Raw genomic sequence first — 127967 nt, forward strand, 5'->3', positions numbered from 1 at the left:
AAAAACATCATATATAATGAAAAATTTCTTATTCCAATTCAGGCATGGCCCTTAAACACTCATACATATAAGAGAGGCACAATAATAAATGAAAAATAAAACTAACACAAATGATTTTGCATCAACATGGCCACAAATCACCCCAAATAATGGCTTTCTTGGCTTGACGATGCAATGCAGGATTCTTGCTCTTTGTTATAACCATACGAGCAAAATTCACCCTTTGAGACATCTCTTTTGATTGATCTACACACATTTATAGTTACTTGTCTACCCCTTCTAATAGGCATGAACAAAATTCTGGCCCAACCACCTCCAAGATAAGCGATCTGTGTTTATTCTTCCATTTCATTATCATCTTCGCCATCCCCATCAGTTTCCAAACCATCAGATTCAGGGTCGGACCTTGGGGTACGCAAAGAGCTCAATGGAGTTGGACCTCCTCAAAGTATGGGCCTCAGAAAAAAAAATTGTATAGCTCAGTGGTACTACTAAGTACTACCCCACTAAATAAAAAATTCCTTATTATTTTTCTCTCTGATACCACGCGTTCCATCACCATCACTCTATCAGACTTTCATTTTCTTCTTCTCCGATTTGATTTCCTTTTCCTCTTCTGTTGTCTTGTTTTAGGCCTGTTAGAATTGGGTCCTCTTACTTTTGGTGTTAGGTGAATTTTTTTGGAAGCGTGGTTTGAGGTTCCTCATGTATACGATAGTGATTTTCACATTTGGGTGTATAGCATATATACAGCACCTTATATTTATCTTTTAAAAATTTTAAATAGAACATTATTCTTTTAAAAAAAATACGTTTTTATTTTATTACGGACTTCTTTTCACTTACAGAGCAGAGCCTTCAGATTCGTAGGAACGACTCTGATCATATTCATATCTTCTTACTACATCTACTTCATGTGGAACATCATCATCAGCTTCTTGCAACTTCAACCAGTCTTCTGAAAAAGTTACAAGAAATAAATACAATTTGCAATTCAGTTCCAGAAAACATTTTCTTTTAATTTCGTGTTTTCACTAATAGTTATAAATTGTAAAAATATCACACTAAAAGTCAGTTTTTTTTTTTGGTCGGGATTTGAATCTAAACCTTGCATATATTATGCATTGTCCCTACCAACTGAGTTAAGCTCACGGAATCAGAAATTTATTTAACAAGAGGAAAGCTTGTATTTCCTATTTTCATTGTTAATAACCAAATATGCTACCTTGGTTTCACACTACAACTTATTTTTTGAAGATTTGTATATAGAACAAGTGAAAGAAAATAAGTTATTTTCATTTTGTGTTGTCCTATTTGTACTCTGAAAAAGTTCAAACATGAAGTATTTATTTAAAACACTTATTTTCAATGTCCAAAATTCAAGATTGGCTACAGGTTGTTACATTGAATGTAAAAGGTTCTGAACATAAATGAACCTTCTAAAGCTGAAGTAGAGGTGGTTAGCGATCACATGGGAATTTGGTGGAATGAAAGCCTTATGTGATAGTTCATTGGCAATGCATGGATTAGTAATGCTCAAGACTTGTGAACTGATACAGTCTGATCTGATCACATACAAAACGAAACTGAACATACAAAACGAATTCAGCTGAACTGTTTAGTTTGTGTCAATATAAATTTAAAAATTGAATGGAAAAAAGTGACTAAATTTGTTTACTATTTCAATATAGGGAAGTCATTGTTATCATGCTATCTTCAAGATTTCACTCAATACGAAGACCACTGCAGCACCCTCCAAAACATAGCTTTGGTTATACATCCAATAGAGCAATACCAAAATTGCCAACTTACAAAACACGTATACAATACAAAAAGATAGCACCGTGCTTTAATTTTAAGTATCTTGGGCAATTGAGTATCTTGTTCAAACAAGTTATGTTTGACAATTGAACAAAACTTCTAAGGATGGACTCTTCATGTGAACTCTTTTAAAGGAAAGAAACTAAGTATCGTTTACGTTTCACCAGTTTGGATTTACATGTTACATCTTAAACAATAAGGTCTATCTAAAAAATTTGATGTCAAAGCTCATAAGGGTATCTTCTTAGGATACTCTGAACGCTCAAAGGCATATAGAGTGTATAATTTTAAAACTAACATGATTGAAGAATTAATACACATCAAATTTGATGACAAAAAACCTAAAAATAAAATGTCAGAGCTAGTTGAAAATTTTGCCGAGATTTAGATCACTGAAGATGCTTTAGAATCTGAACAAGCTTTAGAATTTATTGGTGCTTAAGATGGTTCAGAAGCTAGTGCAAACTCTGAAGCACACATAGAAGAACATTCAAGTACAAATCTTCACATCCATGAAGAGCTAATCTTTAGGAACAAAGACACTCATCTAAAGACAAGATCAGCATTCATAGATGAACATTCAATGTTGGGACTGTTTTTGATGATTGAACCAACTTTTGTTGATGAAGCATTTTCATATGATGAATGGATTGTAGTAATGTAGTTATATAAGAAGAGTTGAATCAGTTCCAAAGAAATGATGTCTGAGACTTAGCTGTTAAGCCTCCTCATAAGAACATTTTTGAAACAGCGGTATGATATATTTTCTACTTTATCAAACATATTATAGATCTGGTATTTTGTTTAGTGTATGTTTGTGTGCAAAATTCCAATCAGGTCCTAGATAATCTCATTTAATTGTTGTTAAGATAATCTTCAGTATCTAAAAGGAACAACTAATCTTGGCTTACTTTATACGGAATCCCAAGATTATAAGCTTGTTAGATTCTTTGATGCTGACTATGTTGAGGATAGAATTGAAAGAAAATCCATCAGTGGAAATTGTCAATTCCTTGGTGAGAATTTGATATCTTCGGCTAGTGAAAGACAGTAAACCATTGCATTGTCTACAACAAAAGCAGAATACATACATCTTAGTTTCTAGTTGTTGCACACAACTACTCTAGATGAAACATTAGTTTTTTTTTTTTTTTGAAAGATAGATGAAACATTAGTTAGAAGACTATCAGACTAGTGAAACCAATATTCCAATTTATTATGATAATATTGTTGCCATCTGTTTGTCTAAAAATCATATTCTGCATTGAAGAGTCAAGCTCTGATGTAGGCAAACTGGCTGCATGTATTGAAGATGAAGTGGCGTGTAAGAAAAGTTCAATAGGAATATTGTAAATTGGCATCCGGTGTCGGATTGACTCGAATTATACCTTTTCGAAAAGCTCTAGAGCTCACGAGCATAACACATTGCTCTGCCATGATGCAGGGGTGAATTTAGCCATTTGAAGTCATCTGAAGGCCCAAAATTGCATTTTTATTATTTCAGCAAATTTATCATTTTTTTTATTTCAATTTGTTATTTTTGGCTCATTAGAGTTTGTTATTTTTCTAGTATTTAAACAAAACTTTCGTAGTCTAAGAGGCAGTTTTTCCTTCAATAAAATTATCGAGAACTTTTCTCAATTCTTGTGGATTCTGGAAACCTTTATTTGACAGGTTTGTCGCTTGCAACTTGTGTGTTTATCTCTTATGTTTAGCGTTTGTTAATCCTTGCTTCCGTTCTGCGTTAATCACATTGAGATAAAACATCATTTTATTATAAATTATGTTCAGAAAGATGTTTTAGATATATAATTTATTGATAAAGATCAGCAATGGATTGATATCTTCATTGACTTTATTAATAAAAACTTAAACATACACTTTATATCTGAATGATACTTGCCTCTAAATGAAAAGTCAAAATCTACGTATTTGATTTTAAAAATGATGGATGCTATTTTCAATTAACATAGATATTTATTATTGATATTAAATACTACGTGTATTTTTATCACAATACTACTATTGTCATTTTATAATAATTTAAAAGAAATATGTTTAAAATATAAAAAAAAATGAAAAGGAATGTCATATTATTTAAAAAAATATTAAAAATACTAATTTAAATCTTTTGAACAATTAAATGTGGTATTTTTTTTGACCAAGTTTAATGTGGTTTTGTTTATTTGACCAAATTAAATGTGGTACTTTTACTTAAAAAAAATAGTATTAATTTCAAGTAATTAATTTGAATAAAATACATCACTTGAATGTTTAAAAATTCTTCAACAAGTACAAAGTAAATACATATTATTTAAAGTAAAAGTATAAAGGAAAATTCATTCGAGCTTACTTCAGTTGGTTGGGACATTTCACAATATATACATGAATTGTGGTTTAACCACCAGACTTCCTACTTATTTATCTTAAAAATTGAATATCTAATCATTAGGGTATTTGACAAAAAATTATTGCTCGACAAGTACAACTATGTTGCTAGTTGCAAAAGACAAGAGATTGGACTTTAGTCGACAATGAACTTCCTCTAGGACGAATGTTTTGGAAAACTCAAGCTCGATTTTTAGTGGAAACAAGTCTTGATAAAACTGTACTTCTTGCAAAAAATATTATAAATTATTGAATCTCAACTTCTCTAATAAACAAATGATCGTCCTCGTGAGATTATCTCAGTTGATAAAGACAATATAAGACAAAATTTTGAATTCAAATCCCAACCACTATTAAAAAAAAAAAACTAAGGATTAACACACAAAACCAATAACTTCAAAGACAATATAACATGTAAAAGTCGGAATCCGAACTCTACATACATCATTATGGGCCCCACATACCCACAGAAAAAGCTTGAATAAAAAGAAACAGACAATGAAACCCTTAAAATGAGTAAAAGTACTTAAATCTAACGGCTGAAAACAATCTACAACCGTTAAGCGGTGGTCACACACAAAAAACAAAAACAAAATATCTCTCACGTAACCTAAACACTTTCACTTCACACTCTTAACTCCCTTTCTCATGCTTGACACGTGTCCATCTCCGCCAAATACAGTTTTTTATTTTATTTTTTCACTGTTTACGTGGGCCCCACTCTTCTTCGTGTTCATATCGTGAAAACAAAGAAGAGAACAACGCAAGTTGCTTATATAATTGCCATAGGTAATTGCACTCTAACCCCTCTCTCTTCTTTCTCTCTCTAATTCTTAGGTCACTTTCTCTCTCTACAATTTTTCAGTTTTTTCTTTTTTTTAAAAAAAATTTCGTTTTTGATTTTTGATTATGATTATTGATTATGATTATGATGAATTGGATTATGTAGGGAGGATTTTAATTATACTGGAGGATCTCATGTACTCGCCTGTGGATCTTAATTATATTCACGATCATGATGGCCCTTGAAAATTCAGGTTTTTTTCTTGTTAATTCAATTCAGTTTTTGATCAATTGGATGAAAAAATAATTTTTTTTTTTTGTTTTTGTTCTTGGTTTTTTAAATTTTTAATTTTTTTATTGTGTTTATGTGTGGTTTACAATTGTGTGAAAAATTCTTGTTGTTGAGAGTGTTGGGTTAGTGTTTTTTTTTTTGTTTTATAGTTGTTGAATTTTGGTTTGATCATTGATTTGGTGTGGTTGGGGACAATGTGTCTGAGAATTGGGTTTTAATAAGTGGTTTTTTACTTTGTTCTGGTGTTAATTTACTTGTTCAACTGTGGATTTTACCTTTTTTGTGTGTAAGATTTTTGGATTTGGCATGTTAATGCTGTGGGAGTGAGGATGGGAGTGGGTAGCACCTGGGAGAAAGTGTGAGATTTTGTATTTGGTGGATGTGAAGAATTTAGTGTCAAAGGTATGCTGGGAGTGTATATTGGAGAGCTATTAAGCACCGCCACTGACACATTTATTTGCGAAAATGACATAATTGAATGTAATCATATGTTACCGTGTCAGCTACATATGTCAGACACCGGACACACCTTCGATCAGAGGTGAGTGTCGGTGCTACAGAGTGTGAGAGAACGGCATGGGGAGTTTATTTAGTGTGTTCATGTTAACTTATCATAGTTTCAGATTCAATTTTAAAAGATTAGTTTACTCTAAAACAAATTGAAAACAGAGTAGTTTGCACTAACATGTTTTATTTTGATTTGTGTTACTCCTTGGATAGCACAACATGACTTAGATTTTTTTGACATTGAAGATATCTTTCTGATATTGATTATGCATTTTAAGTATGAAAATTGTCAATGTGTTTAACAAAAAGTTCTCACATAAATCCAATGAATGATGTGGCATGGAGAGCTTTCCCTTCAATACTCGGGTTCTTTTTCGGTGGTCGGTTCTTTTTGTTTTCTTTAGTTTCTGTATTATTGCTTGCCCATGTGAAGGGTCTTACGTAATCATAACCAAGGAGAAGAAACTACCAACAAGTAAAATCAGTTTCACGACACACGTGGAGAGAGAATTAAGATAGAAAAGAGCTTGGTTTTGTTTGTCTTTTATTTTGGATGATATTTTGATTTTAGTTTATCTTTTATTTAGAAGATTTAAAAGATTTCCTCAAGCTGTAGATAAATTCGAAATATCTGAGGTTTCACCCATTCGTTCAATTTGTGCAAGCGGTTTGTTGTGTCATATAGCATTGTTCCATTTTGTGTGCAATCCAGTCCTTTTTGGGAAACTTGATTCCTGAATACCACTGTTGTCGTTTTATGCTAATAGTTTGCTTAGTTTCTTACCATATACTGTGGATGTATGATTTTTCCAGATTTATACTGGCCTCAATGTAATCCCGCTTCTTTCTTTTCGTGCAGAAAATATGCAAATAACCTGCGAGGCATCTCTAAAGTGCCTCCAGGGAAAGGGACCCCCTTTCACTTTTCAGTGTAATGGGAGTTCTATGGAAGTATTTCCGGAGCTTAATAATGAACCTGGTAATCATCCATCTGGGAATGTTCCTGAACCTAACCACCGTTTAGGCAGTGAGTTTCTTGAGCCTTCCAATGAATTTCACAATAAACCTACTTATCACCATGATTACAGCACCTGGACAGCCTGCCATTTCCACCCTCACAAGATGCAGCAGTGTCAAATGAATGCTTTTGAGAACCACTTTTACCCTCATCCCGTCGAGAACCAATTTCAGTATGCTCCGATTAATATGGTTTCTCAGGGTTACCCGCGTGAGCAATATCAAGAGTTTCAGAATTTTGTGGTCATAGACTTTGAGGCGACCTGTGATAAGGATAAAAATCCCCATCCTCAAGAAATAATTGAGTTTCCATCTGTCATAGTGAGTAGTGTCACCGGTCAGCTGGAAGCATGTTTCCAAACATATGTGAGGCCTACCTGCAATCAGCATCTGAGCGACTTCTGCAAGGATCTGACTGGTATCCAGCAAATTCAGGTGTGTTAATGGCAAAATCTTACCTTTACTTCTGAAAAGGAAATAATACAAAAAGAGCAAGATAAACTTCTATGCACCTTTATTAAACTTCTATGCACCTTTATTATGTGATTCGTTTAACTCTTCATTTTATACTTATTATTGAACTAATTAATACAATACTATGTGCATATCAAACAACAGGATTTCGGTAATATTTATATATTTGTAATTGTAAATGGTAACTTAGCAAACGTGAAAATAAATTTATGCAGACCACCCATCTCAGTAACCAGTAATGTTTATTTCGGATTGCTTGTATAATAACAGTTTTTTAAGATTTGGTTTGTATAGAATTGCATGTCTTTTAACTCCATATAGGTAGCTATCATACTATATATAGTGAACTGTATATCTGTTAATTACACAAGGAACAAATTCCAATGTTATAGAAAACCAGCACTAATTACCTGAAATTATTGCTCCCCCTAAGAAAGTGCATACACGTCATATGAACCAACATGTTACAAAAAGAGTCAACCTTAGGTTGATAAATTTTTTAGTAAATATACATATACAAACTAACTTATTTTTTAAATGCTGAGCAAAGAGGCAATATGCAAAGCTATTTGGGTGTCACAAGTCCATTGCATTTCCTTAATATCTCCCAATTTTAGTTGCTGAAGCATTTGTTTGACTATATAAGTTTATAGGTGGCTATTGCCATTTTACCATAGCACAATACTCGTCCTTTACTGTCAATATAGTAACATGCAGCATCAATTAACCTTCAACAAGCACACAACATCCTAAAATTAATCTTCTATGAGGTTAAATGATAGACTGTATGTAAGAAGATTGATGTAATATAAGAATATTGACTACAGCATCCCAATGACTATCTAAACCAAGGAACATTCCAAAATTCCCACCCTCACACAGCTAAAGTAATCTTTGGTCAACCTAGGTCTATCAGTAAACCCCCATAACTTGGCAGGAGCATTATTATCAAACTTGAAATTTGACGCGTAAACTCGTCTCTTTAAGTTTCTAGGTAGGGAAAACATTGTAACTTGTTACCGACTTGTACTCTATCTAACTCAGGCAGACTTGTTTGAATCGGTTGGGCCTGCTCTTACTTGTGAGTTGGTGACCAAGTATATTCATCTGAAAGAAGCTGGAATAAGCCTAAAATGACATGGCTCCTAGACGTATCACTTTTTTTCCCCCCGATTCTTCACTGCCTTTTTCGAAACCACAGAATAGAGAGTGCTTACTGCCAAGGGTACTTGAACGGTGTTTTCCGGTGAATGGAGAACAAGGCTCTCGGTGGGCGGAAACTTCTGGAAAACAACGATGTGCTGGAGAGCATTCCACTGCAGCACTAAGCAATCTGGGAACTGTGTCCTTGCATTGCATCTTTTAAACTGTCCTGCCGTTGCATCCCAGAGCATGGTTGCTTCACTTGCTTATTTGAATCTTGTGTCCTGCTCTTCATCTTTCCATCTTGGTGGGACATGTCTTCGCATATTCTTCTGTTTTTCTTTTTGCGTCTTTCCACCATTTTAATTTTTGTTGTATTTCCAGGTCTGTGTTTCTTCTTTGTTGGCAAATTGAACTGTGGAAATGTTTACACTTTAGGAACTTCTGTATTTTTATCTTATCTAGTACTAATGCACAGTCTCACTTCATTATTCTGCTTTGCTAGTTTGCTTTACTATGGAGTTCACAATGTTGAATTATTGTTGTGTTCACAGTATTCTATTATCCACACTTGCCATTTAGAGGTTTTTGTGATGTTATTTTTTATAGTAAGTAAACTTGAGTTTTACAAATTTGGTTAGTAATTGAACATTAGGATCCACTGGAGTACTGTTAGATTGAAAGTCCACCATGCCTCCTGCCTGTTTCCTAAAGTATGTGTAAAGCAGTGATGGCAATAATAACATTTTCTTGCAACCACACTCCCTAAAAAGTATTTGATAGGGCCTAAGTCTTGTTTGATTGTGGTGTGTGTGAAAGATATTGTTTTAGATGCTAGCCTTATCATTTTCTCCTGATGATGATGTTATGTACAATTTTACATAAATAACTATGTGAGTGCGTTGACTTTGTTATAACAAAACCTACCAAACCAAACACAGGTGGTTCTTTTTTTGTCCATAATTAAGGGTACAGCATGGAGGGCATCCTATGTTGATGCTTCATGTGGAGTAAAGATCGTAGTTGTTGCATATAGAATCCATCCTGTTTTCCATGTTTCCTTACTTAAGCAACAGTCCCAACACGTTCAATGACCTTAAACGGACCAAAATACCTCGGAGACAACTTGGGACAGATTCTAGCCGCAACAGATTGTTGCACATGAGGTCTCAGCTTCAAGAAAACCAAATCACCAACGTAAAAAGAACGTTCTTTACGATGTTTATCTGCCTGTGTCTTCATCCGATCACTAGCACGTAATAGATGATGCTTCAATTGTCGCAAGCATTCATCGCGATCAGCCAAGTCTCGTTGAACAGTTTCCACTTTAACTTCACCTGGTAAATAATTAGTAATCACCTGAGGGGAACGACCATACTCCGCTTCAAATGGAGTTGTACCTGTAGAAGCATGAAAAGTAGTATTGTACCAATATTCCGCCCAAGGAAGCCACATTGCCCAAGTCTTTGGTTGATCAGCAATAAAACAACGAAGAAAAGTCTCTAAGCAACGGTTAACTACTTCTGTTTGACCATCAGTCTGAGGATGGTATGCAGTGCTTAGCTTTAAATATGTACCTTGTTGTTTAAAGAGTTCCTGCCAGAAATTACTAACAAAAATGGGATCTCTGTTACTCACAATAGATTCCGGAATTCCATGAAGTCGGACCACTTCTTTGGTGAAAGTTTCAGCCAAAGATCTTGCAGAATAGGGACGCTTAAGAAGGATGAAATGGGCATATTTTGACAGTCTGTCTACCACTACAAAAATAGCTTCGAACCCTTTAGACTTTGGAAGGCTAGTAATGAAGTCCATGGAAATATTGCCCAAACTTGATTTGGTATTGGAAGTGGCTGGAGCAGACCACCGGGTGTTGAAGTTGCATACTTGTTGCATTGACTGACAATACAGTTTTGCACAAAGGTTTGGATATCCTTTTTCATACCTTTCCAATACAAATTAGCAGCCAAACGATGATAAGTGCGATAAAACCCGGAATGCCCACCTTGAGTAGTGCTGTGAAATTCCTTGAGAATGATAGGAACGAAAGTAGATAAATCTGACATAACTAATCTGTCCTGATACAAAAGAACCCCATTTTGAAGTACAAACCCAGATTTTGTTGTTTCCCCCTGTTTTAAGGCTGAAATAATTGCTTGTAATGTTGGATCTTGCTGCACTTCTTCATGGACAGTCTTAAAATCTAGCCATTCAGGACGGAAAATCATAGATTTAAGTGCTAACCTGTCATCTGAATCAGTAAGGACAACTATGGAATTGTTTGAGGAAACATCAAACTGACGGGACAACGCATCAGCAACCTTGTTCTCAAGACCAGGTTTATAGACTACATCAAATTGATACCCTAAAAGCTTAGCCATCCAATTCTGCTGATCCATTGCGGTTACACGCTGCTGTATCAATTGCTTCAAACTCTTTTGATCTGTGCACACCGTGAATTTGTTCCCTATTAGATATAGACACCAATGTTGGATTGCGAGAACCACAACCATTAATTCTTTTTCATATGTAGATTTGTTCAAATTACGATCACTAAGGCCCTTGTTGAAAAACGCAATAGGCTTCTTATCTTGTATTAAGATCGCACCCAGCCGATTACCGAACGCATCACTCTCAGTGAAGAATTCTTTGGTGAAGTCGGGTAATGCTAATACTGGGGCTGAAGTGACCTTGTGTTGAAGTTCCTCGAAAGCTGATTGTTCCTTGGCTCCCCACTTAAAACCTTCTTTCTTAGTCAAATCGGTCAACGGTCTTGCAACCTTACCATAGTCACGAATGAACTTTCTGTAGTACCCGGTCAAACCAAGAAATCCTCTGATGCCCTTGACATTCTTTGGCACAGGCCATTCTAACAGACTGCTGATTTTGGATTGGACCATAGAGACCCCTTCCTGAGAAATCACGTGATCCAAATACTCAACCGACAATCTGCCAAATGAACATTTCTTTTTATTGGCAACCAATTGTTGCTCAGCAAGCACACTTAAAACTGAATTCAAATGTCGAATATGGTCTTGCCAAGTCGTACTATACACCAAAATGTCGTCAAAGAATACTAAAACATACCTCCGCAACATTGGTTTGAAGACTTTATTAATTAATGCTTGAAAGGTGGATGGAGCATTCGTTAAACCAAAAGGCATCACCAAGAATTCATAATGCCCTTTGTGAGTTCGAAAAGCTGTTTTATGAATGTCTTCTTGTCGCATTCGTACTTGGTGGTAACCGGACTTCAAATCAATTTTGGAAAAATATTGTGCACCATGAAGCTTATCCAATGATTCATCAATGACTGGAATAGGGAATTTATCCGGAATGGTTACCTTATTCAAAGCACGGTAATCTACACACATCCTCCAAGAGTCATCCTTCTTGACGAGAATAACCGGACTTGAAAAGGCACCCTGGCTAGGTCTGATCACACCGGATAACAACAACTCTTTCACTTATTTCTCGATTTCTGTTTTGTGGTGATGAGGATAGCGATAAGGTCGAACATTAACTGGGCCCTGACCATTCAGCAAGTGTACAATATGCTCTTGCTGTCGTCCAGGAGGCAATCCTTGTGGTTCCTTGAAAATGTTATCGAAATTGTCTAGTAATGACTTCATTTCCAACTGCTGATTTGGCGTCACCGACTCACCATACCTGGTTGGACATCACAATGCAACTGGCCAAAATGATTTTCATCAACATAGTTTTGTAATGGATTGCACTCTAGTACGAATTCCTCTGATCTCAATCCATTCACCCTGATAGTCGAAACACTTTTTTTTTTTTTTTCTCAACCCAATCGATGCAAGTACATCCAATTTGTGTCAGCCATGCCATCCCCAATACTAGATCATAACCGCCCAACTCAAAAAGCATAATATCTATCTCCCATTCAACCCCTTGAACAGAAATAATAACACCATGGCATTCTCCCAAAGTCGGAGCCACGTGACTGTCACCCAATCTGATACGTCTAGCAGGAGTCTCGATAATTCGCAAACCCAAAGCCAAAGCTAGACGCCTTGACATGAAATTTTTGTTTGCTCCACTGTCAACCAACATCAGCACCGGTATCTCCCTCACTGTCCCTTGAAACCTGATGTATTGAAGCATATCTTGATAATACTCGGTTTGTCTATCAAAAGTCAACGCATTTTCAAAAGTCAGCACATTCAATTGCAACTCTTCTGCACCTGTGTCCACATCTTCATCATTCAACACTCTTACTTCATTTTCATCTTCAGAATCATCCTCAAGCACCATAACACGCAAATTTTTATCCGGACATTGATGACGAGGATGATACGGGCCTCCACATTTAAAACAGAGTCCTTTTTAACGACGGTCAGCAATCTCCTGTGAAGACAGACTCCTCACATTCTTGTCACGCCAATTTCCAGTGTTGGCAGTGTGTGTTTTGTTTTGTCCAACATTAAACATTCCACGTGCACCACCTGTGGATTTTCCTCCACTGTTTCCTCCAGGAAAACGATCACGATTGTCTTTGTTATTACGAACCATAACCCAATCGCCATTTCTACCTTCATTCTGTGTGACAACCTTGTAACCAAAAACGGGTCGAGATAGTGAACCATGTGACCTTCGCGATGTCCAGTCTCTTCGCCCCTCCTCCAATTCACGTTCTACTGCTCTAGCCACGTTCATTAACTTTGCTCTTGACATGGGCCCCATAGAGATCATGCTGCGAACCTTTCCTCTGATTTTTTCCTTCAAACCATGAACGAAATAACCCAAATATTGGTCATTGGGTAATCTGGGCAGTTGCGCTACTAACCTCTCAAAATCTTCAATGTATTCTTCGATCGTTCCTTCCTGTTGAGGTGCAGAAAGTTGTTCAAATACATTCCCATCACTAACACCACCATACCTTTCAAGAAGTGCATCTTTCAAATCTTCCCAGGTCAGTGTTTCATTCTCCTCCAACAGTCCTTTGAAAAAATGGATTGTAGGACCGTCCATACATAATTGTGCCAAATTCACTTTGATTTCTGGTGTAGTATTCTGCACATTGAAATAAACTTCCGCCCTAGCCACATTGAAATAAACTTCCGCCCTAGCGATCCAACCAACGGGATCATCACCATTAAACATCGGTAATTCAACCTTTTTAACAGATAGGCGAAATTCATCCAAGGCTTCATCATGTAATTCAGAATTTTTCTTTTTGTTACCAACTGAGTCATTATTGTACGATGATTCTCCCACATTCTTCTCCTTACTTGAATTCAATAAAGAGATGATCTTCTCCTGGTTCTCCTTGTTTTGATTCTGCATTTCATGTAAAGAAACCTCCAAACTTGCGATTTTCTCTTCCAAGTGCAGTCACTTTGGCCTCCATCCATCTTCTTCGGTGGCATCCGGTAGGTCGGACCAATTTGATAGAGAACAAAATTATAGAGATGAGGCTTTTGCAAGTAAACTTGCGATTTTCATTGATTAACAAAAGGAATTACAGTCTGCAAATGTATCAGAGCAGTTTGCTCTCTCAGAAGATAACTTCTTCTGGCCAAGTAACTTCCTAATAACTTCCAACCTAAAAATAAAACAACAAACAGCAAACTTAAATACAATCCACAACCACACCCAATAACTAACTATTTGAAATTCAAACTAACACACTAATATTATATTAATTATTTATTTTTTATTTTTGTTTCTCCTTTGATAAACCCTCCAAATGACGGGTTTACCCTTCTCTTTAGTCTGTGTGCTATCACGTATAGACCTATTGACTAACAGTAGAATACTGTTACAATTTTAAACAGCCAATTCGTTAACCTTAGGCCCCATTTACTTTGTCAAAACGTTCTATTTTCGTTTTCTAAAATTTCTGTTAATTTTATTTGATACTAGACTCTTGAAATGAAAAATTGTGTGCATTTTTTGAAAACATGAAAATGTCAAAAGGTTCGTTTCATTATTTCCAAAAACGCATCATCTCTAACTAGTATTTTGTCTGCTCTCTAAACAATTGTTCATTTTAAGAGTCTCGCATATTCTTATTAGCAAGTTAAAAACGAACACATTTTAAAAAATGGAAACATAAAAATGTTTTCAGATAGAAAACAGGGCCTTAGCTTGTCTCCATCTGGGATTTAGGTAGGGCTTCACTTGTAGTTTTGGGTACAGAAGTAGAAGCCAAAGAGGACACGAAAGTGTAATAGGAAAGAGGTAAGTGATGAGAAAATGACTGGCATAAAGAGTATTAGGTTTCAAATTTAGCATATATGTCTGTGTTGTACTACCGGCCTGTTTAGCAAAGGAGTTGGAGCCAGAAAGTTCGGTGGAGTGGGACATGGGAGTGGACTAGAAAGGTTTGGGTATAGTGGGTTTTGTTTGTGTTTGTGGCTGTTCTTAGAAGAACTGAAAGCTGAATGTATGAATGGTGGGTGATGTTGGGAGTTAGCGGCGTATAGAACACGGTCTCAAAGTAGCACACTCGCTCGTACGAGTTGAGTTTTAAAAGACACAAAAGAGAAAGGTTTGCATAGGATATTCGTAATAGTGCATCTTGATGAGGGCGAGGCAGTGAGCTGATTGGAAGCGTTGCTGCTGGTTTGAGGTTGTTGGAAGTTATTGTTGCTGTCAAACGGTAGTGGTAGCTAACGGTCGGGTGCAGATGAGAACGGTGAAGAAGCACCATTGGTTAGGGCTCAGTTAGAGGGATCAAGCCATAAGGGGTTATTTATCAATAATATTATTTGTTTAATCTTTGTAAATAGAGATTCATGTTTAAGCTTTTGTATTAAGTTATTTATCAATAATATTCGAAGTTATTATTTTCTCTGCTCCTTTTTTCTAAAATCCCATAAATTGAACATGTATCAGAGCTCGATTATATTCTGTGACTTGCCTTGTCACTGTTATGCTGCCTAGTTCCAAAACGTGTTTGGGAATGTAAGTTTCCCCTTTTGACATGAATTTTTCATTTTCTGGTTGCTGTCACTTTTAGGGATCATCACTGTCGTCCGCTAACACTTTTCCAGTGACCTTCCTGTTCCTGACCCAGTCTTGATTTTCTGTTTTAGGCCAACATGCACCTACGTTCCAGTGCATACATCTCCTTTCTCTCCTGTTTTTGACTGATCATGACTTCCTGTTGTTACAACTTCAATTTAGTGCTCCTTTTGTTTTTGAAGCTTTGTCTTGTGAGAATTTTCTGAGCACTTGGTTGTTGTTTGCTGACCTTCCGCTTGACACTGGCCCCTTGCCCCCATCTCTATCCTAGATGCACTGGCCTATTCTTTGGCATCGTAGCAAGTCCCAGACTTATTTTCAAGTCAAATATTTAGGGTCTTTGATGGTTTAAAGATTCCAATTGCGATTTTGAGAAGGATGGACCTTTCTTCGTTCAATTGTTTGTCATGAATTTCTCTAATGCTGATGATTTTTCCAACTATTTGATTAAGCCATCTTTAAAAGTAATTCTTTTCGGCTTCTCCAATATCCCCGAGTTGTCTTCCCAACTTTTGTTTTTGATGGAGTTCAATTTTTGTTTGGTTTTCTATTTATATTGTGTGGTGAGGCATTGTTTTCTTGTAACAGGCTAAAGTGTAGTAAGCTTTAGCTTGAGCTTGAGGGGGAGTGATAGACAAAATGATATCGCAGAATATCCTGGTTTATCTCCTATTAATTAGGATTGAGTCTATGTATCCTTATTAATAGTGATTAGTGTTCAGTCTTTAGTGTCAAGTCAGTATAAAATTAATAGTAATAATATTCGAAGTCCTTATTATTTTCTCTTCTTTTTATCTAAAATCTCACATTACTCATATACTGTTACTTCTCTATTAATATGAAAATGCGAGAGAAATTGATACAAGGAAGTTGGGTAGACATTCGTTTTATGCGGGTCTGTAAATTGGGGAAATGAAGAGTTTGGTACCTCCCTTTCGGTCACTACTAAGTACTCATTAGGTTTTGGTTGAGTATAGTCTTGCAGTTGCTTTTCAGATAATTTTGTATCATTGCATCTTCTGGATTAGCCAGGGGTGCAGGCAAGTTTTCAGGGGCATGAACCCATGCATAGTTTTTTAAATTTGTAATTAAAGCTCAATGCACATAAACCTATTTGAAACTACATTATAAATATTTGCATTATTAAAGCTACCCATTATGGTGGTGTGTCCAAAGGCCATGCAACCCCCTGTACCTCTCATCTTTTCTAGAATTTTTTCAAAAATTGTCACTAACTTTTTGTTTTGGCCTCTGTGAGACAATAGTCTGGCTCTGCTCCTGGGATCAGCCTTGTGTGTGTGCAGTCTGATTGGATGATTAATATCCTTTGAGGTTGACACAGTTAATACATGGGCGTAAATAAAGAACCTTCACTTAGGTATGGGCTCAGTAGTTTCTTTGTGCCCTTACAGACAATCTCTTTTGAACACATAATAAGTTGTGCAACCCAAACTGACCTTCAATGACAGAAATACTTTGATGCTTTATTTAGTAATTTTATAACCTATTTTGCTTGTCAAATATTACTTTGCCTTTGGGTGAAGATTGTTAATTGTATTTCTTATTGTATACGGTTCAGGTGGACAGAGGTGTTACATTGAGTGAAGCTTTACTTAGGCATGACAAATGGCTCGAGAAAAAAGGAATAAAGAATGCCAACTTTGCTGTGGTTACATGGTCTAACTGGGATTGTCGTGTGATGCTTGAATCTGAGTGCCGTTTCAAGAAAATACGAAAGCCACCTTATTTCAACCGGTAAATGCTGCACAGTGTAAATGATAACCTATGTTTATCAGGATTTCATTTCAACTGACTTTTGTTTATCTGCTTTTGAAATTCTGTTAGCTGGATCAACTTAAGGGTTCCTTTCAGTGAGGTATTTGGTGCTGTGAGGTGCAATCTAAAGGAGGCTGTTGAGATTGCAGGCTTGGCATGGCAGGGCCGTGCTCATTGTGGTCTGGATGATGCCAAAAATACTGCTCGCCTGCTGGCACTGCTCATGCACAGAGGTTTTAAGTTTTCCATTACCAACTCCATTATGTGGCAGACTGCTGATCGATCACTGATATGGAAGCAGTCTCCCGAACAACCAAGTGCTTACCCTCATTTCCCCTTCAAAGCAAGGGATATGAATACCCCCATCATTCAGTATCATCACCCTTGCTGTTATTGTGGGGTGAAAAGCAGTAGGGGAATGGTCAGGAAGCCAGGGCCTAAGCAAGGGAGCCTTTTCTTTGGATGTGGAAATTGGACTGCAACTAGAGGTGCCCGCTGCCATTACTTTGAATGGGCTTCTGCCTAATTTAAGGGTACCTTTTGATCTACTATGATCAAATTTCAAGTTTTCTTATATATGTAAAAAAGTGAAAAAAAAGAAGAGAGAATGGCTTATGAAAGTCGTGGTATTGTCTCTAGTGGAAACATGTATTCCTGGATTGTGTGCTGAGGTTTGTGCTTCATGAAATGCTTCATGAAGTGTAGAAAAATTAGTTGGCTCAATGGCTCATTACTGTGACTGCTAAACATCAATAGTGGTCTTGTTGAGGAGAGAGGGAGCTTCAACCTGTAAATCTGACTTGTTGACTGGAGAACCATTGGGGAGTGTGACGAATGGATAGTTAGGATTGATGCTTTTACATGCTAAAGCATGCTAAGTTATCTTTTAAAATAATCTGTGAAATAGGACTCTGTTACCCTTGCTCTAATGGGAATCGCTATAATTTCCTGTGGCCCTTTCTCTGCGTGTTACCATAACATTCTAACTTCGACTGTAGGAAATTGCTCAAGAAAATAGTACTGTAGGAAATAAAACTAACCAACTCTTTACTAGTGAGAAAAATCAAGTTTTTTGAAACTGTTTTTCAACAAGATCCAGATTACTAAACAATGAAAAATATTATTTCACAATACAATAACAAACAAGCTTTATGCCACTAAGCCATTAAATCTGAAAAATCTCAGTCATTCAAAACAGTTTAACCACCATTCATTTGATAATGTGGGGTCTTTAGAGAGTGTGAGAAGGATGCGCTATAGGATCATTACTTGATTTCCTTCCATAATTTACGTTTGTTTGGAAGCTATGTTGGATGAAAAGTTTCTCCTTAATGGTAATAATTTGATCTGGTCATAAATAGAATAGACCAAACTAATTTTCTGAAACAAACATAAAATAAATCTAGACTTGTTTCATTTTCACCCTCACTTTTTCTAAAACTAGACTATCGAACCAAGCTAACGTACGGGTTATATCGAAGGTAATATTTGATGGTAATAGGTTAAAAAAATAGTTTAGATGAATGTCATAATTGTCACATAGTATTTCATAAAAATTAGGTTAAGTATAGCGAGACGGGTTAACGGTTATTCCTTTTCCAAAAAAATAGCATCTAATCAGTAACATAATTTTATTTTACTTTAGATAAACATTAAATGCAAAAGTGTAGAGAGAAAAATTAGGTTAAGTATAGCGATACGGTTTAACATTTATAAATAAGAGATACTACACACTTGTCTAACTATATTTTCGGACAAAAAAACTGTCTTTTTTCGGAACTACTTTCAAATGACAAAAACTGTTACTTTACAATCAACAATGAATTGGTCCAAGAGGTAAGGGATTTGGGCTCCTTAAGCATGTTGTCAGGGGTTTGATTCTTGACTCATGCGTGTAGAAAAAAAATCTGGTTGTGAGAGGAGAACTCACCTTGTGCCCCACAAATTCTCTAACGGATATTAGACACAGTTAAGAAACCTATAAATTGTTTCTTGTTTTTTAAGTAACTTTGAGAATGAAAAAAGAAACTCACTCTCGTTGAGCAACCTTCAAAAACTTACTTGTACTAGGGTTTCTGGCATTCACAAAGACTGGTCAACTAAAAATTTGCATGCTTGTTCTTCTTTGACAAGTGCCCGTTGTTGTACCAAAGGTGAGCACCCAGATCCAAACTATTTTGGATGCAACAGGACACATAGGGAAACTCTCTATGTTGATGAAAATGATCCCTTATCGTAATCTTTTATTTTCAGCAACTGTGCTCTTAAAATATTTAGTGAGTTGGGAAGAGTGAGAGACATAAACATTACATAAAAATAGAATTACAAAATAAAAAACCTAAATCACTATCGTTAAACATTGTCACAACCTTTCTAGTAGGCAAACCTTCTTCACTAAACCTTCTCAAATCAGTTAAACACTTTTGGCACTAGCCATAAGATGATTGCGATTATTGTCAAAAGATTCTATAGCTCATACGTGTCTATTCTTTTCTTTTGATACAATAAGTGATGCTTGACATCCCATGCACACGGTTGATTATCTTCTCTAACACATACCAAAATGCAATAATTTGACTTCATTGATCAGATACCAATTCCAAATCCTTTTGCCTTTGCAAATAATGTATAAATTTTTCTAATGAATCAAAGGAAAAGAGACGGTTGATGAAAGTTCTGACAGATAACTGAGACGTAAAGAAGCACCCAATTGAGTTTTCAACGAGAAAGGAGTTGGAATGTCACGTTAATACTTAGAGTGGTTATATCGTAGCCACTAGATCAACCAAATCAACGGTTAATAATGAGTGTAATTTTAATGTTACTTAGACTTTCAGGCTCGAAAAATAGATACAGATTTTTTGCAACTTAAAATTCCAACACGTATAATCAATGAAAACATGGTTATGAGTTGTAAACATATCTTATTTCTCAGCATTATTCTGAGTTTAGTTTCCTTTTAAAAATGAGAAAGATTGTGTTTAATCTACCAAAGGAAAACATTTTATTGTTTTAACTATTTGAAAGTAAGACCTACAATTTGCACTAAAAACTAACAATACACCAAAAGTACAAAGGGTTAGAGGCGGCATTCTACAATCCCACCGCTCGTACATAGCCCCTTGTCTCAAAAGCCACCAACACCTAGTATGAACTCAGTATCAGAAAAGAGACAAGTAGAATGTACACATCATTCAATTTAAGAGTCAGGTTGCTCAGACTTCAACGGTGCACCCGATGATGACGCGGAACTTCCATTCTGCAGATAGAGGCTGTTTGCAACCATAGAGTCGCTAACCAAGCCCACATCGACGTCATCAAACTTGAGGGGTCCTCTTACTTTCCGGTTGCTGAAAAATTTAAACAGAATAAAATAAGGACAGAATTTATTTGATATATTTTGTAGCATACCTGTTTAGTGACAGAAAGAGTAGCATACCTGTTTAACCGATTGTTTATGGCAGTCAGATCTTTTGAAGGGCTCTGATAGGCATGAGTGCTCTCCCCAACACATGCATAATAGCTTTTGGAGCTATGTGAAATTAGAGCATCCATCTGTTACACATGCATAACCAATGAATAAAATTATGCTCCATATAAAAAAGAACAATTTTGTATTTCAATTAGATGCTGGTTTTATACAGTAAGACTGAGTACAAGTCATTACCAAACCAAGCACCCTCCTTTCCCAACCCCCTTTCTCAAACAAAGTAGTCCAAATCAATTATAGCAAATAAATTGGTACCTTAGATGACCGTAATGGAGACACATACACATTGTGTGCGGCAGACACTTTTTTAGGGGACATATCAGGAAGGCTTGGGAAAGGTGATATTCTAGGAGATCCCGGATTTTGAACTAAATGGCCTGCAAAGAGTACAGCAAATGTGTCACGGATGCAGGACTACGTAGCAGGTATATAATTGAAAGTAACTTGGGGAATAAGCAAGTACCGTCATTTTTGTTGTTAGCTTCGGGTACTTGATCACTTCTCACAGTTGCTCCACCAGGGCCAAGTTCAACCAGAAGTGGCTTTACAGAGGGAATAAAAACTTCGTTGTAAAATGAAATGATATCGATGTGCTCCTGTCCTGTTCTATGTCTAGATCCCCCATTACGGCGTGCCGACGACCAGTCAACAAATACACTACGGAAAACCTGTGGCTTGCATTGTGGTTGCTTTCTGTAGTTGTATATAATCTCCCTAAAAGTTAGGTTCAGTTGTGAAATCTGCAAAACAGAATAGAATGAGAAAAAAGTAATCAAAGCATATAACACTCAAGTTTCTAAAATTTAAGAGAAACCTTTGCTACTCCATAGAAGCAACACAAAATGATTTGGTCAATATGACGGTTGAAGAAGAGAGATGTCCATTGATTTAGGATTCGCTGGAAAAGAGAGTATACATTCTCCCTTATCTGCTGAGATAATTGTAGCCTTTCAACCATTCCGCTTATTCTGACTGCTCCCAACTTAACAATCTAGAAAACATGGGTAACAGAAAATTAAATGTTTAAAATGACTTAGTGAAGAAACAAAATATTTAACTATTAAATTAAATAAACATATATCAGAAGAGCTAGCCATCAGCATAAAGTTACTCATGGAAGTGTGATGTAATGTAACCATCCAATTCTTCTTCAAAAAAAAAATGTAACCATCCAATTCCTAAATGCAACTTACATTCTAAACATGAAAGACAAACACAAACAGTAGTTCATGAAATAACATTGGGTATAACAGATCAATGTCTTTCCCAATTGAACAAATAGGTAATACGGTTTCAGACCAAAAGTGTTTCATTTGAGCCCACCCAATTCCAGAGTCTAGAAAGTTATCAAATGAACCCTTACAGAAGACTATGTCACCTATAGCTTGCAAGTCGTATTTTACAACCAAATGGGTATAACAGTACTCTCAAGGCTCAATACCTTGCTAAAAAAGACGCTGATCCCAGTTTCTGCACATGTTTCTCCTCCACCTCCTGGATTCGGCTTTGTTGGACTGCAAGGAATGCATATAACATTTAGCACAGTAACCAAATGCACCAACATTAAAGTGGTGAAAATTTGAAATAAAGCAAATTTATAAAGAATGTTGCTTCAAGACTCGTCAGACTTATACCTGGCAAATGCTGATTGCAAAGGAGGTGGGAGTAGTTTTGATTTAAGGTTGCTTAAGTGAAGAAGCCGATCTTTCACCGGTGAAGTAAAAGAATTTCGTTCCACTAAAACATTTCGATTCTCTGTACAGAGCCGCTTTGGTGATCTCATATCCCCATTTTGAGCTGAAATCAATCAGTTGATAGATGTGTTACTTAAGGTAAGAAATGTGTATCTTTCAACATGTGCTATTCGTGGGAGGGATGGATGCATATAAAGGATGAAGGAAATCATGCATGCATTATTATAGATAACAGTGACAACGACACCACAGAATTACATAAATTATATGAAAACAGGGGAAACATGACTTAAAAATTTAAAATTATAAAAGAGAATCATTTACCAGGCAAAGTCTCAGGCTTAGGCAAGGAAGGCACAGGAGGCAGTCCTCCACAAGAGAAGTTAATTTGCATTGCAATTTCATCTAATGATGGCATTGGTTCGGCTAACATACCAAGCCGATTGATTTCTGCAGAAAGGGCAGGTCTAGCGACTGCTAATGAATTATACATCGAAGAACCTTTTTCCCATACCAAGCTCTCCAAAAGCCGTTCCTCCAATGAATTAAGATGTCGCCTCAATTCTCTTGGGAGAGATTCTTCATATCTAATGAAACTTTCTATCACCTTGCTAAGATCAAAAGCTGTTATTCCAGTCCTCTCCAGTACAGCAGGAAACAACATTGTCACAGTCTTGTGAGTAGCCAGGACTAATTCTGCAGAACATGCAAGCATACACCTATGGAACCTCTCATTAGTGAGCAGTGAAGTTAAATTGTTGCCAAGTATTTGAGCTTCTGCTCGGCACATTGTTGCCAACAACCTATAGTATAACTTCATGGCTTCTAATCTTCGTTGTTCGGCCCATATATTGTCCATGAGATTAGCACTTTGCAGGCTTCCAGTTACACATCGGTCGCCAAGGGGACTACTAGGAAATATAGCTTGTAATATAATCTGTGCTCTGCGTACTACCTCACTAGTAATATCTCTGTCGCATGAAGTCAAGAATCGCTCTAGCTCTTGTGACGGCTTTGATGGAAGTGGAGAAATGACAGTTCGAAGCCACTTTGCAGTAGTCATTGCTGTGCTTACAGGGGTGGCAGCAATCTTTGAATTTGCGCTACCTGGAATGCCATTAGCATGGGATGCAGGAGAGCGCTGGGGTGAAAGTGGACTTGTAATGGTCTTGGCGGGTGACATCATCAAATCATATTTCCTCTACAGAACACAATTAATAGATTATTTTAGGTATTATCTTCACAAGACGGAACAAGAAATTTAGAAGAAATTTTTAATGAGACATACCTTTACACCTCCTGCTGAAACTGAAGAACCTCCAGACAAACTTCCTGAAGCTAGCAGGCTGTCATCCTCATTAATGAATAACCTTTCATCCAGTTCACCCTTGTTGCGAGTCATTTGATCATAATCATTTTCTAAGATATTCAAACTAGACGCCAGAGATGATTCCTCCATGAGATCTTTAAAATAAGTCAAACCATCTACAAAGTGTAAACAACAGTTAGAGATATCATATGTTGGAATCCTGATGCATAGAATGATAAAAGGGCAAAGGAAAGTAAACCTTTATCAAAATCCTCTAGGTTTTCAGTTTCACATTCAGATGCCAAACAGGGCGTCTTCTTCAATATATCTGCTACTAAATTATTGGCTTGCTCCATGGTTTTCCTCAACTCATCTTCTGAAGTGTTATATATGTTGCAAAGTGAAGCAAGGAGGTCCACACCTTTACTGCTTTTCTTAACTGCAAGAAATTTTGAATGGACTTAAATTAAAATTAATCCACATTTAAGCCCACCACTGAAATACCTTATAATTATAATTAAATGTGTATGTGTGCAAATACCATGTCCCTAAGATACAGAACAATAACAGTATAATATCAAAATGCAGGAAGGTGTAACAAAGAAATTACCAAAGCGTGCAGAGTCGTGAATGTTGAAATTCCGAAAACGAGCCGGAACATGAATAATTAGGATAGCCTGTAACAGATACACCAAGAACAATAAGAAATTGTTTCCTTCACCTCAAAAGTATTACAACCAGAAAAAAATGGAAAAATTGAATTTATCTATGTACATTAAAAATATCAATGCTCAAACAATTATTTTCAAGTGTGCAAAATTTCAGCAGTGAAACAGACACCAATAATTGAATTTATACTCATTTTTATGTGAACAGAAAAAAAATATATGAAACCACTTCATGGATATTCCATTAATGAAAAAGACTAAAAGACTGCAAAAGAATCTAACTGACCATGATAGAAATTAAACCATTGGTGCAAGTCACCAAGTCTTTAAAACGGCTGAAAGCATGTACACGAAGGGCCAAGAAAAGTAACCATCCAAAACGATGGCACTCAGATACACGGCCCGTAACAGACGACTTATTTTCAACATTTGCATCAGTTGACACGAAGAACTCTTCAAATACACGCTTATAATACCTGGCACAATCAAAGTCGTAAGATGTAAAGCAAACTATAATCAAAGCAAGCAACCTTATACTGCAAAAAAAAACATAAAAAATACTGGGCTACTCACTTGCTAAGAATCTTCAGGTGAATAGTGTTAGCATGCATCTCTTTTGCCTAATATAAACATAGCAACATAAAATATTAGCTAAGTATATAACTGATTTGAAGGATTTAAAAGTATATAATCACAATTAACTTGGCAAAAATACAATCGTGATTCTCAGACTAGTCAATACCTCAAGCTTGTTTTCCCAATCAGAGCCGAATCGATTGCTTAAAATTGGACCAGCTTTGACAACAAACTGAGGAAGTTCTTTAAAAAAATCTGCAATGCTGTTCAATACAAGATAAACATACCAGTTAATAAAAGACCAAACTACAAACTTTGATACTAGATAAAGGTCAGAAAAATACTTAAGCTTTGCTGCTCTCAATATTCGACACAAGGTAAGACCGGTATTCTCAATCTCTTCTTTTTCACTTTCCTCATTTTTCTGAGTCAGCCTCTTGATAGAGTATAAAATAAAAGCAAACCAGTACCGCTCTGCTTCTTCTATCTGAAAATATTTATAAACCTCATGAATTCAAATAAAAACTTCAATGACAAATGGATTTCATACTAGAGAGTTGTGTGCATACGTACCGTTCCATTTCCCATTGATGAAACATTTGCCATGAGAAGATGTTTGGTTTCTCCAAACAGATCCATTGCTTCTTTACAGCTTTTCTCATCCAATGCTAGCTCATTCTGCAACAAAAGAGAGAGTTAAAATATATAAAAATTATCCTGTCACAAAAATATTATATTATCTCGTAGGATTGTTTTCCTATCTTGCAGTGTCTCTCGATATTAGTTTCCCATTTTACTTGGATATTATCATAATTTGTTTCCCTATTTAATTAGGATTTGGAATCTTTGGATAGTATAAATAAGGGTTAGTACTTAATATTTTTGTATCATCAACCACAAGCACATTTTTAAGTCATCTTCACTATCTGTCTAAAAGACTGTCAATTAAACAGAGCCAATCAATGTATAATTTAATGAATAAAAAACCTCAGTTTAAAACTCATTAGATCTGTCTAAACACAAGTAATAACCATACATGTACATTTATCCTATTTGGTGTCTGGCATACACATAGAAAATTGTTGTGCAACAGAGGATACAGCAGAGCATAGCCATAATGAGAAGGTATGGCAAGTAAATGGAGTGAGTTGACCGAAAATAATGCAAGCTTCCAAACACATGTGGCTTAGTGACAGGACTTGGCGAAAAAATGAAGGGCTGGGGTGTGAAGGGATAGCCAACGCTTAATTGGGCAGCATGACTTTCCTTCGTAATCCATCCGTTATTTGAAATAAGCTAAGAGTTTCATGTTTCAAACAACAGATGCAATTAGTAATGCTACTCACAACTATTGATTTGTACCATAAACTCTTTCTGGAACAAATTAATAATGAATAGGTAACCGATGTCAAACTCCCCTCCCAATAACACAAAAGAACCGGAAACGACAGATCAATTAATAATAGTGATCCTAAAAGAAAGACTCCCAACAAATCAATGCAGACCGATTAATCACAAAGTGAAAACGCCCGACCACACAATTTTTCAACCACATTAACCGACAGTACATGACAGATCAATAAATCGGACAAACTTTTCTGAATTTAAACATTCATTTCCGCTAAATTAATGACCTAGGAAGGGTTGCTGATCTGCTAAATTGATGACCTTGGAAGGGTTGGTGATTAATTGCTCCCTAAGTTTTCTCCATCACATACTATCACCAAAACATGTCTGATTAATTTAACCAAGTCAAAAAGGAATAATAAAAAACTCAACTTTATCATACACCAAAATGTAAAAAATGCCTCAAATCACAAAAAAAAAAGGGTTAATTAAGTTTTTAGTCCCTATAAATATTTAAAATTTTGTTTTTAGTCCTTACAAAATAAAATCACACTTTTTAATCCCTAAAAATTTTTCATCAACATTTTTAGTCCTTATAAAATTTTTCATAAGCATTTTTAGTCCCTATAAAATTTTTCCATCAGCATTTTTAGTCCCTAAAATGCTTAAGGAAAATGTCACAGGGACTAAAAAGTGTGATTTTATTTTGTAGGGACTAAAAACAAAACTGTGAATATTTATAGGGACTAAAAACTTAATTAACCCAAAAAAAAAATCTATGCACCTATCTTTCCGTGAAGATCGATCGATTAATCAATAAAACATTTTAACATGCATTTTATCTCTCAATAATAATTCAATTTAGGGTTTACAAACAAAAAGAACAAATTTCATTTCACTTCTTCAAATCACAAACGAACCCTACAAACTAAAAAACTTAAAGATCAAAACTTTATAAACATAATTCACAAACAGTATCAGCTCAAACAAAATAAAAACACAACACCAAAAAAAACATTAATTAAACTAATTTCACATCAAAAAACTGACCCAGAAAACGAAAAATGAAAATTAAAACAAAGCAATCACCTTTGAAAACTCAGCAAAACGAGAAACAGCTTGGTCACCATTTTCGACAACAGAAAGCTTAGTATCTTCCATCTCCGTTTCAGCTGAAGGACTCATGAAAGAACCCTAATTCACACAGATCGAGTGAGTAGAAACCCTAATTCGAGCGAAAATTGGGTGAATTTTGACAAGGAATCGCAATTTAGGTGTGAAATTGAGAAACCCTAGGATGAAGGAAAGGGGGGAATAAGAACAGAGAAATCTCAGAAACTCACGAAAAGAGAATAAACATATTAATTTTATTTAATAATAATGTTTTTTTATTATTAAAAAAAGGTTAAGATTGTGTTTTGGCGCCACATATGTTATGTCCTACAGGTTTTTCCCGCCTAATGTAAGGCTGATGTGGATTAGGGGTATGATAGGGATTTTGTGTTGTTTGACTGGGTTTTTTGTCTCTCTATGTTTTTTACTATGTTTCGTTTTCTTACCTTAGTATATGGTTTTTTCGTTCCCAACAAAAAGTAATTTATAAAGTAGGGTTAAATATGTTTTTGGTCCCTATAAATATGTCAATTTTTCGTTTTAGTCCCTCTAAAATTTTCCTTCAACATTTAATCCCTATAAAATTTTCAATCACTATTTTTGGTCCTTATTTTAAATTTAATTTTTGTATTTTTTAATAAAATTTGGAAGAAATGTGTAAAATATTCTAAAAAAAATTCCTAAAAAAAGTTAGAATTTTTTAACAAAACACAAATTAAATATAAATTTTTAACCGTAAAAAATATAAAAATTCATATTAAATTCACGTTTTGTTAAAAAATTCTCAAATTTTTTTGAAGTGGTTCTTATAATATTTCGAATTTTCCTGGAAAATTTTATTAAATAATATGAATTCTACATATGATTTTACTTTAAAGAGGGACCAAAAGTGAAGATTGAAAATTTTATAGGGACTAAATGTTGAAGGAAAATTTTGGGAGGACTAAAACGAAAAGTTTACATATTTATAGAGACCAAAAACATACTTAACCCTATAAAGTATCTAAAAATGTGAAAAAAAAAAGTATCTAAAAATATGAAAAAATAAATAAATTACACTAACGCTACCTCTCGAACAAGTGGTTGTAGTTTTTCTTGCTGGTTCTCTCTTCTATTTTTTTATTGAGGGTCTAAAATTGTCGTTCTTTATTTCACTCTCTCTTTTAATTTAAATAAATGGTTTTTAGATAAAAATAAAAAATTTATTTTGTCGTCCTAGTGCATCGTTTCTTTCTTTGTTCATCGTTTTTGTGCAGCGTTGGCTAATTTCCCATTTTGGTAAGTTGTTTGTTTGGTTTGACATGACTAGCCAACTTTAATCTATCAATGTTCAATTAAATGATCATCACTTAAACTTAAACGTTGCATATCTGAATGCATGAGTATTTCAGTCACTTTGATTTTGTCACATTAATTGTATTTACTTTGTCATTTTAAAAGTTGTTAGTTTGTTTGCAGATTAATACTTTTCGCTTTTATTAATTTTGAATTTTAATCCATTCTTTTTGTTTTTTTTAAAGGAATTTTAATCCATTCTTATATACTCTACTAATTTGAATAAATGAATATAGTTTATTTTAGTAAAAAAAGAAATGTTAAAAATAAAATATGTGGTTCAACATAATTAAGTGATAATTTTTAGAGAGAAAGTATCTTCTAATTTAATTTCTTGTTTTTGTAACTCCTAGTATTTGATTTCTATCCATGTTTGTTTTTTTAATAAACGGTATTTAATCTATTATGACTTGAATTCATTGATTTATTTATTGCTTATTGATGAGCTACTAATACACTATACTCACTTTTGGCACGGTTTCGTAAAAATCACTTTAAATATAAGTGAGGATTATTCTACTATTACATGAATTGAATAGATTTCCTTAAAAATATGAATTAAATAGATTTGAGAGGTGGGGGCTCTGTTAGCGCAACTATTGTTTCTTACCATGCAAACAATTTGTATAAAGAATGGTTGAAAAAGATATAAATGATGAAATTAAGAGAGAAAGTATTTTTATTGTACCAATTCTCATTTGTGAATGAAAAAATGTGACTGCAACCTATTTATATTGGTTATTTGTTAGTTAAGTAACAAATTCAACTAACTAATTAATTAACCATGTAACTAAAAAGTGTTGACCCATTTTATGATTAGATGGGAGATAATGTGCACGTATGTAAAGAGTTAATTAAGGAAAAAGATAAACGACACAATTAAGTAAATTATACTAGTTCACTTCATAATCTGAAGTTAGTCCAATTCTCTCGCACTTTCGAGAAATTTCATTATAATCCAACATATTATAATAATAAACACTAAGACTACATATAATTTAAAAAATCTTTCAATAATTTTGATTATAATAGCTACAACAATTAATTAATTTCTAATGATCAGCAATTAACTCAAAATATCAATAAGGTCTAACGCTTCCAAACAACGAGCACGAGTAACACTAGAAGAGTGATAGCGAAGTTAACAATAAACACTACTTCATTGTTTCATTTTTTTTTACTTTTTATACCAATTTCAACAATAGAATAAGTCCTCAAAGATACAAAAGTAGAAAAGAAATAAATACACGAAAAAACATTACGACCGAGAATTAGGATTAAACATGTCAAAGGAATGCTTTGTTTGAGAGTTTGGAACAGAGGGAAAATGAGCGCTTTGGGAGTGGGAAATATATAGGAAAATAAAAAATCTTTCATATTTTTTGAAAGAATAATTTTTTAGAGAATGATAAATTAACACTTATGATTAATATACTTATAATTTTAAGAATATTATAACAACATAGATTTAATTTGAAAAATTCATATAATCCCTCCAAAAACCCTCCTCTAGTATAATTTTGAGTTCCTTGGATTGAGGGGTATTTGATATTATGAATAAAAAAATTAACCCCCAAACTCTATCATCCCAATGTCTTTTATTTCTCCTTCCTTTTTTTCAAAACCCTTCCCTCCCCTCCAAACTCCCAAACAAAGTCTAAGTCTTTAACCATAGATAATTTTGCAAGTTTGTAAATTTTTTGAATTGAAAAACAACCAATAAATTTCGAATTTTAATTCATATAGACCGATAATATAAAATATTTTTACACATGCATTCAATCATATTAATTAAAATTAGTAGAGGTATTAAGAATTAGCTTAAAAAATATTACTTGTCTATATGATTAGATACGATTATAACATAGTGCTTCGAAATTAATCTTATTTGTTTAATGATATGAAATTTTTTAATAAATTTAATTTATACATTATTGGTGTAAACAATTTTTACACCTTGAATTGATAATAATTGATAGACCATTGATTACGTTTAGTTTTACTCCTATCTATTTTAAATATTACACACATAATTGGTTGTAATTTGCTGAGGTACACAATTTTTTACACTATTTATGTATGAAGATTATATCAGAAATTTACTCTAATAATTTATAAGATTAATTTTTATGCACTCTTAGTGTGGTTTATCTTACACACGTCTTCAATCAAATTGCACAAAATATCGTTGTTATAGTGGAGGAGGCCTAGGAGGAGGAGAGTCTTTTGGAGTGTGGGGTGTTGTTGCATACTATTATTTTGTAGGATAATGTTCATGAGAGGTGGCGTTGGCTTCTTGACCCTATTGCTGGCTACTCTGTTAGAGGAACTTACCATTACTTCACAAAGGAAACCGATCATCCTGATTGTGGTCTGTTTGACGATGTGTGGCATAGACAGGTTCCGTTAAAAGTCTCTTTGTTTGCTTGGAGACTTCTCTGTGATCGTCTTCCGACTAAAGATAACTTGGTGCGGCGACAAATACTTTAGCTTGACGACAATATGTTTGTGAAGGGGGTGTGGGTCTCTAGAGACTACAAATCACTTGTCCTTTAGCTGCAACACTTTAAGTAGCGTGTGGTTTTTGGTTCTCCGGTGGCTCGACATCTCCTGCATCGCTCCTTTTGAGGCTCGTGATCATCTCCTTCAGTTCGGGCATCTTGCTGGATTACCAAGTTCTTCTCATTCATTCCTTCGGATGATCTGGCTAGCTTGCGTTTGGGTTATCTGAAAGGAGTGTGACAATAGAGTTTTTAATCACAAGTTTTTGGATTCCCACTGCATGGCGGACAAGGTTAAACGGCAATCGTACTTTTGGCTTAAATCCAATATGCAGGCTTTTATTTTCAGCATCCATGAGTGGTTGCAGCACCCTTTATCATGCATGAGTGTTTTGATGTAATGTTATTATTATTATTGTTTTCTTCATTGCGTTGTTCCTTTTTCAGGGACCCATGACCTGACTTTGTAACTGTTTTCGCTGTTTCTCTTTGCACATCTTATGCCAGATAAAACACTTTTGGTAATGTTATTTTCCATTTTGGCTTGTTAAAAAAAAATAAAAAATCATTGGTTATAGATTGATTCCTAATTAAAATATATCCACATGATTTGAGTGTAAACAAGGAATCATTATTTGCAATCATTATTCGGTTGATCCTGATATGTTTCACTAGTAATGCTAAGATACTCTTTAGTCTAAACAAGGAATCTACAATGTGCTAGAGATACATATTTGCAATGGTTAATTTCTACCAATAATTTTAGAAGCTTGTAATTTCCACAACAAGACCATAGTTCAATAATGTTTTTCTGAAGAAGCATAGTTGAATAATGTTAATGCTTGGTAGACCAACTTTGATTTTATCCTTGAGGATGTGCTATTATTCTGATCATTCTATTTCACCAAATGCTTAGCAAAGGACTTTAGGTTTGTGAAAGAACAAAGATTCTCAAAACAAAGATTCTATTTCACCAACACTCAGAGGATTTCACCCTTGAAAGAACAAAGCAATAATCAGAATCAAGATTCTCAGAAACCTACTCGGTTCTGAAGAGCTATAAGTACTGCAATACAAAGATTGATTGAAGTGGTAGGCCTATAATCTTGATATGTGCCCACAGGATGGAAAATGCATCGCAGCTTTGTTGCAACCACCTTTTTATCGTAACAACATTTATTAAACTAATTTTGGTATCCTTAACCATACATCGCACGGGTCGCTATCTAGTGTAATAACCAACCATGCACAAATGAAAAAGTCTAGTGTCTCCCAAAGTACACACCTGAAAATATAGCAAGGTGCTAGCATGTAAAAATGTTGGTGATAGTTAACAAGCAAAGCGCAGTGTGATGCCATTGTGCGCAGCAGCAATATTTGCAGTCGTAATTGCGGATCCAGACCATAATTTAAATCCATGATACAATCCATAGCAAAAACAATCAACAGTCAATCACATGAAAATATAAACCGAGTGAGAAATCAAAAAGATTTGAAACCATTATACAAACCATTGCAAAAACAATCAAAAGTCAATATACCCAGTACTAATCTTCAAACTATTAATTGAAATAAAACATAGAAATAAAGAACTCTAAAAGCTAATTTTCACAATTTTTTGCACAACTTCTGTCATTCAACTCCATTCATGAATCAACCACCACTCTAAGCATTTCAATAGCGGAAGATGAGATTATTATTGAAACCATAGTTAATTGAAATCTTCGTAATATATAGCATAATAGAGTAGTCATTGAAGGTAATACATATAGGGTCTTATTAAAGTTATCGTCTTTCAAAAGTTTGGAAGATTTGTAAAATAAAATGATAAACATTTTTCAAATATTGTCTTGGTATTATGCCATCAAACTTAAAAACCAACATAAAAACAAGTTAAAATTATCAAGCATCGATTAAGCAACCACCATCTTCACTGAAAATATAACTATCCTTCATGTCTTTGAACTCATTGTTGTCATTTTTCTTTTTATAAACTAGAATGACGCATTATGCATCATTCAATATATATCAACCAAAAAAGAAAAGAAAGTACAAAATGAAAAAGGATGGATTAGGCCAAAACCTTTTCAGAAATATACAAACCTAAAGTTAGATATTTTCATCCTATTTTTAGTGTACTCCCTTCTAATGGGCTCCGGAAGTATTAACACGTAGAATAAGACCTATATTTGCTAAATCATCTGCACAAAAATTTCCTTCCCTATAGATGTGAGATACTCTGAAATGAATATTCCTACAGAAGGAGACACAATTGTACCATCTGTTTCTTAAGCGCCAAGGAACTAAAGCATGAGACTTAAAAGCCAAAGCAACAAGCCATTGTTATCATTAATGTTAAAGGTAATTATATCTCCAACTTTGAAAAGACATTGCTTGATACAAGGGCTCGGAACAAACCCCATGTTTGATCAAAAAGATCAACGTGAAACAACCTGCATTCATTGTCGCAACATTAAACTATATTTGACTCATCTACGACAAATAAAAGCTCAAATCTTATTTATTTAAAGGGTTATGTTAGCTGGTGCCCCCGGGCACTGGTTAAGGAAACTAAAAAAAAGAAATTTTAAAATGAAAATAACACTTTTTATATTTTTTAGGAGTTGACAACACAAGTTTTAATATAAAACTTACTAGATTTGATTCCTTAACCAGTGTCCGGAGGTACCGGTTAACATTTCCCTTATTTAAATAATCATAATATAATTCTCTAAAATACCTATACAAATATGTAATTTTTTTTATGGCCTATACAAATATGTAAATACTGATATGTTAGTGAATAGACATACAAAACTCCTTAAAAAAAAAAAGACATGCAAAACTATTTTGCGTGATAAAAAAAAAAAAATTTCCTCAATTTTTTTTTAAGAAGACAAACCAGCCCACTAAAAAAGGCATTAGGAAGAATGGAACTTGAGATAAGTATCCTCCAAGGTCCGAACCCAACACCACTCACCACCAAACCAACCCAAATGAAGTTGAAATTATTTATAACTAATTTAAAGTTTTAATATTAATGAGTTTTATTTAATAAAAAGTGAGTGTTAATTTTGAAAAGAGAGGGTTATTAGCACTATGCTGGTTAAATATCAAATAGTGTCACATAAAGTCCAAAAAAATGGAGGGTTTAAGTCTAAAAATTTGAGCCATAATTTTTTAAAGGAATTGAATATACAGGGTCCATAAAAAATGGAGCTAGACTATATGAGCCACATATAACTTGCAAGCCACATTTACGTAAAATAAAAAAAATAATTAGTGTTCTTGACCAAAAAAAAAAATAATAGTGATAAAACTTCAACCTTTGAACCACATGCCTCTTTTTTCTTGCTCAAATGAGTGTTCCAACTCCAAACTTTCGGTCATAGGGTGGACATTAGTATTAGGTTTAGCCATTAAAACACATAGAGAGAATGGGGCTGAGGTGTAGAAACAAAGAGAGAAGAAAATTTCAGAAGAGAGGAGGGAAGTGGTAGTGAGGAGAGGAATAGTGGTGAGAGGATTTACATCAGAACCTTCATATATTTTTTATTTTTTATTTTTTTTGGTCAGGAGAACCTTCATATATTTACTAATGGAAAAATTTAACTTATGGTAAAATATACATAAATGTAAAAATGCATATAGATGTAAAAATATTTATTGCTGGAGCTCTAGAATTATATCCACAAGGTTTTCAAAATTAATGATTATACCTATAATGTACTAAATCACGTGTATAGCTACTTCATCTGATTCGGAATCTAACCCAAAAAATTAGATGAACTTTTTAGGAATGTAACAACCCGTTTTTTTCTGGTACATGAAGGTCAACAATATCAACCTAAAGTGTTGTACTAACAATGAGTCAACAATTGGGAGACTAGAAGGTAGAGTTTATTTGTTTAAGAGTGCTGCTCTTATCCATCCCAAAATATGCTTATAACAAAAAAATAAAAAAAAAATAGCTTATCTAATTGAATTGATTCTTACATCTTTTATTTCCGTGTACCAAATCGAAGAATAAAGATTTAAAAAGAATCATGAAAAGATCATGAAAAATAATGGAAAACAAAAACCCTTCATCACTACCCATGTGTTCTAATTCTCTTCTTTAAACTCTAATTGAGTTTGTTACCAATCTTTTTAGCTTACTATATATTCTCTAGGTGTGTTACTAATCTTTTCAAATCACTATCTGCACCTCTCAAATTTATTACTATTATTTATGTAATTACACCGTCTTGCTATTCACACTCCCTTCAACTTAAATCATTAAAGCTCACTAACTACACCACTTTTCTACCCAATTTTACTAATCTCCCGTTCACACTCTAATTTCTTATTCTCTCTAAAAAAAAACTCTATTTTCTTTCTAAATATTATTTTCTCTCCCTTTTTTTTAATTAAACTACTACCATTAATTAAAGTTCTAGTTATATGCCATCTTTATTAATCAAATGTATCTATCCCAATTAACTAAACAACCTCACCCAAACATGTTAAAACGGATTAAATTCAAATAAAAATAATAAAAAAATGATATTGTCAAACGATCAACACTACTACTAATAATAATAAGGGTTAATAGTGTTTTTCACCCTTGTAATATATGTCATTTTCGGTTTTCGCCCCTATAAAATTTTCGGTTTGATTTGCACCCTTGTAAAATTTTTATTTTTCGAAAAACACCCTTAATAGGCCATTTTCAGAATTTTTTTCAAGAAATTTTGGGAACCATACCAAAAGAAATTGGCAACATGAAACAGTTAGAGTCCCTTGATTTCTCAAACAACACACTTTCAGGAGAAATTCCTCAAACCATGTCGTCTCTTTCTTTTCTTGAGGTATTGAATCTCTCGTTCAACAATTTGAAGGGTCAAATCCCATTAGGAACCCAACTCCAAAGCTTTACACCACTTAGTTGTATGGGTAATCCTGAACTTTGTGGAACTCCACTCATTGCGAAATGCAAACACAATGAAGCCCCTGGTGAGGACACAAATGACGAGGAATGATCCGAGTTAATGGAATGTTTCTATATGGGCATGGGAGTTGGATTTGCAATCAGCTTTTGGATTGTTTTTGGTTCTCTTTTACTCAAGAGGACATGGAGGCATGCTTACTTCAATTTTCTTTATGATGTCAAAGATTGGCTTATGTCAAGATGGAACTGAAGTGCATTCTTTCACTTGAAACTTTAAATGTGGTAACGGGTAAGCAAAAGAAGCTTTAGTATAACATTTTTTTGCCACTTTGTAATACACGATTAGGATTTATGTAAGTAAAATATTCATATTTTATTGAAAATTATTTTGCGAACACCTTTACTCTCTAAGAAAAAATTGGTCAACAAAAATTAATGTATTTGATTCAAAATTTGTTCTAAATACGTCAATTTATGTTTGATCAATTTTTTCTTACATTTTTGGATGGAGGGAGTAACTTATAAGCAATAATCTATTTAAGTTGTTTTGATGTCATAGAAGATAAAATAAAATTACTACAAGTTAAGATATATCTTTTCTCAACCTTTTACTTTTCTTGTAACACATGATGATGATGATTATCGCCAATTTTGGTGATTAACATGAATTGTACTGTTTATTCGATTTTATTTACCACATGAAATTTATAACAATCTTTATTGATTTATTTTCCAGGTAAATATCATGTCATGGACTTGTGTCCTTTGCTACTCTAATGGACACGCCTTGAACTCTTTATTTCAATTGTGATATTTATTAAACTCCAGTAGTTTTCTTTGTTTTTGAAACTCTAGTTGTATTTTGATTGTTTACCATATTCCATGTAATTTTAGATTACTACCTAAATAAAATAGCTCAAGTAAGTACTACACGAGGAGTACTACCTAGGTAATTCACGCATGTTTCAATTAAGTCTCAACGGTAAATGGAATAAATAAATAAATAAAGTTTCAATAGCAGATAAATTTGGTATTGAATTTCAAGATTCACACGTCATATCGAAGATAAAATTATTGTACCAAAAAAAAAAAAAAAGATAAAATTATTTTGAATGGCAAATAAATATTACTCTCTCTATCCTTTTTTTTAAATCTACAAATCTACAAAAATATCCTTAAAAAAAAAACACAAATCTACAAATATATATATTTGACTATAAGTGTAACTCTTTTGAGTTACTCCAAATCATTTTATTTTATTCCAACGATGTTAGTTAACTATTAAAACATTTCACATGATCAAACACTATTTAAACAACCCCTCAATGAAAACAGTTTGGGTCTTCTTCCTCCCCATACCATGTTATTAAGAAACATAGATTTGAATCTAACAATAGATTGATGGATTAGTTCAAATCATTGGTACTAATTTCAATTTTGATGTAAAGCTAGTTCAGTGTTTTATGTTTGGATATCTTTACAAAAGAAGTGATTTGTATATAAAATGTTGTTTGGATACAGTGTGTCAAAATTGCTTTTAGGTACGCAAATGACCAAAATAGATCTCAACATGTATATGTATATATATTTGGGGATCAATTTTTTATTCAAGCAATATTATTTTTTAAATAACTCAAATATTACTTTGGACCAAGAAAATTGAAAATTGAGAAAAGGGTTAAAGTGAGAGTGGAGACGATGAGAACAGAAAAAATAAGAGGATTTGGGAGTGGTGCGAGTTTTGCTGAGTGGAAAGGGTAATTGTTGAGATTTGGTTGTAGTGAATTTGATGAGATTTGGTGTAATCGTTAAGCCATGAGTTTTTCTGTCTTTAATTCACGGAATCACAACTAATTAAATGGTCAGGGATTGTTCTGGTTGTTATGTCAATGATTTTTCTTTTTTTTTCTTGATTTTTTGGTTGAAGATATGAAGAACATGAAAAAAAGAGAGTACGAAGAACATGAAGAAAAGAGAGAGAAAAATTAGTAACAAAGGAGCAATCCAAAAAATCAACACCTTTTTTTTTTTTTTTGTTGAAAAATTAGTAAATACCTAACAAAAAGAAAAACGTCGAATTTTTATTTTAGTAAACATCTAGTGATTCTACATCAAAGCAAAGGGTATCTTCATCACTTTGGCAAGGACCAGCAAACATATCACTTTGAATTTCATCCAAATCTTCAACATATTCTGCATCGCTAGCGAAGGGAATCGTCGTCTTCAAAGTAAGGATCTGCTAACATATTTTTAAAAGAATTATTTGCACTGTCACGTATAACACTACAGCTGCCAAATGAACTCAGATTACTATAAGAATAACCTGGTTCTTCAATGGTTTCAGGAACGTGCGTTGTAACATCACTAAGTTTCTCCTTCCTCGATTCATACAATTGATTTGTATTATTTTGATCTGAATCAATTTTGTGTTTTTTTTCTTTCTTCTGGGTTTTTGATGAAAGGTATTCTGAAGATGTCGAAGGTGAAATAACAAAGGGATAAAGAAGATGAAGAGAGAACATGAAGATGATTAGGTGTGAGTGGTTCACCGTAAAGTATAATAGATCCCACGGTCCTCTTTTAGAGAAAAAATCAAATGGTTAATGTTCAAAAAATTAATAAGACATATGGTGGACCATAAAAGGACCAAAAGAGGTAACGGAAGAAAACGTAAGAGACTAATTTGAGACGTTTTTTTAGTTAGGGACCATACTAAAAAAAAGAATAAAGTTAAATAACTAAATGATGTATTAAGTTGTTTCAAAAGTTGTTAAAAAGTGGTTGTACAAATATTTTTTATTTTTTTTTATTAATTATTAAACAAATGGGACCCAGCCCAATAACCTTTCTTCTCTAACCTTAAGAAATAGAGATTTCTGCAACAAAAGAAACAACAAAATTCGAGAAATCCCAATTGCATCCAAGAATTGATTTTGGCCAGACGTGAAAGCTAGGATTAGTTTTGCTTCCAGAATCAATTTCTCAACTCAGACCCAAACAAGCTTTCACGTCTGATTGTTGTTTCTTTTGAGCACTTAATGTATAATTTTTTATTGGGTTTGTTCGGTAGTTGCTCAGTTAACCGGATTGTATCCTCCGCCGTCAAAAACTTCTCAGATCCTTCTGCCACCACCGGCGACGAAACAGTCACCAATGGCATGGTTAGATATTCGTTCACTTCTTACATTCTCTGCAATTTTCCGCGTGATTCTGATCCTCTACGGAGAATGGCAAGATGCACACATGGAAGTTAGATACACTGACGTTGATTACATTGTGTTTTCTGATGCGTCTTCTCTTGTTGCTTCTGGTTATTCTCCTTATCAAAGAACCACTTATCGTTATTCTCCTCTCCTCGCTTTTCTTCTTCTTCCTAATCATTTCATTCATCACTCTTGGGGAAAGTTTCTCTTCTCTTCTGCAGGTATCTATCTTTCTTTCTTTCTTTAATTTATTCACTCATTTTACCTTTTTTCAATAAGTGCTATTTTCGTAAATTTTTCAGGACAATAAAACAACTTACTTAAATTCTATTTTTTTTACTTTCTATTTTTTATTTTAGCCTTGCTATGCATACCCAAAGCTCAGGTAAAATGTGAGGGTTGTGTTAGGCCTCGACAAAATTTTGTCGATTCTCTTTGACATGGACCAATTGCCTAATAGCTTCAGTTGTTTTTTATTTATATATATTTTGTTGAAGAAATAGGTTATACATAAGAGCTTCTATATGACAAATGTTCATGTTACAAGCACTTAATTTAGTTGCATATCCAAACTGGATCATACCTTATACATAAGGACTTATGTGACAACCAGTTATTCATTAAGTGCTCAATTAATCTGGTTATCAAAATGCATTCCATGTGTTAGTTTGCGAGAGCTTATTCTTTTATATAGAATTTGGCTTCTCCTAGATGAGCGATGTACTTTAGAGTAAAAGAAGGTGAGGAGTTGTGACGGATTATTAGGATATCAGGAGATAGAGAGGCAAGATGATAGAGAGAAAGAGAGGAATTTGGAGAGAGATAGAAAGGCCAAAGAGGGGTTGGACAGAGCTCTCCTGGAGAATATTCATATTCGAGTCCAATGTAATGGGTTATTGGTGAGAGGATCATTGATGAATGCATACACACTTGTAGGCGAGACAAATCCTTGTATATGATTAATGCATACACACTTTTTTGGTTATGATCAATTTGGCCTTTTATAGTTCTGAGATATGAATGTTCTTTCTATCAAAACCAAAATAAAGAAAAAGAAAGTAGAAAATATCGCTACATCTTGTAGTCAAAGTTACAAAAGACAAAGTTTTGTAAGTGTGAGACATACAATATTGAGGAATGTCTGTTTTGGGTTGATGTAAGTGACCATTTTGTCCCTCTGCAATAAATTTTAGGGTCCGTTTACTTTGTGAAAACATTTTGTGTTTTCATTTTAAAAAATGTGTGTTCATTTTACCTTTGATGAGAATTATTGAAGTGAATCATTGTGATGGAGAAATAATGAAAACAGTTTTTTTGACATTTTCATTGTTTCCGGAAATGCATATAATCATTCACATTAAAAGTCTCTTACATCTGAACAAGTAAAATTAACACAAATTTTAGAAAATAGAATATGTTTTCACAAAGTAAACGGGCCCTTAATTATTGTGTTGCTAGGCAATGAATATGCTGAATGGTCTTCCATTTGTTACACCTAAGCAAATGTTTATTGTTTCTTAAATGCAGATATACTTGTGGGATATTTTATCTATTATATTCTAAAGCTGCAGAAGGTTCCTGAAAACCTCTGCAACTACTCTGTCATGGCATGGCTTTTGAATCCATTTACATTCACCATTGGGACACGTGGGAACTGTGAACCCGTTGTTTCTGCCATGCTATTGTGGATCATTGTCTGTCTTATGAAAGGTATGGTTCTGCTTCTGTATTGGATTAAATTGATGATGCTGTTAGCTTGTTATAGCAATGTTCAGTTTGTCGCATTGTAATCTATAGTCTTTTATATGTCCTGAAAATGTACTAGTACTTATGAGCAGTTGGTGGTCTTTTCTGCAAAACACAGTTTAACGTCACAAAATAGCACTATCCAAAAATAGATTTTGCATTCTTTAATAAGTGTGAAGAATTTAGCCAAAATAACTTTCATCTTTCCATTTTTCAGTATTTTTTTACAAGCATTCACCACTGAAAATTGAGATGTTGAAATGTTATGACCTGTTTTTTTCCCATTTACCAAGCATTTAAAATCTGAAAAGCCATAGTATAATTTAAGATATAATTTAAGAGGATCATTTGATACCCTTTGTTTCATGAGGGTACCAGTGCCCTTAACTATAAGCAGCTTTGGTATCCTTAAAGAAAAAGGAACGATACCAAGATAAATTTTCCAGTATATGACATAAGTATTTTGTTTGAGTAAGGGGTAGAGCAGAATGCCTTTTACTTCTCTCTCAGTTTTCTTTTTTAATTTTAATACCAATTTGAGAAGATTAAGTTTGAGCCTTTCATTTGATTGTTTAGTCTTGTTTGGTTGACACACCAAAGAAAGGTTGTGTAAAATGTTAGATGCTTGCATATATCTTGTTATGTTGTTCTTTTTCCTCCTTTTTCCTTCTTATTCCCCCCTGGTTTGCAGGTAATGTGTTACAGTCAGCTTTTTGGTATGGACTTGTTGTCCATTTCAGGATTTATCCTATAATTTATTCTATTCCTATAATCCTGGTTCTTGATCCGAACTTCTTCCCATCTGGTCAGAAACCCGTCCTACGGAACTGGAGTACTTTTCAGAAAGAGAGACCCGAAGACAGGAATGGCTTGTTCACTCCACTTAATTTCTTGAAAAGCTTATTCACATGGAACAGGATGATGTTTGGACTGGTCTCAGGATTGGTTTTCCTCGTATGCACTGGCCTGTTCTACTGCTTATATGGATGGGAATTCCTACACGAGGCGCTACTGTATCATCTTACTCGTACAGATCCAAGGCACAACTTCTCCATCTATTTCTATCACATATATCTTCATTATGGGAATGATATTTCAGTGGTGGAAAAGCTTGTCTCCTTTTTGCCACAGTTTTTCGTTCAGCTTGTTCTGATTTTCAGCTTTGCACGGGATTTGCCATTTTGCCTATTTGTGCAGACTGTATCATTTGTGGCCTTCAATAAGGTTTGTTAAGTAATATTACCTCCATTCCTTTTTAATTATTGATTTTGTAGTAGAATTTTGTTCCTATTTAGTTGTCGTTTTAAAGTTGATTACAACATTAATTATTGTTTTGTGAATAACACCCTTAACTATTTACTGCAAAATAGAGAAATTAGTTGAATAAGATAATAAATAAGGGTATTATAGAAAAAACACATAGGTTTCCATCAAGAGTAACAAAATTCAGAATGTGTCTGAAATAACCATAAAACGACAACGAAAAAGAAACAAAGGGAGTGCAGAATAATTACAGTCTCTAATTCTAATATGTATATCAGTCTAAATTTTCAATATCGATACATTGTGTCTCTATTGGAACCCTTTATGGCGATGGTCCTTTAAATCTAGTTAATCAACACACTTCCTCATATTTGAGTAGAAAATTATTGGACTACGCATCTGATTTCTGCTTATCTTGCAGGTGATTACTGCACAATACTTTGTTTGGTTCTTCTGCTTATTGCCTCTAATACTCCCATGGAGTAAAATGAAGCTTAAATGGGGTGGATTGTCTTGCATTCTTTTGTGGATCGGAGCTCAAACCCATTGGTTATTGTGGGGCTACCTTCTTGAGTTCAAGGGTAAAAATGTCTTTTTACAGCTTTGGGCGGCAGGCTTACTGTTTCTTGCAGCCAACATATTCATCCTTGTCATGATTATTTGTCAACATAATTGTTCTTCTGTTTTCAAAGCTTTAGAGAATACCGACCCCAAACACATAACTAAGCTTGAATGACCTTGATTCGTGAATGAGTTTCAATTTTCATCCTCACCATTGCTATGCATCGCCCTTGACACGCTTCAATTTTGGAAGGTTAACAATTCATGGTCAAGAATACAGCAACTGATAATCATGGTGAAACTTGTGCTGTTTTCTTAAAGTGAACAGTGGGTGAATATTATGATTGTTTTGTAACCCTGAACCTGAATGTCTTTCTTTTTGTTGCAATGCATAATCTTAAGCAATGAGTTTATTTTGATTGCTTTCTTAGCTCTTTGTTCTTTATTTCCACTTGTAGAATTGAACTCAAGATCTTTCAAGAAACTCTTAACTAATTATTTTCATGACTACATTTGACAAATTGTTAATTATCAAATTGAAGTTAGTTTAATTCGATATCATATTCAGTCCCGACGTTATCATGCGACAGTTACCGTTAAACCAGACGTGCATATTGCCCATTATGTGTTATGTAGGATGCACATTTGATAAGGCTCGAAATTGACCGATTGATGTTTGTTGTAACTTGGAAAAACTATGGTTCTAGCATTCACAAAAAGCCTCATTCTTGAACTTTTCTGTGTGTTCATCTTCTTGATTTTGTGTATTGGATTCTTTTCCAGTAGCTTGTTTTTCATGTTAATTGTGGAATTGAGAGAGAATAGGAAGTTGCTTGTATTGCAAGTCACTGACTAGTTAGTTACCTGTTTGTTATGAACAGTTGTACAAGTTAGTTAGGATTGATAATTAACCATGATTAGGATTGTAAAACTATGGATAGTATAAATAAGTGATTGGTCACAACGTACAATTCAAATTTGTGAATAAATGTTTTCTCTTATTCAAGCTTTTCATTGTTCATCTATGGAGATCAAGTTTATATTATCACATTGTAACTGGATAGGTGTCCCCGAACGCCTTCTACTTTACCCGTGCAACTCAACTTTAGATCTTTCAAGTCAAATTTCTGCCAGAGTGTTTTTTATTGCAGAAACTAACATAAAAAATTATCTGGTGGATATCATTCTCTACATAGAAACCACTTTAAGAACTGCTGTAGTAGTGTTTTTTTTATGGCAGTTAGATACAGTGTCAAAGAAAATTGTACTTCATCATCTTGATTTTGTTGCATGTGCTGTCTTCAACAACATTAGAAAGTTTAGACTTCAAATCCTGACAAAAAAAATGAAAGCAACCACATATTAGAGCCAACAACCTCTGATAGTATAGCAGGAAGGAAAGATGTTGTAATATTTGAAAAATACAATGGAACTGTTGAGGCAATATTTGTCTTTCCAACTATTTTTGGTTTTGTTTGAGTAGTAGCTTGTTTTTCTAAAATGGTACGAGGCATGCAGTCGGTATGTTTTGTCTGAACGTAAAATGGTACTTCTTCTATCCCGAATTATAAGACTACTTACAAAAAAATGTTTGTCCTTTAATACAATACTAATGTGAAACTGAGCGGAATAGAGTAAAATTTTCATCCTTTTTTGTTAAGAGTATTTTCTAATGGTATGAAATAATATTCTCATTCTGTTGTACTTTTTTTATTCTAAATCTACTCTTATTAAAAAAAATACTATTATTTAGAATTAAAACATATTATCTTTTATTACAATGATAAATTTAAGATATGAAAAACAAAATAAAAAGAAAAAAAAAGGAAAGGAAAAGCTTGTCAATTGTCATTCTCATTTTATATATAGCATTAATTAACAACATTATATATGCACCTACTATAACTATAAAGATAGAGATGGAAGGTGACAATGGATGGAGGTACTGATAGGTGTGAGAATATGAAGAGTAGAAGACAATAAATAAGGATATAATAGTATTTTAATAATTCTAAAATTAAATTAATATGTCATTCCATACCTCCCAAATTAATTTGTGGAAAAAATGGGTGCAAGTGGTGGAATGTGATGGAATAGATTTATCATGTTCTAATTCATAATCAAAGGAACGTTATACTGTTACATTTAATTATACTTCAATCCATCAATCCAAACATAGTTTTAAGTAGTAATATATGAACTCGTAACAATTATTCTAATCTCGTATGTTAATAAATAGGAGACTTTTTTAAAAAAATTGAAAAAGGAAAAAAATTATTAATTAAAGCGACACTAATGATCATTTTATGATCATCCTCGCTAACATGAGCTAGCACCTTCATAATAAATAGGAGACTGTTTTGTTATAATATGTGGTTCACAACTCTAGGTAATAATCACTGCTCTTGAGTCTGTTATGCTGAGGTGAGGAGTTAACACAAATCATTCAAATTCAAGCTCCAAAAATGGCTAACTTTTGGATTTCAATTGGTAACTTTGCTTCTTTTTCACTCTTTAGTATCATGTAACTTATGTAATAGTTCCATGTTTTTTTGCACCATTTGAATTATGTATGTCACAACTATTCAACCTTTTATTAATTTAGTATTTTATTAATTTAATATGCAGGTGAAATTTCATGGACTTGTCTTAAGAAGTTTGATTTAAATTCTTTATGTTCTCAAAGAAGCTTAGTAGACACAATCAACATACTCTTTCTCTGTGTCTACTACACATCTTTGCTTATCACTTTAATCAGAAAAAGTTGTACAAATGAAAGCCAAAGAAAATGCTGGAATTTCCTTATTGTCTCAATCTGTTGTGCACTTATTAGCATTGCATTTTTCAGTTTTGGCTTATGGAATCTTATAGCTAAAACTGATAACTCTGAGGAACTGAATTTGGTAGTTTGCATTATCAAAGGATTCATTTGGATTTCTTTTGCTGTTTCATTGATTGTTCAAAGAATCAAATTGGTTAGAATATTAAACTCTATATGGTGGCTTTCTTCTTGTATATTGGTTTCATCTCTCAACATTGAAATTCTGTTAAAAAATCATGTCATTGAAACTTTTGATATTGTACAGTGGCTTGTATATTTCCTTCTTCTATATTGTGCCTTCAAAAATCTTGGTCACATAAGAGATAATAGAGTTCAAGAATGTTTATCTGAGCCACTATTAGCTCAAAAAAATGAAACTGCACAAACTGAATTAGGTCATGCTACTTTTCTTAGCAAGTTGATTTTCTCTTGGGTTAATTCATTACTCAGTTTAGGTTACTCAAAGCCACTAGCTCTTGAAGACATTCCTTCCCTTGTTTCTGAAGATGAAGCAAACATGGCTTATAAAAAATTTGTTCATGCTTGGGAATCACTTGTTAGAGAGAGGACTAAGAACAATACAAAGAGTTTGGTTCTTTGGTCTATAGTTAGATCATACCTAAAAGAAAACATATTAATAGCATTTTATGCATTAATCAGAACTATAGCTGTTGTAGTTTCACCTCTAATACTCTATGCTTTTGTTAACTACTCAAATAGAACTGAGGAAGATCTCAAACAAGGTCTTTCCATAGTTGGTTTTTTGGTTGTCACTAAAGTCTTTGAGTCGGTATCTCAAAGACATTGGTTTTTTAACTCAAGGAGGTCAGGTATGAAAATGAGATCAGCTCTAATGGTAGCAGTTTATCAAAAGCAGCTAAAGCTTTCTAGCTCGGCAAGGAAAAGACACTCGGTCGGAGAAATTGTGAATTACATTGCAGTTGATTCTTATAGAATGGGAGAATTTCCATGGTGGTTTCATATAACATGGACTTCTGCATTGCAACTTTTTCTTTCCACCAGTGTTCTCTTTATTGTTGTTGGTATTGGTGCTCTTCCTGGTTTAGTGCCTCTTCTTATATGTGGACTTTTCAATATACCATTTGCAAGGATCCTACAAAATTGTCAGTCACAGTTTATGATTGCACAGGACGAACGTCTTCGAACAACTTCAGAGATTCTAAATAGTATGAAGATCATTAAGTTACAATCATGGGAAGAAAAATTCAAGAACTTAGTCGAGTCGCTGCGCGATAAAGAGTTTGTATGGTTGTCTAAGGCACAGATCCTGAAAGCTTCTGGTTCATTTCTTTATTGGATATCTCCTGCAATGGTTTCTGCTGTTGTTTTCCTTGCATGTTCTGTCACTAAAAGTGCACCATTGAATGCTGAAACCATTTTCACAGTTCTTGCAACATTAAGGAACATGGGAGAACCTGTTAGAACTATCCCAGAGGCTCTATCCAATATGATTCAAGCTAAGGTTTCATTCGATCGTCTTAATAACTTTTTTCTTGATGAAGACCTTAACAATAATGAGAGTGAAAAAAACTTAAACCAGTGTTCAGTTAATGCTTTACAAATTCAAGATGGAAACTTCATTTGGGATCATGAATCTATGTCTCCAGCCTTAAAAGATGTTAATTTAGAGATAAAATGGAGACAGAAAATTGCAGTTTGTGGACCAGTTGGATCTGGAAAATCATCTCTTTTGTATGCAATACTTGGAGAGATCCCTAAGATTTCAGGAACTGTAAGTTACTAATAGAACATATTTAGGTTTTTATCATGCCAAATTCATATGAATAAACATTGCATTTGTATCTGAAGCTTTACTATATTGGAAAACAGGTTTATGTAGGTGGCACACTAGCCTATGTCTCTCAATCTTCTTGGATACAAAGTGGAACAGTTCAAGATAATATACTATTTGGCAAGGAAATGGACAAAACAAGATATGAGAAAGCAATTAAAGCTTGTGCTTTAGATAAGGATATCGATGATTTTAGCCACGGTGATCTTACAGAAATAGGTGAGAGAGGGATTAACATGAGTGGAGGACAAAAGCAAAGGATTCAACTAGCTAGAGCAGTCTACAATGATGCTGATATCTATCTTCTTGATGATCCTTTCAGTGCAGTTGATGCTCATACAGCTGCAATACTATTCAATGTAAGTAAATATTACTAATATTGTCCTCGTTTCGGTGTATCAAACTAACTGCATCTACAACATTACAGGACTGTGTCATGACTGCTTTAAGAGACAAAACAGTCATTCTAGTTACTCATCAAGTGGAGTTTCTCTCGGAAGTCGATACTATCTTGGTAAAGTATTTCATTTGGATGTCTATTATATTACATCTGAATGTAACTAATATGATGAACTCAAATTCTAGGTAATGGAGGATGGAAAAGTTATTCAATCAGGTAGTTATGAGAATCTCCTAAAATCTGGAACAGCCTTTGAACTACTTGTGAGTGCTCATAAAGTCACAATTAACGATTTGAATCAAAATAGTGAGGTTTTGTCTAATCCTCAAGACTCTCATGGTTTTTATCTCACGAAAAATCAAAGCGAAGGAGAGATTTCTAGCATCCAGGGTTCAATTGGTGCTCAGCTTACACAAGAGGAAGAAAAAGTGATTGGTAATGTTGGATGGAAGCCACTTTGGGATTATATTAATTATTCCAATGGGACATTGATGTCGTGTTTGGTCATATTAGGACAATGTTGTTTTTTGGCTTTGCAGACTTCATCGAACTTTTGGCTTGCTACAGCCATTGAAATTCCAAAAGTAACTGATACCACCTTGATTGGAGTTTATGCATTACTCTCTATTTCTAGTACTTCTTTTGTATATGTAAGGTCTTACTTTGCTGCACTTTTGGGATTAAAAGCTTCGACGGCTTTCTTCTCAAGCTTCACTACATCTATCTTCAATGCTCCAATGCTTTTCTTTGATTCAACTCCTGTAGGAAGAATTTTAACTAGAGTAAGATATTTTCATTCCTAATAAGGGAAAATAAATCTATGTATTATTCTTCTGTTCCTTTCCTTCAGCACTATATAACTAACCTCCATAATTTTACCAATATTTTCTCTCTAATGCAGGCTTCATCAGATTTGAGTATTTTGGACTTTGATATACCTTATTCCCTCACCTGTGTAGCAATTGTGGCAATTGAAGTTTTGGTGATGATTTTTGTGATTGCTTCAGTCACATGGCAAGTTCTCATTGTTGCTGTTCCTGCAATGGTTGCATTAATATTCATTCAGGTTTTTCCTTATTCAGGCTTTGGCTGTTCCATTCAGCTAGGAACTTCTTAATCATCTTTCTTTCTTTTTTCCTTAAAGAAATATTATCAAGCCACTGCAAGGGAACTAATACGGATCAACGGAACCACCAAAGCTCCAGTCATGAATTTTGCAGCCGAGACATCACTTGGAGTGGTTACCGTACGAGCATTCAACATGGTAGACAGATTTTTCAAAAACTACTTAAAACTTGTGGATACAGATGCTTCATTGTTCTTTCATTCCAATGTGGCAATGGAATGGTTAGTTTTAAGGATTGAAGCACTTCTAAATTTGACTGTCATCACTGCAGCTTTGCTACTCATTCTACTTCCTCAAAGATATCTATCCCCAGGTAATGCATAATTACTTTTGGCCCTTACGGAAAAACTCCCTAAATATAAGCACATTTTCAAATTATTAGATACATTTCTACTTCCTCTAGGATATTTATACACACATGTACAAATTAATTACATTACCAAAAACTGTTGGAAATTCTCCTGTTCTGCGCAGGCCGCGTGGGATTGTCTCTTTCTTATGCTCTTACCTTGAATGGAGCCCAAATATTTTGGACTAGATGGTTTTCCAACTTATCAAATTATATCATCTCTGTTGAAAGAATCAAGCAATTCATTCACATACCAGCTGAGCCTCCTGCCATTGTGGATAATAACCGGCCGCCATCTTCATGGCCTTCCAAGGGCAAGATTGATCTTCAAGGGTTAGAGGTAATGTTGCATCTAAGTCTTCTTTTCCTCCTTAGTTTTCAATATTGTTGCCTATTTTATTCGTGACAACTAGCCAAATTTTTTTGGTATGATAGCTGTTTTTTGTACATTGGTTTCAGGTTCGATATCGTCCTAATGCTCCATTAGTCCTTAAGGGAATCACTTGTACATTTAAAGGAGGAAGTAGGGTCGGAGTTGTTGGAAGGACCGGAAGTGGAAAAAGTACACTGATTAGTGCTTTGTTTCGCTTAGTTGAGCCTTCAAGAGGTGATATTCTTATTGATGGGATAAACATTTGCTCAATGGGATTGAAGGATTTGAGAATGAAGCTAAGCATAATCCCTCAAGAACCAACTCTTTTCAAGGGCAGCATTAGAACAAACCTGGACCCTCTAGGCCTGTACTCAGATGATGAAATATGGAAGGTGAATGAGCTAACTTTACAAATGGTAGAAAAATATGTATGCATTGGATGTAGTTAAAATTTACATGAACCATTCAATAAGAACCGGTTTGATTATATATTTGATTTGTATGTTTAGGCTGTAGAGAAATGTCAGCTTAAGGAAACAATCAGCAAGCTACCAAGTCTCTTGGACTCTTCTGGTAAATCTTTGGCAACAATCTATTGCATACAACTTACTCTTTCACTTTCACCATTAACAAAACTATATAAATATACTCATCGAAGCTACGTATTCTCCTTTCTATTGTTCAATATGTGATTTTGCAAGCAATATATAAGCTAAGAAAGTCTAATTCTAATAAGTTATGCAGTGAGTGATGAAGGTGGAAATTGGAGCTTGGGACAACGCCAATTATTTTGCCTCGGAAGAGTTCTACTTAAAAGGAACAGAATTCTTGTTTTGGATGAAGCTACTGCATCCATTGATTCAGCCACAGATGCGATTCTACAAAGAATAATTAGACAAGAATTTGAAGAATGCACAGTTATAACTGTTGCTCACAGAGTTCCAACTGTAATAGACAGTGACATGGTCATGGTTCTATCTTATGGTATGTTAATTCCTTATTCTTCTTCGCGCTTTTATTACCTAGTACTATCCATTCCCTCGTAATTTTTGGCTGGTTTTTAAAGGGAAACTGGTGGAATATGATGAGCCTTCAAAGCTAATGGATACCAACTCTTCATTCTCTAAGCTGGTAGCTGAATATTGGTCTAGCTGCAGGAAGAATTCCCTTCCATATATTAGCAAGAAGCATCAATGAATAATGTCTTAATGCAAAATAAAGATTGTAATAAATTGAAGGAAAATGGTTCACATCCCATTTTATGAGCATATAGTGGGGAATCCAAGGTTCAAACTCCGGCCTTTGCATATATAATATAATATCCTTACCAACTGAGCTAAGCTCACGAGACTCTTGAAATTATTTATATATGTATAATTGTAGATATTTCATTTTAGATGCTCTCCCTAATATATCTGTCTATTTATAATAATCTATTAAACCTGAAGCAGGTATTGTGGAGATTCCTCTCACCAAATTCAATCAAAATTATTTTGCTGCATAATATAATTGTCTACTACTCTCATCTTTGTGTTAATATTCTTTTCAAATTTGAGCTTGAAATAATAATAGTCTACTTGTCATTAAAAAGTTATGAATACCAAAATGTAGTATGCGTTAGGTTGACCAAACAAAAGTTACTGTCATGTTTACAACTTAGTTTCATTTTTATATAGACTAAATAAATAATTTTTTCATATTGATTTCTTTTGTATAGACTAAAAATAATTTTTTATATTTATAAGAATATTTACTTCCTATCCAGAAGTCCTAGCTCAACCGGCAAAATGCCAAAATTGTTAGGTCTGATGCCATGATCGAGGTTCGAACCTCGTACCTCCACTTGTGTGTGAGTTTATAATAGCTTTGTCATTTCGTCTATCTACAATTAAAAACAAAAGAGTATTTACTTCTCTTTGAAACCGAACGAAGCGTAAACTAACAAGTCCCTCTTTCGCTGATTCCCCTCTCTCGCGTCCGTTGCTGTTCTTCCGGACGCTCATCATCGTAAGACTCTCTCTCTCTCTCTCTCTCTCTCTCTCTCTCTCTTTGTATGTGATTTTTCCCTCTCTCTCTCTCTTTGTATGTGATTTTTCCCTCTCTCTCTCTCTCTGAATTGCACTAAACCCTAATTTTGAATTAGAGAAATTATTAAGAAAGATATAGAGATACGATAGAACATTACTGCGTCTTTTCATCCATATATCTGACCCCACTTATTAGTCGGATAAGCCTTGGTTGTTGTTGTTGTATTACCGGACGTGTCTGTCTTTGTGCAATGTTTATTATGTGACCACAGGAAAAGTTAGAACAACCACATAGAGTGTGTCTAACCTCAGGAGTTGAAACAGGAAAAATAGTATAAATGTTGTATTAAAATGAAAAACTACTTTATCTGCCAAGTAGAACAAGACCATGTATTACAATGACTTATTCAAATCCGAATAAGAAGTGCAAACAAACACGGCATAGCCCAATGTTATAGTGTTATAATCAGTGTTGTTTAATAGCAGCAGCTACAACAGTGATATACTATCAAATAGCTGCTATAGTGACACTATAGCACTATTGTGTAGCGAAATTTGAACAATCCGCTATCCATGATCAACAACAACAATGGTTATAAATAGGCATTGCTTGTTTATGATTTAAGGGTTACCTTTGTGCGTGTGGTTGTTTTTCTCATGTTTTATTCACATACTTGTTTATTTTTCTATGTATGGTAATGATTTCTCGTAGATTTTTAAGGGTCTATTTGCTGATTATGTTATGTTGTCCAAATATGTTATAAAAATTGCCTCTGTTGTCTAAATTATGCAGCATCGTTACCCTTCAGCACTATTACTATATGGTGGATGGTAGCATTTAATATTAAATAGTTTCATGCCACGATATAACTTCTTTTTTTTTTTATAAAAAAACTGTGGCAATTGTGCGATAAAAGAACTTGGCTTTTCTTATCACTAAAGAATAGTGTGGCAAAATTGGGATGAAACTATGCAATGGAATATTTAATGATATCATTTCTTTAGATGTACTATATGATGGATAATAGTGAAAGTTTCATTAATGAATTATGGTTTCTTTTTGTATTCTGTTGGTACGATGTAGGTCTCCCCTCACTACTAACCCTTCATAGTAAACTAAAATTTCCAAAACATGTCATTTTTTCGTTAATAGTACTGATTTTTTTTATATTTGATGTACCTTTGTTCATTGCAGAAAATGTTCAAGAACACATTCCAGTCTGGATTTCTTTCCATATTATACAGCCTCGGGTAATGATGTGGTTGGCTTGTTTATTTCATATTTCAGTTTCATATGTTTGTTGTGATTAAGGTGCTGAAATTTTGCATTTTGTTTTCAATTTTTTTTTATTATTGTAGGAGCAAACCTTTGCAGATATGGGACAAAGAAGGTAATTGTTTTTTTGTTTGCAATGACATTAGATAGTAATTTTTCTGCTTGCTAGAAATTTGATATGCTGAATTGAATTGATCCGAAATCATTTTACTTTGATTATTTATTCTCATTGTTGAAGTTTTGTTTAGTTGTACTTCTGAAATGGTTAGGCTGCTGCCTTATGTGTTGCGCTGTCCATTTGGCCATGTTATGAAAGGCTGATGTGTAAATTTGTTGAAGAGTGACTGAGGGATGAAATATGGTATTTTGACCCTCATTTGTGTTGGGAACGGGAATTGATGTATTCTGTATTTAGATCAATATATGAAGTTACCCTTTATGCAATTTATTTAGATACTCTTTCTATCCGTTGAGAAATGTTGTGCTTTGTAAGCCATCTATATTACTGTTTCAGTATGTGATTCACAATACCACCATTGCTTTTGGTGTAGTTCCTATGAAGCACGGACACCTCTAGGACTAGGCGTGTCGCGGTGTCCGACACGTGTCGAACCGGTGTCCTGAATAATTGTTTTTTTTCTTTACTTCGACACTCCTACGACCGGTGTCCGACACCTATATAACACTCATATGAGCAGTGTCGAACAACTCAGACAAATATCTAAACAATTTTTTTTTTCTCTCTTGCTTCTGCACACCAGAGATACAGGAGTTACATATGTTTTTAGAAATATTGATCAATTAGGGGTTATAGACATTATAGTTGATTATATCATTTTTAGCTTTTTCGATAGTAGATAAATAAATAAAGATCAAATACTATGATATCTTGCTGTAGAACTTTTTATCATGAATAAATTGCTCAAGTTAGATGTCTATATATGTATTTTAATTTTCATTTTAAACTGTCTTTGAATAAATTAACATATATGTAGCGGTGTTGGTGTCCTATATATTTTACATTAGCGGTGTCAACGTGTCAGGTGTCTGTGTCAGAGTCCATGCTTCATATTGTAGTTCATACAAAATGGAAATTTATATTGATGAGTGGAAAAGAGAAACTTATATTAGGAATGGATACATTTATGAGAAAGTTGGAATAAAACTTATAGAGGATACGACGGCAGAAACTTGCTATATGTCATGTGGCTGTGACTCCAGTGACAAAATAAACTGGATTAAATGGAACCTAATATTTTGGTTTAAAAGGGTAGAGAAAGAAAGACAAAAGAAAACTTAAGGAAAAACCACTAAGAAGAACTCATTGTAAATAGTATTTTTGAAAAGTTAGTTCTTGATGGAGCCCTATTGCATCAGTTGATCCATTTAATTGACTTTCTAGTAGGACAAGTCTAGGTTGTGGATACATTTTCCTTGTCTCTAGGATATTTCTTTTTCATATTAGACGCAGTTTGTGTAATATGCTTACTTGGCCTTGAAGCATGACTACATGAGAGAAATGATAGTTTAGGTAGTTTTTCTAATGCTTTGATCTGATTCCATTAACTGGTATATTCTTTTGTTTTGTTTCTTGGTGATATTTGAGCAATGAAGTTTTGATCTGATTCCATTAACTGGTATATTCTTTAGTTTCGTTTCTTGGTGATATTTGAGCAATGAAGTTGTCTCTTAACAGTTAATTGTTTATCTTAACATACTTGTGATTTGCTTGATGATAGTAACAATTTTTTTAAACTTACGATTTTGTCTTGGGGACTCTTTTTATAGTTGTCGATGGCCATATTAAGCGACCACAAGATGAAGACATACAATCTAATGTACTGGAAATAATTGGATCGAATATTCAGTCCACATACATTACGTGCCCGGCTGACCCAGCTGCCACACTTGGTATAAAACTTCCATTCTTGGTTATGATTGTGAAGAATCTAAAGAAGTACTTCACATTTGAGATTCAAGTTTTGGATGATAAGAATGTCAGACGACGATTTCGAGCTTCTAATTTCCAAGTGTGTAAGTCTGCCCATGTTTGTGTGTCTTGTAGGATTGCCAATCTTTCAGATGTTTAATTTCTTTCATATATATTTTGTGGTGTTCTTTCTTCCATCTAATCATATGGAGAACTTTGATTTTCTGACTAGTAACGCATTTGCATGATTCTTTCTTGCTGAAATAAACTATTTATATAGAATCACAAATACAGTGATGCTATTTCTACCTAAATTGCTGTCAATGCGCGTTACAAGTGATTTGTTTTATTATTTATATGTCATAGGCTGTCACTAGAGTAAAGCCCTACATTTGCACTATGCCACTGAGAATGGATGAGGGTTGGAATCAAATCCAGTTTAACCTGGCTGATTTTACCAAGAAAGCATATGGGACTAATTATGTGGAGACACTAAGAGTTCAGGTCCATGCAAACTGTCGCTTGAGAAGGATATACTTCTCTGATCGTCTCTACTCTGAAGAGGAACTCCCACCAGAGTTCAAGTTGTACCTTCCAATGCAGGTATGAGATGTCTGCATATGAACAGCTTGTCTGTTTGTTTATCTTTTCATCTCAATTGCATGTCAGGTTTCACCTTGTATTGTTCATGATGCAGAAATAATGAAAATGTCATGGGAGGATGGAATTGAAGCCAGGAGATGGTTGAATGTTATGTGTAGTTGTGCATTGGCTTCCTTGCACTAAAAACTGTATTCTCTATTCTGTTTCCTCAGTCAGATTAAGTTTTAGGGTGTTTTGATGCTTTTCTGTAACATTGAACTAAATTTTACTGTTGATTTGTGCTTTTGTTGTCTTACCAAAGAAAGAGGGTTGATGTGTTCTGAATGCTAGAGAATATGTTTCTGATTCCCGATTATAGTGTTGTAACATGAAGAATAAATTCATGAATAGATGTCTTTCATTTCAGGTAGGGGTGAGGGTTGGGTAAACTATCATTGCTCCTTTTTAACTAAACAAAAAGTGATGAAACCATTCACTTACCTGACAAGAAATAGTGACACAATTCAAGTTTTTTTAATAGAAAAGATTATGTCAAATTTGCAATTAACTATAATTAGAGTGCAGGTACAATTTTGTACCAAATACCAATCATTTCAAATTTCTATTCCTTGGGAAGTTTCGCGTATCTTCAATGTCATTTTGAAGCTGTTAAGACCTGGTGAACTGGTGCCCCGAACGATTTTTTTTATCTTTAATGTACAAAGTTCAAATTTAATATATTCACTTTTAAAGAATTTTATGTAACCGTCACTCCTATTTTCAGTATTGATCTTATAATGAGATGTCTGCGAAATGATATTGTTGAAAGATCGTACTGTAAACAATCGAAACAAAGTTTGATGAACATGGTTATAACATGAACTGCCATTCTGGTTCCCAACACTATAACCAGTAACATTCACCTACTTCGGAATGTATAACCAGTAACATTAACTTACACTTTTTTGGTGGTTCAAGGTGAAGTTTGTTTCCTTTGATTTCCACTATGATCAGTGGAGGCAAAATCCTTTGTTCTGTCTCTCTGCTGTAACTTAATTGCTCTTTTGTTTTTATTTTTTCTCTTCTCTTTTAGTCTGCTGTAACTAAACAGGATCTTTATGTCTTCCTAAGCACACTTTGTTCTGGTTTGGTGGTTATATAAACTTCATTTTAGCCTCTTAAAAAAAACTTAACTTATAAATAACACCTCCTAAAAAAAATTATAAATAACTTCCCCAAAAAAAAACACCTTTCAATCATACAAAAGTTAGACCAAACACTATGTTTTTAAATTAAATTAATTTTATCTTCATAATTGATTTTAATTTAAAGTTAAAATGAAGCTTTTGTCTCGACAATTGATTTTTTAAAAAAATATCTCAACAATTGATTTTTTAAACTCAAATTTTTTGTTAATTTCACATTTCCTTAAATCTATCCAAATAAAAACTATTTTATACCCAATTTACTTCTATTTTTGTCAAGTATTGAATTAATTCATTATAATCAATTATTCCAACAATTAAACCAAACTCACACCTTATAATAGTTAAATCACATTCAAAACGAGGCATTCAAAAACTTTTGTTAATAAACCAAACTCACATGATACATGAACACTATCCACCATCATCTTGTGACGCGTCAAATTAAATGGTAGGGTATGTAGTCTTAAACTCCTAATGAAGATGGAGAACGTGATTTTCAAAGCTTATCTAACTTGTGTTTTGAGAGAAAAAACAAAAAAGTCTTGTGAAAATGGGATCTTCATTTTAAGCCAAGAGAGCCAGCTGCTGAGATCTAAAAGAGGGACCCACAAATCCACGTGGCGCAATAGTATTTCAGATTTAGATGGTGAGCTTTAGATCACAAAAATCTTTGCACCAAAACATTTTCAGCCACAAACTCCTCCTACCTAATATAGCATCTTTCTTTTGGCTTTTGTTTTTCATACAACTTGTTTGGATACACCAAAAAGAAAAGTTTCACATGATTTGGAAATACTAGTTATTTAATAGTGTCTTTTATAAATGATAAAATTGTGAAGCTCGTGTGAAGGTTAAAATGGATAATATTTAAATAAAAAATGTAATTTTGCTTCTTAAGTATGAAACCACATACATAGTTTAAATAATGCATATACAAGAAATACATACCCCTTTCTCAAAAAAAGAAAAAAGAAAAAATACAATATGAACGAAATACATTCACATTTAGGTAACACTTCAGTGACTTTGAATTCGGTGACTTTGTCTCTATCTCATTCCAGTGCATCAAAATAATTTATTTTAATCACTCATCTATCACTTTCTCTTATCTAAAATACACTAAGTCACCAAAGTCACAAAAATACAAAATCATTCAAGTATTTCCCTATTTTTATTGTAAATTATGGTTATCTCCTAAGTTGTTATTGAAATGGTTCTTCCAATAACACAATTTTTAAATAAATTGTTGATGAAAAGACAACTTAACCAATTTAAGAAATTTAACATTATCTTAAAATAGATCACCTACATCACTACTTATGTCCCACAATCTTGTCACAAGCCTTACCATTTCTATTTCCAAGGATATATATCTCATTCCACTAACCTTTCCCATAAGTCCTTGGATTTAACAAAAATATATATTTATTTGTGGACTGAACTGTTCTAAGTTTCATAAAAATTACCAAGTGTCACTTGAAATATCAATTGGATTTGTGTTAGACACAATAGTGATCGAAAATTTCGAATGAGGTTAAAAATCAAATATTTTTTAAGTAAGAACTAAAATAAGTAGAGTAGTTCATGAGTTGAGTTGATTTCGACCAAATTTTTATTCCGTTGAGTTGAATAAAAAACCTATATATTTTACCTCAAACTCGTATCAACCCAACTCGATACTAAACATGTTTATTTTAGTCAGATCATCAAATGAATGAAAAAGGAGGTGACACTTACACTCGATGGAAGATTGTTAGATTTTTAAATGTGAGTGGTTAAGTCACATATCGTCTTATGAATAAAATTTTGGATTTATAAGAGAGGTGATTCATATACCTAACACCTTAATGTTTTAAATGCTGATGCGATGTCATCCTCTCTAGTGGTATGAAATTACCATGTACCCTCAAACTCCTCAACATTACCATTAATTATACTATTCGAGTTTACAATTTATCTTTTAAAAAATCAATTCTATCAAGTAAAATCAATTTCAACAATTAAAATCACTTTTTTTTTCACAAGTGAAAAATTACATTTGAAAGAGGTAAAATCAATTCTATGATTTTATCATATTCTTAACAATAATATAAAACCAAACACACATACCAACAACCAGTCACTAGTCAAACAATACGGTAGGGTATATATCTATCTACACACAACTACACAAGTGCTTATTGAGAACGTGATTTTCAAACTTCAAAGCATATCTAATAGAAATAACTTGTCTATGAAGTAAATGGTATCTTTCATTACAGACCACGAAATCATCAAAAGTTGGACCCACAAATCCACGTGTACCAATAACAAATCAGATTTAGATGGAGAACTTTAGACCACAAACCTTAGCACCAAAACATTTTCAGCCACAAACTCATAATAAAGCATCTTTCTCTTGTCTTCTGTTTTTCTTACAAGTGTCCATTGCTTCTTAACTCTTCTTACGGTTTTCTATTATATTTCATTATTTTATTTCTAACAAAGCATTTGCTATAGCCGCCTCTCTCTCTCTCTCTCTCTGTGTATTTTTCACCTATCACAAAACTCATACAACAAGAAGAACTAGAACGCAATATTAACACTAGTTTCATCCTTCAAGAAGCTTTGTTCTTTTGCTAGCTTTGTTTTCATCATCATCTGCAAGAAAAAGTATGTTTTTCTTCTTCTTTTCTCTGTTTTTTTCTTATATATTGTTATTTTTTGAGTGTTTTTATGGATGTTCATGTTTTGTAGCTTTGATGTGAAATATATGTGGTGTGTTTAAGTATTTTGATAAAGTTTTAATTTTTTTCTGGTTTTTTTGTTTTTGATGCTTGGTTTTGAAGATTTTAAAGCTTAACTGAAGTGGGTTTTGATTATTTTTGTAAGGGTTGAAAAGGGTTAAGAGTAGTGGTTCCATTAGTTTTAATTTTACTCTTTTGTATGAAGTTTCCTATGATTGGTTCAAAGAGTTTTTCCAAATCTTCAGCTTTTTGAAGTTGGCTTTTATGTAGATGAAATGCTTTTATGGTCTAGTTTCTTCAAGTTCATGCTAAGAACTTGAATCTATTGGTTCTTTATGTACAATTCAATTCTAGTAAGTTTGTTACTTTGTTGAACTTAATCAGTGTTGTTAAATAGCGTCTATATATCCCACAATAGTTTGATGAACAAACTACTATTTTCTGCGATCTGCGTTGACAACACGGTTTTAAAGGGATACTGTAAGAAACCATGTTCAATTAAGTTTTCATTAATTGAGGATCTAGAAGGAGAAAGAGATTGGTGATAGATCCAACATAGTTTATAGAAGGATCATAGGATAGTTGTGTTTTAGTCTATGAGTTAGCAAACTCTACATATTTTCAATTATAAATTCCATTTTCTATATGCTGATCTTGTTATGTTTCTAACATTTACAGACTATTCACCATGGATTGGTACTATGGATGTGGAACGAACGATTTCGTTGTACCGGGCGATCAAGATTTAATGGCTAGGCATCCATCACCAGAAAATTGGTCAAAATGGGGAATAAATACACCTGAAGGTTACAATTCACCTAAAAATTACATGACCATGGATTCAAATACAACAGAATTAGAATTCAATTTCAACAGTGAAAGTTTCCGTGACGGAGTCAAGTTCGAATCATCTTCCTATGATAAAGATCAATCTAGCAGTTCAAGTGTATGTGGAGGATTGACTGAGCAATCTTTTCAACAATCACGTCATCAGCATCAGCAGAATCAGCTTCAAGAACTATCATCAAGCTTCGAGCAGACCACCGATGACATATTCTTGTACACAAGCGTAACTTCTGGGATTAATATGCTTGGTTTTAATGCCTGTATGATAATAATCATCATGTAGCTTCTGAAAATGCTTTAACCTAGCATGAGTATGCTTTGCATTTTAGCAAAGTCCAGTGGAAATTGAATGCTCTATTCTGTTTTTGCATTCCAAATTTCACCATATTTATCTTTATCATTGGAGCCAAAACAAAATGGTTCCGCACAACTCTATAAGCATGAACCTGTTATAGTAGGGTAAGGGCTACTATTTTCTTTGAGGTTTACATATGTTTTTGGTCCCTCTAAATATACCACTTTTTGGTATTAGTCCCATTAAAAAAGAATTTTATTTTGTTCCGTGCAAATATACTACTTTTTTACTTCTGGTTCTTGCTGTTTTGGTTAAGCAGTTTAGGCCCTGTAAAAAAAATTAGTTCGATCCTTGCAAATATACTACTTTTTACATTTGGTCTTTGTTGTTTTGGTTTAGTCTCTGTAAAATTTGATCATGTTGAAACTAGTCCCTGTAATAAGTATGTAATATTCATTTTAGTCCTTATGTATCCTGTATTGGAGGGACTAAAATCAAATAGTGTACATATTGCACGGACTAATTCAAAGGTGAACAAAGACAACAAGGATCTAAAGTAAAAGGTGCAGTATATTTGCAAGGATTCAAAACAATATTTTTTTTTTACAGGGATTTTAAAGCAAAAAGTGGTAGATTTGTTGGCACTGAAAACATATTTAAACATGTATTTAATGATGATTGTGGTATGAAAATGATCTTATATTTTAAATATTGCATACAAAAATATACTTAACAGAGACATTCAATTCTCACTGGCTACCATAGGCATGAAATTAATTCAATTTATATGATATGACTGCGTTATCTTACAGTCTTCATATGTTTTACATAATGCAGGGATTCGATACTAGAAGATTTTCCCTGTGCTGAAAACTCAAACAAGTCCTTTTACTTTTATCCTGAAAACCAATGCAGCAATACAGCTGGTAATAACTCTTTTTACACTTTTCTATATTTTATTGTGAATAAGTTACCTAAACAATTTCTATGGTATTGATGTACAAAATTGCTTAATACACATGCATTCTTTTGTTTCTATCAGGTGAACTGCAGAATGATATTGCAGCTTCCGAGTATCTTACATGCAACTCTAATTCTGATGACCTCTTGAACATAGAGGTATGCTCGAACACAAGTTCTTGAATCTGTTCTTTCTTTTTATGATTAAGAATTGAATTTGGTATCTCAGGGTCTTCAACACACACTGCGCACCAACCACTAGCGCTAGACCCGCGGTGGTAAAACATGAATCTGTTGTTCGTTGTTTCTTTGTCAAATACAAACCACCATATGGTCTTCAAAACTTTTGCTGTCAGATCCAAATACTCTTGTCTATGTGGCCTGCAAGTCATTTGTTGTATAGTAGTATAGGTTATTTCATGCATGCTTTGTAACGATGTTTTTTTATTTAGTCATCACAAATTCACAACACAAGGTCTAAAACTCGAAAAGCTTATATGATAATCACTATGCTTTAAGCATTTAAGCTATTTATCCAATCATGGCCTCAAACTCAAGGATTGGCCCTTGTTTTTGAGACCTTTCTCCTTTTTCTTTTAATTGGACTTTCAATAGTCCCATATCACCCTGACATGACACGACACCGACACGTGTGGTTACATTCAATTATTCAAATTTCTCAAATTACTACCGGTGTTGACATGTCAATGTCAGTGTCATCTCTGGTGTTCCTGTCTGTCTGTCAATGCTTCATGGTAATGCAACATCTATTAAATTATTATTTTTCTTTTATACCAGACACTCCAAATCTTGGATCATTCTGAGCAATTCAGTGGAGATGAAGCAATGCATAAACACTCGTCTATTGAAGAATCTACACTACAGAATCTTGAGGCAATAATTTCACAGGTAACATAGCTTATAACTAAGAAATCCTTGGCATCTGATTTAATGTGCAGTTATATTTGTTGCTAAATTATCTTTTCTCTTTCTCTCTTAACTAGTTCAATGACAAGACTCGAATTCACTTCCGCGATGCACTTTACCGCCTTGCCAGAGATACAAAACATCAGTATGTAGCTGAGGACCTGGATGGTGATGTTAGCATGCAAGAGGCAATGCCATGGGCAGTTCACAATGAAGCCTTGAGGTATATGATTTAGATTTGCTGCATATTTTTTGTGCTATTTTCGATTGACAGTGAGATTGTCGGAATCACGGTCAGACACTTTGGAGCTTCAACTAAATAATAGCTTCGCCGTGATTTTTCCAAACTCACCGTTCAACCGAACATATTATCCAAACTTGAAGTATGTGTTTGAGTGAGTTTTATTAAAAATTGATACCTGATGATCTTGATTTTGTAAAATTATTTTTGATTATAATTTGATTCATACATGTAGTAAACGAAGACACACACACTTAACGTCAAATGCTACCTTTGTTTATAGGTCTGACGACAAGAAACAAATGGAATCAGAGACCAACAGTGTTGACAGAGCGGTTGCAAATCTCATGTTCAACGGAACCGCATATTGTGAATGCTGAACCAACTAAGAGATTGTTCATGCTAAAATTGGTTAGGCAATGCAATTCTGAGGTGAAAGTTATAAGAAGTAATAACCAAAAACCAATTCCCTGTAATTATTAAGTACTTTGTACCAGAAATTATATGTATTATGTAAGTCTTGTCCAAGGATATAGCTGTTTCCACCCAGCTCAATTTTGGTTGTAATGTAAGTTAAGAAGTTTATTAGCTATGCTAGAGTAAGAAATTTTAGGTTTGAACAACACCTAGTTTTTCTTCTGAGTGTTGATGAGTGAACTTATTAATACCTTGATATTTTGTTTGAATGTAAATGAGTGAGTTTATAGACCATTTTTTTGGCAAACTTGGGTAAGGTCATAATTTTATGTGGTTAATACATTGGTATTTTGAACTTTTTAACACACTGGTATCTATCTGTGGAATTTTTTTAAAAATTTTGAACTTGTGACCTCTAAGTCATAAGACAACAATCTTATTGTTGCTATAAGCCTCACAACAACTACAATGTGATCAAATCTTGGCGCTAGTGTTCTAAGAACTTTCTCAATCTTCATCAAGTCGGTAACACTTTCACCATTCCTGACTTTGATTTGACAGATTCACAAATTTATCAAAGTATTGACTTATGGTTTCTTCTTCCTCCATAGTCAAAACTTCATACTGTCTTCTCAAAACTTGAAGCCTCACCTTCTTCAATTTACCATCTCCAGAATATAACTTTTCCAATGCTTCCCAAGTCTCCTCCTTTGCACTTTCATAATGCACGATCTTCTCAAATATCTCATTGCTCACACTCTGATGCATGAAGAACATGGCTTTCCCATCTTTCTTCTTTGCATCCCTGTTTGCTGTTTATTGCATATCTGTAGCATTCGATGCTAGTGCTGGTACACTATCATTCACTACTTCAAGAACATCCTGAAACCTGCAGATAACCTTCATCTTCACGATCCATTGATCGTAATTCTTGCCTTCAAACACCGGTAAATGCGTAGGGAAACTTTCTAACTTGGTTAACAAGCTAACCAAAGTTAGTTACCCTAAACTCTAGGATTTATTCTAACTAACTGAATTCCACAATCTAATAGTTATTCTATTTTAGCATCACCATAGATTAACCACAACATGTTTTAATTCTTTTCTACCACTGTGTTCTTCGTTGTTAGATTTACGCTCTTCCTTTGTTTCCGCCATTAATGTCAAATTTTCGTGTATCGAATCTTAAATTAGGTATGATAGAGATGCTAAAATCTGAAGATATTGGAGTTTGTTGAGAAATTGGTTGTTCTTACTCCTTCTCTCTCTAAACTAGAGTGAGAGAGTAGCTTTCTGTTTTTTTCTTTTCTGGATGAGCATGTTTTGATTTCATCTGAAAAAATATTACTCATGGAGGTTGAAGACAACATGATAAAGAATGAAAAAAAATGTAGTACATCTAGATCATGATAAAAAAACTGTGGAATTTTTTTTTCTGCCCCTATCACAAAAAAAAAAAAAATTGATATGTCTGCCATGTTCTTTTTAGTTGGCGAACATAGGCTTGCAAAATAAATTGATGCTCGCCATTTTATTTGTAGAACTCATTGTTCAGAAAAAGCCGTAAATATGTTGGCCAACTAAAAAGAAGAACACAGGTATTTGTACATGTGACTACTGTTACACTCTATCTTATAATTACTTATTGACTGAATACCTAAATTCGTCCTTGAATTTTCACGAATCGGACAAAAACGTCCTCAATTAATCGAAATGCACACTTTGTCCCTGAATTTAACAAACGTTAATCAAAATAGTCTCTACGTCCATTTGTGGCGTTCTCTGTGATGACGTGGCTGTTAACATTTCAGATGGGGTGCCATGTCAGATGCCACATAAGCAGGGACTAAATTGATGTATAATGTCAAAAAACTTCAAGTACGAAATTGATTGGTTTCAGAAAATATTTTTAATAAAGTCCCTATTAATTTTAACTTACTATCAAATCGATCCCTAAATTATTTCAAAAACCGTCACATCTAAAACATATTTTCAAGTTGGTCCTTCGTGCGTATATTTGCATAAAATGAATTAAAAATGACAAAACACGCAACTTCATCCTTGAAAATACCACTAAATAACTCATATGTCTTAAGGTTGAAATATTACATAGGCAAAAGCAATTCAACTATGGGGCATTAACAAGTCATAAGTAATAAATCATAGAGAATGTTCTTAAATATTACATAGCCAAAAAAGAACCCAACTAGGGGGCATAATGTAAACAAGTCAAAATATTCCAAAAAGCATAATCTAAGCATGCATCAAACTTCACTTCTTTGGAAAGCCGGGGGTTGGGATAAACTCTATGAACTTAGGTTGACTTGAACCGGATGGACCATAATCTGGATATGGCACTCGAATAACGCCAGGAGCAGTTGGATGTGATGGTGCAGGACCCCTTAATGGTGTTTGATTAGGCATCTCTTTTGAAATAATAGGCACTTTAATGCCATACCTCCTTGCAGGAACACCCTGCAACCATAGTTTCAATCATATTAGTCCCTTACTTATAAAACATTCAATTAAATTAGTCCCTGAATTTCTATACTTACTATTAAATCGACCCTTAGAATTTAACAGTCATACCTGTGTAAGCACTACTTCATTTGCAACACCATTGACAACATTTTGTCCATGAATTGCATCATTTCCAGCAACAACATTTCCAACATTGACATTTTGTGCGACTTGTCCATCATTTCCAGCGTCTTCTGCAACACCTCCACCATTTTCAGCAACATGATTTTCTGCATTGACTGGTACATTTCCGACATTATCTGCATTCCCTTCAACATTTTCTTCTTCTGGCTCAGTATCAATCTAGTCTTTTGGTCTCCTAGCAACCCCTTGCTTATTACATCCTCTTAAGTTATGACCAATCAATCCACATCTTCCACATTGAGTGTCATTGTAAGTCCTTTTCATTTGACTCCTACCAATAGGTTCCTTATTGCCATCTTTTCTTCTGTTCTTCTTTGGTCTTCCTGCAGCCCTTCTCACCTTTGGTGGCGCAGATTTTTCATATGGAGTTGGTTCCCAATATATTTGAGAATTCACTGGTTGGATAAAGTAGTTATAAGTTGCCCTATATGATCCAAGGGTCAACCAAGCATGGCAATGTTCTATCTGATACCTTTGCATTGGAGTATCACCACTCCACAGTGGCGTCCAATTGTGACTCGCATTCTTCTCTTTCTCTAGCCTGCTTTGTTGCCAAGGACACAGTGGTCCAACTCTCCCATCAAGTTTCATCTTGTTTTGACTCATTTTTCTCATTACATAACACCTAACTTCCTCGCCAAAGTGAGTATTGGTTTCCCTCTATAGTTCAAGATCTTTGCATTGAAAACCTCACAAGCATTGTTCACTATGTTATCTGCCTTGCAATTTTCACTAAAATATGCTTTAGTCCATGCTTCCTTTGGCCATTTATTAAGATACTCCCATGGCTTCTCATTAAGCCTCTTCACCCTCTCCATAATGTCGTTGAATTAAGTGGGAGTTGTTGCCCTTGCACATCTTTGAACGACTTCAAGTACCACATCTTAGATACCTTGAAGTAGCCTCTGCATTTCTTCACCATCTTCTCAATGTCCCACAAACATAGCTCATCAACACCCATTTTTTCCCACACACAGAACTCACCACGAACATAAGTTAGCCTCCGATACTCATCTCGCTCTAAACAACCACCATGATGCAAGATTAATGTGATATTGTCTTCCATCATAGAGATTTTGCAATGCATCAGTCATAAGCACAATCAAAAGAACATAAAAATGCAAATCATCAGTACAAAAAAAAATCTATATCTCTACCGTTTTAATCAATCAATAATCTTGTTCATAACGACTCTAATGTTCATAATTTTTAGTAACCAAACATAAAAACACACCATTTTTATGTTTTACGTCTTCAACACAAAACCCTAATATCAGTAATCTAAAACACACAATCAAAGCAAACAAGAACGAACATCAAAGCAAGCATCTAATGAAGTTTAAAGTTGAAAATGAATGCCTAAAAACTCAAAACAAAAATCACAAAAACGGACACAAAAAGGGAGAAAACGAACGAGAACAAACATGACTGATTGGAAAACGAACAGGAATGACGTTACCTTATGAAATGATGAAATCTTCTATCAAAACTGAATCTTTTGCAACGTTCCTCGCCGGAGATGATGCTGATGAAGATGATGAATGGTTTAGCGGGAAGGAGAACGGTCAGGGATGTTTTTGATGTTCTGGCTGAAATGTGATCATGAAAAGGTATAGGTATTACAAGGGTAAATTTGAAAAAACAGGAAAAATTGACTTCAAAAAGTACAACCGAAAATTTCGTGCGTTTCAATCAAATTGGTCCTTGTACATGTGGCTTCCTTGTCGACACGTGTACAAGACAACAAGCCATGTAGGAAGACAACTCAACAGCACTAACAGAGCATTTGGACGGAAGGACTATTTTGATCGACGTTTGTTAAATTCAGGGACAAAGTGTGCATTTCGATTAATTTGGGGACGTTTTTGTCCGATTTATGAAAATTTAGGAACGAATTTGGATATTCACTCCATTTCAAATTGAGTACATGCACACATATGAGGTAACTAACTCAAACTGCTTTCCCGAATTTTACTAGCCTCGTTCTCTCCTACTTATCCCTTCTCTTGAATTTACTCGTTTACTTTGGTAAGTTTGTTAATTTGGTTATCATATAGTGGATTTTTATTACTTGAGTAACAAGAATATACTCAATCTCTCTGCAATTTGCCTCAAGAAAATCATTGAATTTGCCCAAATTTTGTATTTATTTTGTGGGCCTAGGACGGTTGCCCTATGATTGATCTATGATATGAACTTACAATTCAGTGGTCAAATTTAAAATATATTAAAACGATATTAACGGTGTAACTTTAATATAACATTATATACTTGGTGTCAACAGATCTTAACTATATATAAAAGTATAAAAGCATACTAATTTTAATTAGTGAGATTTCTAACTGACTTTCCTTTATCTATCTCATTTATTAGTAGTATCATCATTTATAATTATAACCCTACAAGTTCTTTCTAATTTTTTCTCTCTAAAACTCTAATTCTATTAGTTAATCATTAAATTAAGAAAATAGAAATTTAAATTAAAAAATAACTTATATATCCTACTAACTCACATCACTTACACATACAACACAAAAAAAAAATCATCAATTATCCCACTAACCCATCATTCTCATGATCAAATTATCCACAAACAACATCATTGATAAATAAACGGTATACATGAGTAAATTCATAATCATCAAACTCTTTAAACCACAAACCACACCTACTCTATGCAATTATTACAACAATTGCAGATTTACTTTCCTCCTTTCTCAATACATTTATCTTCTTTTTTGGTATTTCCTTCTCGCTTCATGTATCTTGTCATCATTCTCTTCCTTATATTAGAGTTGTTGTTTGTTGATTCTTATTATTTATTTATCTTTTAGAGGCAACACTTTTGATGAAAAATTTCAACAACTTCTTTAGTCAATCTTATCCTATGTTATTACTTATTTTAATAATATATCTAAAAAAACAATATTTGATTTTCATTTTGCAATGTTTGGTACAATCTTAGTCCAACTTTTTTCTCTTGAGGATTTCATTTTCATTTTTTTCATACCCTTTGATTTGATTTTAATACGTATTTTTTTTGTGGTGGTCGGGATTTGAGCCCCGGACCTTGCATATATTATGTATTATTCTTACCAACTTTAGCTTTTTAATATGTCTGATACAATCTTAATCCCACTCTTTTGCCTAACTATGAAACTCTTTTTTCTATTATTGTTATTTTTTTTTCTCTATCTATATATTAATTATGATGAGATTTTATAAATGTGTCATTTTTTTAAAACAAAAAAAGCTAGAGTTGCCGGAGCATCCCTATTATATTGACAACCTACAAGTTGTACAATAAATTTTCCCTCCCTTTCTCTCCTTATATTAATTAAATTATAAAAAAAAAATCATTTTTAGTTATAATCATATAGATAAACAACCTCCACAACTCAATTATTATAATCTCACGAGTTGTACCATAACTTTTCTCTTCAAAGCTCTCATTTTATTATTTTAACTTTTTTAGTTTTATAATCAAATAAATTATCTCATGAATAGAAAATCATTTGTCTTAAAGTACTATTTAGTTGTTTGTAATTTTTTCATTAAATTCATATGTTCAATGATGTTATATACTAAAAGATTATTATAATTTGTAATTTATTTTATGATACACTAGCGAAAAGAAGGGTCCTCACGTGTCAGTCTTTCCGTTTTTTTTTTTATCGTGTTAACGTTTGAAAATTATGAACTGTATTTTTATTTTATGAAATTTTGATTTTGATTAAAATTATAAGTATAGGGGTCTTCAAAATTGCTGTGTTGGGATTCTTTTTCCTGCTGTTGTTGCTACTGAATTGTTTCCATTGATGTGTGGATAGCTTTGTTCTATTCGATAAACTATGCATAAGTTAATTTTTTTTTTCATTGGACTTTTTTTTTTGGTGGTATCCAAGATTCGAACCCTGGACCTTGCATATTATGCATTGTCCTTATTTCCATTGGATCATGTCTCATCAAATTTTCTATAATTGTGAAATTTAGTGATCTAGTAGAGAAAACTAACGTATATATGCATGACTCACATGTACATTGAACTAACCTTTTAAACATACGATTGTGCTTGGGGTGGCTGAAAGCTAAAAAGGTTGTGTTTGTTTATGGTACGTAGAGATGGTGGTCAAGCCCTTTAGCTTGTTTGGGTGTTGGCTAACTAGTGTAATCTCTGTTTGTTGAAATCATTAATTCTTGTAACTTTTAGTGGTATCCTAGGCACATCTTATGCTTGGAAATTGCTGTTTGGTGTGTTATATAATTTCATTTTAATTTCTTAAAAAAAAAAAACCTTTTAAACATACGTGAGTTTGTAGTTTTAGGGTATGAGGAGTCATGTTTGATCAAAGAATCGTTTTTTGTGTTTTGTTAAAATTGCATATTTTAAAGCATAAATACATTTTATTTAAAAAAATTAAAAACAAACTTTAACATATACTCATAAGTAATAAATGACAAATATATTCAATACAATTTATTGGTTATGTTCATCTATCTCTAAAAGGGGAACACTCCTATCCAATGTACATGATTAAGAATCATATTATGATCCAACATAGACCATATTTTACAAAAGTAAAAGCAATCTAGTTAGCTTCACGAAAAATATGATCTAATAGTAGACGTCCAACAACGTGAGAATATCAAGGGTTTGACGAACCATCAAATTAGAGGGATATCTCACATTAGACCCATCAAGAATCAAATTCAATGCAACCATTTAATCAGATTCAACATCAATATCTCTAGCATCAACGTCTCAAATACACCCAGCTTTAACCCTTTGTAAATAGACGCACCACAATTCTATCTCAAGCATCATCAATATCTCTTCGTACTTGCCCTTGTAATGACAGAGCAAGTACGAGGAGAAGCAACATGGCCAAAACTGAAATTCCCATTACGCTCAGCAACCATGCCTCCACAAGTAGCAATGGCACCATTGTTGGTTCTTCTAATTTCTTCCTATTGATCTCTTGAAATGTTTTACAAAATCCTTTGTGTCACACTGAGTTTGTAATGCTAACGTTTGTGTCAATTAATTTCACTAATATCCTTCCTGTAATGGATAAGTACTATATCCGATAAAAAAAAAAAGATAAGAACTATATCCTAAAAAAGTAATTAATTCTGGTAATCGTTTGCATCTAGCAAATCCAGCATGTGATGAAAACCAGAAAAAGAAAATCACATTTATTACAACTAAGAATTTTATTAACGAGAAAAAACATGAAATTCACATTGTACAATACTTATCTTTAGCCCATTTTTTCAAATGAATATCGATCTATAAGCTGGCTTCATTTCATAAACAGGGAAACAAAAACGAATTTAACAACAAAAGTCAAAGTAAACTATATGAAGAAAATTAAATTGTAAACAAAAATAAAATAAAGAACATCATGTTTTCACACAACCTAACAAATCATTCATAATTCAACATTAAATTTTCTTCAAACCAAACCAAACAAGTTTCTTCTCCTCTCCAATCTCATAACCACTTCTCCTAATCACCAATGGGATCGCTTCATGAATCTCAAACGACGACGGGACAACCACCGCCATCGCCGACGACGGGACAACCACCGCCATCGCCTGCGTCCGTAAACACTTGTCCACCGACAGTTCGCATGCCGATTAACTTACAGCCGGCAAACAGCAAAAGCAAACAAAATTCCACCAACAAACTATTTGGCAAATTCCGTTCAATGTTCCGGTCGTTTCCGATCATTGTTCCGTCGTGCAAGATGCCCACAATGAACGGAAACCACCGTACAAGTGAAACAATCATCCATGGCGGCATAAGGATAACCGGAACCTTATTTGGTTACCGAAAAGCGAGGGTAAACCTTGCCTTTCAAGAAGACTCTAAATGTCACCCATTCCTTCTCTTGGAGCTGGCCATTCCCACGGGAAAGCTTCTCCAAGACATGGGAATGGGCCTTAACAGAATAGCGCTGGAGTGCGAGAAGCACTCCAGCAACGATAAAACAAAGATCGTTGATGAACCAATTTGGACGTTGTTTTGCAATGGAAAGAAAATGGGTTATGGGGTGAAGAGAGATCCAACGGATGATGACTTATATGTGATACAGATGTTGCATTCAGTCTCGGTAGCGGTCGGCGAGCTTCCGAGCGACATGTCAGACCCTCAAGATGGAGAATTGTCGTACATGAGGGCGCATTTTGAACGTGTGATTGGGTCTAAGGATTCAGAGACTTATTATATGATGATGCCTGATGGAAATAGCAACGGACCTGAACTTAGTGTGTTCTTCGTTAGGGTTTGATATGTTGTTGGCTAAATGAGAAAAATGTAAAACAAGATGTTGACTAACAACCGCGGCACCTCCAGGATAAAACAGCCCAATTCACATGTTCGATTGCGTACTGCATCGTAAGCAATCGTTCGAAAAATAAAACCCTCAAATATGGTTTAATCGATAGTTCCATTAAACCACTCTATATGGTACGAAAACCACTCAAAAACGACGGGACAGAAGGAGCAGAAGAAAAGAAGGACTCGTCAACACAAGTCAAAAAAGGAGGAAAAGTGGAAAAGCACAAGAAGCATGAATTTCGGTGTAAAGAATAAGTGAGGTACCCAAAGAGAGGATAAAGCACAAGAAGAATATATACTAAGTTCGCTAGGCCCTCTTTTCTTATGAGCGTATTTTCCTTTTTCTTTATTGATTTGTTTGTTGTTAAATAAATGTTGGGAATCTTTTGGTTTTGCTTTTTTTATCTGGTTTGATATGAACAGAGGTTGAAAACTTATTCAGCAAGTAATGAAGCCACCTATATTTTTCACTAATTATTATATCTTACTTTTGTTTCATAAACTGTTAACTTCTTTGTAGTTTTCACTTTCTGTTATTTGTTATTGCAATATTTTAATCTTAATCACTCCCTTATTTATTTTTTGTGTTTGATTGAGTGCATCATAATCCTCTTGATCCATTAACAACTCTTTGGGGCAAGCGGAGGTGGTGGAGTTACATTGTCTCGGGTAAGTGTAAATTCAACCGAAAACATATACTTGAATAAAGCATGGAGTTGTGTAAGATTAGAAATTCCATGGAAATGGGAAAGAAAAAAAAAACAAAATCTGTTAAATTTTGTAGATACAATGAAGATCAAGGTAGCATTGGTGTTGGTTTTATGAAATTGTTGAAACTTATTATGATTTCATGATGCAATTAAATCATAATGCAATTATAATGAAGTAATCAGGGTCGATCTTATGAATTTGGATGTCTTGGACAAATCAAGAGAGTGGTGCTCTGTAAAAAAAAATAATCCCACAAAAAATGATAAAATTAACAGAAATGAACGAAAAGACTATTAAACATTTCATTTGACATTATGCAAGAAGAACACAAGTATAAATCATTGATATGTGAACGAATTGGCTCTAAGCTAGGATCCATATTCCAGAATCTATGCTTCACTCGACAAGTTTAATTAACTAAAGACAACATATTTATCAAAACAACACACAAGGATCATAATTCAATGTTTATATCATCACAACATAAACCACAATAAAAAGACCTCTACCTCTTTGATTTGTTCTTTTTTCCTATAAAAAAAATTGACCAAACATTTAAAATTATTTAAATATCATCCTCGTTGCATTTTTGGCTGCAAAGTCATTATTAATTTGTTTATAATCAACTTAAATTCTGAGCAATTTGTTCTGAAAGTCTTCAAGCACTAAATCAAACTTGTTGTTACTAAAAAGTGAAAATTTGTATGACTATTAAATAATAAATAAATTGTTTGACAATTGCAATTGGCACCTACTCCAATCTTATGAAGTTATGATGAATGGTATACGACACTTATGCTTTTGGCAATTGGTTGCTCTTGTGTTAATAGTTGCAGAATTGTGATGGAGAGATGATTTTTGTTTACAAATTGAGATGGAGAGATTAGACAAAGAGAATGAGAATTATAAAGAAACGAGACTCATAAACTAGGTAAAATATTGTGACTTTTGAGTGTTAATATGCAAAAGCAAAAAATCTGACTCTTTATTATTCATAACATTCCCTATCATTATTTTAAGAGTTAATGGTGTTTTACCCCCTTGTAATATATGTCATTTTTTGTTTTCCCCCCTGTAAAATATATTTTTTTATTTACCCCCTGTAATTTTTTTTTTTGGAATACCCCCCTAATAGGTCATAAAAAAATGACTTTATTTTATTTTATTTTTTTTCAGAATTTTTTCGTTTTTTTATGACCTATTAGGGGGTATTCCAAAACAAAAATATTTTACAAGGGGGTAAATCAAAAAAAATATTTTACAGGGGGGAAAACAAAAAATGACCTATATTACAGGGGGTAAAGCACCATTAATCCATATTTTAATTTTAGTGCTCCAATTAGATTATTCACTTGCTCATTCATGACTCATCCGTTTAGTTGCTAAAATTATGGATGTGATTAATCTTTTTTTGGTACATGTAGTTGATTGATTTTATTTTATATTTCATTTAGTCACGTCATTTATTAGTTTTAACTTTGTAGTGCCCCTATAATTTTGTGAGCAGCTAGCATTTTACATTTTTTTTTATGGGAGTATATATATACATATATAGATAGTAAAAAAATAATTTGGTGTTCCTAAAATTGTGATGTCTTGGACTGCTGCCCCTCTAACCTGTGCTCAGGACCACCCCCGGAAGTAATGTCAGTATTAATGTGTATGTTTCGGGAGCAAGGAAACGAGGCATTTGTACAGGAGTAAGAATGGATAGAAAGCTGACAGCAATTATGATGGTTGTGGCGGTTTTAGATATGGCAAACGTGAGTGTAGTAATGAGTCGTTGATATTGCAAAGTCAGCAGAGATGACAAAGAGGTATATTTCCGTCGGAGGCGACTTTCTCGAAGCCCAGTCGGAGTTCTATACACTTAGAAAAGGATGTCGGAAACAAAGATGTCGAGGAAATGGCCAATGGCCTATTTTCAATACCATTAATAAAGAGGATAAATGTTCATTTTTTGTGTAGCCTATTTTCAATATACCTAAATTACCCTCCCATAACAATTAAATTATTTTTCAAATTTAAATTTTCATCTACACTATAACTGGAACTTAGTTAGCTTCACGAAAAATATGATCCACATAGAAGACGTCTAGCTACGCGAGAATATCATGGATGTGACGAACCATCAAATAAGAGGGACGTCTAACATTACACCCGCCAAGAATCAAATTCAGTGCAACCTTTGAATCAAATTTAATGTCAATATCTCTAAAACTCAACTTTAACCCCATGTAAATAGTAATGGAGCAAGCAAGAAGATAGTTGAACCAGCATAGCCAAAAATGAAAATTTCAGTACGGTCACCAACACTCCTTAACAAGCAGCAATGGCACCATGGTTGGTTCCTTTAATTTGTTCTTTTTCTCTTGAAAGGTTTACAAAATCTATCTCAAATATAGTTAAATAACATTTATATGCTCAGTGAAATTATAATGCTAACCAACTCGATCGACTTGCAAAATTGTGGAATCGGTACGAGGAAATAATATAAGAATTAAATTATAAAAGTCAAAGTAAACTATATGAAGAAAATTAAGTTATATAAAAAAAAAGAACATTATGTTTTCAGAACTTGAAAGAAAAAAGAAAAAAAAAACAGCCACCAAACCCTAACGTGCACACCACAATATATCTTTCTTCATACAAATTACACCCTATATAATAACTTCCCTCAACACCTAACAAACCATTCATAGAAGAAGAAGAAAAAAAACAGAAACCAAACCTCAATGTGCACCCCACAATCCATCTTTCTACACTTTGTATAATAACTTCCCTCCTAACAAACCATTCATAATTCAACCTTCAATTTTCTACAAACCAAACCACAAAACTTTCTTCTCCTCCTCCATATCATAACTACTTATTTTAATCACCAATGGCACCACCTCATGCAGCTCAAACGATGACATTACCGACGGCACAACGACCACCGCCCGCGATCACTTCACCGAAAGTTCCCATGCAAATTTCCTTACAGCCGGCAAACAGCAAAAGCAAACGTAGTTCCACCAACAAATTCTTTGGCAAATTTCGTTCAATGTTTCGGTCGTTTCCTATCATCGTTCCGTCGTGCAAGCTGCCCACGATGAACGGAAACCACCGTACAAGTGAAACAATCATTCACGGAGGCACGAGGATAACTGGAACCCTATTTGGTTACCGAAAAGCGAGGGTAAACCTCGCTTTTCAAGAAGACTCTAAATGTCACCCGTTCCTTCTCTTGGAGTTAGCCATTCCCACAGGAAAGCTTCTCCAAGACATGGGAATGGGGCTTAACAGAATAGCGCTGGAGTGCGAGAAGCACTCCAGCAACGATAAAACAAAGATTGTTGATGAACCAATTTGGACGTTGTTTTGCAATGGAAAGAAAATGGGTTATGGGGTGAAGAGAGATCCAACAGATGATGACTTATATGTGATACAGATGTTGCATGCAGTCTCAGTGGCGGTTGGCGTGCTTCCGAGCGACATGTCAGACCCTCAAGACGGAGAATTGTCGTACATGAGGGCGCATTTTGAACGTGTAATTGGGTCTAAAGATTCAGAGACTTATTATATGATGATGCCTGATGGGAATAGCAATGGACCTGAACTTAGTGTGTTCTTCGTTAGGGTTTGATATGTGGGGTTAGATAAGTGAAAAAAAAATGTTAAACAAGATGTTGAGTTTGTTTAAATATGCTTGTGTTACTTACAAGCATCCACGATTGCACTGCATAGAGCAGCTGTATATTCATATCAATAGAATATTTTTTTTTTGAGGGATATCAATAGAATAATTCTATTAACTTAGTTTTCATTATATAGGTTTAATTTAATTAAAAGTTTAAGATCGATAGTATTTATTAAAAAGATTTATTTTATAGGATTTTATTTTCTTTTCAAGATAGTATACTATATATATTCTATTCTTATTGGAAAAGTAATACTCCTTCATGTTCTTTTTATAAAAGACATATAAATCAACAAAAGTGAATATATATGATTCATATTATAGACCAAATTTATCAACTCCTGTTAACTTTTCTTGTAAAAAAAAAAAAAAAAAACTCCAGTTAACTTTTATGTTTCACATAAGAAGGATCATGCTGAATTAATATTATTATTTTTTGTTTCTTGTTAGAAAACCAACATAATTTGTTTGTTTTTTTTTTTCTTTTTTCTTTTATGTATTTATATGCAGATTTTGCATTTCATTCGGTGGAGTTCTTGAATGATCAAATTATGTTTGTCTATGTCATTTCATATTAGTAAAATTAAATCATATTGTTAATGGTAAAAAATGGTATAGCATGGATAGAAATATAATTAAAAGATGACAATTTATACGATGCTCGCGAGTGTTTGGGACTAGGTTATTGTGATGGTTTTCACACTTTTTTATACAATATTGTTTGGTGAATAGAATGAGGAAAATTCGAAAGATGTAATCCCATAGAAGAAACAACCAATTTTACTACAATTTGAGTAGGTACAACACGGTGGAATGTGATTATTCTTCACAAGAGCGGGATGATGTATCTTCAAAGAAACTGCAACGTTCAAGTCAGTAAGATTTCAATGAACTTTTAAAAAAAATCTAAGAATGAGAGTGTGTACTTTCTTTTTCGTAGCGGATGGCTTCTTTCATAAGTTGTTGAATGTGCCACATGGATGTGGAGAGGTTAAATGATTGATCATTTCTCAGGGTGTAAGCTGCATGATCGTTTGACTGTAATTAGAGAGTCCATATTGATTTTAGCCTTGTTGACATTAGTCGTCCTTGTCTCGACGAGACACCTTATTGAACAAAACTTTCATAAAATTTCACCAACATGATTGTAACAACACATATAAGCAATTAGGCTTAATTGCACTTTTCCCCCCTATCTTTTGTTAATTGTGCGATTTTGCACCCCCTCTTTTTTTTTGAGCGATTTTGCACCCTATCTTTTGCCAACTGTGTTTTGTTCAAAATCATCACTAAAAGAGGGGAAAAGGGGCAAAAGATGGAGTGCAAAATCGCTCAAAAAATATAAGTGAGGGTGCAAAATCGCACAATTAGCAAAAAGATAAGGGGCAAAAGTGCAATTGAACACAAAGATGGGGTGCAAAATCAGAAAGGGGGCAAAAAGATGGGGTGCAAAATCGCTAAAAAAAAAAGAGGGGGTGCAAAATCGCACAATTGACAAAAGATAGGGGGGAAAAGTGCAATTAAGCCAAGCAATTATAGAATCAAAAATTGTGGCTCAAAAACTAAATCGCCAAATAAACTTTGAAATAAAAAGGAAATACAAGGACTAAAAATAAATTTTAAAATAATATAATAATAAGGACTAAAAAATACCACTTTTTTCTTTTCGTTAAAAAGAGAAAAACAAGAAGGGGCTTAAGAAGGGTTTTATTATCATTGTTGTTACCATCACCACTCACTCACCACACCACCATAACCATTTCCTTCCACAATCTTCACCTAATCAGGAACTGTATGCAAATGCATTCAATTTAGCTTCACCATAAGCAGAAACAACACCAAGCGAAGGTTGAAAATGGCAATAGTTTCAAAGTATTTCAATTCTTCTCACTGACGACTCACGCGCCTCACCCTAACATCTCTATTATCTCGTCCCTGCTATAGTTTCTCTCGTCTCTCTCACCTCTTGTTGTTAGATAACCTAAGGTAAGCCAATCAATTCTCCAATTTCTCATTTCTTCTCTATTTCAATTGGATTCAAGTATTTTGTTTTAATGTGCTCCAAGTGTTCGACAAAATACCTCAATGATTAAATTTCCTTTTTCTTTGGTGATAATAATGTTGTATTATCTGACTAGTAGCTTAGAGGAGTCTAGTGAGAGAAATTCTGTTAATGGGGATTAATCCTAGAGCTAAGTAATTGTAAATATAGTATCGAGGTATCAATTTCTGTATGTTTTTGTTGCTAAAAAGAATGCTACTGTTGTATATTTCGCCTTCATTGCGGTCCGCCTCTAGCCGTCTAATTGCGGAATTTGGGTTCCCTTAATTGCAGCCTCCATTGCGTTCGTTGTGTTGGGTGTGAAAGGGTGGATTTAGTCCCACATTGAATATAGATATGGCCTGTGTACTGTGTAGTGTTTATAAAGCATGGGTGACCCTCACCTTACAAGTCAGTTTTCTAGGGATGAGTCAGGCCCAATATAAAAACGTAAGAGCTACCAAATTGGTTTTGTGGATTGTTTTGAAAGTAACATCAATCCTAACCCTCTATGATCGCATCATCTGTGCTTCTTTAAAGTTAAAAATTTGGAACATTTCAAGGGAATGAAGAAGAAAATGAAAGGCCCATTAGGTGTGGTAAAAATGTTATCTTTTAGTTTTTTGGTTTTCCTTTTTGGGTTGGTGGTACCTTGATTAGGTTTTATTTTTTGGAATCTGTTGCTAACATACTAATTCATGATGATAGATGTAACATGTTGCTTGGATCTGTAGGAGAGAGTTGTTAAATTGCGAGCTGGAATGGCTACCCAGACAATAGCTGAAGCTGCACAGAAAATTGTCACCCCTGAAACCCTCATCTATGCAGCAAAGCAATCTCAACGTTGCCTCACTGTCCCTCTTCCTCTTCGCCGTGCCATTAAGAAATACCTTCGAGGTCCTTTATCTTTTCGGGATTTACTTTTCCACATTAGGTCTACATGTATTCATATTTTTCTGATTACAATTTTTCATGGTGGTTTTGGGATTATAGAGCAAGAGGAGCCATATATGAAGAGGAAGGTGTTGAGACTGTCCCAGTCATTCAATGAAATCAAGAATGTCAATCTGCAGCTGGCAACCACCACATCAAGGGAGATAGTCGAACACCCTTTAAAGTCCCTTGAACAATCGAAACGTTGGAAGATTACGAGCTCCTATGGTGACATTGGTCTCACCTATAGAGATGAGGAGACAATTGCTTATGTAGCTTCTCGAATGCCTGCCGTTTACTCTGCTTGTTACAGAGTACTTAAAGAGGTAGGTCGGAAACATAATCCTGATAGGGAGCACAAATCATTAAATAATCGGTGTTAAATACTATGACATAATAAGGTGATATGGATTAGAGTTTTGCTTTCTATTAATCCTTTACTTGGTCTGCAAAATAAAAAGACGAAGTCTGTTAAAACAAAAAAGAAGGAAAGTTGCACGTGTGAAAGATGGTTTTAAGTGCACCCAGGATAATATATCAAAACATTAGAATTCTAGAGGAAGTGTTTTCTTAAAGGCAGGGTTGCATAAGTTGATGCTAAAATAAATGAATGCTCTTGTGAAATGTAGATAGGGAATCAGACAATAGCTAATTTGCAAATGGAAGCAAGAACAATGGTGGTAAATTTTAGGTCTAAATTAAATCAAGTTGGGGACCATAATTTATGTATCAGCGAATAATGATTGGTAATCCCTAGCATGTAGTAGGACTCTCTCTCTCTCTCTCTCATTCTCTCTCTCTCTCTGTGTGTGTGTGTGTGTCGGACTTTAACTCTTTTACTGTAACTTGTCTTTTTAGGTTAGTAGAAGGCTTCCTGGTTTCTCCCCTACCAAGGTCTTAGATTTTGGTGCTGGGACTGGTTCAGCTTTCTGGTAAAAGACTTTTGAACTTTGTTTGGTCAATGGTTAACCTTCATATTACAAATTTAGAATTGTTCTTTAAATAATGTGTTTCCTTTCAAATCTGATTTTGAAAGGGCACTGCAAGAAGTTTGGCCAAAATCTTTGGAGAAAGTTAATATAATAGAACCATCACAGTCAATGCAGCGTGCAGGTCAGCGCCTCATACAAGGTACATGTTGATAACTTGTTTGAACAAAATACTCAATTGCCCAAGATTCTGCCAATACCGAATAGAATCGAAAATTGCTAATGTATTCAGAATTAAAGCACGGTGCTCTCTTTTTTATTCTATACGTGTTTTGTAATTTGGCAATTTTGGTATTTCTCCATTGGATGTATAACCAAAGCCATGTTTTGGAGGGTGCTGCAGTGGTCTTCGTATTGAGTGAGATCTCTGAGGATAGCATAACAATAGTGATTTCACTGTGTTTAATAATCATAATTTGTTATATAAGTTTTTGGTTTATGGATAATGATCCTTATAATTGAAATTTTTTATGGTGTCTGCATATGTCTCGATTGGAATTGGGGTTAGTTTGGTTATTTATCCTGCATTATGTATAAAAGATGAAGGAGGTTAAATCTTGGGAAACATCAGAATGTAATTCTAGTTTCTTTGAGGCATGGTTGAGAACCTTTTAAGAATTAGGTCTTTACTAACGTAACACATGTTAGTTATGCTGCCAGTTGGACCTGCAGATTGGCTGCTGTGAAATGATTCCACTCTAAATTATTTAGTTCCTGTTGATGACTGAAAGAACCTTCACACTGTATGATTAAACAATTACTAACCTTATTGAGGATAAGCATGATTTTCTCCTTTAAGATGCATAACAATATGCTTGTAAAAGGAAAAGTTTGATGAACAAATAATAGTTTCGTCTATTATAGGAGATAGTCACAAAAATTACAAAATTTAAAAGTTGAAGAGCTATTCTGACCGACAGTTTTCACTATTTTTTGGTTAGAAAGTGAAAATACTTCTTTTTCTTGTTGTGGCACCTAATTCGTAGCAGTCAATCAAATGAGTTAATAGTCTTTAATATCAACTCTGTCCCAGGATTTTCCCCTTATATAATGTGATTTATGTCACATTAATTTAAATAATGAATATTCCTGTTTGGAATTGAGTATGTTGAACTTGCTCATTTTTGAAATTTTCAAGGAATTCTGGGTGTTACGTTGATTTTGTTTTGCTGTTGATTATATAGGTCTCAAGGATTTGCCACTTATTCATAGCTATGACAGCATTCAAGCTCTGTCTAAAGATATTAGTAAATCAGAGAGAGGGCATGACCTTGTAATTGCTGTAAGTTTGTTCTTTTGGATTATTCACGTATATTTTTGCGAATTGTAGCTTCTTCAATTTAAGTAGTTGAGTTGAGATTTGTTAGTTTATGCATATTGTATTTCATGGATTACACTCAAATTTACAAGCAGCTATATTTGATGGATTTGAAGATGTAAACATTTTGCTAACTTGTAAACTCTACCATAGCATTTAACATGTACATAAAAGGATTATGAACTATTTGTATGTACTATGTGTGGTTCATTTGTTCAAATTGTAAACAAATTTAGTTACTTTTTTCCATTCAATTTTCAAATTTAGATTGAAACAAACTAAATAGTTCAGCTGAATTTGTTTTGCATGTTCAGTTTCTTTTTTCAGTTTTAGAACCCTCTTTGCTAATAATGGAAGGGATGCACTTTTGTTTTATAATCCCTCCGTTTCAAAATGAGTGTCATTTTAGGTGTTTACACACATATTAAGAAATGCAATGATTAAAAGAAAGAGAATGGTTATTTTACCAAATTATCCTTATTAACTATTGGTTAGTTTTAAAAGTAATATTTTGGAAGTAGTGTGCAGAGTATTAATTGGAGGGTACAATTGAAAAGAAAAAGTTATTATTGCATTGGAAACTGAAAGTGACATTCATTTTGAAACAATTTTTTTTGGCTAAAGCGACACTCATTTTGAAACGGAGTGAGTAATTTTTTTTCAAGCATTAGGCATATAAATTATTTATGTAGGTTTACATAAATTAATACTAATTGCTTGTGCTCTGTTTTGGTGGGATGAAGTCTTATGTGCTGGGAGAGATTCCGTCTATAAAGGATCGAATTACCATACTTCGACAGCTTTGGGATCAAACACAAGATGTTCTGGTATGATTTCAAGCTCATAGTTTTGTTGTCCTATGAAGGAGAGGACTCTCTGCTACAAACTTATTTTACTTACTGGAATGATTTTTTTTTTTTGGTGAGACTTACTGGAATGATGTTATTTTACTATTTTGGGATATTAAAAGAGTCAATGAGATAGAAAAAGGAGTGATGAGAGGAAAGAAAAACATATATGAATTATAGAAAAAAAATTCTTTTTAAAGAAATAATTGTGGGAATTTTTAAATTTTTATAACTTTTTTCATTATTTTGTTAATTCTTTTCAATCTTGTATCTAAGGCTATCTCCAATTTTGAATCTTGTAGGTTTTGGTTGAACCAGGAACGCCTCACGGATCCAGTATTATAGCTCAGATGAGATCTTACATATTATGGATGGAAGAAAGAGTAAGTTTACCACCTTTTTTTTAAGAAAATTAAAATAATGATGAATAAGCTTTGTATCTTCCTTTCCTCATCATGGTTGTTTTTACACTCTCAGAAACATCGTAAATCTTCTAAAAAGAACAATGAAGTTTGTAAAGATTTGATTACTGAGAAGGCCGGTGCTTTTGTGGTTGCTCCTGTAAGTATATTGTGTTTTCCATTTTTTAGTGAAATTTTTTCCACCTTTTCAGTTTCCCATTGGTATTTTTGTTTTGACGAATTTTCTTGATGCAGTGTCCTCATGATGGTACTTGTCCACTGGTAAAATCTGGAAAATATTGTCATTTTGTTCAGCGCTTGGAAAGGACATCATCGCAGCGTGCTTACAAGGTTTCTCCTTAATCCATATTTTACTTTTTGTATTGAAGAGAGTCATGTTGTCCCTGCATTCCTATTTTCTCTTTTCATTGATATTATCACAACCAACTAATTTATGTTCTAAATTTCATCCTATTTCAGCGTTCGAAGGGTGAACCCTTACGTGGCTTTGAAGATGAAAAATTCTCCTATGTTGTTTTTAGACGAGGCCCAAGACCAAGGCAAGTGTTTTAAATTTCTATTTTTAGAAAAGGTAAAATGGATTAATAAGCTCTAAACAAAGCACCAGTTGTGTAAGGGGTAGATCAAAGTTTACAATGATACAATGATTTACAACAAAAAAGCACCCGGGCTATTCAACAAAACAAGCCTTAATCTATAATTTGAGTATATGTTACTCCAAAGCAATTACTCCACATCACCATATAGTGAAAGGCATTCTTGATAATCAAACTCCCCTGTGATCAGATCAGACTGTATCAGTTCACAAGTTTTAAGATCCATGCATTGCCAATGAACTATCACATAAGGCTTTCAGTCCACCAAATTCCCATGTGATCGCTAACCACCTCTACTTCAGCTTTAGAAGGTTCATTTATGTTCAGAACCTTTTACATTCGATGTAAATGTTAGTAGGAATTGTCATAACCTGTAGCCAATCTTGAATTTTGGACATTGAAAATAAGTGTTTTAAATAAATCCTTCATGTTTGAACTTTTTTAGAATACAAATAGGACAACACAAAATGCTGAGTTCTTTTACGTGAAGTTTAAACAACCCTGTTGATGCATATCACATATTACTTTCTCCTAATTAACTTTTAATTGTTTATGTTTGTTGACATGGAAGATTTCTGATTCTTCATTCCCTGACCGTTTAATGGCATAAGAAATGTTCTTTTTTAATGCATAAGAAATGTTTTTGAAGCATTTAATGATATGCTTTCATAGAGGCGCGAGATGGTGAAATCGTGTGTTTTCAACTGCACAACAAACTCCCTTTACATGGCTTAAAAGTCATAAATTGAATAATTACATAATATTTGATCTCTATTTACACGATACAATATGTCTATTCTATACAATAGATTCATGGGTCGTAATATGGCTATTCTATACAATAAATACATGAATCCTAATGTTATTTATCTTAAACACAATGTAATCCTGATTTTTGTTTCTTCACTGATCCCTTTGACCAGGGAACCTTGGCCCCTTGACGGTATTACATTTGACACTCTGAAGGAGCAGCAAGCTAAAAGAAATCCAGAGGATCTTGAAATTGACTACGGTACTGTGCTATCTTGTTTTCTGTCAAAATCCTTCAACATAAAGTATGTGGTCTGATATTAAAATCAGTTTCCTTTCATGATACATGCTCAATAATTTTGAAGAAAACATTCAGTTTAGATTTCTTATTTTCAATAATAATTACAAAGACACTTTTTTTTTTATTTCCTGTTTTTAAAATGTTGTATTGGAATCAGCAAAAATGATTTAGACTCTGGTTAGAGAAAATGCTTTCTATTTGTAATTATTTTTGTTTTCACCATGTTTCCTGTTTTCAAATATTTTTATAGGAAAGAATGAAAATAAATTATTTTCTTTCACTTGTTCTATATACAAATCTTCAAAAAATAAGATGCAGTGTGAAACCAAGGTAGCATATTTGGTTATTAAAAGGGAAAATAGGAAATAAAAACTTTTCTCTTGTTAAACAGACTTTGAATCTGATATTTTTACGATTTAATTATTAGTGAAAACATGAAATTAAAAGAAAGTTTTCTGGAACTGAATTGCAATTGTATTTATTTCTTTTAACTTTTTCAGAGGACTGGTTGAAGTTGCAAGAAGCTGATGATGATGCTCCACGTGAAGTAGATGCAATAAGAAGATATGAATCTGATGGTTTGGAAACTGACGGGGATGGCGAAGATGATAATGAAGAGGTTAAGGAAACGGAAGAAGAAACAGAGATCGCTGATCTTGGAGGTGGTTGGGGAAGAATTGTGTTTATGCCTATTAGAAGGGGTAAACAAGTAACTATGAATGTGTGTAGATCAATCAAAAGAGATGCCTCAGAGGGTGAATTTGCCCGTATGGTTGTAACAAAAAGCAAGAATCCTGCCTTGCATCGTCAAGCCAAGAGATCTATTTGGGGTGATTTGTGGCCATTTTGAAGCAAGATCATTTGTGTTAGTTTTTTTTTTTTTTTTTTCATTTATTATTGTGCCTCTTTTATAAGTATGAGTGTTTAAGGGCCATGCCTTAATTGATATAAGAAATTTCTCATTATATATATTTTTTAGGAAGTAGCTCTTCTCATTACATGCATGATAAAGAGATTAGCATTTTAGGTGAACATGAAGATGTTTTAGTTGTCAAAAGATATATTAGTCTTTCTATTTGTGAAAATGAATGGATAGCATGGAGTAAATTTTCCCTCAAACTTTTATTTCATAGGTTTGACAATCAGTTTTCAATAATGTCCAAAGTGAAGATTTAAAAGCTTATAAAAATGGGTGAAGATTTGAGAATCTGTTGTCTTCTTTTAAGGGTGCATTGTCATAGAAAAACTACACAATGTTGCACATTTAGATTTAGATTTGAATACATTCATGCAAGTTCCTCGTGATGCATTTTTAATTCAATTGGTTTGCTACTTCAATTAACGGATGGACAAGAAACAAGCCAACTAGACAAAGTAACCATGATTATGAGCAACTAATCCTGTCATTTTCTAGAGAACAAAATGGGTGGTGAATGTCTCAATATTTATATCTTTTTCAAGGTTTTTGGTGTTGATCAAATTTAATCCAACCTATAAACTCTGTTCAAAATGATTTTCAAGCTAAAGACAATGCTGTTGTTGTTGCCAACAGTATACCAAGATCTGGCATCACTTGGTTGAAAGCACTTACGTTTGGCATCATTTATCCTCCTCCTTAAAGGATCGTTACTTTTCCATTCAACCGATTATTTGGTCTACGTTTTTTTTAATGGAAATATATAAAGAGAAATACATGAAATACTCCAAACAACTACAATGAAGATCAACAACTAGAAACAATCCTATATGAGAAAAACATGAACATTAAAATACAATACACTAAAAGCAAAAGCCAAAACAAACACCAAACAATGAGGATGAAGCATAAGAAAGGTGGCAAGTAGCCACCCTATAGCTAACGAATACCTCTTTATTCTGCAAAAGAAAAGAACCAACATTTGTGCCATGCATGTTGATTATTTGATAATGTTAATAGTGTGACTCTCTAAGTGGCTCATTGGTCCGCTTAACTTTTAATCCACAATTTTGGATAGTTTTTCTTCCATTGAAGGGGAAAGGTAATTTTTCCAATCTCCTACTTTGGCCTTTCGAAAGAAGAATTTGTTCCCAACATATGACCGCATGAATCCAGATTTATTTACCTCCAATTCCTTCATCGTTTCAAAACAACATAAATTGATTATGTTTTCTACCACTTTTTTAGATTCCTCTTCTTGAGTGAAAGAATAGCCCAAAAATGTTGCAAGTCTAGTGACATGAAAAATTGGATCTTCTTTAAGTTCTTCATATTTCAAAAATAAAATTTTGTCTGGACTAGTCATACTTTCTTTCAAGTAACCTAAAGTATGCTCCCAAAATGAACCAAATGGAGTTACCCCATTACAAAAACTTTCAAAAGTTTCCTTTAAGCTTACAATTTGTAAAGATGGATGTTTTGACCTTATTTTATTAACGAAACTCCAATATGACACAAAAGTAAGCCAAGATTAATTGTTCCACTGGTGGATTTTCTTTCAATTCTATCCTCAACATAGTCAGCATCAAAGAATCTAACAAGCTTATAATCTTGGGATTCCGTATAAAGTAAGCCAAGATTAATTGTTCCTTTTAGATACTGAAGATTATCTTAACAACAATTAAATGAGATTCTCTAGGACCTGATTGGAATTTTGCACACAAACATACACTAAACAAAATACCAGATCTATAATATGTTTGATAAAGTAGAAAATATATCATACCGCTGTTTCAAAATTGTTCTTATAAGGAGGCTTAACAACTAAGTCTCAGACATCATTTCTTTGGAACTGATTCAACTCTTCTTATATAACTACATTACTACAATCCATTCATCATATGAAAATGCTTCATCAACAAAAGTGGGTTCAATCATCAAAAACAGTCCCAACATTGAATGTTCATCTCTGAATGCTGATCTTGTCTTTAGATGAGTGTCTTTGTTCCTAAAGATTAGCTCTTCATGGATGTGAAAACTTGTACTTGAATGTTCTTCTATGTGTGCTTCAGAGTTTGCACTAGCTTCTGAACCATCATAAGCACCAATAAATTCTAAAGCTTGTTCAGATTCTAAAGCATCTTCAGTGATCTAAATCTCGGCAAAATTTTCAACTAGCTCTGATATTTTATTTTTAGGTTTTTTGTCATCAAATTTGATGTGTATTGATTCTTCAACCATGTTAGTTTTAAAATTATACACTTTATATGCCTTTGAGCGTTCAGAGTATCCTAAGAAGATACCCTTATGAGCTTTGACATCAAATTTTTTAGATAGACCTTATTGTTTAAGATGTAACATGTACATCCAAACTGATGAAAAGTAAACGATACTTAGTTTCTTTCCTTTAAAAGAGTTCACATGAAGAGTCCATCCTTAGAAGTTTTGTTCAATTGCCAAACATAACTTGTTTGAACAAGATACTCAATTGCCCAAGATACTTAAAATTAAAGCACGGTGCTATCTTTTTGTATTGTATACGTGTTTTGTAAGTTGGCAATTTTGGTATTGCTCTATTGGATGTATAACCAAAGCTATGTTTTGGAGGGTGCTGCAGTGGTCTTCGTATTGAGTGAAATCTTGAAGATAGCATAATAACAATGACTTCCCTATATTCAAATAGTAAACAAATTTAGTCACTTTTTTCCATTCAATTTTTAAATTTATATTGACACAAACTAAACAGTTCAGCTGAATTCGTTTTGTATGTTCAGTTTCGTTTTGTATGTGATCAGATCAGACTGTATCAGTTCACAAGTCTTGAGCATTACTAATCCATGCATTGCCAATGAACTATCACATAAGGCTTTCATTCCACCAAATTCCCATGTGATTGCTAACCACCTCTACAGCTTTAGAAGGTTCATTTATGTTCAGAACCTTTTACATTCGATGTAAATGTTAGTAGGAATTGTCACAACTGTAGCCAATCTTGAATTTTGGACATTGAAAATAAGTGTTTTAAATAAATACTTCATGTTTGAACTTTTTCAGAGTACAAATAGGACAACACAAAATGAAAATAACTTATTTTCTTTCACTTGTTCTATATACAAATCTTCAAAAAATAAGTTGTAGTGTGAAACCAAGGTAGCATATTTGGTTATTAACAGTGAAAATAGGAAATACAAGCTTTCCTCTTGTTAAATAGACTTTTGTTCCCGTAATTTTAGCTCAGTTGGTAGGAACAATGCATAATATACATAAGGTTAGGGTTCAAACCCCGACCACAAAAAAAAAAAACAAAAAAACTGACTTTTAGTGTGATATTTTTACAATTTATAACTATTAGTGAAAACACGAAATTAAAAGAAAATGTTTTCTGGAACTGAATTGCAATTTGTATTTATTTCTTGTAACTTTTTCAGAGGACTGGTTGAAGTTGCAAGAAGCTAATGATGATGTTCCACGTGAAGTAGATGTAGTAAGAAGATATGAATATGATCAGAGTCGTTCCTACGAATCTGAAGGCTCTGCTCTGTAAGTGAAAAAAAGTCCGTAATAAAATAAAAACGTATTTTATTTTTAAAAGAACAATGTTCTATTTAAATTTTTTAAAAGATAAATATAAAGTGTTGTATATATGCGATACACCCAAATGTGAAAATCACTATCGTATACATGAGGAACCTCAAACCACCCTTCCAAAAAAACCCACCTAACACCAAAAGTAAGAGGACCCAATTCTAATAGGCCTAAAACAAGACAACAGAAGAGGAAAAGGAAATCAAATCGGAGAAGAAGAAAAGGAAAGTCTGATAGAGTGATGGTGATGGAACGCGTGGTATCAGAGAGAAAAATAATAAGGAATTTTTTATTTAGTGGGGAAGTACTTAGTAGTACTACTGAGCTATACAATTTTTTTTTTTCTGAGGCCCAACTCCATTGAGCTCTTTGCGTATCCCAAGGTCCGACCCTAAATCTGATGGTTTGGAAACTGATGGGGATGGCGAAGATGATAATGAAATGGAAGAATAAACACAGATCGCTGATCTTGGAGGTGGTTGGGCCAGAATTTGTTCATGCCTATTAGAAGGGGTAAACAAGTAACTATGAATGTGTGTAGATCAATCAAAAGAGATGTCTCAAAGGGTGAATTTGCACGTATGGTTATAACAAAGAGCAAGAATCCTGCATTGCATCGTCAAGCCCAGAAAGCCATTTGGGGTGATTTGTGGCCATGTTGATGCAATATCATTTGTGTTAGTTTTATTTTTCATTTATTATTGTGCCTCTCTTGTATGTATGAGTGTTTAAGGGCCATGCCTGAATTGGAATAAGAAATTTTTCATTATATATGATATTTTTTTAGGAAGCAGCTCTTCTCATTATAGGCATGATAAATGGACTAGTATTATAGGTGAAAATGAAGATATTTTAGTTGTATAAAGATAGTTTGACTTTCTATTTGTTAAAATGAATAAACAAAATTTGGTAAATTTTCCTTCAAACACTCATTTCATAGGTTGAAAATCAATGATGAATAATGTCCATGGTAAATAAAAATAGAAAAGCTAATAAAAAGGGTGTAGATTAAAGAATCTTTAATATCTTCTTTTTTAAGGGTGCATTGGCATAGAAAAACATTGCACATTTAGACTAGAATACATTCACACGAGGATTTAATATCTTCTTGTGGTGTATTGTTAATCACAATGCAATCATTTAATCTGTGAATTTGTTCCTTTTTTTGAATTCAATGTTTATCAAGGTGATATCTTTGCTCAAATGCGAAGAAGCTTTTGTCTCTTTTTCTATGTAAAGGAAATAATATGAAGTTTAGGAAAGCTCAAAAGAAACCATTAACCAGGTCATTAAACACACTTTTACATTCAACTGATTTATTTAATCTAGCATACACTATTTTTTAATGGCAATATATATAAAGAGAAATACGTGAAATACATCAAACTTAAATCTAACCAGCCAAATACATCAAAACACCAAACAATGAGGATCAAGCATGACACAAAAGTATCAAATGACACAAAAGTATCAAATGGATTTCTACTTATATAAACTATCTTACAATTAGACTCTTGAATCGACTTGGCAAGTGAAGAAAATGGAATGTGAGTCCCAAATATCCTTGGTTCAATTATTTTTGATATAGGAATTTGGTCCTTCATATCAGCAGCATAAAGATTACGTTCAATGGAAGGCACTAGTTTATGTATAATGGATTTAAGTAATGGATGATTCTCAAAGGAGTATTGATTGCGATTTACAATTGTAAATGTAAGTGCTCTCAACCAAGTGGTGCCTGATTTTGGTAAGCTTGCAACAACAATATCACTATCTTTGGCTTGAAAATGATTTTGAAAAGAGATTATAGGTTGGATCAAATTTGATGGACACCAAAAACATTGAAAATATAAATTTTGGGACAATATCCATGCATTTTCTTTAGGAAGTGAGAGGATCACCTGCTTATTGTCTTGTTGGTTTTCTTCTTGTCCATCCTTTGATTGCTCTTCAATTAAATGTGTAGAATTCATTGAAGGAGAACTGATTTTGATAGTCACTAGTGTGATGAATATTTTGTTCTTCCACAAGCTATTATTTATAGGAACAGTATATAAGTGGTTTGCGGTAAAGTAAACAACTTGATAACATGATATGTAGAAGAAAATTACTGTTTTTGGAGTAATGGAATCTGTATGTGATTCCCCACATTTATTTGGAGTGGTGACTGATTTGACACAACATAATATGTATGTCCTAATATTGACACAACATAATAATACAACTCATATTTATTTGGTGGTTAGTTTCTTTGTTTGTCATAATATCTATGTCCTATTATTGACACAACATAATAATACAACCCATATTTATTTGGTGGTTAGTTTCTTTGTTTGTCATAATATGTATGTCCTATAATTGACACAACATAATAATACAATCTAATCTTCATCTGAATGAATCAAACACTGTTATTGGAGTGGTGACTGATTTGAATTTGAAGAAATATAGTGTTGGATGATTTGAGAGGGTTTTCGAGTTTTGTGAAATGGAAAAAATGAGTTGCTAGTTATGCTTGAAAAGAACGTAACAACAATTAACTGCCGCTAGGACAACCAAAATTAATTGCCGTTGGATACAAAGCAGCAGTTAACTGGAGAAGAGAAATTTTCAAACACTCCAAACCAGTAAAAAGAAACACAATTCAACCCAAACACATGTCCTCTTCTCTATCTCAATGGAACCACCCACTCTCCATTTTCTCCATCTCCGATTCTGCCATTGCTTCTCCCCCATCTCTCAACGTTTAGGAAAAATCTTTTTTTTTTTTTAAGAAGAAACGTTTAGAACAAATCTTCTTTCCCATGTTTCTCACAAATCTTCACTCTTTTTATACATAGATCATACATTGTTAGTGTGATTTAAACCAGGGTTCGTTCACTTGTCTATGAATTTTCAAATACTATTATTATTTTGTCTATTTAAACAATATTAAGCTTTCCGACCAAAAAAAAAAACAATATTAAGCTTTGTGAGTAAAATAGTATGCTTATTGAACCAAATGAAAAATAAAGTCTTTCTGTCAAAAAGAAAATTGTAAATATAATGAGTGCAATCATATAGCTATCCCAATCAAGTGCACACCAATAATGGATACACTGCACGTAAAAACATGAAAAACAGGACCTGCCATGTGATATAGCTGACGACACCGACGAAGCTTGAGTAATTTTCAGGGGGGGCCAAATATAAAGAAATTTTTTTAGGCTGAGATTTTTTTTTAAAAATTAATATATTAAATTTAAGAGTTAAATATGTTTAATCTCTGTAAATCAAGCTTCTAAGGTGTTAAATATATTTATAATTGAATATTTGGTAAATAGACTGACAATTTTTTGTTGACGTAAATAAATAAGCTATGTGTATTCAACTACGTCATTTTGTTTGACAGTTGATAAATTTTATTGTTAAAAATGTTTTTACTATAGTTGTTTCTAAAGACCGAAATGTCAAAATAAAACAAATAAGTTTATTAATCAAGTAATAATTAGCCTTTTAATTTATGCTAATTTTTTGCAAATGAATTTGTTTGAGGTAGCTAAAAATATATTATTGGGGTAGCTAACTATATTAATATACTTAATTATTGAATAAAAATAAAAATTTTGGGGTAGCCAAAGCTACCACACCAATACAAAGGGATTCGCCCCTGGCTGACGAGAAAATCCTTTCAACAATAACATCAAATGGATCTAATCCTTTATTGTTTTTATTTAGATCTAATAGATCTCATTTCACAAAGAGATTATACAACTCCTGTTTCTATGAGAAAGTTTCATTCATTTAATAAATAGTGTATTTAGTCTATATTAAAAATAAAATATATCATTTATTAAAAAAATTAAAAAAATAAATTTTATCTTATAATAGAGACTAAAGAAAGTATTTGATTTGAATGTTTTTCTATTTGCCTATAAAAAGAGTATATTTCTAGTAATCCAAATAAAAAATACATGTTATGCTCTTGTACCAAAAAAAAAATATATAGTATGTTCATAAAAGAATGACTAGACTCATTTTAGTTTTAGAAAAAAATAGTGATAATGAACATAGTTTTTGAAAAATATAAATACTATTTTTAGTTCATAAAAAAATAATAGTGATGTCTTGACATATTTCAAAAATAAAACTTTGTCTGACCTAGTCATACTTTCTTTCAAGTAACCTAAATTATGCTCCCAAAATGAACCAAATGGAGTAACCCCATTACAAAAACTTTCAAAAGTTTCCTCTAAGCTTAAAACTGATAAAGATGGATGTTTTGACCTTATTTTATTAACGAAACTCCAATATGACACAAAAGTATCAAATGGATTTCTACTTATATAAACTACTATCTTACAATTGGACTCTTGAATTGACTTGGCAAGTGAAGGAAATGGAATGTGAGTCCCAAAAAGCCTTGGTTCAATTATTTTTGATAGAGGAATTCGGTCTTTGATATCAGCAGCATAAAGATTACGTTCAATGGAAGGCACTAGTTTATGTATAATGGATTTAAGTAATGAATGATTCTCAAAAGAGTATTGATTGCGATTTACAATTGTAAATGTAAGTGCTCTCAACCAAGTTGTGCCTGATTTTGGTATCATTGTGTTTGGCTTGGAAATTGTTTTGAAAAGAGATTATAGGTTGGATCATATTTGATGGACACCAAAAACATTGAAAATATACATTTTGGGACAATATCCATGCATTTTCTTTAGGAAGTGAGAGGATCACCTGCTTGTTGTCTTGTTGGCTTGCTTCTTGTCCATCCTTTGATTGCTCTCCCATTAAATGTGTAGAATCCATTTGAGGAGAACACAAATGCTAATATACTATTGTAGTCACTAATGTGATGAATATTTAGTCACTAATGCATAATAATATGTAAGGTTCGGGATTCGAACCCCGTCCACCATAAGAAAATAAAATATTGTAACAAATTATACTTATCTTGCTAAAAAAAACAAATTATTCTTATCTTTTTCAATGACACCAACAATATAGCAAATATAATATAAATTCTTATACTCAGTCAGTCGTTGGCTTGGCATTTCTTTTGTTTGTCCAGGATCGGTTAATGATCACTATCTTCAGTTTATTAATTTAGCGGGTGTACCACGATCTTCTTATTTATATCTTAAGGTTATTTGGCTTGTTTTTGCTTGTGCTATTTGGAGGGAAAGTAACAACCGTGTCTTCAAAAATACTGTAATCGATCCTAACACTATTTTGGAAAATGTGAAGCTGAACTCCTTTTTATGGTTATCATCGAACCATGCTTCTATTGCTTTTGTTTTTCACGATTGATGGAGACACCCACTCCTTTGTATGGGTGTCATGTAATTTTCATTGTTTTTTTTTTTTTTTTGCGCCAGCAAACTCTTTTAGGTGCCTTGTCTATGTAACAGATATTATGTGATTCATCACTTTTAGCACATATTGTTCGGGGTGAATCACTCTTCGTTTGAGAAATATATTCCATTTTAATTTGTTCAAAAAATATAAATTTTTATTATTTTAAATGACATTAAAAATATAATATTTTTATATATAAATTATTTAGGGTACAATTGGAAGTGAAACAGTCAGCTTTACACCAGCTGAGCCTGACTTTATGTGATACAACTGAAGAGAAAACTAGCAATGGTTTAATTGATGGACCTCATTTTTTTTTTTTGGTAGATCAAATAGACCTCGTTTCACAAAGACATATTGTATTTGATTTGAATGTTAGTTTATTTGTCTGTAAAAAAAAATATGAAAATTGAGAAAGGAACATCTATTTTGTTTCATCGTCGTAATTCAAAGATTAAAAAAAGATGTTATGCTCGTAAAAGAATTATTAGACTCGTCTTAGTTTATGAGAAAAACATTAATAACCAATTTAGTCTCTTACAAATATATCTCTTGATATTGTTTTTTCAGGAGACACTCTTATCAATTGTTCTCATTGTAAGAATAGTAGTTTGTTGAGTAGGGATTGTGTTTAGGTACTTTTGAAGAGAGTTGTGTTTGTTTCTTGGTCTTCTTGTCTATGCTCTTTAGGGTAATAGACTTGGTTTATTTTCTCTCAAGTTTGGCTCTTTAGATGGAGGTTTTTAGGTCGGCCTTAATTTAGGTTGGTGGGGGATATTTGTTTGTTCGTTTCTTTTTTTTTCTTTTCTTTCTGGAACTTTAGAATTTGTGTGCTCTTGACTCGTATATAAATATATTATCATTAAAAAAAAGTATTTTAAAAATATAAATACAACTTTTATTTCATAAGAAAATATATAGGGAACTTTAGTTGTTATCATCTTTTGTTTATTCATTTACATGCTATGAGTAAAAATTCGTAAAAAATAGTGTTAATAGATAAGGAAAAAAAATGCCAATCATGCATATATTAATTAAGCATGGCAACAAAATCCTTATCCATGGGTACCCGCCCAAACCAACCTCGATTTGACGGGTTTTCTCTGATTTGACTGGGTTTGGGTATGTGTTTGAGTTTTTCCCGATTTCAAAATACGGGTACGGGACGGGTAAATGAGATATATGTATCCACCTCGAACTCATACTCAAACCGTACCCGAATGTAGAAAATTCATATATTAATTAGGTATGAGTTTGATAATTGTCATGATATAAGAACTTTCATTGATAGTTAAAGGAGCAACCGAATTATTCGGTAAGGAGATGTTAAAATGAGCACAAATTGTTGGATAATGCATTACAACGTTACCATTGAAGCTTAAAAAAAAACTTTTTTTTCACTAAAAAAAATTGATTCACTGCGGGGACGGGGATGGGGCGGGAATACCCGAACCCATTGGGGACGGGGATAAGATTCAATTTCTCATCCCCATTGAATATGGGTAGGGTAACAGGTAAGTATATGGGAGTCGGGGATGGTGATGGGGAAGGCGAAACCTATCCCCACCCCGCCCCAATGTCATGTCTAATATTAATTAATTAACTATTATTGAATAAAGAATATTGTCCTCCTTTTGATCATTTTTTTTCGCAATCAAATAATTTTTAATTAAGAGAAATTATTTAAAAACACACTTTATTTCCGTCCTTTTCTTTTCTTTTAGGAGTCTATGCTTCCAAACACAAGGACATATAGGTGAAAGCTAACTCATTGAGATAGGGGATGGATAATTCAACTTATTTTAGGTGAAGGTTAAGCAGCTGGAATAGGCCCAATGTTCAAATTTTGACTTACAGAAAAAACTAACATAATGATTAATAATATATTAACTTTGTCATTTAAAAAGAAACTCAATGAGACTAAGACTACTTTTCCCTGATTAATTTTTCTCAGGTGATAAAATTTGCTTTTATTTGAAGGAAAAAAAAAAGAAGAAGTTGTTTTTAGTTTGTTCATGAACTAAATTCGATAGTTTTTTTTTTTATAGACTATTATGGATGTTCACTCTAAAAACTACTACAACATCATATATGGGTCTAATTCATATATGGAGTCGGCTACCTGAATCAAATTACGTCGTAATGTTTTATCATAACAACATATATGAATCTAACTCATTAATCTTTAAATCTTTTCTAATAATTTTCTTATAGTATTTTTAAGAGCCAAATACCATTTATGGTCTTTTAAGTTATATGATTATAACAAGTTAGTCCTTTAAATTTTTTTAGTTATAAATTTGTCCTTTAAGTCATAAAATATTTGCACCATTATTCTAATTTCATCAAACTCAATCAAACAATGTTTATGTGGATGTTTAATGTTAAGTTGGTTTGTCTAAATTTGCTCTCGAAACTAGAGCTCATAGGTGTGTTATTCGGTCTTGATTCAAAACAAAATTGATCGATTACTTGATTTATAATATTGTTGATCAAATATTTATATGTAATATTAGGTTTGAAATTCAAAAACAAGAAGAAGAAAATGTGTGTAAGTAATCATGTTTGATGTCATAAGCATTTTTGGACCTACCATCTTAATATTAAATGATCTATAAGCACTTTTTGACGAAGTTGACTGAAAAGAGGGATGATAGTGTAAGTATTCTATGACTTTAAGGAACAATATGTAACAAAAAATAACTTAAAGGACCAATTGGTAACAAAAAAAAAACTTAAAGGGCTAATTTGTTATAAACATATAACTTAAAGGACCACGAGAGATATTTTATATATTCTTATTATCCTTTGTGAAACCATTTTGAGCCTCCAGATGAAAAATTTATTTCTTTTTTAGTGACGAATTATGTCACAGTCCTGCACGTACATGAACCCTATTTGATTTCACTTGGAGTTAGATAGGTATTATTATAACTGCACATGTTTTGAAACTAAGTTTGGGGTTGCTCTTTCGAATTAACAACATTTTAAGTTTGGGGTAGGATAACATTAGAACACCTTTGTCAGAAAAAGAAAAAAATGTAGATGACTATGGATCTACACAAAAAAAAAATAGAAAAAGAAAAAAAATCAAGAGCCAAAAAAATGGTCTCTTAAAAAATAGTATGTTTCTGTCAAATAAAAGACAAATAGTTCTACTATTTTACCCATCTTGTTTGAACCAAGGAAGGAAGGATGGCAGTGCGGTAATGTTTAGTAGGAATCTATAAGTTATTAAACTAATTCCGAGTTTCTTTGTTAGCCTACTTTCCCAAATTATATTCTCCGTTAACCTAAGACAAGTTATAACCCTCAAAGTCCTCTAAGTGTGTAAATAATCTGATTTTGACCGTTTGTTTAGAATTGTTTCAAATTTATAGCAAGATACATTTATGTGATGACTGAAGTGGACAAATGTCGCGACCAGCCCTAGTGGCTTTAGAAGATACATACGTGTATCATGGAAAAGAGTATGGTTGTGAACATGGGTTACTTTTACCAAGCCAGACCCGCTTGAATGTATTGTGGTAAGTTAGTTGTTGCTCTGCTATAAATATGATAGGTGATGTCCTAAGCACAACTCCAATAAATGTATGTTTTTCCTGAAAAAATGCAAAGAATACAATATGTTTTTCTTTCGTTACTTGAGGACAAGCAACATTTAAGTTTGGGGTTGTGACGATAGGTCATCTTACATTATTCTTAGCATGTGTTTCAGTCAATTTCAGTAGGTTTTAGCAGCAAAAAGGAGGAGTATTAGAACGATTGCCTATGATTTCGGGACTTTTGTTATGTTTTCTATATTTGAGTCTGTAATTCTAGTTTTCCCAAAACATAGCAATTTTAGGGGTTTTTGAAGTAATTCACGAAGAAATCATGCAAATCGGCAAATCAAGAACATCTGAAGAATTGTCAAGACTTTGGGAAGACAAAGAATGAAGATTCAAGAGGCCTCAGGAGACTTTACATAGGGAGGAATTCTGTTCCCAAGTTCCGAGGCAAGTTATTTGAAGACGAAGACCTAAAAACGATGAAGATCAGAGAAATTGGGCCTGAAAGCACACAAGCATGCCCTAGGGCATGACGAATAAGTGAAACACAATGCTCGGGTAAAACCCAAAACAAACACAACTATATTGGCCTATAAATCATCTGCCATCACATAAGCGATTCAAGATCCATCAACTCCCTGCAAAATAACAGCAAGTTATAATCGTCATTTCGAGCTAAACCATCTTAAACATATCCATTAGAACAAGGCATCGTGACATAAATCAAATCATCACATCCTGAAATCGTACCTTCAAACAACAACCAATATGTCAAGTTCAATCACGAAGGATTGAGATGGATTTAAGACCATTCCCAATTACTCTGACATAGTGGAAGTAAACCCATAATCTTTGAATCGTGCAGATCTCATCAAATTTTCTTAGAATAAGAAAACCAAAGCAAGATGAGAACACCAGTCAGACGAACCGAGAAAAGTGGTTGATAGAACCTGACGCAAATCTCATATTAGAAAAGATTTGAGTCCAAAACAAGATGATACCATGTTGTTAAAATGGGTTTTAGTTCTCTATATTTTTTATGATAACAAAGTATGAAAGAACAATTGTGTGCTCAAATGTATGTTCAAGTGTACAAGACCAAGGAATTAAATTTTAACTTCAAAGTCAAGATATAGGTTCCAATACAGTAAGATTTGGACACAAAGGAAAGCATCATGATACTCAAAAAAAGTTCCAAAGACTTAGAAGATGATATGAAGAAAGGTTAAAAAAGTCAAAGATCTAATCAGAAGATGCATTAAGCCTTACTTTGATGGAAGCAAGTTCTGATGGACACATCAATAGTTAACAGTCTGAAGATGCTCTAACTAGTTTTGTCTTCTTATGATGGATGTCACTATCAAGTTCTAATCACTGTTTGTTGTCTTCTTATTACATGCAGAAACACACAAAGAACATCAAAGGCATGTAGAATGCAACAAATCATTCCTAATGAAGCAAATGGTCCCTCTAGTACCATTAAACGAGATTATCCATTAGAAGCAAACTAGTTCAAATCTGATCAATCTTCTAAAGGGAGATTATGATGCGCTACCATACTTCAAACAATGACTCTCTCATTCTCTTCTATAGTTCATGTAATTTAACATGTGACAAAAACTCTATCAATTTTACAAGAGCTTAAACACTAAGATATGCTCTATCCATTAGAATTTCTCAACTATCAGATTTCACTTAAGCTTATTGTAGTTTATCGCTTTGTTTGTAAAAAAGTGTAAACACATACAAACTTATTTGTAAAACTCTTATACGTTTGTATCTAAGTAACTATATTCTTGTGTGATTATAGAGGATATACCTTGAAAATACAAGTTTGAATCTTGGGTGAAAGTGGTGGTGGTGGGTGGCAAACTAAGTTTAGGTTAGAGAGAGGAGAGATGTCGAAGATAGAGAAAGGAGCACAAGACTTTGTCAATTAAAAAAATATCCTTAAATTATAATCGACATATAATCACTACAAGAATGTATAGAATTTGCGTGGGACAAATTTCCATGCAAAAATTAAATTGATGGCTCTTTTGTGTGATCCGAAAGCGTGTAATTAGGCAAAGGAATAATGTCCAAGATGAAGATTGACAATAATCAATAATGTCCAAAGTGAAGATTGAACAATCTTCAATGAAAAATAAAACTTAAAATGTAAGAAAATATAATCTAAATGACTAAAAAGAAACATTTAATGTCAAATTTATAAGATATTAGGTAGTTAAAACCATAATTTAGGCATAATATGGGATCAAAACTTCTTCAAATAGAAGTTTAATTCAAAGCTTTTGCTGACAAATCAAGGTGCAACTAGAATCCGTCCAGCCACTTGGTCGAGATCCCTCCGGCCACTGGATGTAATTTTCCTGCCACTGAGATATAAAAATGTATTTTAGATGAATCCTCCAAGTGTTTACATTAAGATAGTAACAAGTGTTTACATTAAGATAGTAATATGATGAAAAAAGAAAAACAATAACCTAAGATTAAAATCAATAATTTCACCATCATAGCAATACTAATAATTAGAGTAACTATTCAAACCAAGGTCACAGCAGCTTTGCCATCCTTGATATTCAAAAATATTGCAGTTGTAAAGACATCAAAATCTTTGATGCAAATTAAGTTTGCATCTTTTTTGGGTTTAGTCGTTTTAAACTTGCTACAGACAATACTGTACAGTATAAGCTCAAGTAGATTTAGAGCTGATTGGATAACACTACAGCTTATTTGCAACTTATAGCACAAGTGCATATCATGATGAGCGCTTATGTATAAGATTGCATAACAAACAGTATTTTTTTTAAAATCTTCATAAAAAAAGGAGCATATCTTTTAAGTATGAAGACTAGATTTTAGAACTTTCACAATAAGCAGTTGAGAGAAATAGTACTAGGCCTGTGATAATAATTTAACTCAAATCCTATCTATCATTCTATAAAAGATATATCTTTACAGAAAAAAACAACAACAACTACCAAACAACGCTACCTTTAATTTTAAAGTGGCTTTTATTGCCATATAGTAAGCTAAGATAAACGGAGCTGAGTAAGGGAAAAGAGTTATACCCCTTGGTATCCATCTCGATGAGGTTCATGTTCTCCAACTGTTGAAGAATGTGACGAGCAATAGCACCACTGCTCTTGCAGAAATGGGGAGGACGACTTCCATTCCTCTGACTCCCACCGTAAATCCTCTGGAATGAACCAACACCAAGACCGCCTCTTACGTAGATTTTCCTTGCCATGGAAGCTGAAATAAAGAACAATCTAAGTATAAAAAATAAATCATTGCAAAATTACCAGCAGCAACAAAATATCCAAGAATTAGAAGTATCATGTTTAAGTAAATTTACAGCAAAAACTCATAAGTGAAATAAATCTCACCAGCTCTAACATAATACCAATCAGGATCATAGGGAGCCAATTCTTTGAATTTTGCAGTTTTGACAAGATCAGTCCACTCAGGCAGCTCCAACTATTTAGAATCAAAAGAATAAAATTCAAATTAAAATGTAGACAAAACTATTCATGAACTTGTTAAATCAAATAACAAAACCGAATAAGAGACGACCAATGCAGATGCATGCAATGTGGCTGCAAGCAGCCAGCCCCATTTGGACTCTTCAATCAACATCAAACGGTACAGATGTCATCGCAAATTTAGTTTTTTTTTTTTTTTTTTTAAATCTGAAATTTTGCGCTCAAAATCTGATAAGGCTGTCATGTGTACACACAATGGAACATGCTAGCTTTTCAAAATCCACAGCACGGAAAACCAACTCAATTCCCAAAATCATGTGGACAAACATAGTTTGGATAAATACTTGCATACATTTTTTAACAAAAACAATTTTTCTCCAAAAACAATCCAAAAAACAAGCATTGAATTGTCAGTGAAATAACCACAAAAGGCATATATGTCATACAACACCTTTAAAAACTCTATGTATTTTCTTTTCTATAGTCAATGGCATGTTTGGTTTAAATTTTGTTCATAGGGGGAAATAACATTTCTTTTTCAAAAGCACTATTAGTATGATGCAATAAAAAACTAATAATTTCCTTGAAATAATCTAATCCAAACATGCACAAAGGGCCTTTTAGATAAACAACTTATTTGAAGCTTATAGCACAAGCGCGTATCATGATGAGAACTTATCTATAAGTTTGCATAAGTTATTTGTACAGCAAAAGATAACGTATCGTTAAATTATTTTTGTAAATGTTATAAGTTGTTTCTATAAGCTATATTGGAGAACTTCTGAAAATAAGTTTAAAAAAACTTGGAAAATTGTCAAAACCTGTTTTCAGAAATTCTCCAAAAAGTCTCATAAAACTTATGGCAGTAGATAAACTCAAATAAGCCAATCCAAACAGGTCCTAAACCTATAAAACTAGTTGAAGATAGAATCCAGAAATCTTCACATCCAAGAATAATTGATTAATCAATTTATTAAACTTTTTGTTGGTGTAAAACACACATGACTCAAACTAATTGGTAATGAAACAATAACAAATCCTAAACCACAACAATAAACTATGAACTCAACTAAAAAATCCAAAGGGGTCATGGAAAAGGGTAAATATTATAAAAAAAAAAAAAATTGATTATTAATAATTCCAAAAACAAGCATTAAACTGTAAGTGAAATAACCATAAAAGGCATCATTGCCTAGTATACAACACCTTAAAAAACTGTCTGTATTTTCGATAATCAATGGCATGTTTGGTTCATATTTTTTTTCATACGGGAAATTAACATTTCATTTTCAAAAGCACTAGTAATACCTGTTATAAAAAACTGATTAATTCCTTAAAATAAGCTAATCCAAACATACATTAAACCTACAACACTAGTTGATGATAGAAACCAGAAATCTTCACATCCAACACTAACTGATGATAGAACCAGAACAAATCCTAAACAACAACAATATCTAACCATTTGATTCAGCTACAGAACACAATAACTAACTATAAACCCAACTAAAAAAAACCAAAAAAGGGGTTAATATCGTAAAAAAGTAAAAACCCATTTCACAAAAACAGAAAAATTGATGGGTTTCAAATAAATTTCAAATCTTTGCAACAAAAAAAAATAAAAAATCATACCTTGCCAGATCGCTTGAGGTGAGCTGAGTAAGCATTGACAAATTCGCGAGGTGAAACATCCTTCACAGTCTTTGAAGAAGCCATGGCTAATGGTGATGTTTTCGCCGTTACGCGGAGAGTGAACAAACGAACGCAATGCCAACTAGGGTTTCACTCTCATATGTTCTTAAAATTTGTTACAGGTTCATTATAAATAATCGATTTTATTTTTTAGCTTAATAGCAGTTTTAGCCCCATAACTTTTCTCAAAGTTGTGATTTTGCCCCCTAAGAAAAAAAAAACAACAAAATCACCCCTAAGTTTTGCTCCTATGACAGTTTTGGCATCCAAGACCAATTTTGACTCGGTCTACCTGACGTGGCAGGCAAAAGTTATTATGCATAATATGTTTCCTTATGCACCCTGCATAAACACTTCACAAGCATCAGATCTAGTGTACACGTGTAATAATCTTAGGTTTCTCAAACTACACCAAATCAAGAATATAGGAAAGTATATCTTCATTTTGACAAAAAAAAAAAAAAAAAACCTCTCACTAAAAATGCTTTGCTCACTTCTCTCTCTAGGACATTCAAACCAGCGCCACCTTATATCTTCTTCTCTGGCGAGAATTGCTTGGCGCGGTGGCCGGTGGTAGCACCACCGCGTCGGAACTCAAAACTCCGCCATTTCAAAAACAAATTATATATTCAACAATCCTTTTCTTCCTACTTCTCATTTTCGATTTTTTTTATTCAAAGACAAACAGTAAACAAGCGTAGATCTAAGGATTAAGATATGAACATAAAAACTTTCTACCTCCTTCACTTTGATCAGTTCGATTCTTGATGGATCGAAACAGTGTTTGAGCATAGTGATTTTGGTGGCTTTGTAGTGAAAACTCAAAAAATCAATTGTTGAAAAATGAATTTACTATTCAAGAAGAAGACACCGTCGGGGCGAAAACCTGCTATTAAGCCTTTTTTTTTAATGTAATAACTTATGTCGTTGACACATCAGCTTTGGCTGAAAAACACCAGTAAATGACCAAAATAACCCTTCGGCAGTTAACTGCCGCGAAAGTTTGCCAAAATTCAGTTTTATCCATCGGCAGTTAACTCCCGCGGAAACTTTAAACCATTAGATTTAGCATGGAAAAGTCAAAGAGTTTCCCACCATAAAAAAGCTTATTTAAACCATTGGATCAAGTAGAGAACATATTTTTATCATACTTTTTCAACACCAGATCTTTTTTCATATTATGTTCGACCTTTTTTTCTCTCTTCTTCATGCCCCACTCACTAATCACCACCAATTGTCTCAACTCTCTTTTTGTCTCTCCATCTTGTGAGACAATAATATGGGTTCTTTTCTTAAAAGTTTCGGGAAGCTTTCAAAGACAAAAGGTCAATAAGTGCTTCTCTCCAAAACAAACTGAGGGGTCTCCTTCTAGTTTAAACACATTCAATAAGTTCCATTTCCGAAATAATCACTAATGTATCCATGTCAGCTCACAACTCAAAGTTATCAGCTAGCTCTTCTATAACAGAATTTACCATTCTTAAAGCTTTCAATGTTTCAATCCACCCCCCTAGAAGCATGCTGGTCAAAGAAGTCCTCTGGAGTCCTCCAATTCATTCTTGGATTAAAGGGAATTGTGTTGGTGCCTTTGCCTCTGGGAAAGCTGCCTGTGGTGGTATCTTTAGAAATAGACTTGGTCAATTTTTGGGATGTTTTGCTGAAGGTTTGTCTTATGGAAACTCTCTTTTTGCTGAGCTTTGTGGTGCCATGAGATCTATAGAGTTTGCTCAATCTAAGAGTTGGAACAATTTCTGGCTGGAAACAGATTCTATGCTAGTGGTGCAAGCTTTCAAGAATTCTGCAATTGTGCCTTGGCAGGTTCGAAACAGGTGGAACAACTGTCAAATTATTATTTCCAACATGAATTTCCTTGCTTCACATATATACAGAGAAGGGAACTCATGTGCTGATGTTTTAGCCAATATAGGTTTAACATTGGATACATATGTATATTATTACTCTTTACCTTTGCAAGTAAGGAGTGATTATGTTAAAAATAGGCTTGGGTGGCCTAGTTTTAGGTTTAATCACTCTTGAAAGGGTTTTTGGTATAGTCCCCCCTTTCCTTTTGTACCAATCTTTTTTTGGCTAATATATTTTAGGAGAGTGAGCTACATGCTTCTCTTCTAGTTTAAAAAAAAAAAAAAAAATCTCTTATGCTTGCTTAACACCATCTTTCAAATTTCAATTAATAAAATATTTACAGATCCAGAGAAATCAAATAATGAAACTAACGTAAGGACCCAAAATCCCAGAAACGAATTGCAAAATAAAGAAATAAAACTTTGGATTACATTTAAGTTTGGTTTTGAGTGTCTGTGATAAAATCATGTTTTCTACTTTATCTAATGGTCAAAATTAACTTTCTACGGTGGAAAACTCTTTCCCGTTTTGTTTGAAGAAAATTCGAAAAACTTGATTTAAGTTTTTTAGTACCTAATGTTGTTAAACCTATAAAACATGGCAAAGTTTTCTAGTTTTGTTTAAGATTTTTGAGAAACTCTATATACCATTTTTCAAAAAACTACTGGAAAACTTATTTCAAGTTCTTCGGTTTGTAATTTTTTTCTCTATAATAATATTTTGTTTTTCTTTTCAATATGATATAGAGATGCATTAGTTATGCAATGAAAACCAATTACACAACCAGCAAATTCAATACTAAACATGTGTTTGATACATGAGAAGATGTACTACACTAGGTTGGGAGGTTAAAATTAGAAATAAAATGGTTGTTATCATTAATATATCATATCCATAGACATGACAAAAAAGGAGTAATAAATTGATTTAGGGTTGTGGTAATTATAAGCAAATTATAAGCAAGTTGATAGTTCATCACAAAATGCAACTAAAAATTGTGCTTATCCATTCAAAATTATGTTGAACATCAGAGAAGTTGAAAGAAATGTTTATTAATCAATGCTTATTTATCTAGGTGACTTTGACTGATGAAGACCATGCTTTGATGAAAGCAATTGAAGTTGTAATTTTAGAGACTGTTAATTTAATTTTTCAATTTTACATATACAAAAATGTCAGCGCAAAAGGAAAGTATATGTTTTTAAGAATACACAAGAGTCGGTTTTTTTGGTAGTGTTACAATGCAACGAGCAGAGTCGGTGTTATCTCAACAAGAGTTGGTGATCTCCCTATGGAGTAGTAGTAGCAGGTGCAAAAGTTTGAGCAAGTATGCATTGCAACATGTTTGTTGACTGCGTGAAAGATACTTTACTGACCTCCTCGTAAACATAGATTTATTGGAGAATGGATCAGCTGAGTGATGTTTTGAAGAACACAATGATTGGTAGGTATGAGATCCAATTTTTAAATTTGGTGATTTGAATATGTATTTTAAAATTTTAAAATTAGGCGATTAGATGGAGAATAGTCTTGAATTTCCTTTTATGTGATATTCTGTTTCATATTACAATTGCGTCTTCTAAGCAAATGTTGAAACCTTAAATCCTTCAAAGTTCTTAATGGATTCAATCACTTAAAACCTATTGCAATTGAACCTATCACAATTATGAGTAAGTATATGTTGATTTAGTTGGAAATACTAGGTTTTCCCATAAGGCACGTTTGACCTTCGTAACTATATCAAAAGAGTACTCATAACAATCTACAACATCAGAAGAGGGTTTTCTCAACCAATGCGTGAAAAATACTTTATTGACCTCCTCTTAAATTTCTTGCTGCATTGGTTGAGAAAATCCTTGATTCAATTGCAATGTCAAAAGATTTGTCCAATAGGATTGAAGTCAAAGAAAAAGTTAATATTTATGGTAAAAGTTTTCAATCGACAATTATGAGTATGAGTCAATGGAAAGAAATGATTCAACAAAAAATGCAGATGTGACAAAAGAAAGGCTGTATAAACAAGATTCAAAGATATGTCAAGCCATATCACATTTTTCATTTAAACACAAGTACTGAAGAACATAACTACTTTGAATATGGTAAATCATTAGAGCATCAACTCGACAAAGTGTCAACCGAAAAAAAAAAATGTGTGTTGATTCTAAATGCCCATTTTTTTTTAAATAATTTAGTAGAGTTAGTGTCATGACCGAATGTTGTGAATTCGGTGAAAAATCACATCAATAACAAACTTGATGTGTGGAGTAAGGGATAGTCAAGCAACCAAAACAAAGTGTATGGAAGTTATAATCATAAACAAAAGTAGAAAACAACGAGAGAAAGAAAGAGAGAACAAAAAAGAATTTGTTGACCCAGTTCGGTCCAAATTGACCTAGTCTAGGGGAGAGAACAGTCCTCCGTTTCACTATAATGATGAGTAACCTTAAAAAAGAGATATCAATGGGTTACAAGAATAGGTCTCTCGCCTAATTCTACCCAAATCTCTTCCCGTAACCAAGAGAGACTCAATTCTAATAGTGTTTTACAAGGTGAATCAACCCTCAAACCCTAGTGTTTGTTGCCAAGAGACAAACTTTATATAAACCATAGTTTTGTTATTTTCTTTCTAAACCCTTGTTTCAGTCACCTTTATCTCAAGGTTTACTCTGATACAAAGTTTATATTTATAGTAAAAGTATCCCTCATAAAATTGGAACAAATCTAGGCCCGAAAATACGTTTCTGTTTTATTTCCTGCTGTCAAAATCGGCCACCGAAAATTCACGAACCAAAGCTGAAAAAATCATAGTGCAATTCGGCCACCGAGCCCTGAAAATCGACGACCGATTTTTTGCTTCCATAATTCCTATTTCTTCAATTTTGAGTCACTTTCACAACATCCGAGTCTGTCATTGAAGTGTAATTTACTTAGTTTTGTTCCTTTATAAGTAATAATTCTCACAAAAAATAAAATGTACCATCTACTTAATTTCTAAAGCCTATTCATACCTGAAACATGCACTAAGTTTTCTAGAATATTAAGTATGCCTGCAACTGTCTTTAAATTCTTACATTTTGAACTTTTTAATATTCGAGCAGTTATATTTTTGTAAGACTTCAAATTTCCTTAAAAATGTGTTTAGATGTGGTAGTTGGGAAATTTTTGGATAACTTTTATAAATTTTGATTTTTTTGGGCCAAATTTGAAAATTGAAATTAGGGATCAATTTGCAATTTTAGAAATTTTGAGCGGTCAAATTATAATTTAAAAAACTTAGGGGTTCATTTTCAATTTTTTGGGGTCAATTTGAAAATTTTAGGAAAATTGAGGACCAAAATGAAAATTTATAACAACGAAAAAATTTAAAATTCTTAACTTTTAGGTGTCATTTAAAAATCTCTAAATTTAACTTGAACAAAATACTTCATAAATTTCCATCAATTTGAAAATTCTTTTAATTATCACCCAAACAATAGAATTCACCTTAAACTATTTGAATTTACTCAAAACATTACATTATCTCAAAACATTTTTTCATTCAAACACACTTAGTTTTACCCGCAAGCCGCAAGTTTACTCTATAGTCATTTACATTGAAGTAATTTCTTCCAAGACATTATAATAGTCTTCTAAACTTCAAGTCGTTTTACTTTGAAGTCTTTCAAATCATTCGCCTTTTAATTCAAAACTCTTAATTTCAAATCAAAACCCCTTTTAACAAATTTCAGCCCTAATATATATAAAGTTCGGGGTTCAAATCCCGACAAAAAAAAAAAAAAACTCAGCCCCTAAAACCCAAAGTAATCAACTTTCAGAGACATTTTTAAAAAATCAAACACATTATTATTTGTTCGATGTCCCGCGTCACATCGATCAATTATACATTTATTTGTGTATATATGATTTGGTTGACTCTTTCCAAACAAAAAATAAGAGCGTAAAATATATAAGAAGAAAAATCAAGCTAAATATAGGGCTATTACTTTTTTTTTGTCAAGTAGCCGAGAAATTTACGTTTAAGGTGAATAAGTGGGGTGTTTGGAGTTCGAACCCCAACCCGTGCATATATTGTGCATTGTCCTTGCACATATTACTTTAAATGGATGATTTCTACCCAATAAAAAAACTTTAACGGAATGACATAACTTTCTTCTTGTTTTTTTTACCTGAAAAAATAACTTTATTTGTTTAGGCACGGCATAACTTTAAGAGCAATGCTATATATCAAGAAAGATTTTATCAAGAAAATTTCAAGAATGATATGGCAGAATAATTACCCTTAGATTTTATCAAGAAATAGTCTTGAAATTAATGTTAGCCAATAAAATCTCTAGCCTGGCCGGAAATCATGGAGTGGTGGGTGTTATGTATTTTTTTTTATGAAAGATTAATAAATGAGACTGAAATCTAAAGGTGATTATTGTGCTATGTCATTCTTGGATCTTTCTTATAAAATCATTCTTGATATCTAGCATTTTCCTAACTTTAATTGTGTAAATTTGTCAAAAAAAAAAAAAAAAAATTTGTACGAAAAAACTGGACATGCCAAATGCGCAGCTATTTCTTTGTTATATTTAGGCTTAATTGCACTTTTGGACCCCTATCTTTTCAAAAGTTGCGGTTATGGATCCCTAACTAATTTAAATACAAAACAGTCCCCTATGTTTTGATTCTTTGACAGTTTTGGACCCCAAGGCAAAATAAAAAATAAAAAATTTGACATGTGGCACCTCACTTAGGGTGCCACGTCAGCGTTGACCGAGTCAACAATGAACTGGGGGTCCAAAACTGCCAAAAAATCAAAACATAGGGGGCTGTTTTGTATTTAAATTAGTTAGGGGTCCATAACCGCAGCTTTTAGAAAGATAGGGGTCCATAACCACAACTTTTAGAAGGATAGAGGTCCAAAAGTACAATTAAACCTTATATTTATCAAAATTGTAGACCCCATACTGCTGACTCCTACAAAAATATAAAATTAAGCACACAAGACTTCTTTTTTTAAAAAAAAAAACACAATTTTTTTTGACCAAATGCATACCTTTTATCGTTTAAAAAAAATCATACATGCCAAATGTGTGGCTATTTAATTGTTGTGTGTGTTTTTCGGTGAGAGTAAGTTAACAACCTTATATATATATATATATATATATATATATATATATAGTATATACATGTGTGTTTTTATATATTATATGGTGTACATGATATTAAACAGAGAGTACAAATAGAAAAAAATAACTAAAGTTGTATAGAAAAGTGAAAATAATACTAATTTAAACTTTTTTTTCTTCTCAAATTACATTTATTGTGAAACGAATACCATATTGAATTGCATTGTTTCGAATTTGGTTTGTTTTCTAGGCGGCCCTTCATAAATTATGGGTAATTTATCTAACGATCGATCTATTACAATATATAAGATAGAGAGACACTAACTTGCTATGCAAGTTACTATTGTATATATAGAAATTGTACTGCACTGAGTTTTTTTTCATTCCTCTCACTTCATAAGATGTATCAATTCTATTATCTCTTTCGTGTTCGTGAGCTTAACTCAGTTAGTATGGACAATGCATAATATATGTAAGATCTGGGGTTCGAACCATTTTCTTCCGCTAAATTTCATCGTCTTACTTTGATTTTTCAGCATCTTCTTCCTCTGTGATTTTGTGCAGAATCGTCTTTGCTTTATTTTCTGCATTCTCCGTTTTTGATTCCGTTTTGATTCTCTTTGAATCTTCTTTTTCCGAAGGATTATTTGCTTGGAGTGCAGGTGCCATTTTGATATATTAATCATTGACGTGTATGAAAATAAATGACTTTGATATTATGGTTGAATTCTTTTGATCTATTCTTTACGCACTTTATATACAGGGTTAATTAAATTTTTAGTCCCTATAAATATTCACAGTTTTGTTTTTAGTCCTTAAAAAATAAAATTACATCTTTTAGTCCCTATAAAATTTTTCCATCAGCATTTTAGTCTCTGTCAAAATTTTCCATCAACATTTTTGGTCACTAAAATGCTTGAGGAAAATGTCACAGGGACTAAAAAGTGTGATTTTATTTTGTAGGAATTAAAAACAAAACTGTGAATATTTATAGGGAGTAAAAACTTACTTGCGGCTGCAAAAGGATTAGACATTCTCCCATGCTACGGTTTCCTGCGGTCCGAACCCGATGCCGCATTAGGTTAGGGAGCTGGCTTTTTTCGCTCCTCTCACATTCATTCGTTCGAGCAGCTCCGCTCCTCCGCATCCCAAAGCGCGCTGCCCTCCTAGGCGCGAAACAATAAGTAATCCGAGCCAACCCACATTACTGACTTTATGCACTTTACGTAAAGTACTCTTTACACACTTTATGCATTCCTTCTGAAGATTACACAATGTATATAATTTTTTTATTATAAAGTTTTCCTTTTCAAAAAAATAAACTATTAGATAATAACAATAAAATAATTTAAATATTAACTTTTTGCCTAAACATGTCAAATGCGTGGCTATTTAATTTTCAATAAATCCAAATTGTCCAACCCAAATTGTTGACTCTTGAAAAGTTATGCAATTTAGCACACAAGCACAACTACGTGTATTTTTTATTTATTAAAAAAAAGCTTACTTTTACCTTATCAATGAAAGCACATATTGTTTTTGACTTTGTTGACAGAAAATCTCTATATAAATTCTCATAATTTGTGAGCATTCTCATCAGAACAATAAGGGATATTGTTTAATTAAGGCTTAGCGAAACACTTCATTACCACAAATATGAGTGATTTTCGAGTCCTCTCTACCAGTACTATCAAGGCACCAAATGCAGGTGACTCAACTGATCGTATAATTCATTTAACCCCATGGGATCTTCAATTCCTCCCATTTGGATCCAACCAAAAGGGGTTTCTTTATCACCATCCCACGGTAGTAAACATGTCCAACAAAATTCAACACTTTAAACAGTCTCTTTCCTGTGCCCTTGCATTCTTTCCACCCTTTACTGGTCGTCTCGAAATTACAGAACACGAAGATAACACTATTTCGTGTTCCCTTGCATGCAAAAATGCTGGTGCACTCTTTGTTCATGCAAAAGCAGAGAACACATGTGTTGCCGACATTCTAGGATCCACCTACCTTCCTTCCTTTTTCCACTCCTTCTTTCCACTTAACGGAGTTATAAACTACGAAGGTACATCACATCCATTGCTTGCATTCCAAGTAACAGAGTTAAGTGACGGTACTTTTGTTAGTTGGACAATGAACCATGTAGTCCTTGATGGAATGTCCAATTCACATTTCATCAATTCACTGGCTGAAATCTCACGTGGTTCTTGCCATCAAATATCTGTACCTCCAACACTTGAACGTTTATTTCCAAATGGAATTCAACGTCCCATACGATTTCCTTTTGTTAAACTTCTTATTGTTGCTTAAGTACTTAACTTGCTGTGCAAGTTTCCTTGCTTACCTAGAGTATCTACTATGTACCTTCTCTAGATGATTGTATCCTAGTTAAGAGTTTGTTATTTTTCTTTTGTACTATATATAGCTCTTGTAACAAACTCATAACCAATTGAAATATACACAGTTTTCTGTTTCTTCTTCTCCAAGCTTCTCTGTTTTCTCTCATCTTCTTCCATGGAAATGGTGAAGTTTATGATGGTATCAGAGCTTCTCTAAGCTCTGTTGCGCATCGTTTTCACTCTGTTTCTTGTTTTTTCTTCATCTTTTCTCGCTTCCGGTTATTTTTTTCTTCTCACCATGGTTCGTGGTAACACTGTTGTTAATGGCGGTGTTAATGGTGGTGCTGCACCGGTTCAGGATCCATCGCAACAACCTGGTAACGTGTATTACGTTCATGCTTCTGATGGTCCCTCTTCCGTCGCCATTACACCGGTTCTTAGCCATTCAAATTACCATTCTTGGGCGCGTTCTATGCGAAGAGCTCTTGGAGCGAAGAACAAGTTTGATTTTGTGGATGGATCTATCCCTGTTCCAACAGATTTTGATCCAAATTTCAAGGCTTGGAATCGTTGCAACATGCTTGTGCATTCTTGGATTATGAATTCTGTTGAAGATTCAATTGCACAAAGCATTGTTTTCCTGGAAAATGCCATTGATGTATGGAATGAACTCAAAGAGAGATTCTCCCAAGGTGATTTCATTCGTATCTCTGAATTACAGTGTGAAATTTTTAGTTTGAAACAAGATTCACGTTCAGTTACAGAATTTTTCACTGCCTTGAAAGTTCTATGGGAAGAGCTTGAAGCTTATCTTCCAACACCTGTTTGTGCTTGTCCTCATCGTTGCATGTGTATCACTGGTGTGATGAATGCTAAACATCAACATGAGATCACACGTTCTATTCGTTTTCTTACTGGATTGAATGATTCTTTTGATCTGGTTCGTTCTCAGATTTTATTGATGAATCCTTTACCAACTATCAATAAGATTTTTTCTATGGTTATGCAACATGAGAGACAGTTCAAGATTTCCATTCCTGTTGAGGATTCTACTATCTTGGTTAATTCAGCTGGTAAATCACAAGGAAGAGGACGTGGTAATGGTAATTCTAATTCAAATGGAAAGCGTTCTTGTTCTTTCTGTGGCAGAGATGGCCACACCATTGATATATGTTATAGGAAACATGGTTTTCCTCCAAATTATGGAAATAAAAATTTTGCAAAGGTTAATAATTCTTCTATTGAACAAAATGAAGAAAGGGAGGATTTGGATGATTCAAAAAGTTGCAAAGGGAATAGCAACACTGAACCTTCTTTTGGAATCACCAAGGAGCAATATGAACAACTTGTTACTCTTCTTCAGTCTCAGCAAGCTTCATCTAGCAAGGTGAATCTATCCCATGTCACAAATCATGTGACTTCAGGTATAACTAGAACCTCATATACTATGAATCATTCAAGTTTTGGAACTTGGATAGTTGATTCAGGTGCTAGTGATCACATTTGTTCCTCTATCAAATTTTTGATTCTTATGCTCCTATTATACCTGTGCATATCAAGTTGCCAAATGGAAATATGGCTATAGCAAAGTTCTCTGGCACAGTGAATTTTTCACCAGGACTTATTGCTAGAAATGTGCTATATGTTGCAGAATTTAAACTGAATTTGTTATCTGTTCCCAAACTATGCATGGATAATAATTGCATAGTCACTTTTGATAATGATAAGTGTTTTATACAGGACAAGAGCAATTTGAAGATGACTGGTTTGGGTGAATTAATTGAAGGATTGTACTTTCTCAACCTTGGCTCACAAGTTTTTTCACAATTCAACCATCAACCTGTCATAGCTTTATCTCAATCCAGCTCATCTACTACTTTCCTACCTCAAGAAGCCTTATGGCATTTTAGACTAGGACATTTATCCAATGATAGGTTGCTTAGAATGCAACAACATTTTCCTTGTATTAAAGTTGATAGTAATTCTGTTTGTGATATCTGTCACTATTCTAGACATAAAAAGCTTCCTTTTAAGCTCAGTATGAATAAAGCTAGTCATTGTTATGAGCTAATTCATTTTGATATATGGGGTCCTATTTCTACCCATTCTATTCATGGTCATAAGTACTTTATAACTGCTCTTGATGATTACAGTCGTTTTACATGGATTATGTTATGTAAAACTAAGTCTGAAGTTTCAAAATCTGTTCAAAATTTCATTCTTAACATAGAAAACCAGTTCAATTGCAAAGTTAAAACTGTCAGAACTGATAATGGTCCTGAGTTTCTTATGCCTGATTTTTATTCTTCTAAAGGCATAGAACATCAAACTAGTTGTGTTGAAACTCCCCAACAAAATGGGAGAGTTGAAAGGAAGCATCAACATATTCTTAATGTTGCTAGAGCTCTCCTTTTCCAATCAAAACTTCCAAAAATTTTCTGGTCTTATTCTGTTTTGCATGCCATTTATATCATTAATCGTATTCCCACTCCTTTGCTGCAAAACAAATCTCCTTATTTTCTTAGATATGGTCATGATCCTGACTTAAATAATTTCAAAGTGTTTGGTTGCCTTTCCTATGCTTCAACTTTACACAATCATAGAACAAAATTTGATTCTAGAGCTCAAAAATGTGTCTTCTTAGGTTACAAGCAAGGCATTAAAGGTGCTATCTTATATGATTTAAATCATAAGACCATTTTTGCTTCTAGAAATGTTACCTATCATGAACATATCCTACCCTATTCCAACTCTAATCAATATTTTCAGTGGCAATATCATTCAAATCACCCCATCATCCCTGCTACTGAACAGACCTCATCAAATTCTGAACTTCCTTTGGAAAATCAATCTGAAACCAACAAAGAACCAGCTATGCACATAGACAATAACACTCATATTCAAGACCCTACACAAATTGAACATGAACCTCAACAGTTAAACACTAGAAAATCCACTAGAGTCTCACAGAAACCTAATCATTTGTCTGACTATGTGTGCAATTCTTCAAGTGATTCCACCAAACAAGCTTCTTCAGGTATACTCTATCCTATTAAACATTATCATTCACTCAACAATATTTCTGCTTCCCACCAGAAATTTGCTTTGGCAATCACTGATGCTTCTGAACCAATTAGTTACAAAGAAGCTAGTCAACAAGATTGTTGGGTGAAGGCTATGAATTCTGAACTTAGTGCTTTGAACCATAACAAAACATGGATATTTGTGGACACTCCACCAAATATAAAACCTATAGGGAGCAAATGGGTTTACAAGATCAAGCATAAGTCAGATGGGACTATAGAAAGATATAAAGCTAGATTGGTAGCAAAAGGCTATACTCAAGTTGAAGGGATTGACTTCTTTGATACTTTCTCACCTGTAGCTAAGATAACAACAGTGAGAATTCTTATTGCCTTAGCATCCATAAACTCATGGCATCTACACCAATTGGATGTAAATAATGCATTCCTTCATGGAGACTTAAGTGAAAATGTTTACATGTCTGTTCCTCAAGGTGTTCATAGTCCCAAGCCTAATCAAGTTTGCAAGTTGTTGAAATCTCTATATGGTTTGAAGCAGGCCAGTAGAAAATGGTATGAAAAGCTAACTGGTTTCCTTCTGCTTCAAGGATACAAACAATCTGCATCAGATCACTCATTGTTCATTTTACACAGTGATACCTGTTTCACTGCTTTACTTGTATATGTGGATGATGTAATACTGGCTGGAAATTCCATGACTGAAATAGATAGAATCAAAGCTGTTCTTGATGTTGAGTTCAAAATCAAGGATCTTGGAAAACTAAAATACTTCTTAGGCATTGAGGTTGCTCACTCCAAACTAGGCATCAGCATATGTCAAAGAAAATACTGTCTTGATTTGTTAAAAGACACTGGTTTACTTGGTGCTAAACCTGTCACAACTCCCCTTGATCCTTCTATTAAACTTCACCAGGATAATTCACCTCCCCATGATGACATTCTCAGTTACAGGAGATTAGTTGGAAAATTGTTGTATCTTACAACTACAAGACCTGATATTGCTTTTGTTGTTCAACAATTGAGCCAGTTTCTTAATGCTCCAACCATTACTCACTATGACACTGCTTGTAGAGTGGTTAAATATCTCAAAGGGACTCCTGGTCAAGGTTTATTATTCAGAAGAGATTCACAACTTCAATTGCTTGGTTTTACTGATGCAGATTGGGCAGGATGTCCAGATAGCAGAAGATCAACATCAGGCTATTGTTTTTTTCTTGGTTCTTCCTTGATATCATGGAGAGCAAAGAAACAACATACTGTTGCAAGGAGTTCATCTGAAGCAGAATATAGAGCCCTCTCCTTTGCAAGTTGTGAATTACAATGGCTTCTTTACTTGTTAAAGGATCTGAGAGTTAAATGTAATAAGCTTCCAGTTCTTTTTTGTGACAACCAAAGTGCCATACACATAGCAGGGAATCCAGTTTTTCATGAAAGAACAAAACACTTGGAGATAGATTGCCATTTTGTCAGAGAAAAGCTTCAACAAAATATCTTCAAGTTACTTCCTATCAAGTCTCAGTCCCAGCTTGCAGATTTTTTTACTAAACCTTTACCACCTAAGAATTTTCACTCCTTCTTACCCAAGCTTAACATGATTGATTTATACAATGCTAAGCTTGAGGGGGGCTGTTAAACTTCTTATTGTTGCTTAAGTACTTAACTTGCTGTGCAAGTTTCCTTGCTTACCTAGAGTATCTACTATGTACCTTCTCTAGATGATTGTATCCTAGTTAAGAGTTTGTTATTTTTCTTTTGTACTATATATAGCTCTTGTAACAAACTCATAACCAATTGAAATATACACAGTTTTCTGTTTCTTCTTCTCCAAGCTTCTCTGTTTTCTCTCATCTTCTTCCATGGAAATGGTGAAGTTTATGACCTTTTATGATAAATACACCACAAATTAAGATCCGTTTTGATGAAGAACAACTCATCCCAACTGAGAGAATATTCCATTTTACAAAGGAGAATATCGCGAGACTCAAATTAAAAGCTAATATAGAAGCTGGCACCAACAAAATATCTTCCATGCAAGCGCTTTGCACCCACCTTTGGCGCTCAGTGATCCGTTCCAAACAACTGGACTCGCATGAAGAAGTGAATTTTGTGTTATGTATAAGTGTTAGATCAAGGTTGGTTCCACCACTATCATATGATTATTTTGGAAATGCTATGATAGTTTGTGGGGTTACAATGAAAGTCAGGGAGCTATTAGAAGAAGGCGGGCTTGGTAAAGGTTCTTTAGAGATGTACAAGATTATTGCTTTGCACTCTGATGAGAAGTTAAAGAGTCAATATGAATCTTGGTCAAGAACGCCAAACTTTGTTAAGGCTGATAGTGTGGCCAATAGTAATTCCTTGGTCATCAGTGGTTCCCCATTGTTCAGTATTTATGATATTGATATTGATATTGGTTGGGGAAGTCCTGTGGCGATTCGAAGTGGTAGTTCAAATAAAAGTAATGGAAAGATTAGTGTGTTTGCTGGTAAAGAAGAAGGAAGTATGGACTTTGAAGTGTGTCTTCCATACAAGATTTTGGAGGTCATGGGAAATGACCCTGACTTAAACATGACTGATGCATCCACTTGGAACCTTGATCCTCTACAACCTTCATCACTTTGCAGTCGGCTGTAGGCTGTTACATACTCCCTCCGTCCCTATATGTAAGCATCTTTTTCTTCTAATAAAAGGGTGCTTAGATATAGGGACGGAGGGAGTATTTAAGAAAGAGAAAGTTTATGTCTAGAATATCCTATTTGATGTTCTAATCGATCGATGGACTTTCATTCACTTGCTATTTTTATTAAAAAGTTTTGCGTTTTGGTTTCTTTGTGGATTAAGTGCATGCATGTGATGTACTCAGTTTTATTTGGGTAATATAATAATAAATTTAGTATGATTTTCTCAAAATTAAGCATGTACTTACTGTGAGGACAATAGTATAGACCCATGTCGGCGATGTACCAAGTGAGAGGTATCTTTTAATGAAGTATTTTGTCATCTTTGTACTCAATCTTAAGTGTTTTGAATATTACGTACCTTTGACAGAGGTCATTTCGACTTGGCGAGGTGGAAATGAATGAATTTATGAAGGCGTGGAACCTCATATTTATAGAGCATACCATATGTATGTCGTGAGTTATGCAAATTAAAGTTATACTCTAGGTCTAACTGAAGCATCTTAATTATGCAAAAATACTCTTTACTTCGTATAGATATAATTTATTTAAGGGACTCTGATCTTAAGAGCATTCTTAATTCTGAGGAGATATTATATCTAAAAAACGTCTATGGTCTTAGAAACACTCTTAACTCCGAAAGGATAAAAAATGAGACGAATAGAAAAACATCTTATTAACACAAGCCAAAAGGAGGAGAGAAGTAAAAATATTGATAGTTGAATAACCTTTTTCGGTGCGTGGAATGAACTATCTGAACTCTCTATTTATAGTGTAAATTCACAACTAATATGTGATGAGTAATGATACATAGACACTCTTAGGTGGCAATACACCCTTTGACACCCACACAAAAATCTGACACGTAGTCACGTGGACCCCGCACAAGCACACTTTCTCTTTTCTCTCCTCTTTTCTCTTCCAAATGCATGAGGTGTACAAGGGTGTATGGGAATAAAAAGTGTCTATGTATCATTACTCGTTGTGAGAAACATTGGAAACAAGTAACTTAAATGTTAGATCTATTACAAAAATATCTCATATTAAATACAAAAATATTTCAAATTGAGTACCAAAACATTTTAGTTTCAATACCATAATATTTTAGATTGTGTACCAAAATATTTCAGCAAAAACTTAGCAATTAACAAAGCACATTCTTGTGTGTCTATATATATATATATATATATATACAAACATGTGCACGTACACACATACATACATTTGAGAACCAAACAAATGTTCAAATCCAAATGGACCTCTCCTATCAATCATCAAGAAAAATGACTCATGGCATTACTTAGCAGTAACCATACAAACATTTGAATACAAACTTAATTCAGAGTCTATATCATGTTTACAAAAGATATAGAATCGTAGTGGATTATTTTTAAAAATTGCCAAACCTAAAATTCCACAAATGCAATAAAACTCATCAAAAATACCCTTAGAATCGTAGATTCAATAATTTCCTCTCAACCTCAGGTTGCTATTGTTTTCATAAATTTGATATTATATATTTTATTGCCTGGAATCCGTACGTGGAATTAACAAAGGGGGTAGAGTAGAGATGCTTACATGAATAATATTAAGATGGGTGGGTATGGGATCATCGTAAAAGAAAATTTCAGAAGAAAATGACCATGTTTTTTAATGATTGAAAAAAATAAATAATAGTATGTGATTAGAAAAAGGATGCTCATAAAATAGAATCATGAATTCATTATGAATCGTTGAATTAAATGAAATAGACTGTTAAAATTTGGTGTCAACAAATTCGTTGACACCAGGTGTCAAAGGATCCTGACTCTTCAAATAATATTTAAATTAATTATTTAATTTAATATTTTTGAATTATACACACACAAACATTCATACATACATTCGAGAACAAAAAAATGTTCAAGTCCACATGGACATCTCCTAACAAGTATCAACTATCAAGAAAAATGACCCATGACATTACTTGGTACCAGGGGTGGCAAAATAGGCCTAACACGTCGGACCGATAGATTTAGCCTGCTATTTTTGACGGGTTGAGTCTAAATTTTGAACTTACTTGCCATAGTTAGTTGGTTCATCCCGTTAACTCGTTGAAAAAACGGGGCGGGCACGAGGCAGGACTGGCCGACCCACTTAACTTATTTTTCTTTCTTTTTTTTAGACTTATTTTATCCTTTTGAATTTATTTTGGTTGTTGAATTTTATTTTATGATTTGTTTTATGCTGCGAATTTGTTTTATGTTCACGACTTTTTCCTTATTTTACGATTAAGTATGATGTTGAGTTCGAAAATTTGTTAATTATTATGTTTATACCATAAATTTATTTAATGTCTATTGTTTTATATATATTTTTATGATGGGTTTTTCTATCATGTGCAAATTTGCACATGTTAAAAAATTTTAAATAGTAACTTTGCATTGTAACTTGTATATTTTGAATTAAATATATTCATAGCTTTTTTATGATTAAAGCAACAAAGTTTTTTGTTACAATTAAGTTGTAAAAAAAATGCATTCAAAAAAGTTGTTTTTTCTCTTAAAAAAAAGGTTTTTTGTTTGACGGACCGGTCCGCTAACTCGTATCTCCGCCACTAAACATGAGAGGGTGAGATTTTAGACTCGATCGTCTAATTTGACTTGGCTTGCTCATCTCACTTTAATTGGGCTTATGCGGGGCAGACCTAAACGGGACGAAGCGGCCCGATTTACCATCTCTACCGACTTGGGCAAAATTAGCTACCGGTTGAAACATTTCGTGTCCAAACTTTATTTCCTTCCTACCGAACCGAATAGTGATACTCAAGCATATTCTCATAAATTTCATTACAAATAATTTTTAAACCTCCATTACCGTTTATACATGGTATACTTAAGCATATTTCAAATAAAATTTGCTAATATTAAGTCGAAGTTTTTCCTCCGAAAGATCTTAAATTCGTGGTTTTATTAGTCAACTTAAAAAAGGCCTAAAATTTTATTCAAATATACAAATAATTTTCAAACTTAATTATAAAATTCATGGCTTTTTTCAAGAACTTATATTATATATTTACATCAAGGGCATGTTTATTACGGATTAAAATAAAAGTGATTTTGACATAAAATAATTTAGAGATTATATTTTAGAGATTTTATGAAAAATCAGAAACTATTTTATGTTTGTTTACTGTAATAAAAATCACTTTTTTTAAACAAATAATTTAGTTTGTTTGAATACAACTATATAAAAGGAGTTTTTTATTACAAAATTAGTTCAATCTTTTAAATAATATTTTCTCTCTCGTCTAAAAAAAATCTATTTTGTGAGAAACTGCTCTTAACGCTTCTCATTTGAAGTTGTTTTTAAATTCTAATTTTTTTAAAAATCTGTAACAAATGGATGCGAAACTCTTAAAAGTGATTATTTTTTAAAAATAAGAGATTTTTTTCTTAAAAAAGCTAAAACAAACGGGCTCAATATCTTTTCATTAGGCGCCTGACTTAATGGTATCACATGCCCAACAACAACACATGAATATTATTCACTCTCTATCGTGTTGTACCATTCACTCATTTATTCTATAATCAAAGTCTTTTTTTTCATTAATATTATATTATACATTTACATCTCTTATTTCAAAATGGCTTCCAACTATGATTCACTGATTGAAATTAACAACAATTAAAGCAAATTGTGTTTTTTTCTTATAGAATTGTTAGGTTATAGAAATCAACAAATTCGAAGAATTTTAAGATAACATTGACCATTCATTTGATTTTGATGGATAACATTAAATTTTATACTTTTAAATTCTACAGTATTAAATTTTTATGCATAACCATTGACCATACCCATTGACCATTGACCATTCATTATTTATATATAGATAGAGAGTGAGTAATGATATTTGAACAACCATTTGAGATAACTTTTCTGACAGCTTTTGTTCAAAATGTTAGCCATGTGCTATGTCACCATCTTCTTTCGCTCTTATATCTTCTTTATGTAATGCTTCTAATAATGTCATGCTCAAGGAAAACCAAACCATGAATATCTACCCAGTCTCCAATAGCACTAAAGTCTTTATTGCATTGCCTCTAAATTCAGAATCGTTGCAATTTGATTGTGAACCTAAGGAAGTGGGGAGTTTCGTAACACAACCTGGAAAAACACTTGAATGGCATCTTTCCTATAACGACATTGTGTCATGTTCGGTGCATTGGGGTCATTTAGAGTCCTTTTTCCAAGCGAACTATGACCAATTTGGCACTATTGTACCCGATTTTTGGATAATAAAGATTGATGGTTTTTTCCATACAGTTGACCATATCCACTGGGATAGAAGGGCTATTTGGAGGAATAAACCAATAATTTGATGCTAATATTTCTTCATGTAATATTTCATATCATATCAACAAACATATTAATAAATGAAGAGTTTAATTAGAATTCTGTAAAACAACTTTACAATAGATAAGAAGCATTATATAAGAGTGTGATAGCCCCTCTAAAAAAAAAAGTGTGATGATGGTATGAAATGATGTAATTTAGATTCACAAGTTTTTGAGTTGATGTTGTCATTTTGTGCCAGACCTTTTGTTTTTTTAGGATGGACCAAGATCAGATTTTTAATGAAGAGATTCTTATTGATCTAAACCATTCTAAGACTGGAATTGTAGCAACGGCAAGAAGAATATTGAAACATATCATTCAGCCACCAGGAAAACAAGTTATGAAAGGTGAAAAGAGGAAGATGATCAAAAAGAGATTTAATCAAAAGTGTAAAAAAAATTAATCGTGGAATGATTGTAGTTATTAGCATAGATTTATAGATTTTTTCCTTTTTAAATACTTAGCTTATTGGTTAATGATAAGTCATAGTTTATATCATTTTAAGCATTCTAATTCGATAAAGTTTCGTTAGTTTTGGTTCTATGTTGGAACTATTTTACTACAAATGCTATGGTTTTCATTTCAGGTTCAATATCAAAGGTGAGAATGTTTGGTTGAAGTATGAGCAAGAAAGACCAAAAAGCATGAAGAAAAGGAAGTAAAGCAAGAGGTAATGCATGGTCCGTGAGTTTTTACAACAAGATCGTGTGTTTTAGCATGTGTTCAGGACCTAAACCGTGCGTTTTTAGCACCTGAAACCAGATCGTGCGTTTTTAACACTTGTAAGCTGAAAAGTGCACGGTCTACTGTGCATACCGTGCGTTTTTGTTGTCAACTAGAGCTGTTACAAAACTCTTTGGTTTTCCTATTTTAAAGTTTGTAAATCCAAGTTTAATATCTTGTCTTGAGGTTCTAGGCTATAAATATCTCCTTCATTGTAACGCCCTCTTTTAATTATTTGTTTTATTAATTTATTTATTTGAGTTTAGAGTCTGTTCTTCTAGAATTTAATTAACTTATTTGATAAGTGATATTTTGTTATGTGTTGATATATATATTAGTAGCCTATATTTGTTTATTTAATTATTTTAACGAGATAGAGTCGAATTATATGATTTATTTGATTATGTGGTATGTTGATATTTTATTAAGTGGTTTTATTTTATTATTTATTAGAATATGATTAAATAATAGAATAAGTAGACTTGGGGGGCTGAATTAGAAATTAAAGAAGTTTAGTGGGCTTAAGTAGAATTAAGAGAAGTGGTTAGTGATATAAAAGAGGAGAAATTAGGTTAGAATAGTTTTTACATGAAAAAAGGATTTGGGAGAAAACAAAGAGAAGAGAAGAGTCAGAGAATGAGAAGTCTGTAGAACCTTGCTGTCAATTAATCTAAGGTAAGGGTGAGACTAACATTCAATAATCTTGAGTCTATGATTCTGAAAATTGTATTTAATATGTTGTAGGTTTAGTTTTTGAGAATTTGAGAATTAGGGTTAAGAGTGATGATTGTGATTATTTAGAATGAAAGTGAAGTTGAATAATATGGGTTGCTTTTTCTGATTTTTCTTTTCATCTCTACCCCGAATTTGAAATGAAATCTGGTATTGATAGATCCAGAATTGGTCTTAGGTGTAAACACAAAAGTTGTAGGTATGGATGTTAGCTTTCTAATACCGTTGGTCTGACGTCAAAAAGATTTATAGAACTTGAGTTATGGTCAAATTACTGCACGTAGGTCACAATGAATTTTTATGAATTTCAGCACAACGTTGTCCGAATTTGAAATGAAAACTGATATTGATTGGTACAGAATTGGTCTTAGGTGTAAACACGAAAGTTGTAGGTATGGATGTTAGCTTTCTAATGCTATTGGTTTGACTTCAAAAGAATTTATAGAACTTGAGTTATGGTCAAATTACTGCACGTAGGTCACAGTGAATATTTATGAATTTCAGCACAACTTTGTCCGAATTTGAAACGAAAACTGGTATTGATTGGTACAGAATTGGTCTTAGGTGTAAACACAAAAGTTGTAGGTATGAATGTTAGCTTTCTAATGCCGTTGGTTTGACTTCAAAAGAATTTATAGAACTTGAGTTATAGTCAAATTACTGCACGTAGGTCACAGTGAATAATTGAATATGATTGATGAATTAATATATGAATGTATATGTTTATGAGTATGATGTTATTTATGATTGATGAATTAGTATATGTATGTATATGTTGTGAATAAGATATTATCCATGATTGATGAAGTGTTATATGTATATATGATGTTTTAAGATGTTGATTATTATTTGATGTTGTTATATTGTGATATAATTGTATATGCATTACTTGAATTATATGTGAATAATTGAGACGTTGTTGACTTACATTTGATATTATTATGTCATGCTGTTTTTGTATACTGTTGTGTTGCTGTTGTTATTTAACTAAGCTGCATGAGTCGCTCTAAGTTGATTAAGATGATGAAGTTCCAAATTATTGGATTATATAAGAGGTTGTCGATTTAAGATGTTAAGAGGTCGAGTCCATGCATTAACATTTCATTGTTGGGGGCTTGATGCCCAGGAGCCTTTGCTCAATTAAGTTGAGGGCTTGATGCCTTGGGAGCCTTTTTACGCTCAAATAAGTTGAGGGCTTGATGCCCTGGGAGCCTATTTACGCTCAAATACGTTGGGGGCTTGATGCCCTGGATTGGTACCACATGCATATAAGAGGTTTAAGTTGCATAGTCAAGTTGGAGTCGCATTTGTCGAGTCAAAGATGTTTAAGTTGCCAAGTTGTTGAAGCTGTGATTCTTTATATGAACTATTAAAGATGTGATATATGATATATTATTATCTATGATGAATATTATGATGATTTTAGGTTGTTAAATATAATTGTTGAATTATATGCTTAATATTATTGTTTTGTGAAATCTCACCCCTTCTGCTTGGAAATGTTGCTCTTCGTATGAGTATCTTGCAGGTGATCGAGTTTAAGTTGTTGTTAGATTGCTATCGTGAGTGGATTATCTCTCATGTGTGTCTTTAGGTGCTCTGATACGGAACGGGATGGAAACTTTGTTGCATGCTTTTCTATTCCTTACGTATTGCTTATGAATTTACATGATTAAGTTGTTAATTGGATTTTTATGAGGTACTTTGATGAGGCCTTCGTGCCAAAATTATTTTTAGATGTTCGAATAAATTCCGCTGCGAAGTATTAAATATTATGTTATTTAATTTTGAAGGATAATTAGTTAATTATTCCGTTTATGATTTTAAGAAAAGAAGTGTGACATTCCGTTTATGTGAATTACTCTGATTAATTAAATGAAATTTTTACGTTGGGAAAACGAGATGTTTCATTCATCATACTTGTAATCATCTTGGAATGCTTGTAAACTTACTATAGTGAGATTTAAGTTCTAAATTTTGTTCTAAGTTCATTTTCTTTACTTTTTATGTACTTTTACATTTTTGCTATTTACTTTTCTGTTCTTTACCACTCCAACTTTTGGATTCTCTAACTCATTGAATGCGAGGAACCAGAAGTCTTGGATAATTTATTCATGAGATTGAAAGATTCTTCCACCCAAGAAGAAGAGAAGCACACAATAACAACATGGCTGAAGAACATACTCTTAAAGAGTATGCTACGCCTTCTACAGAAGAGCCCCAAACTGTTATTGTGTATCCAACTATTGATGCTAATAATTTTGATATAAAGCCTGCGCTACTTAACATAGTGCAGCAAAATCAATTTTTCGAATTACCCACTGAGGATCCAAATCTTCATATCTCTACCTTTTTGAGACTCAGTGGCACTTTAAAGTCAAATGGAGTGACACCTGAAACCATAAGGCTACATCTTTTTCCTTTTTTATTAAGGGATAGAGCTAGTGCATGGTTTCACTCCTTACCAAATGGTTCAATTACCCCGTGGGATCAACTAAGGCAAGCATTCCTTGCTAGATCCTCCCCCAAGCAAAATTGTTCAGTTGTGGGGATCAAATAACATGATTCACTCAAAAAGATATGGAATCTCTTTACGATGCATGAGAGCGTTTCAAAGAAATGCTAAAGCTCCCCCTTTAATGAACAAGAAGTACATGAATGATTATACTCTAATTGAAGGTATGACTCAAAACCATTATCAATGGACAACTGAGAAAGCCATCACCGTTGTTGCTCCATTCCCCTTTAAAAAAGAAGCCGGTATGTATGAGGTTTCTGCCCTTGATCATTTAGATGCTAAGGTGGATGCACTTTTTCAGAAATTTGACAAATTAAGTGTAAGTACTGTCACACCTTCTTCTATTATGCCTCCTTGTGAAATATGTCGTGTTGCTGGTCATATTGGCGTTGATTGCCAACTAGGTGTGTCTGTTGTAAGTCCCGAGGAAGTTAACTATGCTCAAAGAAATTTTTCATATCCTTTTAGAAAACAATCAACAATGACACCACCCGATTTTGCAAACAACCAAAGAGTCTCTAAAAAATTCAACTTCAAACTTTTTCTAGAAAATTTCGTAATGTTCTAAACAAAGCAAAACCAAGAATTTAAAAAACAAACTGTATTTTTGAATGACTCTTATAAAGCTGACATTAAAAGTGGATTCCATTGCTACTTACAACAAAATGCTTGAGAATCAAATTTCTCAGCTAGCCCAACAAGTGGCCTCTTCTTATAAAATACTTTTTAGTGTTTTAAGTGTCTTGATTTTGAGTTTTTAAATTTCCCTTGTTTGATTTTTTATTTGTGTCAATTTGAAAGGCGATGTAGCAACACAAATGTAGTAGTATAATAATAATAATAATAATAATAATAATAATAATAATAATATTAATAATAATAAAGGCCGAGTTTGATGATGACTATGTTCATGTAAATAAACCTTTTTGTTTTAAATGTTTTCACTAAACTCATAACAGTTTCATTGTGAACCTTTCTCTTTGAGAATTTCATAAAGTTGCAGTCTTTGAATAAGTGTACGTAGATAGGTATTTTAAGGAACAATTTTTAATTTTAGTGGTAAACTTACCTTTAAAATTTTAAATAAAAAGTAGTATAAGTTAGTGTGAGGAACAAAAAGGTCGAATAAGGTGTAAAAATAAATAAAAAGGGA

General features: G+C 33.4%; 12 protein-coding genes and 1 pseudogene across 16 annotated transcripts; 9 read left to right on the plus strand and 4 right to left on the minus strand.

Annotated features, from left to right (window-relative positions):
- The first annotated feature begins 4848 nt into the window (after positions 1-4848).
- Positions 4849-18153, plus strand: LOC112417214 (3'-5' exoribonuclease 1). 2 transcript variants are annotated; one of them, XM_024772486.2, is made up of 5 exons: positions 4849-4998; positions 5159-5246; positions 6651-7243; positions 16998-17173; positions 17264-18153. In XM_024772486.2, the coding sequence occupies exons 2-5, from the start codon at positions 5225-5227 to the stop codon at positions 17718-17720; spliced, it is 1248 nt and encodes a 415-aa protein (XP_024628254.1). In that variant the 5' UTR covers positions 4849-4998; positions 5159-5224; the 3' UTR covers positions 17721-18153. The 2 variants fall into 2 exon arrangements, with proteins under 2 accessions (XP_024628254.1, XP_024628253.1); XM_024772485.2 differs by having other exon boundaries at positions 4984-5046.
- Positions 18154-20101: 1948 nt separating this feature from the next.
- LOC11429529 (retinoblastoma-related protein) lies at positions 20102-27641 on the minus strand. The gene is made up of 17 exons (XM_003627913.4): positions 27368-27641; positions 25505-25609; positions 25276-25418; positions 25098-25194; positions 24929-24975; positions 24642-24831; positions 24298-24364; positions 23947-24126; positions 23667-23863; positions 22703-23579; positions 22319-22481; positions 22126-22198; positions 21499-21675; positions 21148-21424; positions 20940-21061; positions 20634-20749; positions 20102-20544 (listed from the first exon to the last, which is right to left on the minus strand). Exons 1-17 carry the CDS (start codon positions 27461-27463, stop codon positions 20394-20396), a joined length of 3078 nt encoding a protein of 1025 aa, XP_003627961.2. The 5' UTR covers positions 27464-27641; the 3' UTR covers positions 20102-20393.
- Positions 27642-37816: 10175 nt separating this feature from the next.
- Positions 37817-43360, plus strand: LOC11425026 (GPI mannosyltransferase 1). 2 transcript variants are annotated; one of them, XM_024773295.2, is made up of 5 exons: positions 37817-38385; positions 38502-39581; positions 40888-41070; positions 41798-42330; positions 42791-43360. In XM_024773295.2, the coding sequence occupies exons 2-5, from the start codon at positions 39311-39313 to the stop codon at positions 43103-43105; spliced, it is 1302 nt and encodes a 433-aa protein (XP_024629063.1). In that variant the 5' UTR covers positions 37817-38385; positions 38502-39310; the 3' UTR covers positions 43106-43360. The 2 variants fall into 2 exon arrangements, with proteins under 2 accessions (XP_024629063.1, XP_003627964.1); XM_003627916.4 differs by having other exon boundaries at positions 38620-39581.
- A 1861-nt stretch (positions 43361-45221) lies between these two features.
- On the plus strand, positions 45222-51105 carry LOC11420766 (ABC transporter C family member 8). Its single transcript, XM_003627917.3, has 12 exons — positions 45222-45420; positions 45559-47504; positions 47603-47923; positions 47992-48078; positions 48150-48746; positions 48866-49030; positions 49109-49403; positions 49565-49779; positions 49899-50204; positions 50322-50385; positions 50557-50796; positions 50879-51105. Exons 1-12 carry the CDS (start codon positions 45396-45398, stop codon positions 51007-51009), a joined length of 4392 nt encoding a protein of 1463 aa, XP_003627965.1. The 5' UTR covers positions 45222-45395; the 3' UTR covers positions 51010-51105.
- A 563-nt stretch (positions 51106-51668) lies between these two features.
- On the plus strand, positions 51669-56127 carry LOC11425376 (cilia- and flagella-associated protein 20). Its single transcript, XM_024771812.2, has 6 exons — positions 51669-51819; positions 53035-53090; positions 53199-53230; positions 54904-55145; positions 55412-55648; positions 55743-56127. The coding sequence occupies exons 2-6, from the start codon at positions 53038-53040 to the stop codon at positions 55746-55748; spliced, it is 570 nt and encodes a 189-aa protein (XP_024627580.1). The 5' UTR covers positions 51669-51819; positions 53035-53037; the 3' UTR covers positions 55749-56127.
- Positions 56128-59207: 3080 nt separating this feature from the next.
- LOC11423831 (protein LNK3) lies at positions 59208-63576 on the plus strand. Of its 2 annotated transcripts, XM_003627921.4 has the most exons (7): positions 59208-59487; positions 60240-60620; positions 61540-61628; positions 61745-61821; positions 62461-62571; positions 62667-62812; positions 63114-63576. In XM_003627921.4, the coding sequence occupies exons 2-7, from the start codon at positions 60250-60252 to the stop codon at positions 63208-63210; spliced, it is 891 nt and encodes a 296-aa protein (XP_003627969.2). In that variant the 5' UTR covers positions 59208-59487; positions 60240-60249; the 3' UTR covers positions 63211-63576. The 2 variants fall into 2 exon arrangements, with proteins under 2 accessions (XP_003627969.2, XP_024629554.1); XM_024773786.2 differs by lacking the exon at positions 59208-59487 and having other exon boundaries at positions 60561-60866.
- A 7854-nt stretch (positions 63577-71430) lies between these two features.
- LOC11423833 (protein MIZU-KUSSEI 1) lies at positions 71431-72674 on the plus strand. The gene has a single exon (XM_003627924.4). It carries the CDS (start codon positions 71431-71433, stop codon positions 72202-72204), a length of 774 nt encoding a protein of 257 aa, XP_003627972.2. The 3' UTR covers positions 72205-72674.
- Positions 72675-75646: 2972 nt separating this feature from the next.
- Positions 75647-76776, plus strand: LOC11421317 (protein MIZU-KUSSEI 1). Its single transcript, XM_003627925.4, has one exon. It carries the CDS (start codon positions 75850-75852, stop codon positions 76591-76593), a length of 744 nt encoding a protein of 247 aa, XP_003627973.1. The 5' UTR covers positions 75647-75849; the 3' UTR covers positions 76594-76776.
- Positions 76777-78318: 1542 nt separating this feature from the next.
- LOC11425027 (methyltransferase-like protein 17, mitochondrial) lies at positions 78319-85975 on the plus strand. Of its 2 annotated transcripts, none has more exons than XM_024771896.2 (13): positions 78319-78633; positions 79397-79585; positions 79682-79947; positions 80480-80553; positions 80658-80752; positions 81795-81892; positions 82672-82755; positions 83079-83159; positions 83254-83337; positions 83433-83528; positions 83658-83737; positions 84718-84806; positions 85346-85975. In XM_024771896.2, exons 2-13 carry the CDS (start codon positions 79450-79452, stop codon positions 85693-85695), a joined length of 1533 nt encoding a protein of 510 aa, XP_024627664.1. In that variant the 5' UTR covers positions 78319-78633; positions 79397-79449; the 3' UTR covers positions 85696-85975. The 2 variants fall into 2 exon arrangements, with proteins under 2 accessions (XP_024627664.1, XP_003627974.2); XM_003627926.4 differs by having other exon boundaries at positions 79423-79585.
- A 4624-nt stretch (positions 85976-90599) lies between these two features.
- On the minus strand, positions 90600-91418 carry LOC11420767 (cytosolic sulfotransferase 15). Its single transcript, XM_024772901.2, has one exon. The coding sequence runs from the start codon at positions 91317-91319 to the stop codon at positions 90672-90674; it is 648 nt and encodes a 215-aa protein (XP_024628669.2). The 5' UTR covers positions 91320-91418; the 3' UTR covers positions 90600-90671.
- A 464-nt stretch (positions 91419-91882) lies between these two features.
- LOC11434573 (cytosolic sulfotransferase 15-like) lies at positions 91883-94140 on the minus strand (annotated as a pseudogene).
- A 6144-nt stretch (positions 94141-100284) lies between these two features.
- Positions 100285-103538, minus strand: LOC11429530 (40S ribosomal protein S19-1). The gene is made up of 4 exons (XM_003627930.4): positions 103361-103538; positions 101633-101723; positions 101315-101498; positions 100285-100618 (listed from the first exon to the last, which is right to left on the minus strand). The coding sequence occupies exons 1-4, from the start codon at positions 103442-103444 to the stop codon at positions 100546-100548; spliced, it is 432 nt and encodes a 143-aa protein (XP_003627978.1). The 5' UTR covers positions 103445-103538; the 3' UTR covers positions 100285-100545.
- A 1304-nt stretch (positions 103539-104842) lies between these two features.
- LOC112417331 (uncharacterized) lies at positions 104843-105457 on the plus strand. Its single transcript, XM_024772902.1, has one exon. The coding sequence runs from the start codon at positions 104843-104845 to the stop codon at positions 105455-105457; it is 615 nt and encodes a 204-aa protein (XP_024628670.1).
- Positions 105458-127967: the final 22510 nt, after the last annotated feature.

The sequence above is a fragment of the Medicago truncatula genome, chromosome 8, assembly GCF_003473485.1.
Source record: "Medicago truncatula cultivar Jemalong A17 chromosome 8, MtrunA17r5.0-ANR, whole genome shotgun sequence".
NCBI lineage: Eukaryota > Viridiplantae > Streptophyta > Magnoliopsida > Fabales > Fabaceae > Medicago > Medicago truncatula.

Coding starts and splice junctions, on each gene's coding strand:
- LOC112417214 (XM_024772486.2), top strand. CDS start 5,225: ATGATGGCCCTTGAAAATTCAG. Junction 5,247..6,650: donor GATGGCCCTTGAAAATTCAG/GTTTTTTTCTTG, acceptor CTTTTCGTGCAG/AAAATATGCAAATAACCTGC. Junction 17,174..17,263: donor AAGCCACCTTATTTCAACCG/GTAAATGCTGCA, acceptor AAATTCTGTTAG/CTGGATCAACTTAAGGGTTC.
- LOC11429529 (XM_003627913.4), bottom strand. CDS start 27,463: ATGAGTCCTTCAGCTGAAACGGAGATGGAAGATACTAAGCTTTCTGTT. Junction 22,199..22,318: donor TTGCAATCAGCATTTGCCAG/GTATAAGTCTGA, acceptor CATTCCTTGCAG/TCCAACAAAGCCGAATCCAG. Junction 21,425..21,498: donor GCTTCTATGGAGTAGCAAAG/GTTTCTCTTAAA, acceptor TCTGTTTTGCAG/ATTTCACAACTGAACCTAAC.
- LOC11425026 (XM_024773295.2), top strand. CDS start 39,311: ATGGCATGGTTAGATATTCGTTCACTTCTTACATTCTCTGCAATTTTC. Junction 41,071..41,797: donor CATTGTCTGTCTTATGAAAG/GTATGGTTCTGC, acceptor CCTGGTTTGCAG/GTAATGTGTTACAGTCAGCT. Junction 42,331..42,790: donor CATTTGTGGCCTTCAATAAG/GTTTGTTAAGTA, acceptor CTTATCTTGCAG/GTGATTACTGCACAATACTT.
- LOC11420766 (XM_003627917.3), top strand. CDS start 45,396: ATGGCTAACTTTTGGATTTCAATTG. Junction 48,747..48,865: donor TAGGAAGAATTTTAACTAGA/GTAAGATATTTT, acceptor TCTCTAATGCAG/GCTTCATCAGATTTGAGTAT. Junction 49,031..49,108: donor TTGCATTAATATTCATTCAG/GTTTTTCCTTAT, acceptor TTTTCCTTAAAG/AAATATTATCAAGCCACTGC.
- LOC11425376 (XM_024771812.2), top strand. CDS start 53,038: ATGTTCAAGAACACATTCCAGTCTGGATTTCTTTCCATATTATACAGC. Junction 53,091..53,198: donor TCCATATTATACAGCCTCGG/GTAATGATGTGG, acceptor TTATTATTGTAG/GAGCAAACCTTTGCAGATAT. Junction 55,146..55,411: donor TTCGAGCTTCTAATTTCCAA/GTGTGTAAGTCT, acceptor TATATGTCATAG/GCTGTCACTAGAGTAAAGCC.
- LOC11423831 (XM_003627921.4), top strand. CDS start 60,250: ATGGATTGGTACTATGGATGTGGAACGAACGATTTCGTTGTACCGGGC. Junction 60,621..61,539: donor ACCACCGATGACATATTCTT/GTACACAAGCGT, acceptor TACATAATGCAG/GGATTCGATACTAGAAGATT. Junction 61,629..61,744: donor CCAATGCAGCAATACAGCTG/GTAATAACTCTT, acceptor TGTTTCTATCAG/GTGAACTGCAGAATGATATT.
- LOC11423833 (XM_003627924.4), top strand. CDS start 71,431: ATGGGATCGCTTCATGAATCTCAAACGACGACGGGACAACCACCGCCA.
- LOC11421317 (XM_003627925.4), top strand. CDS start 75,850: ATGGCACCACCTCATGCAGCTCAAACGATGACATTACCGACGGCACAA.
- LOC11425027 (XM_024771896.2), top strand. CDS start 79,450: ATGGCTACCCAGACAATAGCTGAAGCTGCACAGAAAATTGTCACCCCT. Junction 82,756..83,078: donor ATCAAACACAAGATGTTCTG/GTATGATTTCAA, acceptor TGAATCTTGTAG/GTTTTGGTTGAACCAGGAAC. Junction 83,738..84,717: donor AGACGAGGCCCAAGACCAAG/GCAAGTGTTTTA, acceptor CCCTTTGACCAG/GGAACCTTGGCCCCTTGACG.
- LOC11420767 (XM_024772901.2), bottom strand. CDS start 91,319: ATGAATTCTACACATTTAATTGAAGAGCAATCAAAGGATGGACAAGAA.
- LOC11429530 (XM_003627930.4), bottom strand. CDS start 103,444: ATGGCTTCTTCAAAGACTGTGAAGGATGTTTCACCTCGCGAATTTGTC. Junction 101,724..103,360: donor ACCTCAAGCGATCTGGCAAG/GTATGATTTTTT, acceptor GATTCTAAATAG/TTGGAGCTGCCTGAGTGGAC. Junction 100,619..101,314: donor ATCGAGATGGATACCAAGGG/GTATAACTCTTT, acceptor TTTATATCTCAG/TGGCAGGAAAATTACATCCA.
- LOC112417331 (XM_024772902.1), top strand. CDS start 104,843: ATGTCAGCTCACAACTCAAAGTTATCAGCTAGCTCTTCTATAACAGAA.